Source organism: Saccopteryx bilineata, chromosome 4, assembly GCF_036850765.1.
Source record: "Saccopteryx bilineata isolate mSacBil1 chromosome 4, mSacBil1_pri_phased_curated, whole genome shotgun sequence".
NCBI lineage: Eukaryota > Metazoa > Chordata > Mammalia > Chiroptera > Emballonuridae > Saccopteryx > Saccopteryx bilineata.
Window position 1 is genome coordinate 196208017 of NC_089493.1, and position 128248 is coordinate 196336264.

Sequence of the window (128248 nt, forward strand, 5' to 3'; positions counted from 1 at the left end):
GGCCGGAAGGCCTTCGGACCTTCCGAATGTGCTAGAAATTCTAGGAGGGAGCCGAAGCTCCCATGAGGAGTGCGTTTGGGAGAGAGATTCCAACCCCTGCCTCTGGCATTGCCCCTGGCCAGTTCGCGCTCCTTTCTCGGGCACTGTGAGGCCCTCGATGGGGAATGCCTCCCTCTTCCGTGGCTATCCCCACCCGGAGTCCTGAGCCAAGATTGTTCAGAGGTGGTGGGTGGTTCCTGATCCCGGGCACGGCCCGCTCGCCTGATGCAGGCCATCAGCCTAAGGCTTGCTCCCAGGCCCTCCTCTGGCAAAGAGACAACGCTGGTGACATTAAGCGTTACGATTGCAATGCACTCTCTATGGGCGCCCCTTGACCTTTGGGGTAGAAAAGACTTGTCTTCCCTACCAGGCTGCCACCAGCGCCCCAGCGATTCCTCCTTTCCCGATGGCTGGGCTATTTGCACCAAAGCGGGCGGCCAAGAAGGGCCCCGAGCCCGGTGGGCAGCAAGAAGCCCAGGGTTTCCCGAGCATGGAGGAAAAGATGAGCTGGCGGGGGTGGAGAACCAGACGACCCCCCACCTCCAGGCGCGGTGCCGCGAACACCCTGTTTGGTCCTCACCTCGCAAAAATAAACACCCCCCCCCCGCCCCCACTTCGGCTCTAAAGTCAGAACGATGGCGCGGTATTAAGGCAGGGTCTTCGGAGACGGGTGGCAGGCTGAGTTTTGAGAAGCCACTCAGACACTGTCTGATCCCAGTGTTGTTCCTCGGTGGTGCGGGTGGCCCAGGCAGATGGCTACGCGCTCATCCCAGCCTCGCTGAGCCTTCATAGGAGTAAGCTACGACCCCAGGCAGCGATTCCATGAGGCCCGGGCCGCCTCGAGGTCTGGCCACTTCGGGTATAAATGTGGTGGCACCGAGTGGGCGAAACCGTTTCCTCTAGTGGCGAAAGAGGAAGCTCCTAGCTTGACTCCCCTCGCAGCCTCGGAGCGCCCAGGCCGTGACCCGGAGAGCAGAGCGCCCAGTCCGGCCGGGACGCGAGGCCAGCCCGGAGCCCCCGCGCGTGATCCGCGGGAAGGAGGGCCCGCACGGAGATTTATGGCCACAGTCGGCCCCCTGCGCCCCGAGAGCATCTCCGTCCTCACCAAGCCAAACAGTGGAGTGGAAGACCCGACCCGAGCCGGGGAAAAAGCCAGGGCCGGAGGCGGAGCCGAGAGGCACCGGGATCCTCCGGAGCCCGGCCTGGAGCTTCGGTTCCCGCGACGTGCGGGATTCCGGCGCCGAGTCCCTGGTGTTCCCGGCCGGTCGGGGCTGCTCTTGGCTGGGCTGGCCAAACTTCGGCTCGGCGCCGAATCGTGGCTGAGCCAGCACCAGCACGGGGATGGCGAGCGTGGCTTTCCCGGGCGGGGCCTCTCCGGGTTTTAGTGGCGTCCGGGCCGGGAGCTCCCGGGTAGCCGGACTTGAGACCTGGACACCAGCGCTTAAAAGACCCGGCCAGATCTTCTCCGGAGGGCAGCGGCCGGTGGACGCCCGGGCGCCCTTCACGGAAAGCCTAGCAGAGCGCGGGGACTTCGGTCCCCACAGGGAGAGACGGTTGGGGGCGAAGAATGGAGGTGGCTCGGCTGTCCTCATCTAGGAAGTGCTTTTCTTTTTCTTTTCCCCTGGGGAAGGGGTAGGACGTGTCCAAGCGGCCAGCAACCGCAGGGTTCTGGGAAGCGCGGGTTCGGCCCTGAATATGGAGTTAAGCCGCCCGACAATGGCGTATCCGGGGAAGAGTTGGGCTCAAGGTTGGCTTGTCCTCTAGTTTTAAAACAAAAGGGAGGGCTTTGGCCGGGTTGCTTAGTTGGTTAGAGCAGCCTCTGGACACATCAAGGTCGCTGGTTCGATTTCCGGTCAGGGCATATACAGGAATCAACTAATGAATGCATAAATAAGTGGAACAACAAATCGATGCTTTTCCCCCCTCTTCCTTCTCTCTCTAAAGTCAATTTTTAAAAAGTAAAAATAAAAGCGAAGGAAAGCATTTTGTCAGTGGGGTCGCCAACAGCCTGAGCTGGCAGCCTGGGAACATACAAAAAGCCTCAGCTCGGGAGGACCACGGCGGCCGCGGATGACGGTGCAGGCCTGGGTGGATTCTGCGGGAACTGAGGCTTGGGTTGCAAGGTCCTCCCCTCCCGTCGATTTTCTGCTCAGTCAGTACAAAACACACACATACACACACTGCGTCAACACTCTTTTTGGCCACGACTCCCGCCGGGCAGACAGAAGTACGGGGGAAGGGGGGAGGGGACGGAAGATGGCGGCCAGACTGCGGGCTTCGTGGCTTGTCACCCGCTCCCCGCAGCGCTCCCTGGCCTGCTTTTTACATTTCAACGTGACCCGCTAAAGCGGGGAGAGCGTCTCCTCTGACCCGGAAGACCAGTGAGGGGTGCTCTGGAGGCTCCGTGCGCACCGCGAGGGTCTGGGAAGGAGCCCGGTCAGCGCTCACCACTCGGCTTGGAATCCGTCCCCCGCCCTAAGATGGCTCCCGGTCGCTGTTTATCCAGCGACTGCAGGAGCCACCTGGGCGTGGGGCTGGAGAGGGGGCAAAGATCCGGGCGCGTGGCTCCTCGCGCCCCCACGCACGCTGCAGCGCTGAGAACCCGTACGGCCAGGGTCTATCCTGCTGTCCCGCCCCGCGGCCGGGAACCCGGAGCCGCCGCCTCTTACTACGCCGGGCCCTGTGCCCGAGCCGGGCTCCGCGGGTGCGGGTGTAAGTGTGTGCAGGGAGGGCTGCGCAACGGGGCTGGGGTCCATAAGAGCCCGGGAAAGAGGGGGTGGAGGGAGGGGGTCTCTCCTACCCCTACCCAAGGCCCTAATGAAATGCAGGCTCGGTTCGCCACGCCGACTAGGCGCACACTTGGAAAATGCAAACGCCATTGGCAAATCCAGGGCAAACAGGCAGAATTTTTATTAGCAACTAAATGATTTATGGCACACATACCCCGCCGTCACAATTACGGCGTCTTGGAGCACCCAGGAGTGAAAACATTAAACATTTATAAAAATAGGCTTTTGTTATTTTCCACCCTGCACGTCCTCTGTATTCCCCACCCCAGCTCTCAAGATACATTTTTTTTCTTGAGCTGTATTAAAATAAAGAAAAACATTCCAGATCTAGGGCGGGGATATGGGGTAGGGGAATTATGGTCTGGGCTCCGAATATTGGAGGGCAACGAGGGGGGTGGGGAAGCGATGGGGGCTCGGGCGTGGGAGGGCTTACAAGGAACCCACAAAGGCCTTCGGATAAGATTCGAGGACGCTCGGTGCCCACCAGGGCTGCGCCCCCACGCACGGCCCCTTCCTATGCCTTGGCTTCCAGCAGTCCCGCGCAGCTAGCTCAACTGCGTTTACTTTATTTCTGCAGTCATCCCCTCCCCCAAGGAACACAGACACAATACCTCCTTTCTCTAACCCCCCTCTCCTCTCCGTCTTTGCTCCGGGAGCCTCCTGCTGCCCCGGCCGCCACTGAGAACTGTGCGCCCTGCTCCTAGCGCGGACACCGCCTCTTGTTCCCCTTGGATCCAGCTATTTTTGTTCCTTTCTTTCCTTCTCACCTCCCCCTCCTCCCCACCGCAGAATTTCTGCTTCCAAAAGAGGGCAGCCTAGAAACCAGCGCTGGAGGCTTCAGAAAGGGCAACTTGAAACTGTCCTCAAGAGGCTGAACTTTTTTCCTCAAATTTATACTGGAATTAAATTAGACACCCTCAGCTTGCTTTGGAAGCCTACCTCCCTTTTTTTTTTCTCTAAAAGTGGATTAAAAAAAACAACAACGAATGGGCGCTAACTAGCTCATTTCTCCCTCCCTACAGAAAAGTTGCTTTAAAATGATTTAAAAAAATAGAGCGATGAGAAAACGCTGAGTCCGCAGCGCGGGGCGAAAGAGAGGGCTCCTCTTGTTTTAATTAAAATCCAATCACCGCGGTAGCTCTCCAAGGCAGGATCGGCAAGGATTTCTGCCCTTCCACAAGCTTCCTTTTGAGGGTACGTAATGACTAGCCGGGCATGGGTCCCTGCCAGGCTGCGGAGGGGGTGCGGGGCCTCCTGGGCGGCCCCTAGGACCGCATCCGCACTCCTCGCCAAGTAGGTTGCCGCGGACAGCTCCCGGCGACTCAACCCAGAAAGGATTTTGCTGAAAGCGCAAAATAAAAGTACAAAGTCTGGGGGATTGAGTATCCCCTCCCCCTTTGGCCATCTCGGCCAGCCAAGCACTTTTTGGGCTTGGCTGCTGCTTCCTCTGAGATCAACAGATCTCCCCCCCGCCCACCCCCCGTCTCGCCCTCCCTGGAGGGGGCGCGGCGGATGGATGGCGAGAGAGGCCCCCAGCCAAGAGGTTTTTAATATTACACTTTAATAGGTTTCAGAAGGCCCCGTGGAGAAATGCTAATAGGCTGAAATGTCAGAATCGAGAGGGAGTCAGTTCTCCTCAGACGATCTAATCCTTTTTTCTGCTCTGATTTTTTTTTTGGGGGGGGGAGTAAAGGGGTGGGAAGTGCCCACGCCAAGAGAGACTTTGGGGAGGGGCGCACAGTGCAAAGCGACGCAGCCCCGATTGGGGCCGTGAAGGGGGGGAGGAAGCGCGCCCCGGCCCGCGTTTCTATAGGAACCCCTTTTAGAAGATTAGAGACTCACCCGCTGCCGACCGCCGCGGCCTCTCCAAAATATTAATCAGTAACCATCTGACACCGCATTTCGGGAGGGACCTGCAGGCCGGGGCTAGGAAAATGGCCTTTTCGCCAGCCCATCCTACCAACCGCGCTGCTGGGGAAGAGGGAATGAATCGCTGCTTTGTTTTAAAAGGGGGGAGGGAGGAAAAAGCAGCTCTAGTCTGTTTTGGCGTCGCCACCGCGCGTTCTATAAGGCGCGCCCCAGGGGAGATGGGAAGCCGGGGCTCGGGCGCGGGGTGCAGCCTGCGGAGGTCCTAGGCCCTTCCCAGCTCGCTTAGCTTGTCACCTCCTCCTGCGAGCAGGAAGCTGACAGGCGGCCCATTAAACCGTGCCTTGCAAAGCCCTGGATTGCGGCGACAACCATCTTCCTCTATTTTGATCACTAAGCCCAGACGCTGGGGGAGGGAGGAGGGAAAAGGAGAAGAGGGAGGAGGAGGAGGAGGAGGAGGAGGAAGGGGGGGGTGCCCGAGCTGGTGGAGGGGGAGGGCTGCCTAGAAACGGCCCGGAAAAATTCTCACCACCAGTTTTGATCATTCAGCCCCGCCGAGGGGAGCCTGGAAACTGCTGGAGCCCCTAGGTCCGTAATTGGTTTTATAGGAATGGCTGAGGGCCAAGGTGTTTACATGCGCGTGACTGGCGGCGCACGCGGCCAATGGGTGGCGGCCGGAGGCCGGCCTCGGGGGGAGGCGGGCACCCGGGAACAATGCGTGTTTCTTCCGCGAAGAGTGCTCCCCTCCCCCAACCTCCGCTTCCCCCCCCCCGTTGGCTTTTTTTTTTTTTTTTTTTTTTTTTTTAGATCCAGCGAGAGGAACTTGAAAGGGGGGTTGTGTAATGTACCTTTTCCAATCCCGGGCTGTATATGGAGATTTGGGATTCTTTAAACCGGCGCTACCTGGATTTTATTAAAAAGCGGGGAGCTCGGCGGGAGGAAAGCTGGCTTTTCCGGGGGCTGCGGGAGCCGGGCCGCGGGAGGGCGGAGGAGTTGGCGCGCAGAGCGCTCGGCCCGGGGAGCGGTTTTCAACCAAAAAAAGGAAAGGCGGGCAAAAAGTGTGAGGAGGCTGCGGGTGGCGAAGGGGAGCAGCAGCCGCGGGATGGCGGGCAGCACGGGCGCCTAGCCGCGCCAGGAGCCGGGGCCGCCACCGGAGTCGCTGTCGCTGGAGCCCGGAGTCGGGAGACCCGCCGCGCCAGGTACGCCGCTGGGTCGCCCGCCCGCCCGGCCCTGGTTGGGCGCGATGGTCTCCAAACTTCTCCGGCTGGCCTTCCACCCCACATCACTCTCGGGGTGTGCCACGGGATACCTGCAGCTCTGCAGCCCCTGAGAATGGAGTCGGGGACCAGAGGCGGCGAGATGGGGGCGCCCTGGGAGGGTTGGGGGCGAGCTGCTTCTCCAGGGCTCCCACCTGAGTCCCTAGTCCCGCTCCAGCCCGCCTAGCTGGGCCCAGGGGCGTCGGTTCCCTACTCGGTTACCGGCAGGCGGTCGGGGAGCCAGGAACGCCTAGACGTTTTCGATTATAGGCTGTTTTTAATTAAAAGCCAGAATTCAGCCATTTTAACTATATTTAAGAGAGAGGGAGAGAGAGAAAGTAGGGAGAACGCAGTGGAGCACGCAGATGGCCGAGCCAGGTTCTTTAACAGAGAGAAGGTATTCCAGGGGGTTTCACCTCGACTTCCCCAGTGTGGGGCGCCGGGGCATGCCCTACAGCTCTGGCTTTAAAAAGAAAGCTACACAAAGAACATTTTTTAAAAAAAAATCACGGGAAGCTCATCGCCTCCTTAAGACATGTATCCTCGGATGTGGCGATCTTAGATTTTTCCAAAGTAAACGCGAATCTAGTAACCAGAGCCTGATGGGAGAGAGCAAGGGAGGGAGGGAGGAAGGGGGTGGTTGTAACCAAAACCGGGTTAAAATAAGCACCTTTAGCAAAGTTGTAGAGGAGGGCTGGAGGAGGAGGCTGGGGAATTGGCGGCCAAGGGGTCTACAGCTCGCGGCGCGGGGTCGCGGGGAGGGCACCCGGGACCCGGTGGCTTTGGCGTGATCTGTAGCTCTAGGAGCACCCCGGCCTCCCGGGCTCAGGAATCCGAGCTGCTGCGGGCAGACGGAGAGTGAGGACCGACCGTGTTGGCTCCAAAACCCTCCTCCTGCCTCCACGGGAATCGGCAACGGACAAATCTTTTAAACAAACAGCTTTAAACTGGAACTACGGGGGCATTTACCCAGCGCTGGGGGAGGCGCCCCTCGGTGCGAAGGTTTTCTTTGTAGATTATTTTTGGAGTTGAGGGGAAGCTAGGGTAGGAGCGAGACCCTTGAGACCCTTCCATCCCTTCTGACGCCCCCCAAGTCCTCCGCTCCAGGCCACGTCCTCCGGGCCGCAGGATTCCCAGGCCGGGGCGTTGGAAAATGAAACCAAAGCTTGTTTGGAAGGATTTTTTTCAGTCCTCGGGAGAGAATGCCACGTCTCTGGTCCTCGGACTTAGACTCTACGACTCAGAGTGGCCCGAGGGGGGCGGCGAGGCTCTTTAAAAATGATAAACCCGCTTTGCACTCTCTCTCCGAAAAATACACGAGTACCGAGTCTCGGTACGGGCTTAGGAAAACTAAGCTCAGAAAAGGAAGGCGAGGGCCCCCGAAGGTTAAATATTAAACTTTGAGAATCAGATAGTGACACAGTGTTAGACATTTCGAACTGCTCTTGGAAAGGTTTCCTGGTTTGAAACCCCGGAGCATGTGACACCCAGGAATCAAACACACTTCGGAGGTTTGTATTTGCGCAGTCCGGGCGCGGCCGAGGGCCTTCCCCAGTTTGGGGAGGATCGTGAACCGCCAAGGCAGAGTCGGGGCTGGGCGCAGCGCGCTACCCGCCACTTTCCCAGAGTTAGGGCCCCGAGAGCCAGAAGCCGCTGGAGGAAGGAGCATGGGTTTTTACTTTTTATGGGAAAGGGGCTACACCCGATTTTATTTCTGGCTACCAGATCGGCAGCCCCTGACCCGGAACGGCAAAACAACTTTCTAAAACTTTCCCCCCCTTCCCCTTTTTTTCTTTTCTCCCTTCTGTTTCTTCCGCGGCTCGTCTCCTCTCCCCTCCAAGACGCCGAGTGCGCCGCCTTGCGCAGCTCTGCCTGGCCGCCCGGAGAGGCCTCACCGCCGGCCGCCTGTGCGCCCCGGGCTGCGGGCCCGCCGCCGAGCGCAAGCCCCGCTGGCCGCCGCCGCCATGCACACCGCGGAGCCCCCGCCACTCGAAGACTCTGGGACTACGCCGAGGCCGAACTTTTAGGTTCCACTGAGGAGGCCCGCGGGCCGGGTGGGGGGCTGGCCGCGGCACTCCCGCGGAGGATGGATGGCCGAGACTTCGGGCCCCCCCGGTCCGTGCACGGCCCCCCGCCGCCGCTGCTGTCCGGCCTGGCGATGGACAGCCACCGCGTGGGCGCGGCCACGGCAGGCCGCCTGCCCGCCTCGGGCTTGCCGGGTCCGCTGCCGCCTGGGAAGTACATGGCTGGCCTCAACCTCCACCCGCACCCGGGTAAGTGCCCTTCGCCGTGTTCGCCCCCGCTTGTTCCCCCGGGATCCTGGGGAGGGAAGCGTGGAAAATGCTATCTGCTCTGTTCTCTGGCGTTCGCGACGGGGGAGCGGCGCCTGCCTCTCTCTCGGTGGGCCTACGGGGTTGAGGGCCGTTTCGGCTCCCGAGGTGGGAAGACCGTGGCCGGGGAAGAGGCCAATCCGGAGACGCCGGCGGAGAGGGGTGCGCGGCGCGGCTGCCTCTTCCGGCCTGCCGGCTTCTCCCAAAGCACACTTCTCGCCGAAACCGGAGCCACCAGGGACGTTTCCACACCCCGAGTCCCCGCGGCTGAGGCTGGGCTGGAGTTTTCAGAGATCTGGGCGAGAGAAGAACAAACTAGTCCCCCGCCATTTGAAACTTCGGTTCCTGGAGCTCGAATCTCTATTTCTTGGCAAACGCCCTTGCCGGCGCCTGTGGGCTCCGGGGTTTCGTCCCTAGCTTCTCCATTCCGGCGGCGCGGTGTCTCCGACCAGCCCCGAGCGCCTGGGGGTGCCCTGGGACCGTGGTCTCCGGAGGGTGGGCAGCAGCCCTCGGGGGGAACCCTCGCCCTCCAGAAGGAGAAGAAAGGCGGGCTCGGGACCTTCCACTCCAGTAGGAGAGGAGCGACTCCGATCCCGGGGACCCCCTGGTATTCCGCGCGCGCGGCGGGAACGCAGACACTGAGCCGCCGCCGCCCTGAAGCGGGGGAAGGAAGAGGTGCTCGAGCGGATCGGGCCGGGCTCGAGCGGCGGAGGAAAATCTTGAATTGGCTATTCAACCGCGGGAGGTGGTGGCCGACAATGCCTGGCAGCCTTTGCCATTTTCCGCGAGGGGCTGCCCTGGCTCGGCGGGGACGGCGCCGGGGAGGGAGAAGGCTGCCCCGGGGGGCCGCAGCGGCTCCGATCGGGGACGGTGCGAAGGGAGGCGCGGAACCCTCTAGACCTGCCGCGGCCGCAGCACAAGCGCGGGTCCCTCCCGGCTGCCTCTGATCTCTGTGCCTGGCGTCCCACGCTTCGACTTTTGGAAAATCCACTCCTCACACTTCAAAGTGTAGTTTTGGGTGCTTGTGATTTTTCGGGGAGCCCCCGATACTCTCCTCGGCCTTGGGCTCTTGGAGGGGACACTTCTGGCCGCTGCGCCCGTCTTGGTTTTGCCCTACCGACCCTGCTCGCTTTGCAGCGCTCGCCGTTTTTGCCTATCTCTTTGGTTTTTCTCCTGGAACTTTTCAGGAACCGGAGTCCCAGGACTCGGCGGGACAAAGGGCCTTTGTGAGGCGCCGGGCGGGGGAGGGGCGGCGCGGAGGCCGGGAGCGCGGAGATCCCCGCCGCCTGGGTTGCGAGGATCGGGGCGCAGCCCGGATGCGCGAGTGTCCCCCAAGAGCTTGCGGCTGTATTCCGCCCCGGGGGACCACGAAGAGGGCGAAGGAAGGACCCCAGAGGTCTCAGTAGAAGGGTTGGGGACGGCCCCAGGGTACAAAGAGCCGCTCGGGCCGTCCCCTTTTGTGCGCCCCCAGAGGCCACGGTTAATTTTCGTTGGCGTGTCCTTCGAGTGCATCAGGTCTCCGGGTCCAGCCCGGGGTGCTAGCAGGGAGTCCGCAGCCTGGGAATCGGACCCCGGGTCTTCCGGTCCCGCAAGACCTCTGCTCGCCTTCCGAAAGTCAGGGAGAGAGAGGGCGCTGCGGACTCCGGGTTTCCGATCTGGCCGGGGTGGACAGAGGCCAAGTACTAGAACACGAAGCGTTGCAAACAGCCCCTGCTGCCGGGGCGCCTGCCCTAACCGCAGCCGCCAGCCGGCCCCACTCCCATTAGGTAGACGGGGAGGTTGAGGCTGAAGAGGGGAAGCGACGTGATGGGAGGCGGACGGGCCGGGGAAGTCTAGCGGGAGGTGACCGCGGAGGCCTGTCTCGGCACCTCCCGCGTTAGGAGCTGCCTGACTTATGCGTGCTCGGCGGCTGAGGTCATGGAGGAAATAGCAGGCGGCCCTGGGAAAGGCTGCCCGGGAAGGCCCCAGAGCCGCCTCCTGGGCCCGTGCTCACCCAGGAGGGAAGGGTGCGGGTGCTGGCGCTGCCCCCAACATTTCAAACGGCCTCCCAGAGACCTCCGACCCCAGGCCAACGCCCAGATCAGAGAGCTCCGCGCTAATTCCATTAGCCAGGAGGTGGGGAGCTGATCCCCATCAACTGCTTGGACCCGATTACAAATTCTTCAACCCAGTTCCCCTCTCTGCCTTTTTATGGGGTGCATGTGCTGAATTTGATCTTTCAACGCCTTCCCCTTCTTGGCTGTCAGCTCCTTAGGTCTGGTCAGTGTTACCAGCCTCATCCTTGTTTATTTTTGTACTGGGAAGCTCAGAGAGGCTAAGCCATTTGCTCTTGTCACACAGCGAGGTAGTGAGAGGCCATCTCTGTTACCTCTGGACTCCAGCGTGGATGGGGTCCTGGTTGATCCATGGAGCCTCTTAGGTAGAGGGAGCTGCCCTGGGGGTACTCAGAGCGTGAGGGGACCCTGGCTGCAGGGGTGCTGGCACCCCACCTGGGCAGGTATGGGCAGGAGCGTTGCTGTGAAGGAGGGTTTCCTGGAGGAGCTGCCTTCCGCACCACGGGTCTCAGGTCAAAGAATTTGGTGGTTTGCTCTGCACAAGAGGAGGTGAAATCAAGAATAAAGGCCACTTGGAATAAAGGGTGGTGGTTACCCTTATGAGCCTAAATGTTCAAGTAAGTGACAAGCACCTGGTAGGCTTGCTTCTCTGCTCTTGGGTTGGGACCCTGAGACTCAGTCTCCCTCAGCTGCAATTAAAGAGCTATTAACAGGATTTTATACTTGGACATTGGTTCTCCTTGCCTCCAACACCTTGGGCTGGCCCTTGGGGGATATGTGTATGGAGGAGAGGAGAGTGGGAACAGGATGGGAGACCTTGCACTTTGGACTGGGCCATGGACAATAGGGGGCCACAGCCTTCTCCAGGGTCCATCAGCTCTATCTGTGGAATCCGCCCTGCAGCCTCCTGGGCTTGATTGAAAAGGTTAATCAGTGTGGGCCGGCTGGTGGAATGATGTGATTCCAGAGATAAGGGAGGTTTGCTGGGTGCTTCCTCCTCTGGCCCCTGGGGAGGATTCTGGAATCTGGAAGAGCCTCTCCTTGTTCCCTGGGCTTTCCGAGCCTCCTAGTTTTTTGTGTTTTGTGTGTGTGTGTGTGTGTGTGTGTGGTTTTTTTTTTTTTTAGCACTTTCTCTCCTGGCTTATTCATTTACTCAGCAAATGATTTCCAAGTGCCTCCCGCATGCCAGGCACTGCTCTGGCCCTGGGAATCCAGCAGTGACCAAACACACAGAAATCTTCGCCTTCATTGGAGCTCAAGTCCTAGCGTGGGGCCAGGCAGTAAACACACATCAAGGAAGGAAAACATTTTAAGTAGAGATCCAGGCCGTGAATGACAGAGAATACAGAGGGTCTGTTTTGTCCTGAGTGGTGAGTAACTCAGCCTGAGAGGGGCTGGCTCTGGCCCTGAGGGGACCTGAGTTTGGGGGAAGGTAGCAGGAGGGTAGGACCTGTAATGAGGTTTTGGAATTTCAGGCTGTGAGGAATGAGAAGGTAGCGGAGGGTTTTAAATGGAGGGAGTGACTCAGATGGAGGGACATTTTACAGAACTGGTCCAGACTCTTAAAAAAATATCAGTGGCATGCCAGACAAAGGAAGGCTAGGAACTGTTCCTGATTACAAGAGGCTAAAAAAATGTGACAGCAAAAGGCAATGTATGGCCCTCGATTGAATCTTGGATCAGGGAAGAAATTGCTCTAAGGGATATTATCTGGGCAATTGACGAAATTGGAGTATGGACTGTAGATTAGCTGATAGGATCAAATCAATATTATGTTTCACGAAGTTGATAACTGTATCCATGGTTATGTAAGGGAATGTCCTTGCTCTTAGGAAAGTAAGAACACTGAAATGTTTAGGGGCAGGAGACAAGATGTCTACAACTTACTCAGGAATGGCTCAGGAAGAGAAAAATCAACAGCTATAATTTGTGTGCCACGTACACAGGAAACAGGGATACCTCGGATGACATCAAATAACACCAAATAACACATGGTGCAGGGAGAAACAGCAGTCCAGGTCCGGACCTGGGGAAGGTCATCTGGAAGCTGGTTACATTATTTCAAACTTCTCTGAGTTTGAAATTATTTCACAGTGAGCACTTAAAATGAGTGTGTATTGCTGTCTGGAGACTGGTGGTGGTGGTGGTGGTGGGGCAAGTGACCAGCCAGTAGTCAGGAGGCTTTGGGGGGTGATGTCACCAGGGAGAGATGCTGCAGGTGACCAGGATTTGGTGCCTGTGGGGGCTGCGCTTTAAGAGATGTGGAGGGGCAGAGAACAGAGAATGGGGACCTCACCTGGACTTCTGGACAGTGCTACTTACAGAGCCATGGGGAGGATGAGATTTGGAGAAAAGGCAGTGATTGGGCATTCTTGATTTCGATGTGGCCAGCTTGCGATGCTCTTGGCTTCTGGCTTGGACCTGTCTGAGGTCCAGTCTAACTCCCACTGGGTCACATATGGCCCTGTCTTCCACCCATATTCCAGTCCCATCACGGTGACACCCCTAAGCTGTAACTTCCCAGCCTCGCTTTTGAGAGGCTCAGTGGGAGCTGCAGTCAGGACAGAGCGTGGAACTCCCCAAGGGGCTGCTGGGAGTCCTGGCCAGCAGTCAGTGTTGGCCTCTGCCCACAGAGGCCTGGCATCTGATTTTGGAGGAAATCAAAGGCATGAGAGGGAACCACCAGAGTTCTTCACTGCCATTGCAGGCCACAGATGCACCCACTGCCTGTATCCAAGATTCCTTCCTGAGCTCATGAACGGATCACCCTCCACCTGGAATAAAAAAAACCCTGCTTCACACATTCTCACTAACAATTTGGTATGTTCTGGGCTTTTATGTCAGTTGAGGTTCTTATCCTGCTTCAGATGAGGCAGAATGGCCTGGAAGCTGAGGTCAGAAGCTGGGGTTTATTTATTTTTTTTTTAAAGACTTTATTTATTTTAGAGAAAGAGAGAGAGAGAGAGAGAGAGAGAGAGAGAGAGGGAAAGCATGTGTGTGTGAGAGAGAGAAAAGGGAGGGAGGAAGAGCAGGAAGCGTCAACTCCCATATGTGCCTTGACCGGGCAAGCCCAGGGTTACGAACCTGTGACCTCAGTGTTCTGGGATGACGCTTTATCCACTGCGCCACCACAGGTCAGGCAGAAGAAGCTGGGTTTAGATCTCAATTTTCTGATCTATGAAATGGGTCAGTGTCTGAGCTGTGCTGCATTTTTTCATGAAGTCTGAATGAGCAAGGGCAGGCCAGGTGCCTAGCACAGTTACAGCCCTCTGTGAAAGTTACAGCAAAAGTGATTGCTGTCATTACAGGGATGATTAACTCCTGATTCATGAAGGCTTTGCTTTTGTCCAGACTTTGCTGGGATTGAAATGGCTTGCAGGCTTCTTAGACAACCAGGGTCTCAACCTGAATTTCGTCATTATTATTCTTTTTTCCTGTTTTTGGTTGGGTTGTAGCAGCTACACTGTCATCAAGTGCTTCCATTCTGAGCGTGTGGCTCATTGAATTTTTACGAAAGGAGCCCTCCCCGTGGAACCACCAGCCAGCTCAAGATCAGGACATTCCTAGCGTCCAGCGACTGGTGCTCTCCCTTAGTCACCATCCACCCCACACCCACCATCCTCTTATTTCTGCTGCCTTACATAGTTTAGCCCACTTGTAAAACTTCCTGTAAGCGGAATCCTGCAACATACGCCCTCTTATATTTCTGCTGCTTTCACTCCACATAGTGTTTGTGAGGCTCATGCAACATTGTGACATGTGCCAGCAGTTTATCTCTTGTTGTTGTTTCGTGTTTGACCACATGAACGTGGCACCGTTCGTCCACTCGGCTGTGGATGGACACTTAGGTTGTTTCCAGTGTTTGCTATGAAGAGAACTGCCATGATCTTGGCCTTCCCTGGTGCACATCTGTACACATTTCTCTAGAGGGATGTTGAGTGCTCAAGAGCAGAATTGCTGGGTGACAGATTCCATGCAGGTAGAGGTTTGTTTTTTTTTTGTTTTGTTTTTTGTTGGTTTTTTTTTTACAGAGACAGAGTCAGAGAGAAGGATAGATAGGGACAGAGAGACAGGAACAGAGAGATGAGAAACATCAATCATTAGTTTTTCATTGGGACACCTTAGTTGTTCATTGATTGCTTTCTCATATGTGCCTTGACCACAGGCCTTCAGCAGACGGAATAACCCCTTGCTCGAGCCAGCGACCTTGGGCTCAAGCTGGTGAGCTTTGCTCAGACCAGATGATCCCACGCTCAAGCTGGCGACCTCGGGGTCTCGAACCTGGGTCCTCTGCATCCCAGTCCGACGCTCTATCCACTGTGCCACCACCTGGTCAGGCTCTGTGTGCATTTTAAAATGTTTTTCATCATTTAAAATTTTAAAATTCTTATTAAAAAATTTATTTTCTATTGATTTGAGAGAGAGAGAGAGAGAGAGGGAGAGGAGGGGAGTGAGAGGCATCAGCTCGTGGTTCCACTTGTTCCATTTAGTTGTGCTCTCACTGGCTGCTTCCCATATGTGCTTTGACTGGGAATGGAACCTGCGACCTCGGGGCACTGCGAGGACGCCCTACCCACTGGGCCGCCCAGCCAGGGCCTCATTTATTTGTTAAGCTCTCTTGAGGAATACTTTGCATATCATAAAATCTACCCATTGAAAGTACGCAGGTCAGCCTGACCTGTGCGGGCGCAGTAGAGAAAGAGTTGACCTGGAACGCTGAGGTCACTGGTTTTAAACCTGGGGCTTGCCTGGTCAAGTCACATATGGGAGTTGATGCTTCCTGCTCCTCCCCCCTTCTCTCTCTCCCTCTCTCTCTCTCTCTCCCCTTGTCTCTCTAAAATGAATAAATAAAATTTAAAGAAAAAGTGTGGCGTTCTGCTTTATACTTAATATAAACTTTACAAGAAAAGTCACAAAAAAGAAAAAAGGTCACCCATCATTTAAAAAGTCAAGTAGTAAAAAAAAAAAAAAAAAAAAAAAAGTCAAGTAGTATTAGAAGGTTTCTAAAGAAAACCAGCAGTTTCTTGCCTCATGTCTGTCATTCTTGATTCCCACTTTTTTTTTTCTTTATTTGGACAGAGAGAGAGACAGACAGACAAACAGGAAGGGAGAGAGATGAGAAGCATCAGTTTTTTTGTTTTCTTTTTACAGAGACAGAGAGAGAGTCAGAGAAAGGGATAGACAGGAACAGAGAGAGGTGAGAAGCATCAATCATCAGTTTTTTGTTGCGCATTGCAACACCTTAGTTATTCATTGGTTGCTTTCTCATATGTGCCTTGACCGCGGGCCTTCAGCAGACGGAGTAACCCCTTGCTTGAGCCAGCAACCTTGGGTCCAAGCTGGTGAGCTTTGCTCAAAGCAGATGAGCCCGTGCTCAAACTGGCAACTTTGGGGTCTCGAACCTGGGTCCTCCACGTCCCAGTCCAATGTTCTATCCCAGGGGTCGGGAAACTTTTTGGCTGAGAGAGCCATGAACCCCACATATTTTAAAATGTAATGCCGTGACAGCCATACAACAACCTGTGTACCTTACGCATTATCCAATAAAAATTTGGTGTTGTCCCGGAGGACAGCTATGATTGGCTCCAGCCACCCCCAACCATGAACATGAATGGTAGGAAATGAATGGATTGTAATCCATGAGAATGTTTTGTATTTTTAACGTTACTATTTTTTTTTTTTTTTTGTATTTTTCTGAAGCTGGAAACTGGGAGAGACAGTTAGACTCCCTCCCGCATGCGCCCGACGGGGATCCACCCGGCACGCCCACCAGGGGTGATGCTCTGCTCACCAGGGGGCGATGCTCTGCCCCTCCGGGGCATCACTATGCTGCGACCAGAGCCACTCTAGCGCCTGGGGCAGCGGCCAAGGAGCCATCCCCAGCGCCCAGGGCCATCTTTGCTCCAATGGAGCCTTGGCTGCGGGAGGGGAAGAGAGAGACAGAGAGGAAGGAGGGGGGTGGTGGAGAAGCAAATGGGCGTTTCTCCTATGTGCCCTGGCCGGGAATCGAACCCGGGTCCCCCGCACGCCAGGCCAACGCTCTACCGCTGAGCCAACCGGCCAGGGCACTATTTTTTTTATTAAAGATTTGTTTGCCAGCCAGATGCAGCCATCAAAAGAGCCACATCTGGCTTGCGAGCCATAGGTTCCTGACCCCTGCTCTATCCACTGCGCCACCGCCTGGTCAGGCCCGATTCCCACTTTTTAAAAACTTTCTTTTTTTTTTAACTGATAGAGAGGAAGGGAGGAGAGAGAGAGGCAGGTACATCAAGCAATTCCTGCACGTGCCCTGACCGGGGATTGAATTTGGCAATCTCTGCTCTTCAGGGTGGTGCTCTAACCTAGTTATCTGGCCAGGGCCAATTTTTTTTTTTTTTTTTTTTTTTTTTTAACAGAAACAGCGTTAGAGAGGAACAGATAGGGACAGACAGACAGGAAGGGAGAGAGATGAGAAACATCAATTCTTTGTTGTGGCACCTTAGTTGCTCAAGGATTGCTTTCTCATATGTGCCTTGTGCCTTGTGGGGGTGGGGGCTACAGCAGAGGGAGTGACTCCTTACTCAAGCCAGCCACCATGGGGTCATGTCTATGATCCATGCTCAAGCCAGAGACCCCACACTCAAGCTGGATGATCCCATGCTCAAGCTGGAGGAGCTCGAGGTTTCAAACCTGGGTCCTCCGCGTCCCAGTTTGGTGCTCTATCCACTGTGCCATGGCCCAGTCAGGCTGACTGGCTACAGCCAATTTTTTAAAACTCTTGGCTCTTGCCTGACCTGTGGTGGCGCAGTGAATAGGGTGTCAACCTAGAGCACTGAGGTTGCTGGTTCAAGACCCTGGGCTTGCCTGGACAAGGCACATATGGGAGTTGATACTTCCTGCTCCCCTCTCTCTCTTTCTGCTCTCTTCTCTCTAAACTGAATAAAATATTTAAAAATAAACAAAAAAACTCTTGGCTCTTTCTTTTGGCTTTTTCCTCTGTATTTCAAAGGGGTAACCTGATTCTCCTGCTGGTGGTGTTTTGGTTTTTGAGATTGTATCTTGACTTTTAATGGAAGGTGAGAATTTTGCGGACTGAGTCTGAATTCCGCCTCTCCTGTTTATTAGAGGGAGAAACCAAAGGCAAGTTTCTTTACCTCTTTTTTTTTTTTTTTTTTTTTTTTTTACAGAGACAGAGAGTCAGAGAGAGGGATAGACAGGGACAGACACAGGAACGGAGAGAGATGTGAAGCATCTATCATCAGTGTTTCGTTGCGACACCTTAGTTGTTCATTGATTGCTTTCTCATATGTGCCTTGACTGTGGGACTACAGCAGACCGAGTAACCCCTTGCTCGAGCCAGCGACCTTGGGTCAAAGCTGGTGAGCTTTGCTCAAACCAGATGAGCTTGCGCTCAAGCTGGCGAGCTTGGGGTCTCGAACCTGGGTCCTCCGCATCCCAATCCGACGCTCTATTCACTGCGCCACCGCCTGGTCAGGCTCTTTATCTCTTGTACCTTGGTTTTCTTGTCTGTAAAATGGGGGATAATAATAGTACCTACTTCATGAGGTTGTTGAGATGATTCAATAGTTATCCATGTTAAAGCATTTAGAATAATATCAAATATAATGAGCACTTAGTAAATATTATTACATTACCCTCCTGCTTTGGTACTACCCCTGTCTTCTAAATATATGTGAAATACAATTTAAACTAATTTTATTTTTATGGCTTTAGCTTTGTGAATATTGTTTACATTTGAGCCGAGCGGTACAATTTAAAGTTTATTTCCTTATTTCCTGCAGTTATTAATTCATTACCTTTTTTCTTTTTCTACTTGCTGGTATTTCTTAGAATGCATCTTTTTCTCTTGGTACACTTTCATTTGGTCAAACCTATTGAATGAGCTATGTTTCTCTCTCTTTTTTTTTTTTCTTGGAGATTTCTTTCCTGGAATTTTCCATCTTCCTGCTTCTAGGCTGGCTTGTCACCTGGTGCTTGGGTCTGTGGTGGGGCCATCAGCCTCCGAGGTCTGTTTGCTTCTCTGTTGTGTGAGATCCACTGTTTCCTGATTCTCATGCATTTCTTTTTCCTGCTTTACTTTTTTTTTTTTTTTTTTTTGAGAGAGAGAGAGAGAGAGAAGCATCAACTTGCGGTAGCTTTGCTTTAGTTGCGCATTGATTGCTTCTCATACATCCCTTGACTGGGGCGGGGGGCGGGGGGGCTCAAGCCGAGCCAGTGACCCCTGGCTTAAGCCAGTGACCTTGGGATCATGTTGATGATCCCACACTCAAGCTGGCGACCTCAGGGTTTCGGGGTTCCCGAGCAGACTCCTCAGTGTCCTGGGTTGATGCTCAGTCCTCTGTGCCATCACCGGTCAGGCATGCTTTACTTTTTTATTTTGCTTTACTTTTTGTTTTGTTGGAGTGGGTCCTGCAGTAGCTTTCTGTGAAAGAGTATATAGAAGGCAAAAATTTTCAAGGCCGGCCTGACCTGTGGTGGCGCAGTGGATAAAGCGTCGACCTGGAAATGCTGAGGTCGCAGGTTCGAAACCCTGGGCTTGCCTGGTCAAGGCACATATGGGAGTTGATGCTTCCTGCTCCTCCCCCCTTCTCGCTCTCTCTCTCTCCTCTCTAAAAATAAATAAATAAAAAAATTAAAAAAAACCAAAAAATAAAACAAAAAAATTTTTCAAGGCCAACTCTGTATGCCTGAAAAAAAAATTTTTTTTATCCTACCTTCACATTTGACCGGCATTTTTGTTTGTTTGTTTGTTTTGTTGTTGTTTTTGTTTTTTTTTTTGGTGCCAAAACCGGGGCCTGGCATGTCGGAAATAACTCTCCCTTAGCGTTTTGAAAGAATGGCAATGTCACCTTTTAAATTCCAGTGTAACTTTTGGGGAGCAGTGATGCTGTCTTGATTTCTGGTCTTTGCATGTGAACAGGCTTTTAACCTTTTTCAAATACTTAAAAATCTTTTGGGACCACGCCATGCTCTGCCACTCAACTCGCCGTGTGGCCTTGGACTTGTGATCTCACCCTCTGTGCTTCCATTTTCTCTTTTGTGACGTGAATAATGGGGCCTACCTTTGATGGCTGTGTGAGGAGTGAATGAGTTTATGTATACATAAATACCTGGAACGTTCCTTGGCGCCACGCAAACCTTGTAGATGGGATGATTACTGCTGTTACTCTTTTATCACTGGCGTTCAGAAATTTCATTTTGATGTGTCTCGCGCTGGGTCCTTTTGTATTTTCTGTGTGGTTGCTCCGTGGGCCAGCGAAGTCTGAAAGTTTTTTTGAGTTACCTGTTAATTTTATGAGTATTTTATAATTCCTTTCCCAGCGTCTTGGCTTTCTCCGTGGTACTATTAGAAGAGCAGCACCCCAGCTCTTCTGAACTGATCATTTACTTGTCTTATTTTCTGTCTCCTTCCGCTCCTTCTGCTTTCTAGGAGATGACCTCAACTGTGTCTTCTTCTAATCCTTCAGGTTAATTTTTAATTAGGTGGCGTATTTTTACTTTCTAGGAGCCGTTTTCTTATAGTCTGGATGTTTCTGTTGTTTTTTTTTTTTTAATAGCATCCTGTTCTTATTTTATAGAGACGTTCTTTTTCATCACTTGGAGGATATTAGTCGTTTTTATTTTATTTTTTTATTTTATTATTTTTCTCGTTTTTCTCCCTCCCATGGGAGACTCGGCTGGTGTCTGGTGATTGATTCTGTGTTGTCTCTTCATAATTAAGAAAGGCATTAACAAGGTGACCGGACCTGGATTGGGGGGTGAGATTTGTTGGCCATGTGACACTCCCTGAGTATGTCAGTAAGGTCTCCTCTGGGAGCCTGGTGTCCCGCCTGCAAGGCGGTGTTTAAGCCTGGCTGCGCCTCTTCCAAGAGCTGAGTGAAGAGGGAGATTTGCACGCAGATCCTGGGTTCCATTGGGCGCACCCCAGCCCTGATAATCCAGCCCCAGACGTTCGGTGGGTCCACCGTTTCTCTCACAAAGCTTGTGTGTGTGGGGGGGCGGGGGCTCCACTTACCCTCTCCTCCTCTCTGCACTCTGGCTTGTAGCCCTGCAGGGTCTCAGGAGCCTCCCCCTCCAAGCTTAGGTTTCAGCCTCCCCTGCCCACCCTGCCCAGTGACACACACCTTGTCTCCTTCCAAAATGCTGTGGGGTTGTCTACTTTCATTCCTCTCTTGTTTTGTTTTCTCTCCTTTTTTTTTTTTTTCTTTTTCTGCCGATACACGAATATTCGGAGCTGTATCTTAATACTTGGCTATGGTATAGTAGGAAACAGAACCAGAAACCTGAGTTGAGTCCGAGGGGAGCCCTGCGTGTGAAAGTTTACACACAGTAGGCATAGAGCTGAGTGAGTTGGCGCAACCAGCTTTGAGGGAGGTGGTGGTGTCTTTGTTGTTTGAGTGGGATTGTCTTGAAGGCAGTAGCAACTTACTTTTTTTTTTTTCTTGTGGGAGAGACAGAGAGAGTCAGAGAGAGGGACAGAGAGGCAGATAGGGACAGACAGGAAGGGAGAGATGTGAAACATCAATTCTTCGTTGAGGTTCCTTAGTTGTTTATTGATTGATTTCTCATATGTGCCTTGACGGTGGGGCTACAGCAGACTGAGTAACCCCTTGCTCGAGCCAGCGACCTTGAGCTCAAAAGCTGGTGGGCTTTGCTCAAACCAGATGAGCTTGCGCTCAAGCTGGCAACCTCAGGGTCTCAAACCTGGGTCCTGCACATCCCAATCCGACGCTCTATTCACTGCGCCACTGCCTGGTCAGGCTGTTTTTTCTCCTTTTTAAACCCTGTGACTTTCGTTTTTGTGTAAGGTTCTGGCTTTTTATCTTTTTCTTTTTTTAAAAAAATTTATTGACTGGTTTTAGAGAGAGGAGGAAGAGAGAGAGAAATGTAGATCTGTTGTTCCACTTATTTATGCATCCATAGGTTGATTCTTGTATGTGCCCTGACCGGGGATCAAACCCTCAACATTGGCATGCGGGGACAACGGTCCAACCAACTGACCTACCTGCCCAGCGCTATAGGTTCTGGCTTTTGGGACAGGATTTGTTCAGATGGAGCTGTGCTCCACCTCTTCTGGGGTCAGCCCATCTCCTTCCTCAGCCGCGCATGCGTGTCTGTGTGTGCGCGCGCGCCCGCGCGCGCCCGTGCCGTGGGCGACAGGTCTCCCTGCCTTGCCTTTTCCACTCAGGTTCCTCTGTGCCTGGAAGCAGCAGATCCTAGAAGGCCCGCCCTCCATCTCAACCTCTCCCTCTAGGCTCAGCTCTGCCTTCGGGGGAGAAGAAAGTCTACAGGGAAATCCTCTGTAATTGCTTTAGAATTGAGACCTTCTGGAAGGCTAGGCTGAGGTGGAGTCATTTGCATATCTGGGGGTGGGGGCGGCTGCAGCCTTGACCGCTATGTGGGCGGCCTTGGGATTCCCGGGCATCCACTTTGTGGGCAGGGGCTTACGGCTGTGGGGCACGTCCAAGCCCCATCCCACCAAGAGCCCAGACTCCAGAATGAGGAGGTGACCAGAGTTGAACCCGGATTGCCCTTCTGGGACAGTGGCCTTGGTGGGGAGGGGCTGGGGGCTGTAGGATGCTAAAAGATGCCTGCTGAGATCTAACCGCTTGGGGGGGGGGGGCTGGCGGTCAGGGCCCTCTCCTAGCTGAAGGGGAGGGAGGGAGCTCTGGGCTGAGCCCAGGAGCTGGAGTCCCAGGCCCTCTGGCAGAGGGGCAGGATGGAGTGGGGAGTCTGGGGTCCAGCCTCCCACCTCCCTGAGCCCGAGGGACCTCAGGCTTGGTGGGACCCCTCTTCTCCCGACAGGGTGGGGCCTAGCCTGCTGATTTGGCCCAGTGGCTTTGGTGGCTTCTGCCACTCCTGGGCCTCTGCTTGGCTTAGAGGAACTTCTGAATTTCTAGAAGCTCAGCCACCTCTGCTGCACCAATGGCAGCGTGGCGGGGACGGTGGCCGCATCCACAGGTCCCGTGGCCTACCCACAGCCCCAAGATTGTCAGCGTAAAGCCCCCCCACACACACACACACCGCGGGCCCCCACCACAACTGGCTTGTATTCTGGAGAAGGGTTACCATGAAGCAGAGACCCCCAGTCCCCCCATCTCAGTTTCTTTTCTTTCATCCTGCCTTCATTTTCCTGGAGAGGAAAGTGAGGCACAGAGAGGTTGTATCACAAGGTCACACAGTGAGGACGTGAAGGATCTAGAAGCATGTTCTTAAAAAAGCCCAAGGAAAAACCCAGGGGCAAGGGAGAGGTGGCGTGTTGATAGGAATTTTTCTTTCTCTTTTCTTTTTCAAACTTTCTGGGCTCAATTTAATTCATTGACTAGCTGCAGTTTTTGCAGATTTTTGTCAACGTGCGATTTTCATGACACTCCAGATGTAATATGTACCATGCTTGTGTTTCGATTACCCTCCCCCGGCCTTCCCTGCATATCTGAATCTATATATTAATCTATATTTTTCTCATCTATTAGGTAGTTTCTTTTTTTTTATTATTTTTTTCTTTTTGTATTTTTCTGAAGTTGGAAATGGGGAGGCAGTCCGACAGACTCCCACATGTGCCCGACCGGAATCCACCCGGCATGCCCACCAGGGGGCGATGCTCTGCCCATCTGGGGCATTGCTCTGTTGCATCCAGAGCCATTCTAGCGCCTGAGGCAGAGGCCACAGAGCCATCCTCAGCACCCGGGCCAACTTTGCTCCAATGGAGCCTTGGCTGCGGGAGGGGAAGAGAGAGACAGAGAGGGAGGAGAAGGGGAGGGGTGGAGAAGCAGATGGGTGCTTCTCCTGTGTGCCCTGGCCGGGAATCGAACCCGGGACCCCTGCATGCCAGGCCGACGCTCTACCACTGAGCCAACCGGCCAGGGCCTAGGTAGTTTCTTTTTTAAATTGAGTTTCTTTTGGGGTGACCCTGGTTAACAAGATTAAAGAGAGTGGAGGTGCATAATTCCGCAAGACATCATCTTTACCCTATTTTGTGTTCCCCACCCCAGGTCAAGGCTTGGTCCGTCACCCTATATGTCCCCCAATCACCGCACTGTCGTCTGTGTCCATGAGTTTTCTCTCTTCTTTTTTTGCTCCATCTCTCCATGCCTCCAACCCAACAGCTGTCAGTCTGCTCTCTGTCTCTGAGTCTGTCTCTGTGTTGCTTGTTGGTCCATTCTGTTTGTTAGATTCCGTGTTAAGAGTGAAATCGTATGGCACTTGTCTTTCCCTGATCGGCTTATTTCGTGTAGCATCATACTCTCCAGTGATCTCTTTTTAAAGGATATTTTTTAATTGGGGCGTAAGATCCCCAGACATGAGTGCAGGTCATAGGTATACAGCTGTAACTATATTTTTCACGAGCTGAACCCACCCGTGGAAACGTCAGCCAGGTTAAACAAGAAACCCAGGCGCCCATCCCTCGCTTCCCCGTCCACCCAAGATGACCCCTGTCCCCACTGGTTTGTGCACCTACCTCGTCCCCGTCCACCCAAGATGACCCCTGTCCCCACTGGTTTGTGTACCTACCTCTCGTGTTGGTGGGAGTGCGAGGGTGTGTCCTTTGAGTGAGGTCCTGAGATTGATCACATTGAGTTCTGTGTGGTCATAATTCTCCTTGCTGCCGGGGCTCCATTGTATGGTACTGTCCCAGTTTGTTTATCCAGCGGTTGATGGACAGGTGGGTTGCTTTCCAATGTTAGCCATTATTGGCAGGAAGATTCTGGAAATCCGACTTGCACATAGCCTGCGGGGGAGGGGGGTGAGGCCGGCTCAGAAAGTTCGTGGGTTCGGCAGCAAACTCTTCGAGAGTGGTCGTCCTCAGTGGCACTCCCCCTGGCTGCGTAACAACAGGGCCCCTTCTTTCCTTTTCGAGGTTTTAACCCTTCCCGTGGGGGTGGAGTTGCTCTAAGTCACATTTCCTCCTTGGTGTAGGGCGCGGAGTACCTTGTCGTGGGTTTTACTGGCCGTTTGGGTATTTTTATGTGTGACCCTCCTGTCGTGTCGTTAGCCCTTCTTAGGGAATACTGACTTGTCTTTTTCTTGCTGACTTGCTGGTACTCTTTGTTTATTCTGGATGTAAGTTCTTTGTCGGTGACATGCTGCACAGGTCTCCTTCTGTGCCATGTCCTTTCTCCTGATGGTGTTCTGTGATGACTTGGTGTTACTTTTTTTTTTCCTTTTTGACAGAGAGAGAGAGAGGGACAGACAAGAAGGGAGAGAGATGAGAAACATCAGTTCTTCGTTGCAGCTCTTTAGTTGTTCATTGATTGCTTTCTCATATGTGCCCTCACCGGGGCGGGGTGGGGGGGGAGGCTACAGCAGAGCGAGTGACCCCTTGCTCAAGCCAGTGACCTCGAGGTTTGGAACCTGGGTCCTCTGCGTCCCAGTCCGACGCTCTATCCACTGTGCCACCGGTCAGGCTCGATGACACTTTTAATGTAATCCAGTGTGGCTGTCTCTTCTCTATTGGTTAGTGCTTTTATGTGGTCTTGAAGAAACCTCTGCCCGCCCCTAGGTCCTAAAGGTGTTTTCCAGTAGAAGCTTCCTGCTTTGCCCTTCACAGGTAGATGAATCTGCAGCCCACCTGCAGTTGACTTTCTTTTTTTTTTTTTTTTTACAGAGACAGAGAGACTCTGAGAGAGGGATAGATAGGGACAGACAGACAGGAACGGAGAGAGATGAGGAGCATCAATCATCAGTTTTTCATTGCGACACCTTAGTTGTTCATTGATTGCTTTCTCATATGTGCCTTGACCGTGGGCCTTCAGCAGACCAAGTAACCCCTTGCTCAAGCCAGTGACCTTGGGTCTAAGCTGGTGAGCTTTACTCAAACCAGATGAGCCCGCGCTCAAGCTGGCAACCTTGGGGTCCCGAACCTGGGTCCTTCCGCATCCCAGTCCGACGCTCTGTCCACTGAGCCACCGCCTGGTCAGGCTGCAGTTGACTTTTGTGTATGATGTGAATGAAGTAGGCAGTCAGGTTCTGTGGTGTGAAGTAGGCTGTCAAGTTCCTGGCTCTTCTCCTGTGGAGGTACAAGCTGACTAGCAGCAGGGGTTACAGAGCCGTCCTTTCTCCACCTTGTGCACCCCTGGGCCTGTTTCTGGACATCCCGTCCCATCGGCTGTCGGCCCTGTGCTCACGCCCACAGTCTCGTTACTGTCGGCACAGACGTCCTGGTGCTGGATAGAGTCGTCCTCACACCCTGTTCTTCCTCTTCAAGGTGGCCTCGGCCAGTCTCAGTCCTTTGCTTCTGCGTCGCTATTTTTTTTTTTTTAATTTAGAAATTTAAATAGAATGGGGTGACACGGATCAACAAGAGTACCTAGATTTCAGGTGAATGTCTCCGTGGCATTTGAACTGTTGATTGTGTTGTGTGCCCATCCCCCAAAGTCAACTCATTTTCTGTCACCATAGATACTGCTCACAAAAATTAGGGAAGATTTCAAAATGAAGACGAAGTGATTAAAAACAAAACCCCAATGTTTGCGACCGGTATCTTTGTCCCCCCATCTAGCATTTCTTTTTTTAAACTGGTCATACACACATAACATAAATTTGCCGTTTGAACCATTTTTTTTTAGCCGTACTGTTCAGTGGCATTTAGTCAATTCACGTTGTGTCATCATCATCTCCATCCATCCTCAAAATGTTTCAGAAGAGAAACCCCATTCTGGTGAAACAACCCCCCTTCTCCTCCCCCACCTCGGGCACGTGTGAGCGCGCGAGCGTGCACACACACACACACACACACACACACCCTTCTACTTTCTGTCTCTATGAACTTGACTCTTCTAGGTCCTCCTCTAAGTGGAATCACACAGTATGTCCTTCTGGCATTGAATTGGGATTGCATCGAGTCCATAGATTTGTTGGGCTGCCCTGAGCATCCTAGTAAATACATCTTTGCCCACAAGGCTGGTGATTTCCTTGGGAGGAACCCCCAGAAGTGGATGTGCCCCTTCCTGGACCTTGATGAGCTCTGCAGCTTTCCGAAAGCTGGGGACGGCTTGGCGCTCTCTGTCTGCAACCCTCCCGGCCCTGCCTTCCCACAGCCAAACTGAACACTGTGCTGATTGGAGAGACGACAATGACATCATCCTGTTTTGATAGTTCCTTGTCATATTAACAGCAGTTACCAAATTCAGCCATTTACCATACATAGTTCTTTTGTTTGTAATTTGATGAGCATTCGGAGTGAGTGATAAGATTCCTTAAGCAGCAAGGGCTTTATAACCCATCCTCTGGCTTCCAGAGTACAGAAATCTCCAAATCGAATTGAATCATCGGGAGTCTGAAGGTCATTTTATGCAGAGGGTCCTCTTGTTTTCAGCTGCTGTCAGACAAGTGCTGAAGTCACATGCTCTGGGGTTGGAGCGAGCTCTTTTCTGGGTGATAACTCTGATTTGATCTTGCTCACCAGATGCTCTGATACCCTTTGGTAACATATTCCCCCCCCCAAGATTTATTTTTTCATTTTAGAGAGAGGAGAGAGAGAGAGAAAGGGGGGAAGGAGTGGGAAGCATCAACTTGTAGTAGTTGCTTCTGGTATGTGCCTTGACTGGGCTAGCCCAGGGCCTTGAACCAGCGACCTCAGCGTTCCAGGTCAACGCTTTATCCACTGCGCCACCACAGGTCAGACGCCTTTAGTGACATTTTACTTTTTCTTTCTTTCTTTTCTTTTTTTTTTGGGGGGGGAGGGTGATATCTTAATAGATGTGACCCCTTGCTTGTGAGGCCCAAATGTTTTAAAAGAGAAAGGGGAAATATGTTTGTCCTGTATTTGGTTGGGGAGGGATCTTTGGGAGTGAAAAATATGAAAAGGGGGTCTAGTGACTGGGTAGTGTGGCTGAGTGAAAAGATGTAGACTATGGAACTGGAGCCTCAGTTTCCTCATCTGTAAAAAGGACAAGAATCTGCCCCCCCAGAGTTGAGGAGGGTGAGGAGACAGTGAAACGAAGGCTTGATGCTTTTTTATTTTTATTTTTGTATTTATTTATTTATTTTTTTGTATTTTTCTGAAGTTGGAAACGGGGAGGCAGTCAGACAGACTCCCGCATGCGCCCGACCGGGATCCACCCGGCACGCCCACCAGGGGGCGATGCTCTGCTCATCTGGGGTGTCGCTCTGTTGCATCCAGAGCCATTCTAGCATCTGAGGTGAAGGCCATGGAGCCATCCTCAGTGCTCGGGCCAACTTTGCTCCAATGGAGCCTTGGCTGCGGGAGGGGAAGAGAGAGACAGATAGGAAGGAGAGGGGGAGGGGTGGAGAAGCAGATGGGCACCTCTCCTATGTGCCCTGGCCGGGAATCAAACCCGGGACTCCTGCACGCCAGGCCAACGCTCTACCACTGAACCAACCGACCAGGGCCAATATTTTTGTATTTTTCTGAAATGAGAAGCAGGGAGGCAGAAAGACAGACTTCTGCATGTGCCCGACTGGGATCCACCCAGCATGCCCACTGGGGGCTATGCCCTGCCCGTCTGGGGCATTGCTCCTCTTGGGCTGGAGCCATTCTAGCACCTGAGGCAGAGGCCACGGAGTCGTCCTCAGTGCCTGGGCCAACTTTGCTCCAGTGGAGCCTTGGCTGCGGGAGGGGAAGAGAGAGACAGAGAGGAAGGGGGAGGGGAGGGGTGAAGAAGCAGATGGGCACCTCTCCTGTGTGCCCTGGCTGGGAATCGAACCCGGGACTTCCACACACCGGGCTGACACTCTACCACTGAGCCAACTGGCCAGGGCTGGCTTGAAGCTTCTTAAAAAAATAAATAAAATGTTTAGTTATAGTTGACATATGATATTATATTAGTTTCAAGTGTACAACATAGTGATTGAACACTTAGGTAACTTACAGAGTGGTGCCCCCAGCGAGTCTAGTACCCCTCTGACACTATACACGGTTATTACGATCTAATTGACCCTGTTCCCTGTGGAGGCTTTGAAGCCTTTAGCAAGCCCCCTGCGGGCTGGGAGACAGGGCCTCGGGGAAAGGGCCCCTTTCCTCCTTAGCCCAGCCGATACTGACCTTACCCATCCCCCACCATCCTACTATTAATTGAACAGGTACTCTGTGCATTGTGGGGGGTCCTGGGGATGGAGAACACCCACATTATCATGCAGGAGTCTGCACACGGGGGCCAAACCTGAACCATTTCTCATTTTTGTAACTAAAGTTTTTTTTTGTTGTTTTTTTTGTTTTTGTATTTTTCCGAAGTTGGAAATGGGGAGGCAGTCAGAGAGACTCCCGCATGTGCCCAACCGGGATCCACCAGGCATGCCCATCAGGGGGCGATGCTCTGCCCATCTTGGGGCGTCGCTCTGTTGCGATCAGAGCCATTCTAGCGCCTGAGGCAGAGGCCACAGAGCCATCCTCAGCGCCCGGGCCAACTTTGCTCCAATGGAGCCTTGGCTGCGGGAGGGGAAGAGAGAGACAGAGAGGAGGGAGAGGGGGAGGGGTGGAGAAGCAGATGGGCGCTTCTCCTTGTGCCCTGGCCGGGAATCGAACCCGGGACTCCTGCACGCCAGGCCGACGCTCTACCACTGAGCCAACCGGCCAGGGCTTTTTTTTTTTTTTTTTTTTGTAACTAAAGTTTTATTGGAATGAAGCCTAATCCTTTAAGTATTGTCTCGGACTGCGTTGGCTGCAACCGGCGGACTAGGTCCGCTGTGCCTGCCTAAAGTATTTATTACCTGCTCCTTTCAAGACAAAGCTTGTTCCAGTGGGTGGAGAGGGACAGTAAACACAGAAACACAATAAAGAAGGAACTAACGTGTAGATGGCATGATCAACGGTGATAAGCACCTATGGAGAAAAAGAATCCTGGGCAGGGAGTGAGGGGAGGGCGGGGTCGGGTTAAGGAAGGCCAGGGTCACCCAGCGTCAGCTGAGCGGAAAGAGAAGGGAGTGAGGCGTGTACAGATCATTGGCCTGATCTGAGGGAGGAACGAGTCCACAGGCTGTTCCATATTCCAGCTCGGCCCCTGGGCCGTGATCATGTCCTCCAGCCCTCGACTGACCGTTCCGTTGACCAAATCGCTGTTCCCGTCAGGATCTCATCGGGTACCTCTCTGCTCCCACAGCAAGGTCTGCAGGTGCCCACTGTGTCCTCAGCCTCCGGAGAGGTCCCCAGCAACGTGGTCCTTTGGCCGGGGAGGTGGTGGCCCCACCATCACCTTCTGTGGGGACCTGCCCGTGGATGGCATGGCCCAGCCCCTTACAGAGTGCACCTGGAGGGCTCATTCTCCACCCCGTACATGCAGGAGCCCTGCATTGGGGGGGAGGAAAGGAAAGAGGGAAAAGGTCTTGTCTGGATTGGAGTTCCACCTCCTGCTGACCTTGGCCAGCCTCCGAGTCTGCAGACCCCTTCCTGTGGTCTGGGTGGGTGTTGGGGAGCGGAGTGGCAAAGACTGGGACAGGCTGGCCTGCCTCCCCAAACTCACGGTCCCTGCGGGCTTCCTGAGGAGCTTGTGTGTGGCTGCCACATGTGGAGTTCCGGGAGGGGCTGGGACGTTGGTGGGTCCCAGCCTCGGGGAGCCTGTTAGCTCAGTGCAGACAGGATGGGGGTGGGGGACTGAGGTGTCTGTTCCCGGCTCCCTGCTGCAGGTGCAGAGGGACCCTGGACCCCTCCTGCAGGCAGTGGTGGCTGGGGGCATGTTTGCTATCCCTAGAGCCAGCTTTGGTGTTTCCTTTCTTGCCCCTGGGGCGACCTTCCTCTCCCATTGGACTAGAGAAAGAGAAGACAGCTCTCTGAGGACTTCTGAGGACCAGTGCTGTGTGTGTCGTGCTTATATGTGTGTGTGTGGGGGCTTCCCTTGCTCAGGGTCCAAGGGCCCATGGCCTGACCAGAGCTAAGGGCCTTGGGTGGCATTCCCGAGCTTGGGCGTGGTGTCGCTGACTCCTTGTGGTGCTAGCTGAGCCACTTGGTCACCCAGGTTCAGTAACTGAGGCAACCTTTCTTTTTTTTGTGTGTGTTTTTCCGAAGCTAGAAATGGGGAGAGACAGTCAGAAAGACTCCCGCATGCGCCCAACCGGGATCCACCCAGCACGCCCACCAGGGGGCGATGCTCTGTCCACCAGGGGGCGATGTTCTGCCCCTCCGGGGTGTCGCTCTGCTGTGACCAGAGCCACTCTAGCGCCTGAGGCAGAGGCCAAGGAGCCATCCCCAGTGCCCGGGCCATCTTTTGCTCCAATGAAGCCTCTGCTGCGGGAGGGGAAGAGAGAGACAGAGAGGAAGGAGGGGGGAGGTGGAGAAGCAAATGGGCGCTTCTCCTGTATGCCCTGGCCGGGAATCGAACCCAGGACTCCTGCATGCCAGGCCACGCTCTACCACTGAGCCAACCGGCCAGGGACCCGAGGCAACCTTTCTTACCCTCAGTTTCTTCATCTGTAAAATGGGGTAGTGAGGCTCCCTCACTACCAGGGCTGTGGGTGGGTAAGCCAGGATGAGAAGGTGCCCATCGGGGAACCACTGTGCCCCTGGGACCAGATTTGCTCTGGGACCTGGGCAGGGCAGCTGGGACTGGTAGGGGAGCCCTGCGGGCTAGGCCACCGGGGGGGAGGCAGGATCTGGAGGCAGAAAGAAGATCTTACCTACAGCTTATTTAAAAAAAAAAAATTAAGTGAAGTTCACATACTGTGCAATGAACCAATTGAAAGTGTGTATTTAAGTGGTATTTAGTGCAGCTGCAGTGGGCACCCACCAGCTCTCTCTAGTTTCAAAGTTAACATTTTATTTTAAGGTAGGAATTTTGGTAGAAGAAGTGGTCCCACTTGGGACCCTGACCTTGAGCTAGGGGGTGGGGGTGGGGGTGGGGGGCTCGACTTCTCCAGGCCCAGGGCTTTATAACTAAATAGTGAGGGTATTGGCAGTAACGGCTGCCAACCTTGCATGGCACTTCGTGAAAGCATTTAAAAATATGAACACCCCCCCCCCCGCCCACGGGGGACAGGTGTCACCACCTCGTCCATTTCCCACAGCCTTGGGGAAATTGAAAACTTGCCCCAAGTCGCAGAGCCAGTGGGCGTTGGAGGCTGGGGTTTTGTGTCTTTGTCATCCCTGGGGACCCTCTCTGTCGAATCGCTCCCCACGGTGAGGGACAGGCCTGTCAAGAGGCCCTGGCCCTGGCCCCACGCCAGTTTCTGACAGGAGCCTGCAGCCCAGACTGTGGCTAAATTAAGTCTAAATTAATTAAAATTTAATAAGATTGGAGGCGTGGCTCCCTAGCCTCACCAGCCACGTTTCAAGGGCCCGGTCGTCACGAGTGGCCAGTGGCCGCTGTAGTGTCGCAGGGCAGACCTAGAACAGGTGTCGGGCACCGCTGGTTACAGACGAGGCCGGTGGGTGTCATTTGTGTGACCAGCCCCTGGCCTGTTTGGGATGACAGCGGAACGCTCGCAGCCCAGCCCAGACGGTGGGTGGCCAGGGCGTGAATGTCCGCGGGAGGGGCGCAGGGCTAGATTGCTGGGCGCGTGGTGGGGGGGCGCCCCGGTCCTGCCCCTGAGCCCTGCGGCTTGTGGCTATGTGTGGTCCTCTGTGCCCCGTGAAGGGCTGGGCCGAGTGACAACGTGTGACGGTGAAGCACACACGTCGGTCTCCCTCCGTGGACTGGGTCAGTGTCAGCCATTATTATGAATGGTGATAATGGATTATGGTCACTCATGGGTGTTTTAGGGTTCCACAGGCATCAAGTGGGATACTTACGTGGGTGAGCAAGTGGCACAGAGGCCTGCAGTCACCAAAGTGTGGCCTGGGACCCAGGATGGGGGCCAGGCCTTCAGCTCAGCCAGTGGTGGGTGGAAGGAAGACCCCTCCCCCTCCACCCCGGGCTGTACTGCAGGATTTCACTGTCCCTGGAACCTGGAGGTCCACACCCTTTTTGCTGAACCCAGGTGACCCATGCTGGATCCCCAGGCGTGGGTGGAAGAGAAGGGGGCACGCTTAGACTGTGAAAAGAGTGCCAGGTATGCTGGTGGGGTTCAGAAAGCAGTGTGGAGACCCTGGTGACATGAAGTGGGGCCAGCTGCCCGTGCTCCACCCTGGGGAGACTGGCCGGGAGGTCCTGGGGTGGCCTGTGGTATCCTTGGGGGGGTCAAGGGCTAGGCTTACCCCTTCTAATACTGTCTATCTGCTTTTGTCCTGTGACGTTAGAAACGAGGTGCATGTGCTCAGTTCAAAAGCTGACACCATCTGTGTGCCAGGCGGAGGCCAGGAGTTAGGGCCTCAGCCCCCACCTGCAGGGAGGGGACCGGTCAGCTTGTTGGGGAGACAGATTGGTACTTCCAAGTCGTCCTCGGTGGGGACAGGGATTGGAGCTGAGATCCCGGGGCCTGAGGACACCCGAGGTAGGGATGAGAAGGAGGCTGGCGCCCAAGAGCCAGGAGGAAAGAGAGGTGGACCCCAGGTTCTTCCAGTCATCCCCCGTTTGTCTAAGTTGTGTTTGAAATCCGTCCCTTGGCCGCGTGAGGAGGATAATTTGGGGAGGAGGTGCCGGCAGTGAATGTGTGCCAATGCCCGGGTCTGCTTGCTGTGCTGGTGGCGGGAGTTTGGGCACCGTTGAGCCCCGGTGGCAGGCTTGAGCCGTTGGCAGCATCCGGGCCTGCGGTGCTGCCTGGCAGGTTTCACAAGCCTGGGCAGGGGCCGGCCTGGGCCACCGGGCTTCCGCGCAGCCCGAGGCAGGAAGAGCTGGCGGCTGATGTAAGCCATGCGCCAACCTCTGGCTGCCGGTTTCCGGAGCCTTGCACCCGCCTGCCTGCCAAGGAGGAAGCCTGGGGCTGGGCAGGGCCCAGAGGCCCTGATGCCTGGGCTTGGACCGCGTGGGTGGACTGTCCGGCCACCATGGCCCTGGGTCCCGAGGCCTCGGCGCTGGAGTCCGGTGAGGGGCCAGCACAGGGCTGGGGTGCAGTCTGGGGACCCGGATGCGGGGTGCTGGTGATGGCGCCTGGGTCCTCCCATCCAGCCGGCTGCCGTCACTGCTGGGGGGGGGAGACACACCAAGGTGGACGCCTTGCCCCTTCAGTTTCAGTTTCCCTGTGTGTGTACCCCACAGGGAATGGGTGGCCGTTTTGGGGTCCAGTGCCCCTGAGAGGTAGAGCGTGAGCACCTGTTGTCTGCAGGCCCTGCCCGTGGGGGCTGCTGGGGACCCACAGGTTGGGTGGGGCTCTGCTAGCCTCCGAGGGCCCCAGGCGGAGGGGGCTTCCTGCCTGTGGGAGTCGCACGTCCTCTGCGTGCCCCCTGCAGTCGCCTCCTTCTGGGCTGTCATAAACAGTGCCCACCTCACAGGGACCTAAGGAGTTCACCTGAGAGGCACATGGGAAGCCCTTAGCTAGCGTGGCTAGAGCTGGCCCCTGCTGGGTGCCGGTCATGCCCGTGCCCAGCTTTGCCCATGGGCCTCTGCCCCGCCTCCAGAGGGCTGAAATCACCTGCCTGGTTCTCTCCGTGAACGGTGCTGCTAGCGTTTATTATTATTACTGAACACGTGCCTCCTTCTTCCTTACAATTCTCAAGCGGGGCATTACTCTAATTTTGCTGATGAGTATACTGAGGCCGAGGAAGGGAAGCCCCTTGCCCAAGTCTTGCCAGCTTGAGGGGCAGTGCCCTGGGTGGTGGGAGTGAGGAGGCCTCTCTTTGGGGGGGCTGAGCCTGGCCACATGGGGCGTGGACGTGGTGGGTGCGGTTTCTACCTGGGTCCCCACTGACCGTCCTGCCAAGCAGCCGCCACCACACCCCCACCCCATTTGAGGGGACCTGGGTTGGGGGCTCTGCTCTCTGAAAGGGGCCGGCCGGCCCACTGGACAGGGCTTCCTGGCACCACCGTCAGCTCCCGTGCTCACAGCTCCCATGTTCACGGGTACGTTCACTGAGTCACTGTGGCAGTTCTGGGCCCTGCGCGCGGTGTGCACTGAGTCACTGCCCACTGGCTGTGGGATAAGGCACTTCCCACCTCTGAGCCTCTGCTTGCTTATCTGCTAAATGGGTTCATGGGTCTGGCTGAGGTCTTGGGAGGTCTGGGCCTGTCCGGAACAGCAGTGGGGTCTTAGGGGACGTCATTCTACGACTTGTGGGTATCCTCCCTGGTCTAGGAGCCCAGAACAGGAGTAGGGGTTCAGGCTATGAGCCCCCCTCTACCTCCTCACTCAATAGCCTTGGGAGGTCCTGGCCCCCCACTGAGCCTCATCTTTTACCTGTAGATAGGGAGAACTGTGCCCTCCCTTGGGGCTGGGGCTGGACACGCAGTCCTGCTGTGAGTGCTGGGGCACTGTCCTTGGGGCGAGGGTCTGCCCTAGTGGTTTCCTGGCTGGCTCTGCTTGATTGACCCAGGCCCATCTTGAGGCCAAGGGGCCCATCCTGAGGGTGGGGTGACCTGTGTCAGCTTCTCACAGTAGGGAGAAACTGGGAAAGATGGGGACGCTGGGGTGGTGGGCGAGGCAGCGGTGGCCTGGTGGCTGCCTGACAGCCCCCTTTTCTCTGCAGGCGAGACCTTCTTGGGCAGCTTTGTGGCCAGCGGGATGGGGCCCTCGGCCTCATCTCATGGGAGCCCGGTGCCCCTGCCCTCTGACCTCTCCTTCCGCTCCCCCACTCCCAGCAACCTGCCCATGGTGCAGCTGTGGGCCACCCATGCCCATGAAGGTAAGGAGTGTGCCAGGCGGGTGGGGTGAGGGCTGCTGGGCTGCTGTCTCCAGCACTTCCCAAGTCTGTGCACTGCCCTCCACCTCCATGGTCACCCCCTCTGAGCTGTGGCTAGTGGGCCTCAACCATGTCACTGGGCGTCCCTGCTGTTCTTCAGATGCTTAGTGCTTCTGTCGCGGCCACAGGGCCTTTGCACAAGCTATTCCCTTGCTTGCAGCCCCTCACCTCACCCCACTGGCTGTCTCCTGTTCATCCTTCAGGGCTTCTCGCCCACCTCCCTTCACCTCTCAATTTGTGATGGCAGATTTATGTTTATTTGTGAAATACCTGGTTTGCTACCAGAGCAAGCTGTTGAGGGCAGGGCCTGGTTTGTTCTGCTCGCCCGCCTTCCTGGCGCAGTCAGCTCATTAATAATTGTGGAAGCAGTGGGACCAGGGGCCGCTGGGCTCTGCAACAGTGATGCACCTAGATGGGGGTGGGGTGGGGGTGGGGTTCTGTGGTTTGGCTTCCTGCCAGCCCTGACCAAATCCTGGATCTCCCTGCAGCCTCAGTTTTCCCTCTGTCCGTTAAGGGATGGTTCTGAGAGTCTGCATTCCTCCCTCACTTCTGGCTCTGGTGCAGTTTGGATGCTGGGCGGTAGCTAGCTCCTGATCCTGGAAGATGAGGGTCCCGGAGCAGCTACTGCAGGCTGAGCCCACAGTCTCCCCGTTTCCGCTCTGAGCCCGTCTCACTGAGTGCTTCTGCATTGTCCCCCATTGTGTGTGCCCTGCATAGGGGGGGGGTCCTGACTCTAGGCCTGGGATGGTGGGCAGGGGTCCCGTCTGAACCTACATTAGCCCCCCAGGGAGGCTGCCCCATTTGAGGGACCCTGGTGCCTGTGTGCCATCAAACCCTCCGCCCTCCCTGACACCCCTGTTTTCTCTTTGCCAGCAACGACTAGTAATCACAACAATGACAACAAACAGGGGGAGGGTGCTTACTGTGTACCAGGTGCTGCGGACCTGAGCGCACTTTATTCCCAGAATAGGCTGGGAGATGAGGACATCCTGGCCATTTTACAGATGAGAAAACAGAGGGACCGGGAACCGACATAGGAGCGCTGTTTCGGTGACTGAGATAACGTGTATCTGGTGGTTTTGATTACTTAGTGATTATTGTTAATGTCATTATCAGATGGTGCTTTGAGAGAAGCCATGGGCCCAGTGTCCTGCATCCCTGCTACCTGGGAACCAAGTCCCTTAAGAATGTCCAATGGGCTTTTGGTCCTATGAGACCCACAGCCTAGGCAGAGCGTCAGGACCCTCTCTGTGCCCAACGTCCATATGCCTGGCCTTTTGCGCCCTGCCAAGTGGCTCTTGGGTCTTATTCCCTGTGTGCCCGCTTAGGTGTCTTGTTTGTCATTTCTTGGCTACCCTTTCCTGTCTTATCTGTCCCACGAAACCCTGATTCTGGGCAGTGCTGGTAGTGCGGGGTGGGAGGCTGGGAGGACCGTCAGCAGGAGGAATTCCTTCCTCACAGCCGGAGATGTTGGGTGAACCTGAGGTTCAGAGAGGGCTAGCGAGCAGCTCAGGGTCCCACAGCAGGAAAGTGGCCAATGAACCAACTAAACCAGGTCTATGTTGGGTAGAGATTAGGAGTCCTGGTGATCCTGGTTGAAAACCAGGCTCCTCAGCCATGTGACCTTGGGCAGTGGTCCTCTCTGAGCCTCGGTTTCCTCATCTATATAATGGGGGTATCAAGAGTGTCCTGTTTTTTTGAGGTTTAAATGAGAATAACAAAGGTCCTCATTGCCCTCCGTTTTGATCCCCTTCCTGTTGGAACTTGAGAGCCCAAGCCCCCAAGGGCTGCCTGGGACTGGAGGGAGGACGGCCTCTGGGTTGGGGAGGGGGGTGCTATTCTCACCTTGGGGAACTGGTGTTAAACCTCAGGCTCCTTGCACTGGGGGCCGACAGAACAAGAGGGCCAGAAGGAAGTGCCTCGGAGGGCGCCCGAGGTGGCCCAGCCGCTGTTTCTTCTCTCTCTTCCAGGCTTCTCCCACTTGCCCAGCGGGCTGTACCCATCCTACCTCCACCTGAACCACCTGGAGCCCCCCAGCAGCGGGAGCCCCCTCCTCAGCCAGCTGGGTCAGCCCAGCATTTTCGATACCCAGAAAGGTCAGGACGCAGGAGTAGGGAGACAGGAGGTTGTGGGGTGGTGGGAGGAGTTTGGGGCCCCCACCACTGCCCAGTTGGCATTCCAGGTAGCATCCCTCTCTCAGGGCCCCCAAGGGCACTCTGGATAACCCCTCCCCCTCGCGCCCCAGCCTTCTGGAGCCTTCTAGTTGTGTTCTGCTTCTTAGGTCCTCTGGACCACTCTTAAAAGAACAACACTGGCTTCTGCCCTTTTCCTAGAAGGGAAAACCAAGGTCCAGAAAGGTTTTATTTATTTATTTATTTATTTTAATCCTCTTTTTTTTTTTTTTTTTTTTTTTGGTATTTTTCTGAAGTTGGAAATGGGGAGGCAGTCAGACTCCCGCATGCGCCCGACAGGGATCCACCCGGCATGGCCACCAGGGGGCGATGCTCTGTGCCCATCTGGGGCATTGCGCTGTTGAAACCAGAGCCATTCTAGCGCCTGAGGCAGAGGCCATAGAGCCATCCCCAGTGCTGGGGCCAACTTTGCTCCAATGGAGCCTTGGCTGTGGGAGGAGAAGAGAGAGACAGATAGGAAGGAGAGGGGGAGGGGTGGAGAAGCAGATGGGCGCTTCTCCTGTGTGCCCTGGCCGGAAATCGAACCCGGGACTCCTGCATGCCAGGCCGATGCTCTACCACTGAGCCAACCGGCCAGGGCTTAAGAAAGGTTTATTGGTAGCCAAGTGAGATTAAAACTTGGTTCCCTCCATTTCCAGAGCTTTCCCTCTGAAGGGCTGCGCTGTGCATGGCCCTTCTCACCCTGGGGTGGCAGGGTCTCATTTGGCACCCTTCAGGGGCCTCCTTCAGCTCTGGCCGGGCAGAGGGGGCCCGCGCTCACTCCCAGGCTCTTTGTTCCCTGCAGACGGCTTCTACCTGCCCGGCCCAGGGGCTCCAGGCGCCCTGCACTCTCAGGCGCCCTCCTCCAGGACCCCAGGTGGCCACTCGGGCGCCCCAGCCAAAGGCTCCTCACGGGAAGGTCCAGGCAAGGAGCGGGCAGGCCGCAGTGGGGAGCCTCCCCCGCTGTTCAGCAAGAAGGACCAGCGGGCCCGGGAGGAGGCCACTGGGCCGCGTGGCGTAGTGGACCTGACCCAGGAGGCGCGGGCTGAGGGCCGCCAGGACCGCGGACACCCGCGCCTCGCAGAGCGCCTGTCGCCCTTCCTGGCCGAGCCAGGGCCACCTCGGGCTCCAGGCGTGGTCACCGCCGATTCCAAGGGCAAGACCTCAGCGCCACCATCTGTTCTAAGCCTCTGCAACGGCGTGGGAGAAGCGGGGCTTCCTGCGCTGATGGCGGAGGCCGCCCGCGGCTCCAAGGAGGCTACGCGCCAGGACGAGAGCGCGCGGCTGCGGCGCACAGAAGCCCTGCTGGCCGGGCCATGCCCCTGCCCCTCCCCGCTGCCGCCGCTGCCACCGGGCAAGGGTCCGCCCGCACCCTCCGCCACCGCCACCACCTCCGCTGGCGCCTTCGCCTCGCAGCCGGGGCCCGCCGGCGTCTACACCATCTTCCCTGCGGCTGCGGCGGCGCGCGAACCGGGCCGCGAGCACCGCGTGGTGGCGCCCACCTTCGTGCCTTCCGTGGAGGCCTTCGACGAGCGCCCGGGGCCCATCCAGATCGCATCGCAGGCGCGCGATGCGCGCGCCCGGGAGCGCGAGGCGGGCCGGCCTGGCGTCCTGCAGGCTCCGCCCGGGTCCCCGCGGCCACCCCCGGACCGCCCGGAGGGGCTCCGCGAAAAGAGCTCTGTGATCCGCTCGCTCAAGCGGCCGCCGCCTGCCGAGGCCCCCCCGTCGCGGGCCGCGCGCGCTTCCCCAGACCCCCGGGCCTACCTCCCCGCCAAGGACCTGCTCAAACCCGAGGCGGAGCCGAGGCCCTGCGAGCGCAACCCCCGCGGGCCCTCCGCCGCCTCTCAGCAGGCCGCCAAGCTCTTCGGCCTGGAGCCCGCGCGGCCACCCCCGCCCCCACCCGCCGGGCCTGAGCACAAATGGAAACCTTTCGAACTGAGCAACTTCGCCACCACGCAGATGGCTGTGCTGGCCGCACAGCACCACCACGCCAGCCGCGCAGAGGAAGAGGCCACGGCCGCCTCCAAGAAGGCCTACCTGGATCCTGGGGGTGCGCTGCCCCGCGCCTCGGCCACCTGTGCCCGGCCCAGCGCCGACCTGCACGCCGCGGCCCATGGCCCTGGAGAGGCCTCTGCCATGCAGAGCCTCATCAAGTACAGTGGCAGCTTCACCCGTGAGGCCGGGACTGTGCGCCCTGGCGGCTGCGGCAAGAAGAGCCCCTTTGGAGGCCTGGGCACCATGAAACCCGAGCCTGCCCCCACGACCGCGGGTGCCCCACGTGCCCAGGCCCGCCTCCCACACCCTGGGGGTCCTGCCCCGGCTGGCAGCCGGCAGCTGAAGCGGGATCCAGAGAGGCCCGAGAGTGCAAAGGCCTTTGGTCGCGAGGGCTCCGGTGCCCAGGGGGAAGCAGAGGTGCGACACCCACCTGTGGGCATTGCCGTGGCCGTGGCCCGGCAGAAGGACAGCGGCGGCAGTGGCCGGTTGGGGACTGCACTGGCGGACCAGGAGCGCTCCCTGGCGCTGAGCAACGTCAAAGGTGGGTCTGGGACCCTCCCCCTCCCTTCTCCTTCCCCACCTGAACCCCTCCCACCTTCCCTTTCCTCGCCTCCTTGCTCCTCCCCCCCCCACTCTCCCCGCCTTTCTGGTACCATTTGTCCTTTATCCCCGTGGGGCTGTAGCTGCTATTTCAAGTTTATTGCTTTTTCCATTGTGCACATAGAAAAATGTGTAAAATGCAGAAGGAGAAAGAAGAAAAAGGACCGTTATATTTTCCAGCACCCTGAACACTTCCCGTCTCTCCCAGGGTTCATTTTCCTGTGCGATTTGCTTCTCCCTGCAGTGGTCCTGGTGCAACTAGGCTCTTGGGCCCCTGCCTTTCTCACGCATCCCAGTGAGGGTTCGTCGCCTCACTAGTACAAACTCTTCCTAAGTGTCTTTTTATTAGTTTATTTTTTAATTGGCCTTTAATATTCCATTGGGCACGCACCTGAGTTCAGCTTGCCCTTCCCCTCGTGGGCGTTGTAGTGTTGTTGCCTTTCTCTGATGTTTTGTGTTTAGAACGTTATTACGTTGAATATTTTTGGGTGTTGTGCCTTTGTGATGTTTTTGAGTCACGTCTAAGAATAGGTTCCTATGGATAGAGTAGCTGTAAGCTTTCCATTCCGAGCCCTTGAGGGAGGCAGGTTTGCCTGAACTATATATAGTTCGGTGTCCCTAGTGCCTAGACTAGGGCTTGGCGCGTAGTAGGTGTTGGATAAATGTGTGAATGGGCGACCAAGTGTGACCGATGGAAACGGGGGGGGGGGGGTCCTGGCATGGGTTCTTAAGGGTGTCAAGTTCAGTACCTTAGTGACGTCTTAGGTAGTGATTTATGTGCTTGTTGGCAGTGTATGTCTGTTTCATCGAGGACTCCTCGCGGTTGTGTTTTACCGTTGTTGCAAAAACCTGTCCTAAGTTCCGTAGAGGCGTGTGGTGCGGTGTGGGGTACGTTTCTCTCGATGACCGGTAAAGCTGAACGTCTTCCTAGGTCTGCGTGGATTGCTAGCATGTCCTTTGGTCCCTTGCATAATTCCACTGCTGGAATCCTTCTTGGGATTTTGGAGAGTTGATATTTGTGGCATTTTTGTTGGGACCCTGCACTTGCCCAGGCTTGGCCCGCATCCACGGCCTCTGTCCGTGGTGCCCTCGCAGCCACCTTCCTGCACCTCCTGACTTCTGTAGGCTGCACAGGCATTTTGGGTGCGTGTCTCCGTGATCTCTGGCCCCCTGTCTCAGCTCTGCTCTTCCAGAGGAGCCCTGTAAGGTGTGGACTGCCCGGGGCCTCACATCAGCCTTTGCCTCTCTGCACACAGACCCCGTGGCTGCAGAGGATTGGCATCCGGCCTGCATGGATCAGAGTGAGCCGTTTTAGGGAATGTTTGTTGAATGACTGACTGAGCCTATTTTCCTAGGTGGAGCCCCTCCCCCTCCAGCCAGAGAAGCCTCATTCTCTGACCCTGAGGGGCCTCACACTGGGGCCTGCCTTAGTGTGGGATTGAAGGAGTGGGCAGTAGCCCCTGGCTGGGAGGTGCTGGCTTAGAGGGTTCACAGCCCCCAGAACTCATCTTGGCGCCCAAAGTACCTCCCTGTGCTCACGGGACCTGTGTCCATGGGGTTGTGAGAGAAACAGAGAGAAACAGAGAGAGAGAGAGAAACAGAGAGAGACACAGAGAGAGAGAGAAACACACACACACACAGAGAAACAGAGAGAGAGAGAAATAGAGAGAGAGATACATACACACACACAGAAACAAACAGAGAGAGAAACAGAGACACACAGAGAGAGAAACACACACACACACACAGAGAAACAGAGAGAGAGAAACAGAGAGAGACACAGAGAGAAACACACACACACACACACAGAGAAACAGAGAGAGAGAAATAGATACATACACACACAGAAACAAACAGAGAAACAGACACACACAGAGAGAGAAACACACACACACAGAGAAACAGAGAGAGAACAGAGAGAGAAACAGAGAGAGAGAAACAGAGAGAGAGATACACACACACAGAAACAGAGAAACAGAGAGAGAAACAGAGACACACACAGAGAGAGAGAAACACACACACACAGAGAAACAGAGAGAGAAACAGAGAGATACATACACACACAGAGAAACACACACACAGAGAAACACAGAGAGAGAAACAGACACACAGAGAGAGAAACACACACACACAGAGAAACAGAGAGAGAAACAGAGAGAGACACACAGAGAGAGAAACACACACACACAGAGAAACAGAGAGAGAGAGAAATAGAGAGAGAGATACATACACACACACAGAAACAAACAGAGAGAGAAACAGAGACACACAGAGAGAGAAACACACACACACACAGAGAAACAGAGAGAGAGAAACAGAGAGAGATACATACACACACAGAAACAGAAACAGAGAAACAGAGAGAGAGAAACAGAGACACACAGAGAAACACACACACACACACACACAGAGAAACACACACACACACTGAGAAACACACAGAGAGAAACACAGAGCGAGAGAAACACAGAGAGAGAAACAGAGAAACACAGAGAGAGAGATACATACAAACAGAGAAACAGAAACACAGAAACAGAGAGAGAGAAACAGACACAGAGAGAGAGAGAAACGCACACGTACACACACAGAGAAACACACAGAGGGAAACAGAGCGAGAGAAACACAGAGAGAGAGAAACAGAGAGAGAGAAACAGACACAGAGGGAGAGAGAGAAACACACACAGAGAAACACAGAGAGAGAAACACAGAGAGAGAGAGAGAAACAGAGAAACACACACAGAGAGAGAAACAGAGAGAGAAACACAGAGAAAGAGAGAAACAGAGAGAGAGGGAAGGGAGGCTGTGTGTGTGAGTGTGCGTACAAGCGTGTGTGAATGTGGGTGGGAGAGGGAGGATGGGACAGGTTTAGGATGAGACCATCAGGGTTTAGCCTGAAGCTGCCTTTCTCTGTTCCTACTAACAGTTAAAAAGTAGGTGTCTCTGTTCTTCCTCTCCTCAAAATAAATTCTCATAACAAGTGGTCTCTCCCCAGTCTGGCCTCTTGAGGGAGGGGAGGAGTTGGGGTGCCCCCGCCGAGTGGGCGGTCACCAACCCCAAGTCTCTTGGTCTCTCCACCTTTCCGGCTTTGTGGCGTGTGCCCTCCTGGCCGTTGGAGTGGGGGGTTTCAACTCCAGGCTCTGCCTTTTGCAGCCGCATGACCTTGAACAGGAGGCCTAAGCCCCCCGGGTCCCAGTTTCCACACTTCCCACGTGGCAGTAGCAAGGGCCACCTCCTTCCTCAATGCCAGGTGGGCTGACAGGACAGGCACATAGTAGGTGCTTCATGAACAGGTGTGGCTTTTCTCTGCTCACATTCAAGGTGTTAGGATCTTAAAACAGGAGTCTCCAAACTTTTTACACAGGGGGCCAGTTCACTGTCCCTCAGACCATTGGAGGGCTGCCAAATACAGTGGTTCTCTCACTGACCACCAATGAAAGAGGTGCCCCTTCCAGAAGTGCAGTGGGGGCTGGATAAATGGCCTCAGGGGGCCGTAGTTTGGGGACGCCTGTCTTAAAAGGTTCTACAATGCCCGCAAGCCTTGGATCCTTCCGGAGAAAGGCCCCCCCGAGGACTCACACAGGGTCTGTCTGGTCTGTTCAGCGGGGGTGTGGGGGTGGGGGTGGGGGGGGAGGTGTGTTTCTCAGAACCTGCGATGGACTGAGGACAGGTATGATCTACACCTGCGAGCTCCAGATAGCACGCCCCAGGCCCAGCAGACGAGCACAGTGAGCCTCTGTGTGCAGCGCAGGCAGCCCTGTAGGAGCCTGGTCATTACCCCTACGAATGTTCTGTCTGTACGTAGCACCAGCCATCAGATCCTCCCAGCACCCCTGGAAGGAGCGTCTGTCGCTCCCCGCCTCCCAGACGGGGCGTGGGAAGCACAGCGGTGTTGGAGGCCAGGGGCACCCGGGCTGGGTTGTGCCTCCTTCACCTGGGCAGCACAGCCCTTCCCCCCACCGTCAGCCTCTCTGCACTGCTGCCTCGCGTGCCCGCCGCGTGCGGGGAGCGGCATGGTGACTGCACTGCCCTGGCATCGATGGGAGTGTCCGCTCAGAGCCTCGGCTGACTGCAGCCTGTGCCGCGCAGTGACTTAGGAGGCAGCCGGGGATGTGTCTCTCTGTCCCACGAGGGCAAGTCAGGAAGTTGGAAAGACGGAGGATAGATGTCTGTCTTGTCTGCCCTCCCTCCTGCCCTGACTCGCTGGCTCTTCTCTGCTGAAACTTGCTTTGTGCTTCCAGGGTGCCCCGGGCTGGGACCTTCCCAGAACTTCCCAAACGTTCAGACCGGCCTCCCAGGCAGCCAGGTGCCTTTAGGGACACGCGCCTGCCTCCCAGTGCTAGGCTGCCTGCCTGCCCCCTTGCATGCTCGCTCTGTCGGGCATATCGCCGTGTCTTCTCTCCTGGTTCCTGGCCTGTGTTCTGGGGCGGGCGGGTGCCCGCATTCCTGAAGTCTCTCCTGGGATCTCAGGTCTTCGCGGGAGCCCCTGGTGTTGGGGCTGCAGGAAGGGAGAAATTAGGGAGAAATGCCTGATGGCAGCATTGCACATGGGACCCTCCCCCAGGGTCAGGGGCTGCTGGTGGCCCCTGGGGTGGTGGGGAGCCTCGTCTTCAGCAGAGCAGTGACCTGTGTGCTGGAGGCTGGGTGCCCTCTTTCCGGAATGCACCTCCCGAAACAGCTGGGTCTTGGGGGCTGGGGCTGCAGGATCCTCAGGATGGGTGGGTGTGCCCTGTGGGTGGGGGTCCTGCGCTAGTGCCCGCCTGCCACCCACAGCAGCAGCCCTGGCTATGTGGTCGGACACCAGTCCCAGGAGATCCACTCTGAGATAGTTAAGTTCAGCTCCCAAAGATTTTCCCCTTAAAATAAGACTCAGCCGCTCGCTGTGTGGACTCCGCTGCCAGGGACTGCTGCCTCCTGTGCCCGGGCTGCCACGTGAGGCAGCAGTGAGGCAGCAGTGAGGCAGCCTGATCTCTGGCTCACGGCGTAGAGAACACCCAGGACTAGGAGGCCGGGCTGGGGGCTGGCGGAAGGTGCAGGCAAGGAGGGATACGCAGCAGGGGGCCCCTGGGCGCCTGCCCACCGCCGCCTGTCCCCACGTGTGCCAGGCTGGACTTGGCAACCCCCCTTCTCTGCTCTCGGGGGACAGGGAGCTCACTGCAGGTGAAGCTGAAGCAGCGACAGGTTGGGGGGTGCACGGGCTGGGCGCCAGGGCGAGGACGGGTGAGGTGGGGGGGCAGCCCCCAGGTCCTCCACTCGTCCCCAGGTGGACAGTGTTCTGCGGTTTTACTTCTCTGTCTTCATCTATAAAAGATGAGCCGCACGCCTGCGGCAGACAGAACCGTGGCAGGACCTCAGTGTGGCAGCTGATTGCCGGTGACCTGGGTCTGGCTGTGCTTTCTGACCAGTGGCCTTGTTCTGGGGTTGGGGTTTCTCCTCCACCTTGCTCCCACCCTGTCCCCCACCCCCACCCCCCTCACCTCCCCACCCCGAACCTGCCTGTCTGACGTTAGAATAGGAAGAGTTAGTGAACACCACACAGCCTTGTATCAGATTATTGTGGGGTCTTTTTCTGACGTGTTAACACAACATCCAGCCGCCTGGGTGAGTTACAGAGGCCCCGGGGGTGGGGGTGATGGAGGGGTGCTTCCTGGCCCGGGGAATGTCTGGCAGGGTTTGGAGGTGCAGGTGCATCACGAGACTTTGGGGGGGCCCCTCGACGGGGACTCACGGCCCTTCTGCTCCCCGCAGGGCACGGCCGGGCTGACGAGGACTGCGGGGATGAGCGGGCCCGCCACCGGGAGGAGCGGCTGCTCGGGGCGCGGCTGGACCGGGACCAGGAGAAACTGCTCAGGTGAGGGCGTGGAGGCAGCAGCAGAGCCTGGGGGTCTGGGACCCCTTCTGCTGTGTGTGTGTGTGTGGGGGGTGACTGAGGTGATCCTAGATGGGCATGGCCCCTTGACCACGAGGCCCACGGTGCCGAGAGTGGGAGCCGCCCCAGCCCAAGACCCTGATCCTGATCCCAGGAGACCCCGCTCGACCCCACTGCACGCCACAGCTCCTCTCCCGCGGAGGGCCTGGGGACGCGTTCCTGAGCCCGAGCGCCTGCTCCGTGGTCCGGGTGCAGTGTCGTGGTGATGGCGGCCTGGCCGTCCACCGCTTCCTTGGGGCGAGGTCCCCGGGGCCATCCAGGCTCTCACTGATGCCTCTGTTTCCTTTCAGAGAGAGTAAGGAGCTGGCTGACCTGGCCCGGCTGCACCCCACCAGCTGTGCCGCTAACGGCCTGAACCCCAACCTCATGGTGACCGGGGGCCCGGCGCTAGCAGGCTCGGGTCGCTGGTCCGCTGACCCCGCAGCCCACCTGGCCACGCACCCCTGGCTGCCCCGTTCGGGCAGCACGTCCATGTGGCTCGCTGGACACCCCTACGGTCAGCGGGGTTCTCCCTTCCTTACCTGGTGGGAGGGTGGGGGGATAGCGTAGGCCCCGTGTGGTTTTTGCCGGTGGCTGGCGCCGTCTGTCACAGGACCATGGGTCGAGGAGGGCAGGACCCGGGCTCAGAGCTGGCTGTGGTCTTGCTTTGGCTGGGGGCCTGCTCCCTCTCCTCCCCACATTTCCGCTCCCTCGTTTGTCCGAGGAGGGCAGTTAGGATGGCCCCAGCCTTATGGGGTTTCTCTGCGGTGAGGCTCTTTGGGGTGATGCCCAGGGGTGGGCAGCTGTGGGTGTTCGTGCGGGCAGCCAGCCCTCACCCCTGGGCTTCCTGCGTGGAGGCCCCAAGAAGTGGGGGACCTGGGGAGTGGTTAGGGTTGGGGCTGGGCCCGGGACCCCCGGCACTGACGCGGCCCTGGGTCTCTCCTAGGCTTGGGTCCCCCGTCTTTGCACCAGGGCATGGCGCCTGCCTTCCCGCCCGGCCTGGGGGGCTCCCTGCCATCGGCCTATCAGTTCGTCAGGGACCCTCAGTCAGGCCAGCTGGTGGTCATTCCCAGCGATCACCTGCCTCACTTTGGTAAGTGGTGGCCTCACCTAGAGAGACTGTCCTAAGTGCCGGGGGTCTCCTGCTGGGGGGGGTGGGGGGGAGTCCACCCATCCAGCAGAACAGATGGCAGGCAGACTGGGGCTCAGAGAGGACGTTCTGACGTCCACCCATGGCTTCTGTGTATGATAAAACCACAGGGGTCCTTGGGACCCGGGAACCGTCTGGAAAACCAAAGCAGGGCCACCTGGTGGGGCACGGACATGCTCACCCCCTATCTGACCCCCCCTTATATAAGCCTCGGAATCCACACTGCAGGCCCCTCCGTATGGGGGGGGTTGGCAGTCTCTCTGTTGGCAGGCTGCAACTGTGAGGCCTCAGGGACATCCCGGGGGGGGGTGCGGACAGGGCCCTGGTATGAACGACCCCTCTTGGGCTCAGCAACCTTGTCTGTACAGCAGGGTGATGGGTGCCCGGTGGGCGTGGCCTCACTGTCTGTCTCGCCCCCAGCGGAGCTGATGGAGCGGGCCACCGTGCCACCCCTGTGGCCGGCCCTGTACCCGCCGGGCCGCAGCTCCCTGCACCACGCCCAGCAGCTGCAGCTCTTCTCCCAGCAGCACTTTCTGCGGCAGCAGGAGTTCCTGTACCTGCAGCAGCAGGCGGCCCAGGCCCTGGAGCTGCAGAGGAGCGCCCAGCTGGTGGTGAGTTGGGGGCGGGCCAGTCACAGGGTTAGCCCTGGAGGAGGCAGTGGAGAGTCCTCTCCCTGTTGATGGCCAGGCACACAGGTCAACCAGCAGAAACTCCAAAGGACTCTGGACGGTGGGGGAAGGAGGAAACATGTGAGGTTGGTGGTCAGGGAGGGCCTCCTGGAGGAGGTGACATTTACCCAGAGACCTGAAGGAGTCCATTGTTGAGGAGCCCTCTGGGCAGAAGGCATGATGTGTTTTAAGGCTTAGTTAGAGGTGGACAGAGCTTGGCAGGGCTGGAGTGCAGGGAGCAATGGGGAAATTGAGGCAGGAGAGGTGGCCTTGTAACTTGGGAAGTTTGGATGGGACAGTGAAGGTGTCTCAGTGGGCTCCTGCTGTGTCCTGAGCCCAGCTGGTCCGGCAGGCCTCTTGACAGCTCTGGGCTCTCCTCTCAGGCTGGGGTCGGCCTCTGACATCCGTGTTGCCTAATCCCATAAGGTAGGAGGCGTGAGGAGTCCCCCACGTGTGGCGCACTCCCCAAGCCTACTGTTCTGGGCGATTTGACCTCGGCTCGGCCTTGTCCCCCTCCCTTGTGCAGCAACCACTCAGGAGGAGTTGGCGGAGGCGGCACATGCTGCAAACAGCGCTCCGGGTTTGAACCTTATCAGCTCTGTCACACCTGGCTGTGTGCCCTTGGGCAGGTGGCTTCCCCTCTCTGGGCTTCAGGTTTTGCCATCTGGAAAAGGGAGATGCTCGTGATCCCTGTGTCATCAGGGTTGCTCAGTGAGAGTGGACGGTCCTGAGCGGCTGGTGCCTGGAGCAGTTCCCCCCAGTGTTCTGTGTGTGGACTGCCTGACCCCCAGGAGCAGTGGTTCCCCTCGAGTGCCTGACCCCCAGGAGCAGTGGTTCCCCTCAAGCCAGAGCCCTCCCGGTCCCTCAAAAGTCATTCAGTCCCAGAGAAGGCCCCCCTGCCCGCCTTGAGGCGTTCCAGGACCTGAGTGTGATAAGGCAGGGGAGCGTGTAGCAGGTAGTGAGTTCTCCATGCCTGTAGCTATCCTAATGCCGGGAAGGTGCTGGGGGCCGGGCGGCTCCTTCCTCTCCCGGGGCCTCGCCTGTGCCCTAGCCCACCTCGCCCTCATTGTGAGGGTCCCACTGGGGGCCAGGGCCTGGACAGGAGGTTCCCCCAGCCCTGTCTGCTGGGGTTCTATAAGGAATACTGTGCTTGTTACACGCGTGCTGTGATGGAAGTCCGCCTCAGACTGGGGGTTGGGTGGGCATTCTGCATCCTGGACCCTGCCTGCTGTTCTCCGTGGACTTGAAGGGGGGGGTCCTTGGGGACAGGGCAATGGGTCCTGCTGCCACGCTGACCTTGCCTGCCGGCCCCTCTCCAGCAGGAGCGGCTGAAGGCTCATGAGCACCGGGCGGAGATGGAGGAGAAAGTCAGCAAGCGGAGCCTGGAGGCTGCGGGCAAGGCCAGCCTGGCCGCCACGGGCCCTGGGCTGCTCCCTCGCAAGCCCCCCGGCCTGGCCACTGGCCCCACGGGCACCTACGGCAAGGCCGTGAGCCCACCGCCGTCTCCCCGCGCTTCCCCTGTGACCGCCCTGAAGGCCAAAGTCATCCAGAAGCTGGAGGACGTAGCCAAGCCGCCGCCCACCTACGCCTACCCCGCCACGCCCAGCGCCCACCCGAGCAGCCCTCCACCTGCCTCCCCGCCGCCCACCCCTGGCATTGGCCGCAAGGAGGAGGCGCCGGAGAACGTCGTGGAGAAGAAGGACTTGGAGCTGGAGAAGGAAGCCCCCAGCCCCTTCCAAGCCTTGTTCTCAGGTAAGAAGGAGCGTGGCGGAGACCCGGGGGCCCTGTGCTGCCCGTGAACTTCTCCCCGGCGGCTCATTTAGTCTCTCACTTATTCATGCCCTCTTCCTCTGTCTGCTGAGCACCTGCTGTGTTCTCTGTGGTGGACGCACTCGCAGGTGCCAGCCCTGGGGGCTGCTCCGTGCATCTCGTAGGCACCTACCGCCCGCCCAGCTCTGGGCGCAGCCCGGGTACAGTACACGGGGGTCAGGCACCGTCCCCCCTCTGCTCACAGGGAGGTTTCACTCGAGGGCAGAAGTTCAGAGTGAACAAGAGAGGGGGCAGCATTGTATTACTACTATGACTTTTTTTTTTTTTTCCCCTGTATTTTTCTGAAGCTGGAAACGGGGAGAGACAGACAGACTCCCGCATGCGCCCGGCCAGGATCCACCTGGCACGCCCACCAGGGGGCGACGCTCTGCCCACCAGGGGGCAATGCTCTGCCCCTCCGGGGCGTCGCTCTGTTGCGACCAGAGCCACTCTAGCGCCTGAGGCAGAGGCCAAGGAGCCATCCCCAGCGCCCGGGCCATCTTTGCTCCAATGGAGCCTTGGCTGCGGGAGGGGAAAGGAAAGACAGAGAGGAAGGAGGGGAAGGGGTGGAGAAGTAGATGGGCGCTTCTCCTGTGTGCCCTGGCCGGGAATCAAACCCGGGACTTCGCACGCCAGGCCGATGCTCTCTACCACTGAGCCAACTGGCCAGGGCTACTATTACTTTTTGAACAACTTGGACGCCCCAGCTTCCCTTTAATTAGATGGTGCAGGCGACTTGTGTGGGATGGAGGCCGGAGGCGCACAGGCGGTGTGGGACTGTTTGGGGTCTTCCTGGGCATTTGCTTCTGGACCAGCCGTGCGCTGGGTACTAGAGCCAAGGGGCTAGAAAAGGTGCCGACTGTGGTTTCTGCCTTTGAGTCTGAAGACCCCTGGGGACAGGAGGGTGGCCGGTTTCCCCCCGGGGTTCCTCTGATGCTGCCTGGACAAGATCCCAGTGAACAGGGAGGAGGCTGCGGGCCCGTCCTGGCTGGTGGGTGGGGGCTGGCGGAGAGACAGGGTTGGCAGACATGGCAGGGGGTGGCGCCCCGCTGACCCTCCGTGTCCTTGGCAGATATCCCGCCCAGGTACCCGTTTCCAGCCCTGCCGCCGCACTACGGGAGGCCCTATCCGTTCCTGCTGCAGCCCACGGCGGCCGCCGACGCCGACGGCCTGGCCCCGGACGTGCCGCTTCCGGCCGATGGGCCCGAGCGCCTGGCACTCTCGCCGGAAGACAAACCCATCCGCTTGTCCCCTTCCAAGATCGCAGAGCCGCTGCAGGAGGGCCCCGACGAGGAGCCGCTGGCGGAGCGGGAGGTGAAGGCGGAGGTGGAGGACGTGGACGAAGGCCCTGTGGAGCTGCCCGCCCTGCAGTCACCGCTGGCGCTGCGCGCCGAGGAAGCCATGGCGGCCCCGAGTCCCGCGGGCGGCTGCGGAAGCGGTCTGCTGGAGGCCCAGGGGCTGGGCGCCGGCGGGCAGGGGGGCACGGAGCCCTCCGGATGCCTGGACTTCGCGGAGGGGTCCGAAGCGCTGGCTGACTCGCCGGGCCGGACAGTAGCCTGCACGGCCGCCGCGGACTTGGAGGGGCGGCTGAGCCCCAAGCCGCTGGTGGAGGCGAAGGAGGAGCCCGTGGAGGTGCCCGTGGACATGCCCGTGGCCGTGGCCGTGGCAGAGGCAGTGTCTGAGGAAGGCCTGGCCCAGGCGGCCCTGGACGAGGCACGGCCCAACCTGGAATTGGGAGACTGTGACTGTGACGTGCCCGCTGGCGAGGGACAGTGCCTGAGTCTGGAGGCCCAGGAGGCCTCACCTGTGCCCAGCAGTGCCTGCTTCCTGGACGCGGAGGGCTCCTCCGACCAGTTCCCACCCGGCCTGGAGGACCCGCTGGCCGGCATGAATGCTCTGGTGGCAGCGGCAGAGCTGCCCCAGGCCAGGCCCCTGCCGTCCCCAGATGCCGGAGCCCAGGCCCTGGAGAAGCTGGAGGCCACGCAGAGCCTGGTCTTGGAGCAGAGCTTCCTGCACGGGATCACCCTGCTGAGTGAGATCGCGGGGCTGGAGCTGGAAAAGCGGAGCCAGGAGATGGGAGGTGAGCCGCCCTGGCCACTAGGCTCACATGGGCTTGGTGTCTCGAAAAAAATTTTTTTCCCTTTTTTGAGGTGAGAAGTAGGGTGGCAGATAGACTCCCGCATGCGCCTGACCGGGATCCACCGGGCATGCCCACCAGGGGGCGATGCTCTGCCCATCTGGGACGTTGCTCTGTTGCAACCAGAGCCATTCTAGCGCCTGAGGTAGAGGCCATGGAGCCATCCTCAGTGCCCGGGCCAACTTTGCTCCAATGGAGCCTTGGCTGCGGGAGGGGAAGAGAGAGACAGAGAGGAAGGAGAGGGGGAGGGGTGGAGAAGCAGATGGGCGCTTCTGTGTGCCCTGGCTGGGAATTGAACCTGGGACTTCCACACACCGGGCCGACGCTCTACCACTGAGCCAATCAGCCAGGGCTGAGATTTAAAAATTTTGAAAACATTCAGTATGTTTTCATTTACTTTTACAGTTATTTCTATTTACTTGTAAAAATTTTGGTAAAAGTGCACATAATGTAAATTTACCATCTTAACTGTATTTAAGCGTACAGTTCAGTAGGTTATGGACACTCTGTTGTTTGGCCAGTCTGGGTTTCTTTTTTTTGTTTGTTTGTTCTTTACAGAGACAGAGAGAGAGTCAGAGAGAGGGATAGATAGGGACAGACAGACAGGAACGGAGAGAGATGAAAAGCATCAATCATTAGCTTTTCATTGCACATTGCAACACCTTAGTTGTTCATTGATTGCTTTCTCATATGTGCCTTGATTGGGGGAATACAGCAGACCGAGTAACCCCTTGCTTGGGCCAGCGACCTTGGGTCCAAGCTGGTGAGCTTTGCTCAAACCGGATGAGCCCGCGCTCAAGCTGGCGACCTCGGGGTCTCAAACCTGGGTCCTCTGCATCCCAGTCTGATGCTCTATCCACTGTACCGCCGCCTGGTCAGGCCAGTCTGGGTTTCTTTGTGGTGAAATTTCTCCTTGTTCTGTCAAGGGTGAGTTTTGTATTAGCAGGATTGTTTAGGCTGCGAGGGGCAGAAGCTCATTTTAACCGGCTTAGGGGAAGGCAGGAAATTGATTGGCTCGTGGAACTCAGGTACAGCAGCAAAGGGATTAATTTCTGGTCCGGCCGGATCCAGGTGCTCAGGCTGAAGCCATCGGGAGTTTCTTCGTATACCCACCCTCACCCTCATCCTTCTTGCTTTCTTTGCTCTACTTTTCTCTTTGTTGGCCTCATTCAGGGCCGGTCCACTGTTCCCATAGCAGGGGTGGAGGGCTCCCTAATACTTACCCCAGGCCCCGTGGGCCTGCTGAGCTCAGCAGACTGCCAACAGAGAGGCCACCTCTTTCCTGGCAGCTCTGGCCGACCTGCCGCCATGCGTTCCCCTTCGGCACTCTGGTGTTCACGCTTCTCGCAGAAGCAAACCCCGCAGCCCAGGAGATGAGATGGAGCAGACTGATCATTCTCCGCCCTTGATGGGGTGACCTCACCTCCGGGGTGTAGGGGAGGGGTGGGCACCAAACTCCCTGATGTTCAACATAGGAAATCGGGGGTAGGGAGGCAGTGCTCCACGAAACCTGTGAAGCTCGGGTGTGTGTAGGTCAGGCGCCCGCTCGCCACCCCACGCTCCGCCCGCCTAGCGCAGGGAGGGTGGGGCCCGGGCGACAGCTGCTGAGGAGTTAATAATAGCGCTGCCAATGTTTTGGTGTATTTCCTCTCGAACTGGGTCTACACACGTTTCTAAAATTAAGACCGTTTTGTAAACAGTGCTCTGTGAAGACTGCCCCTTTTCACTCGGTTGTCTTTGCTGACCATTTTTTTTCAGGTTTCCTTAAAACCCTGTAAATGTTTTTGATGCGAGACACGCGTGTCTCTTAAAATATTTTTTTAGGGACTGCCCACTTTTTTGAGCGTTCTGAGTCTTCCGTGACCCAGTACCCCAATTGTGGGTCATTTTTCTTTTCTTTCCTTTTCTTTTTTTCTTTTTTTCCTTTTCTGCTGTTGTACATAATGTGATGTTATATCCCTTCGAGGAAAATATAGGTCAGGCCCTGGCTGGATAGCTCAGTTGGTTAGAGCATCGTCCCGAAGCACAGAGATGGCTGGTTCGATACCCGGTCAGGGCACCTACAGGAACAGATTGATATTCCTGTCTCTCTCTCCCTCTCACCCTTCCTTTCTCTAAAATCAACAAAATAAACATTAAAAATAATTGCTGGGTCAGAACAAAGTGAAAGTCCCCTGGGGCTGCCCCAACACCTCCTCACTTCCCATGCTGTCACCTCAGGGCCTTTGCACCTGCTGTTCCTGTGGCCTGAATGGCCACATTTTCAAGGCTTTTTTTTTTTTTAATCATTGTGGTCATTGGCCCCCAGAAAGCTGTGACAAGTGACACCTTCTCCCCTGTGGGCGTGTGTTGTGTTGTTTTTCTGAAGTTCACAGCTGCTTTTCTTTCATTTCAATGTTTTGGTATAAAAAATATATATTATTTTTGGCCCTGGCCAGCTGGCTCAGCGGTACAGCATCAGCCTGGCATGTGGAAGCTTGGGTTCGATTCCCAGCCAGGGCACACTGGAGAGGCACCCATCTGCTTCTCCACTGTTCCCCTTCTCCTTCCTCTCTCTCTCTTCCCTTCCCGCTGCCAAGGCTCCATTGGAGCAAAGTTGGCCCGGGTGCTGAGGATGGCTCCATGGCCTCTGCTTCAGGCGCTAGAATGGCTCCGATTGCAGCAGAGCAATGGCCCAGATGGGCAGAGCATTGCCCCCTGGTGGGGATGCCGGGTGGATCCCAGTTGGATGCATGCGGGAGTCTATCTGCCTCCCCACTTCTCACTTCGGGGGGGGGGGAAATACACACACACACACATATATATTTATATATTTATATATATATAAATACATATATATATATATATAATTTTGAGAGGAAAATGAAAACTCTTGATCCTACCAATTGGTGGTGGGTTTTCAGGGGGAGTGCAGAGGGCCTGGGCACCTGGGCCGAGGGGGCTGAGGCCGGGTCCCCCAGTTTGTGGCTGCTGTTCCCCCCCCCGTCCCTTTTCTACACTCCTGTCGGGGTCCTACATACCCTCATTCAACACGTATTTATTAAGCATCGACTGAGTTCCCAGCATGGTTTTCTGCTGTGTTCAAGATGTTTTGTGTGGCCCTCAGCACCGTCGTGTGGGAACAGGTGGTGGGTGCAGGCCCTGGGAAGGGGACAGGGCAGAGGTGGGAAGGGTGGTCTCAGAGGGGATGGCCAGGGAAGCCCCCCCCTTGATAAGGGGACCAGGGGAAGGCTCTTCTAGGGCGAACCATTCAGGCCACAGGAACAGCAGGTACAAAGGCCCTGTGGTGACAGCATGGGAGGCCAGGAGGTGTTGGGGCAGCCCCAGGGGACTTTGAGTGAAAGGGAGAGTCGCCGGAAGGTGGTTTGGAGCTGGAGTGATCGGCTCAGACTTAAGGAGGGTGGTTGTGGATGCTGGCTGGAGGTGGGGAGACCTCGGGGAGGCTCCTGGGCGGAGATGGGATGCCACCTGGGCCGATCCGGGGCCCAGGCTGGAGGAGGCGTGGAGGTGAGGAGCCAGGAGGGTTCTGGGGCCAGGCAAGGTGGGGCCAGCAGGCTCTGCTGCGGACCAGACGTGGGTGCGGAGGCACAGTCCGAGGGCTTGCCCCGTGTCTGAGCTGGGGAAGTGGTGGGGGAGGCAGTTTTTTGGGGGAAATCAGCAGTTGATTTGGACACTAAGATGCTCTTTAGTGTCATGCATAGGGGGTGGGGTGGGCCTGTGGCTCTGGGGTGGGGCAAGTCGGGGCTGGAAAGGGCACTCGGAGGCAGGCGTGGGGGTGCAGGGGTCCTTGTGGCCTCTCTTCCCTGCAGTCGCTGATGGGGTCGAGCATCCGCCCCTGCGGTTTCCTTTCAGAACGGGGTAGTGAATGGGCATGGGGGGGCAGGAGGAGCTCTCTCCCCATGGCCTGTGCCACCCCCTAGAGCCGCCAGCCTGCCCTCTTTCTCCTCGCCCGTGCAGACTCCCACACTGGGAGCGAACCAGGTCGGCCTGGCATACCAGCCACCCTTCCTGCCCTCCTGCTGGCCTTCAGCCTCTGTGAGGGACCCTGGTCCTGTCAGGGTGCTGGCGCCCATCTGGCTTCTGATCCCGGGTCACCTCCGCCTTAGTGAAGCCACTGGGCTGGTGTTTCATGGCCCTGGAGGCTGGAAGTCTGAGCTCAAGGTGTCACCAGGGTTGGTTCCTCTGAGGCCTCTCTCCTGGGTGTGTCGTCGGCCATGTTCTTCCTGTGTACTCACATGGTCGTCCTTCTGTCTCTGTGTCCTAACCTCTTCTAATAAGGACACAGTCATGCTGGATTAGGGCCACCCCGGTGATGTCACTTGAACTTGATCACATCTTTCAAGACTATCGCCAAATAAGGTCACGTGCTAAGGTACTGGGGTTCAGACTTCATTCAGCCGGTGTCTTTGGAGGGGACACAGGTCAGCCCATAGCTGCTGGCGCCTTGGCAGTCAGTCCTGAGAGCCCCAGCCAGACTGCTTTGTTGGAGAGTAAAGGAGGTGACAGAGCCCTACCTCGGCCCCCTCCTCTGTCCTGGAGCTGCTTTACCTGGCCACTGAGGCTCCTACAAGGGCCCTGAAGGGTGTCACACGGGCGTCACTCAGGGCCGGCCACACGTTTCACTCTAATACCAGCCGTGGGCGTTAACGGGTTTTACTGTGTGGCCGTAGCCTCAGTTTCCATCAGGACAGAGAAGGGCAGAACCAGTGGTTCTCGACCGGCTGCCTGGTGTCATGGCTCGTGGAGAGCACTACTGACATCTAGTGGGGAAAGGCCAGGATGCGGCAAAGCGCCCCACGGGGAGGCCAGGGAGGGCGCCCCACCTGAAACCTGAAACGGAAGGAAATAGCACCCGGGTTGAGAGGTCCTGATCTCGCAGCATAATTAGTACTGTTGGCTTCGTGGGTCTGGACACGTTGGTTGGTGAGAAAGAAGCCTGTATGGAGCGTTCACCGAAACTGATCGTACATTACATCACAGAGAAAATGTGAAAACTCACCTTAATTGGGTAGCAGTTGGATAGATGGTCAATTTCGGCCTTTCCCTCCTCCCTCCTCTTGGGGGTATGGGGGGTTTGGCTGCAGTGCCCATCAGTCCTGTGTGTGTCCCCCCACCACCACCACAGAGCACAGGCGAGGCTAGCGGCTCACCTGCCTCCTGTCGTCCACAGGTGCGGAGGGGGGCCCAGCCGTGCGGCCCTCGCTGGAGAGCCTGCTGGTGGCCAGCAGCCACATGCTGAAGGAGGTGCTGGACAGCCCCTTTGTGGACCCACTCAGGAGCCTGCGGCTTCCGCGGGAGCTGAACCCCAACAAGAAGTACAGCTGGATGCAGAAGAAGGAGGAGCGGGTGAGGGGCTCTGGGCCCCTCGTGTTCCTGCCCCTGGCCTGTGTGGCAGGGGCGGGGCGGAGACCGGGTCCCCCTTCCCCCAGAGATGCCCCTTGCCTGGGGCATGGCTGGCTTTAGAGTCGGAAGGGCCTGATCCGAGTCCAGCTTCATCCCTGACGGGCTGTGCGGCCCAGTGTTCCTTCTTTCCGGGCCTCGGTTTCCCCGTTTGATAATGTGTCAAGAGCCTGTCCCGTGGGTGGCAGCTTGACTGGTTGGGAAGAGCAGGCCTGGCTGTGCCCCTCACTGCTCATTGGCCTTGGGCAGGGGCTTTGGCTCCCGGCTCCCGAAGCTTCTACCTGTGACAGGTCCGTGAGAGCCGGCATCGCTGGGGCAGCTGTTCTGGGCCTGCCGGCCTTGATGCAGCTCGGCTACGCTTTGCCCAAGGCTACCGCTAGCCGGTGGCAGAAACGGGATTTGAGTTGGGCCCCCGGCCTTGGCCCGGAAGGCTTGCCACCCCTCCTATACCCCCCTTCCCCCCACCGGGCGCCTGTTAAAGGTGGCAGGGAGCTGGGAGCTGGTGGGCGTCGGCGTCCTCACCCTTTCTCTCCCCACAGATGTATGCCATGAAGTCCTCCTTGGAGAACATGGACGCCATGGAGCTGGACTTCCGGATGCGGCTGGCCGAGGTCCAGCGGCAGTACAAAGAGAAGCAGCGGGAGCTGGTGAAGCTGCAGAGGCGCCGCGAGCCCGAGTGAGTGCGCACCCCGGCCCGGCCCTGGCAGGGCGCCCTCGGGCTCCGTAGGCGCCGGCGCTCAGTAGGTCCGCTGTGGTAGGCCGGCAGAGGTGTGTGTGGACCCGAGTGACGTGGGCGCGTCGTGTGCCTCTCCTCCGCGCCCCCTCCGCCCGCCCCCAGTTCACAGCCGAGCGTGTGATTCTCTTTAAGGGACAGGCGCGAGGAACCCCATAGAAGCTTGGCACGCAGAGGCCCTGGCAGGCCGCGGAAACGGACCCACGCCCCGAGCGCCCTGTCGCCCCCCCGCAAGAGAGGGAAGAGCCGCAACAGTAGCGGAAAGTAAGGCTGGCCCCTCGGTGGGTCGGGAACTGGCACAGAGCTCCGAGGGAGGAGCACGGGCCCGCGCCGGGCCTGTGTCTGGGTGCTAGGGACCTCGAGTCCCTTGGGCTCTGACCCACCCCGTTTGGTAGCTCTCAGGGAGCATGGAGGCTGAGCCAGGAGAGTGGCCCATCGGACAGGCAGACTCACGCAGCCAGGACTGAGTGGGCGGGTGACCCCAGCGAGAGGGTTTCTGGGTGGTCGCCCAGGTGCTTCTTTGCCCGTTGTCCTGCCACGCCCACTTCCTCCATGGCCAGCGGATCGCTCCGCCCTTCTCCCCACGCTCCTCCCTGTGGACGGCCCGCTGAGCTGCCAGTCCTGGGGGGGGAGGGTAAGGGGGCTCCAGCTCCTGCGGTCACTTGGTTCCCTTTGTGCTGGACCCTGTCATTCTAGTCCTCCTGGACTTACCTGCTGGCTCTGTGTGCCTGAGTCAGTTCCCCGGGACCCGAGACCACCTCTTTCGTGCGCTCTGGGGACAGCTCCTTGAGCGGCAGCAGAAGTTATGTGAGAGGCCCCTCTGGGGGTCTTCTTGAATACGGCTGGAATGAGCTTTTCCTCTAGGCCGGGCATGGATAGGAGAGAGACGCTGTGGTCTTTCCTGGGTGTCAGGAGCAGCATGAGCTAAAGGAGACCCATCAAAGGGAGGGGGTGGAGTGCGCCTGCCAGCCTTGTGACGGCAGTGCGGGTGACACTGGGTGGCCGATTGCTTGGCTTGAGGAAGCAGAGGGAGGGCGGCCACAGGATGTCTTTAAAAGGCACGGGGGAGTCAGTACATCTGCCGCGTGCAGGTCTTCTTAGGGGAAGACGGCCCCAGGGGCCCTGATGGCTTGCATTTAACATCCTTGGATATTCTTGACTGAGGGGAGAGGAGGAACTACTCTGTCACCAGCCATGGGGGTAGAGAGAGCAGCTCCTGGAGAAGCTAGCCAAGGCCGGGGCCAGTGGCACGCAGGCCTGCTGGTTAGGAGTGTGGACTTGGGGGGCGGTTGTGCTTCCCGGTTTTGAGGTTTTGAGTCCGGCTCCAACTCTAGTTGTGATCTCAAGCCTCAGACTCCTCATCTATAAGATAACAGCGTGTGGGACAAAGCATTGTTTTGTGGCTAAAACATAAAGCGCTAGCTAGTACGGAAGGAGACGAAGAGTAAGCACCAGGTAAAAATTAGCTGCTTTTTATTATTATTTTTTTTTGTGAGGGTTTACCTTAGAGCAGCCAAGAGAAGCCTTAAGATGGGACCATGTCTCCCACTGCCTGCACTCCCAAGGGTACAAAGACCAGCCAGTGGATTTATTCATATAAGCTCTTGATCTTAGTGTCCCTTTCATGCTGGTGGATTTCTGATCCTTGTTCTCTGCACGTTTTGGTCAAGAGGCGTCTGACCACGCCAGGCTGTGTGTGTGCGCGTGTGTGAAGGGACGGGAGAGAGGCCAGCCGAGGATATCGCCTTGGAGGAGTTTTTCTTCTTCCCCATCATATTCTCATTCTGCCTCATTCACAAACACCCCAGGATCCCAGCACCGTAGTTTTACAGGATTCATCTCCCCAGACTCGTCACTGTTGTCATTACTGTCTGTGCCTTGACATCCAGAGCCCGTCCTTCAGGGCCACGAGGGCAGATACCCCGGCCCTCGAGTTCTGCCCGGACAGGGTGCTGACCAGCGGTGCCTCTGGTTGCAGGCTGAGCGGCAAGACTCTGCTGACATCGGATGCCTTTGAGCTGGGAACGGGAATGAGGAAGAGACACAAGGGGCCCGAGGAAGAACACGATGCCCTTGTCGGAACGGGGAAAGCGATGGGGAGGAACCAGCCTTGGGATGAGCATGAAGCCCCGACTGACTTCTTGACTCAGGTCAGTGACCCCGCCTTCCAGGTGTGCTGCCACCTCCCTCAGGCAGAAGGTCCCGAGACGGAGGGACTGTGGAGTTGACACACACTTCCGGTGCGGGTCTGTTGGCCCTGCTGCTGCAGAAACTGTGGAAATGGTTGCTTCAGGGCGCCCCCCCCCCCCCCAGTCATCTGCCTTATTGTACGGAGGAGGTCACTGTGGCCCAGAGGAGGTCAGAGAGTGACTTACAGAAACACAACCTCAGGCAGAGCTGAGACGGAAAGCCACACCCCTTCCTTGTGTGTGCCTGTTCCGTGACCCTTTGCGGAAGCCGAGGGGTGGGACTGTGAGTTTTTAACCAGATAATGCAATTACACTGTTGTTTAACAGTATAATTGTTTAATGAGCAGCTTCACCATTCCATAGTTCTAAGAAACAAGGGCTGGATGCCATTGTAATTTCCTCCTGTGAACTCTCCAGAGGTAACGGGGTGAGAGCCAACTCCCTGAATTCTTACTTCCGCAGAGCCTTGATATCATCCACTTAGAGCCCGCAGCTCTCAATCCTGACGTACCTTGCCGTCCCTCCTTGGGCCCTGTGTGAGGGAGTGGTTTTGGTTGATTTGACCGTCAGAGGAAGTCCTCACCTAAGGGATCCAGGGGTAGGAAAGAGCCAGTGTGTACGCCAGGATGCTTTACGCTTTCAAATTGTGAGGGGTACTTTTGTTATTTAAGCAACACTATCCCAACCTTTTTTTTTTTTTTTTCCCCGTAATGAAATGTTGCCTGATTAAAGAAAATAGAGAGAAAATGTTCAAATGAGGGGCCTTAATGGCTTTGAAACTGCACATTTCGTTTCAACAGCATATGACTATAGCTGACAGAGGGTGCATGGCAGGAATTTAATCTGCGAAAATCTCTCATCTTTCTGCTTTAGGCATCCAAGGCACACTCTGGGGCATCTTCCTGGCACCTTCGGCCCACAGAGTTGGGTGGGCTGATGGAGGCCTCTTCATCAGATGCTTTTTAGGTGGTTGAGATAAGCAGATCAGCCAGGCAGCCTGTGATCTGGGTATTGGATCTTGGTTCCCTTTCTCCTCCCCCCTTAATCCAGCCAGCTTCTCCAGCTCATTGGCAGCACTGTTTACTTAAGAGTGCTTTCCTGGGAAGAGCCAGGAAGAGCCAGGGCAGACATGCCAGTGCCAGTGATCTTGGTCACCCCAGTTAACAGCTGTTTGATAACATTTCCAGAGCTACCTTGTGGTGCCCGTACACCACCGTCCCCGTTTTTTACAGAGTAGAATAACCAAGGCTAAGAGGAGTCAAGCGCGTTTTCAGAAGCCACGAAGGCAGGGATCAGGACAGATCGGGTTTGTCAGCGCTTAATGCACTGAGACCCACCACCCTATTTGGTCAGATGTCTTAACCCGGGTCTTCCAACTGCCCCTTTCCAGCTAAAGATGAAGAAGAAGAAGATGGCCAGCGACCAGGAGCAGTTGGCCAGCAAGCTGGACAAGGCCCTGTCCCTCACAAAGCAGGACAAGCTGAAGTCACCCTTCAAGTTCTCAGACAGTTCTGGGGGGAAATCAAAACCGAGCGGGGGCTGCAGCAGGTACTTGACGCCTTATGACAGCCTGCTGGGCAAGGACAGGAAAGCGCTGGCCAAAGGCCTCAGCCTGTCTCTGAAAGCCTCCAGAGAAGGTAAACACAAAAGGGCCGCCAAAGCCAGGAAGATGGAGGTGGGGTTCAAGGCCAGAGGCCAGCCCAAGTCGGCCCACTCTCCGTTCGCCTCGGAAGTGAGCAGCTACTCCTACAGTAAGTAGCAGACGCCGCGCTGCCTCCAGGCCGCCCTTCTCTCTTCTTCTCTGCTTTCTATGTGTCCTGAGCTCTCCAAGATTTCTTTCTGCTTTTGCACTGGCTCCCAGCCGGAAGTGGGTCCGAGTGAAGCGGAAGTGCCTGCGTTGGCCGGGTGCCATATTGGGCGGTGCCTATGATTGGCGGTGGGAGTGGAAGTTCGCCCCGCCCTCACGTGCTCTCGTTTGTAGCTCTTGGGCGGAAAGCCGGCAGCGCGGAGGCCTTGGGCCACAGAGTTTTCGGCTGTCCTGCCTAGAGAGGCCGCTGGTGAAGCCCATAGAGATGGCCCTGCCTCTCCAGCCTGCAGGCGGCTCTCCGCCCTCGGGCCGAGTGTTGGTAGAGACGTTATCCAGTGAGCGTTCACCATGTTGGGCATTGAACTAAGGGCTGTACGGGCAGCATGTCACATGATCTTGGTGACAGCCCACCAGGTGACTACCCGTTTGGTTCCTGAGGATGGCTACTGAGGCTGGGCGAAGTAGGCAGCGGTGAGTGGGGGACCCCGGCCGAGGTCCGGCCCAGGCCTGTCAGCCACGATGGAGGTCACCGCCAGCCGCAGGTGGCAGTTGAACCTTGCAGCATAGCTGGTGGGTCTGGGACTGAGTTTTATTTCATGAACTAAAGAGTGCCTTCGCTAGGGGTTCGGGGCGAGGCTTCCCGAACCGGGCAGCCTTGGGTCAGCGGCTCTCTGTGGCCTCTGGTGGCCCGGCCTGCTGTGTGGCATGTAACAGGTGGCACCGTTTGTAGGCAGAATACCCAGTGCCAAGGGTGGGTGGGACTGAGCGTGTGGACACCGCAGGAAGGCCAGGACGGGTTCTCAGCGCGTGGTGCCTGTGGGTGGGTGGCGGGTTGTGTTCATTGCCAACGGCTTGGATCTGTGCGTTTGGGCTTCTGATGAGCTCTGCTTGTTTCAGTGGTGGAGGCGAGGGAGTTTCAATGTCGGGTGAAAAAGTGGACACCTTTAATGTTGTTTATAATAAAGTGTGTTTTCCTAAGGAAAGACAGTGAAATTGGTAGGAACTTCGGAGTTAAGAACACCTGCCTTGCAGACCCTTGGGGAGCTTTTAAGTGAGCTCATGCTGGTGAAGGGCTGGATGTGGCACCTTGCGGGAGATTAAGCAGCTGTTGTTTATTATTACTTTTTAAGGATGTGTTTTTGGTTGCCTAGGACTAGTGGGTCTCGGGCTGATTCTCAGGTGGGTGTGGGGACAGCAGGTCCTTTGTGTCTTAGGCGCTGAGGATAAGCACGCATGCCATCGTCTCTGCAGTTTCTCGATTCGGATGGGTGTGATCCAAATAGCACTGCCACTTTCAGAGACTCACAGATCTGAAGGAGGAGGGAAGGGCTTTCCCCTGCTCCTTCCACCTCTGCTGGTTTTGGAATAATGAAAAGGGTGTGAAGAGGATTGCTAATCCTTTGATTTTTCAAGAACCAGCGGCCATTGGATGTAGCCTGACTGGTTGCCTGAACAATCCCCACTCCCTTGGCCCTGGCTGGCTGGCGCAGCCTGGCATATGGAGGTGTCCTGGGTTCAATTCCGGTCAGGGCACACAGGAGAAGCGGCCATCTGCTTCTCTCCCCCTTCCTCTTCCCTTTCTCGCCCTCTTCCTCTCCCGCAGCCAGTGGCTTGATTGGTTCGAGAGCGTAGGCCCCGGCTGCTGAGGATGGCTTCTCCAAGCATCAGCCTCAGGTGCTTAAAATAGTTCCATTGAGTTTGAGCATCGGCCCCAGATGGGGTTTGCCAAGTGGATCCCAGTTGGGGCGCATGTGGAAGTCTGTATTACTGTCTCCTCTTCTCTTACTTAAAAAAGTAAAAATAATAATGAAACAAGTAGATAAGAACTCCCCCCTCCCCACTTCCGCGTGGACGTGGTACAGTCAGAGGCCAGAGGTGTGAGCTAGGTCTCTGAGATGTTGGGGTGCTCTGCACTGGTGAGTCCACTGTAGCAGATGCGTGCGCATACACAAAGCCGTGTCCAGACTGCCAGTCTAACTCTGTTACGTCTTCGTCTGCGACTCCACTCTGGGTGAGGGAGGTGGGTTGACGCTGCAACGAGGAGGTCAGAAGGCCCGTCTCCAACAAGGTGGCGTCCGATAAGCAGCCGGCAGTGGGAAGGGCTCCTGTGTTTTCTCTGCTGGCTTTTCTGCTGTTCTAGGTAAACGCACAGTCGCGGAGGCCAAGACTGTGTTCCAGCAGAGTGGGGCGGCAGTGGCCGGTGGTGGGAAGGGAGAGCGCTGCCCTCTGGCTTTCTCTCTTTGGGAGGGAGGGGCTGTGGCATTCCTGGTGGCTTTTGACGATGAGCCAGAGTTGGTCATTGTCACCCACCAACATCTCCACTTTGGGATGTGGTCTCAGAAAGGATAGGATGGAGCACACAGGAGGGAGAGCTGTGGCTGGCAGGAGCCTGGCAGGGCTTGTCTTTGTCCTTGTCCTACCCAGCATTGCCCGGCCGCCCTGGAGTAGGAGGAGGCAGCCAGAGCGGCCCCCCGCCCCAACATCCCTCCATCCACAGTTTCTCTTGGACTTGGTAACGGCAGGCACTGTCAGGGTTGTAGCCGTGTTCGTTGATGTCCCTTGTGTTCCATGTGGATTTTACCAGATCAGGGGTTTATGCTTTGGCCACGGAGCCCTTTCTCCCCGTGAAATCTTGCTTGACAGCCCCATACGTAAAACAGATCAAAACAGTGTATGTTTGGGGCAGGTTGGAAGGGGCCAGAGCTGTGCCCACTTGATAGCCCGCCTTCCCAAAGCTTAAGAACCTTGGCCTTGCTCATGCAGGGAGGCCGAGACTTGTGGGAAGCCAGCAGCAGTGTGTTGGTAACGGGCGCTCTGGTAGGAAAGCAGAAAAGCAAGCTCTAACATTATTTGCCAGTGTCCTTGGTACGCCTCCTCTATTGTGGCCTCTCTCAAGCCACCTCTGGAACACGGCTGAGCGTGGAGCTGGGAAGAGCTGGGCTTGTGACGGCCCAGCACAGCCCTGGAAGTTGGGATTTCAGGGGAGAAGAGCTTCCCCTGAACCCTTTCCCTCCTGGGCCTTGTCCCTCCCCTGGGCTGGGTGCAGTCCTGTGGGACAGACAGCGCCCAGGGGTGATCTCTATGGCCAGGCAGGGGAGAGACCTTCCTGAGAGTGGGGCTCCTCCCTCCTCTGGGGCCTGGAAGGGCCGTGTCCTGAGGTGACTGTGTTGTGGGCGACGCTGCAGCAGCCAGCCTGCAGGGAGCCTGGGTCCTGGTCCTGGAAAGGTGAGCTGTTCGCTGCCCACAGCTCCCGGGCCTCCCAGCAAAGAGGTTCCATGGCCAGCGGGCATGTGGACCTCTCTGATCCCGCTCCTACCAGGGCTCTCTCAAAGCCACTAAGTCACAAAAGAAAGACACCAGCCCCTCCCTCCCTCACCCCGTGACTTATCTTATAAAAAAACTACTTTGACTGCAGATACGGACTCAGAGGAGGAGGAAGAGTCCCTGAAGGATGAGTGGTCCGCCCAAGGCCCCTCCAGCTCCAGACTGACATCTTCCATCCTGTGTGGCATGGTGGCAAAGAACAGCAAGCCGGCCGGAGGCCCCAAGCTGCCCAAGACGGGCCTGGCGGCTGCCCGGACTCTGAAACCCAAGCCGGCTGCCGGCAGGAAGCAGCCGTTCTGTTTGCTGCTTCAAGAGGTCGAGGCCCGTTCCTCCTTCAGCGATTCTTCGGAGGATTCCTTTGACCAAGGTTACTAGCTCCACACACACAAAACCCCTTCCGTGTTTTCTAGCGAGAGAGTGAGTGAGAGCGAGAGAGCGAGCGAGCGAGCGTGTAGCCAGGGTTCAGGAACGATGGCGCTGCTGGGCCGCCGTCTCAGTTCTTGGCAGCGTAGCCTGCCGTATCAGTCAAGCCTCTATCCGGGTTTCTCTGTACCTGTATCGTGGCGATAACGCCACAGCTAGCTCTTTTTGAGCTTTTATACGGACTGACTTTAAGTCTTCACCTTCCTCCGCCCTCCCCTCCGCCCCCACCCTGTTCTCGCCTCCTCTGCTCCCCAGACCGCAGGCTGGGGTGGGGGGTCTCGGCAGGGGCCTCCCCAGGGACGTTTTGTAAATGGGATTCTGTCGTGTTGGGCGTGTGACTTGATGTTTGTACCGCGATTTTGGTAATACCAAGCTTTATTAAATATATCGAGTTCATTTTTAACTAAACCCGTGTGCCTTGTCTCTCTTGCTGTGTCCTGACTTAGACCCGTTAGGTGCCTGCTTCTCTCATTTTGTCCCCCCTCCCCCTCCTTCCTCCCCCACCCCACCCCCACCCCACCCCACCCCACCCCGGAAGGGGTAGAGATGGAGTAACGCAGTTGCTGCTTTTCCTATTACTCAAATATCCCTGGGAGCCACTGGCATGCCTTCCACATTTCAGGTTTAAAGTCAACGCTTTATCACTTCCGGCATCATCATTTTGTTTTTTTAGCTGCTTGTTTGTCTTTTGTTTTCTTAAAGCTCTGTTCCTGTGTACCAGTGCTTTAAAAATATTTACCGACACTTGTTTTCCAACACACATTTCAGTGTCAAGGGGCGTGTAGGCAGCGCAGGGCCAAGCTCACGGGAAGGTTGAGGGGCAGAGCGTGGTGCTTCGGAGGGAGCCCTGGCCTGCGAGCCCCGAGGGGCCTTATTCCTAAGCCTCACTCACAGAAAGAGGGTCAGGTTCAGTGGCCCCTGGCCAGCAGAGTCGAGACTGTTTCTTGCTCCCTGGTGTAGGATTTGCCTCAGGGTGGACCCCCCCCCCACAGGGATACCGGATCCTGGGTGGCAGGCGAGACCCCGAGGCCCCACCCGCTGCTCCCCGAGTGAGGCCCAGGCGTGCCAGGGGCCGCGTGGACAGCTGCGGGCTCAGCTCCCGGTACCTGCAGGCCGCGTAGGGCCAGTGTGCTCTCCCTCCCCACACCTCACCTCCTGGTGGCCCAGGTCCAGTGTGGGTGACCAGCAGATGGCACAGGAAGGAGCTAGGTGCCCTCGGGGCTCACATTCTCTTGGGCAACTTGCCAGCCAGCCTGGTTCCCTGAGGCCTCCTCCATCTGGGCCGGGGCCTTCCTGGACCCGTCTGGCTGGTTTGTCAGCCCCTTTCCCTCCCCACCTCTTCCCTCTTTCTTTCTCCCCTCCTGCCCTGAGCTAGAGACCCCCCCCCCATTCAACATATGCTATTCCCCCTCCCCCTTAAAGCCAGGATGCCAGCTTCCAAATTCAGGGGCTCTCCTGCCTCAGCTCAGACCTTGCAGAGGAGCAGACAGGTCCCCTAGATTTAGCAAGGGGCCATCTGCCCTGGGGGCCCTCAGACCAGAGCTGGAGGCAGCAGCGAACAGAGCCCAGATACTAGGGGGAGCACAGGGGTGAGGGGAGGGGCCCCACGGCACACAGACCCGCGGAGTCAGGTCTCCAGAGGGATATTTGGCTAATAGGGCCTTACTGACATCTAATACTAAAACACCTAATTGGCTTGGCTTTTCTAGTGTGTCTGCTTTCTCCCCCAGCAGCTTGACCATACCTTCACCCTTGACCCCTACCCATGATGCTTTGAATGTCTGTTTTGGTCTCTTGCATTCGCTCTCACGCTGCACTCGGACGCAAAGCGAAGGCTGGGAGTAGGGCAGACGGCGCCGCGGGTCACTGAGCTGGGTCGAGCCCGGCTCGTTGGTCCGTAGGTAGGCACACCCTTTTCTCTGTGTCCCCTGTGCACCTCCCCTCCTCGGGGCTGCCCCCAGCGGCTCTGGCAGCAGCGGGTTGCTTTGGCATTTATCCATCGGGTTTTGGCAAACCAAACCAAGTTGCAACAGCCAACCCCCACATACTGAGCCAGGAGGTTTTTTTTAAAAATTCAAGTTCCTCTGCATTTTCCCTGGGTTTCCTTGTTGGGACTTTTTCTCCCCCTGCCCTTGGCAAGCTCTGTTGCCTCAGGTGTGGACAACTCCAGAAAGCCTTCCTTTTCTTGGTCCTCAGACACCCCTCTGGGCCCCCCTGCCTGCAGACCCTGGTCACCAGCCACTGTGGGAGGCAGCCAGGACGGGAGGGCTGGCCAGAGCTCGGGGCAGAAGCCGGGAGGGTCTCGGGAGACCAAGATGGGCAGGGGCTCCCAGTTGTGACAGGCAAATCGTTTTTTTTTTTTGGTTTTGTTTTTTTTTTGCTTTTGCCTTCCAAATACCGGTCCTTCTCAAGGTGCTGGGGTGGAGCTGCTGCTGGCCTTCTGGGATCAGAGGCGGGCCTTCCGATACCCGGAAACCAGAGCCAGCCCTTCCCGCGCCAGACCCCGCCGGGGAGAACCCTGGGTGGGAGAGGGTTCTGGAGTCTCCACACCTGAGTAGCTCAGGGAAGGCTGTCTGTAGAAGGGAAAGTTGGCCACCGGTCCAACCCTGTGCCCCCAGCCCAGCCAGCCCCGCCCGCCACCCCCAGGGGGCCCGATGTGGAGGGCCCAGGCGCTGTCGAAAGTCTGCCTACACTTAGCCTGCTTTGCCGCTGTGGCCCACTGGGGCGGAGACAGACCGTGTGACGTCCGCAATGTGAATGGATCGCAAGTGTGCACTGCCTGCCTGCCGCCTGCCTGCCCACCGGCCTCCATCCCGCTTCATGCATCGCTCAGGGAGCTCGGCCTCCTCTCCTCACCCCCTAACACCCCCCCTGCCTCCCTCCTCTCTCCACTCCTTTTAGAGGTTCCTGAAGCTCCCCCCCCGCTCCCCCCGCCGAGGGGCAGTGGGCAGGAACAGGGCTCCCTCCAGTCCGACCCGCGGTGGAGAGAAAGCCTCTGCCCTCACTGCACCTCGGCCGCCACACTCGCCCCGGGTTGCACCTGAGCAAACAGGTGGCCTGTGGCGTTGGCAGGAGAACGTGGAGCTGGCCAAGCCCAGACTGTCCCCACCCCTAGACACTGTATCCGCCTCCAGCCTCCCCTGGCCCAGCCTTGGCCAGTGGCCCCCAGAGCCCCTTCCCACCCCGGGTGCTCTGGGCGGATGGGCACTCCCGGGCAGGTGCTCTTTGGGACGGTTAGAGTCCACCTGCCTGCCCGCCCTTGTGGGGTTAGCCAGGGAAGGTCAGAGCAAGCCTGCACCTCTAGACTGAGCTTCGGTAGGGGTTCCTGTGTGCGAGCGTGAGCCTCTCTTCCCTCCCGCCTGCCCACAGCCCGCCCCTCCACCTGCCCGCCTCTGTCCTGAGGACCAGAGTGGCAGGGCCAGGTCTAGTCACCAGCTGGAGACTCACAGGGCTCCTTTAGAATTCTCTACTAGACTGTGGGTGACAGGACAGGCAGCCGGCCCTGGGTTCGAGTCCTGCCCCCTGTTGGAGTGCTTGGGCCCCGGGCCCAGTGCAGGGTGGGCCGGCCGGTGCCCTTCCCTGCCCACTGTGGTCCAGAGGCGTAGTCAGCTCTCAGTGGAGGGGACAGTGGTTCTTTTCACAGGACAGGTGGCTCTGTGTATGTGTAATTCTCTTCACACCTGCAAAGCGCTTTCTCCTACAAATGTGAGCTCCTGTTTGGACCCTCCTCTAGCCGGGCTGGGCTGGGAGGGTCACCTCGTGCTACAGATGAGAAAGTAGGGCTCCAGGAGGGCCAGGGACTTGTCCCAGGCTCCCTAGAGTGGGGATGGGACTGGGAGCCAGCTTTAGACCCCAGAGCCTGCTCAGGACTTCAGCCCAGGGGTGTCCCCCTCCCTCCAGAGGAGACCAAACTCTACCTTCTCCTGCCGCCAGCCCACAGGCCTCCAGCTGCCGGGACCTCCCCCGGCGCCTGTGCCCCGAACCCCAGCCTGAGCCCCTGGGCCCTGTCCTAACCCTCTGCTCCCTGCTTCGGCCTCCTCTCTCCTCTCTCCTCTCCTGCCTCCTTCCTCAGCCTTCATGTTGTACGTGTGTGTGTGTGTGTGTGTGTGTGTGAGAGAGAGAGAGAGAGAGAGAGAGAGAGACCGTGGAGCGAGCTGTCTCCAGTCCTTGTCCGTGTGTCCCCTGACCGACACCCACTCTGGGCCGTCTGGGATGCCCATGGCTTGGGCTCGCTTTGATGGGGCGCTGGGCCATTGGGGTGGGGGTGGGGGGATGCGTGGGCTGGTCCTGGACCCACCCAGCTGGTGCGGAGTGAGGAGCTAGGCGGGCGCTCCGGCCCTGAGTGGGGGCGATGGAGGCGGCGCCGCCCAGGTCAGGCTCTGACTGCCCCCTGTTTTCTGCACACCAGATGAGAGCTCCGAGGAGGAGGACGAGGAGGACAAGCTGGAGGACGAGGAGGACGAGGCCGACAGCGGCTACAGGCTGGGGTCCCGGGAGCGGGCCCTGTCGCCCAGCCTGGAGGAGAGCGGGCTGGGCCTGCTGGCCCGCTTTGCGGCCAGCGCCCTCCCCAGCCCCACGGTGGGGCCGTCCCTGTCGGTGGTGCAGCTGGAGGCCAAGCAGAAGGCCCGGAAGAAGGAGGAACGGCAGAGCCTGATGGGTACGTTCGGGGCAGCTGTGCTTCCTGCGGTGGCTCCACGGCCCCGTCCTGCCGGTGGGGACCCTGGGCTCAGAGGAGTCAGGGGCAGAGCCATGGGGCCCCACCCTGAGCGGAGGACCTGGCTGGCGGTTCCCAAGGAGGGGCCTCCACAGCTGTGCAGAGTGGCCCACAATCCACATGGCCTGGCTTGCCCCCTTCTGGTTCCCAGAGATGTCAGGCAGTTCTTGGAAGCAGGGAGGCCTCTGAGCTGTACCAAGGGGTGAAGGGTTGTGGGGGCTCAGGGAGGCCCCAGACCCAGCTGGGGGAGTCAAGGAGGTCTCTCTTGACCAATGAGAGGTGTGAACACTGGCTGAGCACACACAGAAGTCAGGGTGTGTGCAGAAGGACAGGCGCACAGAGCATGCAGCTGGGGCTGGGGCTGACCCGGGCTTGTTGGGCTGCGTTCTCAGTTAGCCAGGCTTCCCGCCCCACTTCTCCTGGCTTGAGAGCTTCCTTCCCTCCCCCTCCCCCTCCCCTCCCCCTCCCCCTTCCCTCCCCTCCCCTCCCCTCCCCTCTCCTTCCCTCCTCTTCTCTTCCCTTCCTTCCCCTTCCCTTCCCTCCTCTTCCCTTCTCTTTCCTTTTCCCTTCTCTCTTTCCTTTTCCCTCCCCTCCCCTCCCCTCCTCTCCTCTCCTCTCCCCTCCCCTCCCCACTCCTTCCTTCTTTCCTTTCCCCTCCCCTCCTCTCCCCTCCCCACTCCTTCCCTCCCCTCCCCTTCCCTTTTCTCCCCTCCCCTCCCTCTCCTCCCCTTCCCTTTTCTCCCCTCCCCTCCCTCTCCTCCCCTTCCCTTTCCTTCCCTTCCCTCTTTCCTTTCCCCTCCCCTCCCCTCCCCACACCTCCCCTCCCCTCTCCTTCCCTCTCCTCCCCTCCCCCTCCCCTTTCCTTCTTTTTTTTTTTTTTTTTTTTTTTTTTTTTTTTTGTGTAGGTGGAAACGGGGAGAGACAGTCAGACAGACTCCCGCATGCGCCTGACTGGGAACCACCTGGCACGCCCACCAGGGGGCAACGCTCTGCCCCTCCGGGGCGTCGCTCTGCCACGACTAGAGCCACTCTAGAGCCTGGGGCAGAGGCCAAGGAGCCATCCCCAGCGCCCGGGCCATCTTTGCTCCAATGGAGCCTTGGCTGCGGGAGGGGAAGAGAGAGAGAGAGAGAGAGAGAGGAAGGAGAGGGGAAGGGATGGAGAAGCAGATGGGCGCTTCTCCTGTGTGCCCTGGCCGGGAATCGAACCTGGGACTTCTGCATGCCAGGCCGATGCTCTACCACTGAGCCAACCGGCCAGGGTCCTTCTTTCTTGAGAGATGAGAACCATCAAACTTGTAGTTGTATCACTTTAGTTGTTCACTGATCGCTCTCTTATATGTGCCTTAATGGGGGGGGGACTCCAAGCCAGTGGCCCCTTGCTCAAGCCAGCGACCCTGGGATCATGTCTATGATCCTGCGCTCAAGCTGATGAGACCCATGCTCAAGCTGGTAACCTCGGGGTTTCGAACCTGGGACCTCAGCGTCCCAGGTCAGCATGCTTTCCACTGCACCACCACAGGTCAGACAAGAGAGCTCATTTCTTTTTGGTGCTCAGTAAATCCTAGTGCAGGGGTCGGGAGCCTTTTTGGTTGAGAGAGCCATAAACAGCACATATTTTAAAATGTAATTCCGTGAGAGCCACAACGACCCCTGTACGTTACACATTATCCAATAAAAATGTGGTGTTGTCCCGGAGGACAGCTGTGATTGGCTCCAGCCACCCGCAACCTTGAACATGAGCGGTAGGAAATGAATGGATAGTAATACATGAGAATGTTTTATATATATATATATATTTTTTTTTTTTTTAACAGAGTGAGAGAGAGAGTCAGAGAGAGGGATAGACAGGGACAGACAGACAGGAACGGAGAGAGATGAGAAGCATCAATCATCAGTTTCTCGCTGCAACACCTCAGTTGTACATTGACTGATCTCTCTCATATGTGCCTTGACCGCAGGCCTTCAGCAGACCAAGTAACCCCTTGCTCAAGCCAGTGACCTTGGGTCCAAGCTAGTGAGCTTTGCTCAAACCAGATGAACCCACGCTCAAGCTGGCAACCTTGGGGTCTCGAACCTGGGTCCTCCACATCCCAGTCCGACACTCCATCCACTGTGCCACTGCCTGGTCAGGCGAGAATGTTTTATATTTTTATTTTTATTTTTATTTTTTTATTTATTTTTAGAGAGGAGAGAGAGAAGGAGAGAAAGAGACAGAGAGGAGAGAGAGACAGAGAGAGAGAAGGGGGGAGGAGCTGGAAGCATCAACTCCCATATGTGCCTTGACCAGGCAAGCCCAGGGTTTCGAACCGGTGACCTCAGCATTTCCAGGTTGACGCTTTTTCCACTGCACCACCACAGGTCAGGCAGAATGTTTTATATTTTTAACGTTATTACTTTCTCTATTAAAGATTTGTCTACAAGCCAGATGCAGCCATCAAAAGAGCCACGTCTGGCTCGCGAGCCCTAGGTTCCCGACCCCTGTCCTAGTTTATTTTCCCTGTCACCCACTGAAGGCCGTCTAGGGCGTTTTAGTGACGTCCAGGTTGTTAAGAAGGAAGCTATGAGCATCCGTGTGCAGGTTTGTGTGGGTAATAAACTTTGAGCTCCTTTGGGCAAATGCCAAGGAAGGTGGTTGCTGAATCATATGGTCAATGTGTTTAGTTTTGTAAGAAGCCATTAAGCCTGGCCAGGTGGTGGCGCATGGATAGAGCATTGGACTGGGATGCCGAGGACCCAGGTTCGAGACTCCGAGGTCGCCAGCTTGAGCGCGGGCTCATCTGGTTTGAGTAAAGCTCACCAGCTTGGACCCAAGGTCGCTGACTCGAGCAAGGGGTCACTTGGTCTGCTGAAGGCCCACGGTCAAGGCACATATGAGAAAGCAATCAATGAACAACCAAGGAGTCACAATGAAAAACTGATGATTGATGCTTCTCATCTCTCCATTCCTGTCTGTCTGTCCCTGTCTATCCCTCTCTCTGACTCTCTCTCTGAATCTGTAAAAAAAAAAAAAAAGACCATCAAGCCGTCTCCCATGTGGCTGCACTGTGCCTTCTCGCCAGGGGTGACTGAGTGTCCCGTTGCTCCGCATCCTCACCGGTGTTCCCGGTTAGTGTTTGGAATTTTGGCCGTTCCCATCGGCATGTCACAGTCTTTCATTGTTGCAGTTTGCATTTTCCTGAGGATGGATGTGGAACATCTTTTCATGGGCTTATCTGCCCTCTTCCTGGAAGTTACCTGTTGAGGTTTTTGGCCCATTTTTAAATCAGGTTATTTGTTCACTTTTATTTATTTATTTATTTTTTCATTTTTCTGAAGCTGGAAACAGGGAGGCAGTCAGACAGACTCCCGAATGTGCCTGACCGGGATCCACCTAGCATGCCCACCAGGGGGTGATGCTCTGCCCATCATGGGCGTTGTTCTGTTGCATCCAGAGCCATTCTAGCGCCTGAGGCAGAGGCCACAGAGCCATCCCCAGCGCCCGGGCCAACTTTGCTCCAATGGAGCCTTGGCTATGGGAGGGGAAGAGAGAGACAGAGAGGAAGGAGAGGGGGAGGGGTGGAGAAGCAGATGAGCACTTCTCCTGTGTGCCCTGGCTGGGAATCGAACCCAGGACTCCTGCACACCAGGCCAATGCTCTACCGCTGAGCCAACCGGCCAGGGCCTATTTGTTCACTTTAATGTTGAGTTTTAAGAGTTCTTTATCTATTTGGGACGGCCGTTTTTCCTCCCTGTCTTGTCCTTTCATTCTCTGGATGGTATTTTTGTGAGGCCGAAATTTTTAATTTTCACGTGGTCCAGTTTATCAGTTCTTTCATGGGTTGCATCTCTGGTGTGTTGTTTCTAAAGATTTCCTGCCAAGCCCAAGGTCATCTAGAGTTACTTCTTATGTTATTTTCCAGAAGTTTTGTAGTTTTGTGTTTTACATTTAGGCCTGTGATCCATTTCGTGTTAATTTTTGTGAAGGGAATAAGGTCTATGTCTAGGCTTTCTATCTTTCTTTCTTTCTTTTTTTTTTTTTTTGTATTTTTCTGAAGCTGGAAATGGGGAGAGACAGTCAGACAGACTCCCGCATGCGCCTGACCGGGATCCACCTGGCACGCCCACCAGGGGGCGACGCTCTGCCCACCAGGGGGCGATGCTCTGCCACGTCCAGAGCCACTCTAGCGCCTGGGGCAGAGGCCAAGGAGCCATCCCCAGCGCCCGGGCCATCTTTGCTCCAATGGAGCTTTGGCTGCAGGAGGGGAAGAGAGAGACAGAGAGGAAGGAGAGGGGGAGGGGTGGAGAAGCAGATGGGCGCTTTTCCTATGTGCCCTGGCCGGGAATCGAACCCAGGTCCCCTGCATGCCAGGCTGACGCTCTACCGCTGAGCCAACCGGCCAGGGCCTCTTTCTTTTTATTTTTTGCACGTGGATGTCCAGCAGTATTTGTTGAAAAGGCTGTCTTTGCTCCACTGTGTTGCCTTTGTTCTTTTGTCAAAGTCCTCTGACTGTATTTTAGGGGTCTAGTTCTGGGCCGTTCTGTTTCTCTGCCGGCACGGCACTGTCCTGAATGCTGTAGCTTTGTAGTGAGTCTTGAAGTTGGGCAGTGTCAGCCCTCTGACTGTGTTTCTCTCCTGCAGTATCCAGTTGGCTGTCCTGGGTCTCTTGCCCCCCTTTAAACTTTAGAATTAGGACGTCAGTATCCACACAGTAACCTCCTGGGATTGCGTTTGGGATTGCATTGTCTCTGTACATCAGGTTGGGAAGAATGGACACCTTGACATTTATCGAGTCATTGTGTCCATGAACATTGAATGTCCTCGTACTTTCTTTTTTGTCTGTTGAGGTATTCATGTGGTTTTTGTCCTTTATTCGATCAGTGTGGTATATTATATTAATTTTTTCTTTCTCATACGTTGAACCAACTTTGCATTCCTGGGATAAATCGCTTTTGGCCATGATGTATAATCTTTTATATGTGTTTCTGGACTATATCTGTGTATGTTTATAGCTGTTAAGTTTCCCTGACAGAGTGACCACATTCTCATTTTGACATGTCCTTCTTTGTCTAAAGGACCTTCCGTCTTACAGTCGCTCTGGTCTGATGTCAGTGTGGCCCCCGCAGCCCCATTCGCACGGTTTATCTTCCTCATCCTTTGACTTGTCAGACTCTTCGTGTCTTGCCCTTGGTTTTTTCTGTTCTGTCCCTCTTCCTCCCTTCGCTGCCTTATTTTGGGAGGAGGCAGGAGCCCAGGGTGCTGGGTGGGAGTTGGGATGTGGGTTTGACTCCAAGCTGCAGCGCTGGGCGATACGGAGGCCTCAGCACACCCTTCCCTGTCTCGGCTTCCTGCTCATCACCCTGGTCCCCACCATGCCCTCAAAGCCCCCACTGTGCCCTTGCGGACTGGCTTTCCTGCCCCAGGCCATTCATGCTGCCCCACTGGTCTCAATAGCATCTCTCCTCTGACCTGGTCTCTCCCAAGTGGGTGTCCCTCTGTCTCCGCTCCGCCCCTCCGTAGTGCAGTGCAGTGTCTCCTGTGCGTGTGGGTTTTCTGCAGGGGCGCTGCCAGCCGGTGGGGTCCCCTCCCCTCCTTCCCGCAGCAGAACTCCGAAGCCTGTGTTTCACGGCAGCACTCTAATCAGCCATGAAAGCCCCCAGCTGCTTCCCTGTGCAGCGGAAAGTCTGTTAACAAAAGATTAATTAACGGGATCATTAAGCTTTGCAAGTGGCTCCTTCCCACGGAGTGTGCCCCCTCCCCCTGTCCCCGTCCCTCTGGTGCAGGTGCATCTGTCAGGGCGTGGGGCCATGGTGCCGGGCCTCCTGCAAGAGCCCCCGTGTCAGGCTGTTGCTGCCCAGGGGTCAGGAGGACAGGGCTCTGGCCCTGGCTTCTCCACTCATGTGCTGTGGGACTCGGGACAAGCCCTCCTCTGGGGTGGTGTCAGCTCTGGGCTGTCACAGACCTCGCAACCCTGGCACCTGCCTGGAGGAGGAGTACACCTTAAAGCTCCCATCCCCAGGGAGTTTCCTCTGGCCACCGGCTCTGGGCCAGGCTCCGAGCTGACAAGGCTCGGGACTCCGGGAGAACTCTCGGGTCTGTGTCTGGGTGGAGTTGGGGGTGGAGCGGAATGGGATAGGCTTACAGGGCCGGGGCCCCACAGTGTCGTGTGTGCCTGTGGTGCAGGACGTGAGGACAAGAGTCCCCAGGGCGCAAGCCTCTCAGAGGAGGCCGTGTCCCTGGGCGGAGGCAGGGGCGGTCTCAGGCAGAGGCGCTGGAGGAAACAAAGGTTGCAGAGGACCCGGGGCAGCAGTGCTCCTGCCGCTCGGGGCTGGGCTGGGGCTGGGGCCGGGGCCCGGGCCGCCTTCACGGCTCGGCTCAGGGCTGCCCCTTGGCTGTGGGAAGTGAGGTGTGGCTCAGCCCGAGAGGAGGGGCTGGGTCCCAGGGTGCCGTGGGCTCAGGTGAGGGCCCCGCCCTTGTCAAGAGGAGTGGGTGCCAGGGGCCTCCCAGCCCGGATACTCGGCACCAGGAAGGGAGCAGAGGCCCCTCCAGGCTCGGAGATTTCACCTGGGCTTCCCATCTGCCTCCCTGGAGTTGCTGTCTGCAGGCGTGGGGCCCTCCTCTCACCTCTTCCAGCTTCTGGGATTTCCACGGGGCATGCAGGGGGCAGAGGAGAGGCTTGTAGGGGCAGAAGCAGGAATGTCCACATTCCCACACGATGCCCTGGAGGGAGGTGTGGGGAGCAGAGTCTAGGCGGCCGAGGGGGCTTTGTGCTGGTGACCGGGGCCTCTGGGTGGGTCGGAAGGGAGGGCTTCGTGAGCCGTGTGCTCATCTCCCGCTTTCCACACCCAGGCACAGAGTTCGAGTACACGGATTCCGAGAGCGAGGTCAAGGTGCGGAAGCGGTCACCTGCCGGGCTGCTGCGGCCCAAGAAGGGTCTGGGGGAACCGGGCCCCGCCCAGGCCGCACCCCTGCCCAGCGCCCGTGGTCCCGGCCCCACCAGCCCCGACAAGACCAAGCTGGCCGCAGAGAAGGGGCGCAAGGCCCGCAGGCTGCGGGGCCCCAAGGAGCCCGGCTTCGAGGCGGGGCCGGAGGCCAGCGACGACGACCTGTGGACGCGGCGACGCAGCGAGCGCATCTTCCTGCACGACGCCTCAGCCTCGGCCCCAGCGCCCAGTGCCACGGCGCCTGTCGTCACCAAGCCCGGCCGCTGTGGCAAGGGTGGCCCGCTGAGCCCACGCAAGGACACTGGTCGAGCCAAGGACAGGAAGGACCCCAGGAAGGTAGGGGCTCAGCACCGGGGTGGGGCCGCGGGGAGGGGCCTCCGATGTCCACCACAGGGCCCGGGACCCAGTCCACCAGGAGCAGCATGAGAGCCGGCTGCAGGGAGAGCCGGCCTTCCTTCCTCGCACAGGCCCTGTGCCACCTGTCTTTAAATAACGTTCCAAACGTGTGAGGTGCACGGACCCCAAAGGAAACAGCAGTTACCAGAATGCCAGCGCCTCCCTCTGTGAGCTGCGTCCAGCTCCTTTAAGAGGAGCGCCCCTGATGAGGAGCCGGGTGGCCCCAGCGAGTGCTGGCACTTGGAAGTGATGGGCCTACATGAGGTTGTGAGGTCTCTGTGGCAACTGTCATGCACTACAGGGCAGTGATTTCTGTTGGTGACAAAGTCACAGGCAGTGCTGGTCCTGTTGCGACCTGTGGCCTATGCTCACATCGGAAGGGAAATCGCGCTTCTTCAGAGGTACATGGAAATAGAGACAGGCTTTCTTTATTCCCATCCAAGCTCACAGAGGCCCCGAATTCTCTGTGCAGTGAGAACACTTGCTATCAAGGCACCCAGTGAGATGCGACCTGTACCCCTTTCTGCTAGGACGCTAGCGGCTGTTCGTCCCCCCTGAGGTGGTCGCCCTCGGGCCTGGTGCCCGCTCTCGGCAGAAGTCTCTGCCTCGGGCCTCTCCACCCCACATCCCTGGTGGAGGAGAAAGTTAAATGACAGTGACCCTCCAGAGATGGTCACAAACAGGGATGAGGCTGCGTTCGTTTCCTGGGAAAGGTTGATAAGAAGGGGCTGCATGTGGGTGTCACTCACAAGCCTCTCAATTTGCGCTCACCGCTAAGGGTTTCTTGGAGAGAAGGTGCCGGAGTAATAGATACTGATGGGAGTCATACCAGGTGACCCAGGGTGGGGCCCAGGCGTGTCCTAACCGCTTTACCACATATCCTTAACTTACTGTTAAAGGAAAACGTGCTTCCTGTACTCACAACACTTCTGACACTGACTGCCTGAGTCGGTGCTGCCCCCACAAGGTGAAGGGCTCAGTCCCACAAGACTGTCCCCCGCCCCCCACCTCAGGTACCAGTTGCAAGTCCAAGGCCATCTGCACTTGTGAGCAACCGGCTGTAACTCGGGGGTTCCCAGCACCTCTGATAAGTCACTGGGACGACACACACTCCGGAAAACACAGTGCTTACATTCCTGGTTTATTATAAAGGACACGACTCGGGAACAGCTCGTGGAAGAGACGCACAGGACAGGGTCTGGAAGCCGGGGCCGGGGCTGCCCTGCCTTCTCTGGGCGCGCCTCCCTCCCGGCACTCCCGGTGTTCACCACCCAGAGGTTCTCCAGACCACGTTGCTCCGAGGTTTTATGGAGGCTTCTTCACAGGGACAGGACCGACTGTTACCACAGTTTCCAGCCCCTCTCTTGTCCCTGAAGGACCAAGAGTTACCTCAGTGGAATAAAAGAGGCTGCTCAGACCCAGGAAATTCCTAGGGATTTAGGAGCTCGGGGTCACAAACTGGGGTCAGAGACCAAATGTGTATCTTCTTTTTTTTTTTCTTTTTATTTATTCATTTTAGAGAGGGGGGAGAGAGAGAGAGAGAGAGAGAGAGAGAAGGGGGAGGAGCAGGAAGAAGCATCAACTCCCATATGTGCCTTGACCAGGCAAGTGCAGGGTTTTGAACTGGCGACCTCAGCATTTCCAGGTCGACGCTTTATCCACTGCGCCACCACAGGTCAGGCCCCTATCTTCTTTTTTTTCCTAATTTTTATTCATTGATTTCATAGAGGGAGGGAGAGAGAGAGAGAGAGAGAGGAACATCGATCTGCTCCTGTATGTGCTCTGACTGGGGATTGAACCAGCAACCTCTGTGCTTCGGGACGATGCTCCAACCAACCAAGCTATCCACCCAGGGCCAAATGTATATTTCTTACATCAGGATTGACTGCTTACAAAACCACATGTAGCAGGTTCCTCATGGTAACCACTTCACAAGTGGTCCTGTGACCTACCCTAGGTCATAGCAACTAGTGGTCACCAGAGGCTGGGCCTTTACCCTGAGCCACGTGACCTCCTCAGGCCTTCCCCTCGGTGGTGGCTCTGTAGTGGGTGGCCCAGGATCCGGCCCAGTCCTCGTTTTCTGGGGACACAGTGAGAGACGGGAACAGAACAGGTTAATTGTCAACAAAAGGAAAAATCAGACCCCGCGGCCCCTTACCCCAGGAATGACCACTGATTTTTTTTTTATATACTTTGATTCCATTTTTTTATAGTTGGCATTCTACCTTGTGTGTTCCCAGATGATGAGCTTTTTAATTTTACTGTTTTAAAATCAGTGTTTCGACATGGCAACCTGACGCCCCCGTGTCTGGCCAGCCCGTGCTTCCGTTCCCTCCCGCCACGGCCGTGCTGGCTGCCGGCCGCTTAGCGGCCAAGGGTCTTCACCATCACAGTGACCGCAGCCGCAGACAGCTCTGTTCTGTGTGCAGAACCGGTCACATTTGGAGTTCTTGTCTCATTTTAAGAAATGATTACACTCCCAGAAGCGGGAGACAGTGACCAGTTTTGCCTGTTAGCACAGTCATTGGGAAGGTGCAGAGAAGGAAGGAAAGGCCTTGGCCAGGTGGCTCAGCGGACGGTGCGTCCCGTGTGCCCGAAGTTGCAGGTTCCACCCCTGACCAGGGCACGTGCAGGAAGCAGCGGACGAGTGTGCCACTGAACGGAATGATGGAGTGAAATAATGAGCTGGTGCTTCTCTCCCTCCCGCCCTCCCCTCTCTCAAATCAATGGAAAAATGCAAAGAAAATGGAAATAACCCTCAGTTACAACTTTTCTTTGCTGTTGTCATCCCCATGCCCCATGCGTGCAAAGACGAACTATTTAATGACACGTTACGGAAAAGGAAACATGACCACCTTAAGAGCTATCCTTTGACCCCCTCCCAAGATGCCTTCTTTTTTTTTTTTTTTTTATCCCCGAAGCTGGAAACGGGGAGGCAATCAGACTCCTGCATGCGCCCGACCAGGATCCACCCGGCACGCCCACCAGGGGGCGATGCTCTGCCCATCTGGGGTGTTGCTCTGTTGCATCCAGAGCCATTCTAGTGCCTGAGGCAGAGGCCACAGAGCCATCCTCAGCACCCGGGCAAACTTTGCTCCAATGGAGCCTTGGCTGCAGGAGGGGAAGAGAGAGACAGGAAGGAGAGGGGGAGGGGTGGAGAAGCAGATGGGCACTTCTCCTGTGTGCCCTGGCTGGGAATCGAACCTGGGGCTCCTGCACATCAGGCCGACGCTCTACCACTGAGCCAACCGGCCAGGGCAGATGCCTTCTGATAATGCCAGAAATGTAAACAGGATTAAAAAGTTCATCAGACAGAAAACGACGCTTATATGTATGTATACACCCTCTCCCGTAGGGATTAAGCCGAGCACCTTCTAATTATTTAATTATTTAGGTAACATTTCCTGTTTTGTCCCTTTGAATGCCCTGTGCTTTGCCTTTCACTCATCTCCTGTTGTCATGGTAACAGGAGCCCAGTATTATCTTTCTCTGTTTCTTCATTTCCCCGCCTGCTCTGCTCCCTTGATTGGGTCGAGCTGTTGTGGGCGTGTCTCTTATTTAAAGAGCACAAAGTGGGCCCCCATCCCGCCCCCACATCCCCACCGCCCACTGTCCTGCGCCAGGGCCAGGCTGGCTGCAGTTGGAGCCTGCTCCCCGCACACGCGGCCCCTGTGACGGCTTCCCCTGGCAGTGTCTCTCCCCGGGACGGGACGGTGCCACCCTGACAGCTGGGATTAGGTCTTGGACGCACCAGCAGTTCTGAAAGTGCTGGCTGGGCAGTCTAGGTTGCTCCCAGTTCTCTGCTCTGCTAAGTGAAGCCACATACAGTCCCCACACACTTGGTCCCTTTTCCGTGTCACCCACGAGTGGGAGCCCGCCCCGTTTCACCACCTGGGATGGTGCAGCGCCCCCTCTCTTCTGGGGCGCGTGGAAGGTCACATGCGCCGTCTGGAAGCCACTGGGGCAGCCGGTGAGCGCCCCTGACTGCTCCGTCCAGGAGCACGCCCATGGGGCTGACTGGCCCTGTCTCTTCTGGCGTCACTGGGAAGATCGAGACCGTGGAGGCGCTGTTGGGGGTGGTCGAGTCGCAGAGCCCCCACACCTCGTCACGCCGGGCAGCTGTTAAAATAAAAAGAGGCTCCCTCGATGTTTACCCAGACATACTGGTGGGGGTTGCAAAATGGGACTTTCGGTAAATTTCCGTCCGTTAAAAAAAACCCCACTGTGTTTAAAAAAAAAACCACTGTGTGTGCCCCAACATGTCTGCCCAGCCTTTGTGTTCACAGGGGCGTCTGTGCTTATGGAAGGTTCTGGAAGGGCACATGCAGCTACTGGGGGCTCTAGGTGCCTCTGCTTCAACGGGGTTGTTGGAGAGTGACTTGCATGCGCAGACACGCTTTACACACACCCCTTAGTTGTCTTTTTCTTTTCAAACAAGCGATGTATGCGTGGTAGTAGTGAACCAGGTGTGACTGACAGGTCTTGCAGGGAGAAGGGCGGCTGTGGGCGGGGGTGGGGGGGGTGTCGCGTGGCGGAGGAGGAAGCGGAGGCCGGGCATTCCCTGCCTCTGACGGAGCCCCTGCCGCTTCTTCCCCAGAAGAAGAAGGGGAAGGAGGCTGGACCTGGAGCCACGCTGCCCACGCCCCGTGCGCCCATTCTGCCCCCCGAGGCCCGGGCCCCTCACACCGGCTCGCCAGCCTCCGCCAAGAGGAGCAAGGCCAAGGCCAAAGGGAAGGAGGTGAAGAAGGAGGTGAGGCTCGCCCAGCCCCCAGAGTGCATGTCTTGGTCTAAAGGACAGCTGGGTCACGCCGGGACGTGCCTGCCTCAGTTTCCCCAAGGAGGGGACCAAGGCGCCTGCCTGGGTGTGATAAACATAGCACGGTACTGAGTACTGAGTGCTTGGCACTGAGCACGTACGGGCCCTGGCCTGGCGGGCGATGGCTCGTTCTGTCCTCCTCTGGCTTTGGGGGGGACTCAGTGGGCGCCCACACTGCATACGTGGCAGATGCCACTGTGGCCTGATGGACCCAGAGTTCCCAGGGAAGGGTCCCCAGCCAGGCAGGATGTAGGTACCCCGTCCTAAGCTGGTGGTCTGCTGTGCTCTGTCCCCAGAACCGGGGCAAGGGGGGAGCCGTGAGCAAGCTGATGGAGAGCATGGCTGCTGAGGAGGACTTTGAGCCCAACCAGGACTCGAGCTTCTCCGAGGATGAGCACCTGCCGCGTGGCGGGGCCGTGGAGCGGCCACTCACTCCTGGTCAGTACCTGCGGTGCTGGGTGCGCTTAGGCCTGGAATGGGGCGGGGGGTGCGGGATGTTCCCCTGGGGAAATCACCCGGCCTGTGAGGGTGACAGAGAGAACGGCACGTGCAAAGACCCCGAGGTTGGGTGGGGCGTTGTCTCGGGGCAAACTGATAGAAACCCAGTCTGGTCCGGGCTGGGTCGGCTCAGGGGGGAGGGAACAGCCTGGGCTAGGGTGGAACCAGTTTGCTCTGACCCCGGTGGGCCTTGGCGAGGAGTTTGGGCTTTGCCCAAAGGAAAACGGGCAGCAGTCAGTGTGGGGCAGTCAGGCTGGTTCTGAAGTGAGCTCTGTAATGGGGCCCTGAGGCGGGCCAAGGGTATAGCTCGGTGGGGGTTGTAGCCAGGAACCAGGTGAGGACAGAGGGGCTGCTGTGGGGACAGCAGGAGGGAGATGGGGTGGGTCTGAACACATGAGAGGGGGAGTAGAGGGGTTGTGTGAGCAGATGAGACAGGAAGGGGTGCAGACTGGTGTGGGCAGGGCGGGTAGTCTCCAAGGCAGGTCACAGGGGAGCAGGGGCAAATCACATGGTGGGCTGTGCTGACTGGAATTTGGGGTCCCTAGAGGACATCCCAAGGAAGTGACGTTAGTAGCTACCTGGATCTGGGTGTATAGAGCTCGGAGGAGAGATTGAGGATATGAATTGGGTTGGGGGGCAAGGTGGAGCAAGGGGAGGGTCTGGGCCAGCCCTGAGGAACTTTTTTCACCTTATCAGGAGTGTATCAGTCAGCTACTGCTGTGTAACAAACAGTTGCTCAATCTCAGTGGGTGTCAGGGCTGACTTGGGCTGGGCTTGCTACCATGTGAATGGGATGGCCAGGGGTCCACTGCTCCATGGACTACTGTGCTCCTCTGGACTGGTCAGCTAGCTAGGAGTGTTCTTACGGACATGTGCTAGAGGCTCAGGAGAGAGTGGAGACTGAAGAGGCTTCTGAAGCCCTTTCTGTGGGAAGTCTGGCTGTGGGGGGGCCGGTTTCTACCAGAACAAATGGCATTCCAGGACAGCAAGTCCTGGAGTGGTGTCTGAGGGAGCAGCAGTGGGTGCTGGTGACCCGGAGCCTGGTACCCAGGCTCAGAGGGTCGGGGTCTTTGGGAAGGGGAGGGGCAACATGTGTAGGCTGTCACCTTGTTCCACCCACCTGGGGTCTCTCCAGACGTGGACCCCCATGCATGCATGCTGGTGCATATGTGCACGTCCCTGCCCAAGGCCTGTCTGGGCACACATACGTGACCCATGTGCCCTGTGGGCTCTCCCAGCACCTGTTCTTGAGAGTGCCGGGCAGGCTGGGGAGAAGGAAGGGCCGGAAGGGAGGGAGGGTCTGCAGCTCCACCTCACTGTCCCCTCCCGCAGCCCCACGCTCCTGCATCATCGACAAGGACGAGCTAAAAGACGGCCTGCGTGTGCTCATCCCCATGGACGACAAGCTGCTGTACGCCGGGCACGTGCAGACAGTGCACTCGCCAGACATGTGAGCGGGGGCGGGGCTGGGGCTGCGGGGCGGCTGTGGGGCCCTGGAGGCCCAGGGCTGCTGGGGCCTCGGGGCCGTGGAGGCCCGGGGCTGCGGGGGCGGGCAGGCCGTGGGGCCGTGGAGGCCCGGGGCTGTGGGGGGGCGGGCCATGGGGCTGTGGGGCCGTGGAGGCCCGGGGCTGTGGGGGCAGGCCGTGGGGCTGTGGAGGCCCGCGGGGGCGGCTGTGGGGCTGTGGAGGCCCGGGGCTGCGGGGGCGGGCTGTGGGGCCGTGGAGGCCCGGGGCTGCAGGGCGTACCTGGCTCAGGCCCTGAAGGCCCTCACTGGGCTGCATCCAGGGACATCTGGCCTCTGCAGGCAGGTGGCTTCCCCTCTCTGAGTGGCTCTTCCCCATAGAACTGGGCATTGGCTCTGGGAAGACAGTCCCCTCAGAGGTGCCAGTGGCTCAGCGAGGGAGAGGGGACAGGAGAGAGTGTGCTGGCCTCTCTGGGATCTGCAGCCCGTTGTTGTGCAGATGAGGAAACCGAGGCCAGAGTTCATACAGCACATCAGTAAAGCCTCCAGCTCCGACGTCCTGTCTCGGTGCTGTGCAGGCAGGGCCAGGAGGCTGCGGTGCAAGGGTCCCTGTGGCAGGTCCCTGACCTCTCCCGGCCCACCCAACTCTTGTCCTGGCCTTGCAGATACCGAGTGGTGGTGGAGGGTGAACGTGGGAACCGGCCCCACATCTACTGCCTAGAACAGCTGCTGCAGGAGGCGGTGAGCGGAGGTGGTGGGGGAGGGGAGGGAGGAGAGGGCTGGTGCTGGTCACCACCAGGTGCTCAGCCTCGGCCTTTGCAGATCATCGACGTGCGGCCGGCCTCCACACGCTTCTTGCCGCAAGGGACCAGGATCGCAGCGTACTGGAGCCAGCAGTACCGGTGCCTCTACCCTGGCACCGTGGTCCGAGGTAGGACGCTTCCCTCCCCCGGCCGGCATCAGCCCTGGCACTTCCCTTCCCATTTCCCAGTGTGTCGGGATGGGTTCCTTTGGGCCCTAAAACCCAACTCTTAAGTGGCTTAAGCCTGAAGCATCTTTTTGGCTCGTGTAACTGAGAAGGCATTGGGCAGCGGGCGTGTTGGCCCAGGCCCCTTTCCTGCAGGGCCCTCAGCACTTGGGCTCTCCGGGTCTGTCTGCAGTGCCTCCAGCTGTGCTGGTGTCACACCCGGCTCCTCGGGGACTCTTGTTTCTCCATCTTAAGTTCTGTCATCAGAGAGCGTCTCACTGTTCCCGTATCAGTCCTAGGGTGGAGTCCCAAACAGGCCTGGGTCGCGTGGGAGTCTGATCGGTGGGCCTGGGTTCTCTGCTCGTCCCTGACGGTAATGAACGAGGTTGGCTCCCCATTTTTACACAGGGCCAGAGAGAGATGGGAAGGTGGCTTCCCCCAAGTAAGCAGGGGTGTTGCTAGCAGGATGAGATAGAAAACTATAGGTAGACAGAAAAAACAGGTGCCCCAGAGGCGTAGGTGTGGATAGCAGACATTCAAAGGGCGCACCCTTAGCTATTGCAAAACCCAAACATCAGAAGATGGGGATATGGATGTTTGTTACATCACCACCCCCCCCCCAAAATGCCAAGTATAGTCTGCCCCTTGGTTAGCTGACGTCATATGTACCCAGAAGATGGGAACAGGTGCTGGGCAGGAAGTCCTCTCGCCATGGAAAGCGTTCCTCTTGAGTCAGTTCTCCCAGAGCTTTCTGTCCCCTGGACCATAGAGAGCTGCCTTCCAGGCCTGCCTCAGGGGTGTCACTCTCAGGACTCCCTCGTGCCATCGTCTTGAGAGTCCCACTGCTCTGCAAGGTCCCATGTTGTGCAGAGACAGAGAGAGGGACAGACAGACAAGAAGGGAGAGAGATGAGAAGCATCAACTCTTCATTACGGTTCCTTAGTTGTTCATTGATTACTTCCTCATATGTGCCTTGACGGTAGGGGGGGGGCTACAGCAGACCGAGTGACCCCTTGCTCGAGCCAGCGACCTTGGGTCCAAGCTTGTGAGCTTTGCTCAAACCTGATGAGCCCGCGCTCAAGCTGGCCACCTCGGGGTCTCGAACCTGGGCCCTCCGCATCCCAGTCCGATGCTCTATCCATTGCGCCACCACCTGGTCAGACCATGTCGTGCTCTTTATTGTCTCGTTCCTTGTGCTAGTGGGGGGCCTTCCCGTTGCGTTCTGAGGAAAAGGTCTCGGTAGGTAGGTCACTTCCTCCAGTATGTGCATGTCTGAAATTTCTCTCCTTCCCTAATCTGTAGAGATAGTTGAGCTGGGTCAATTCTAGGTTGCAAATGAATTTTCAAAGTCACTGTTCTGCTTTTATCTGGCTTCCAACGTGGTGCGGGAAGTTCGATGCCGTGATCGTTCCCAAATATTGATAAACTTTTTTCCTCTCTGGAAACTTTTAGGATCGTCTCATTATTCCTGGATTTGGAGGTGTGTGTGTGTGTGGGTGTGTGTGGGTGTGTGTGTGTGTGTGGGGGGGTGCTCTCTCCTGCCGCGTGCAGGGGATTTGTCTGGGAAGCGCCACTGATTTGAAGCAGGTTTCCTCTGTTCCGGGCAGCTACCTGGAGTTGCTTCCGTGAGAGTGTCCTCCTCCCCTCGTTCGCTCTTTTTCTAGAACTACCCCCCTCTGCTGGCCCCGGGCGCTGGTGTCTCTGTGTTCCATTCCTACTCCTGTTCAATTCCCGGGGTAGTCTCCTCACGTGTACCTTCTAGCTCTTTTGTTGAATTTTTGGAATGTCTGTTAACATTTAAAAAATTCCTGGAGGCCCTGGCCGGTTGGCTCAGCGGTAGAGCGTTGGCCTGGCGTGCGGGGGACCAGGGTTCGATTCCCGGCCAGGGCACATAGGAGAAGCGCCCATTTGCTTCTCCACCCCCCCCTTCCTCTCTGTCTCTCTCTCTTCCCCTCCCGCAGCCAAGGCTCCATTGGAGCAAAGATGGCCCGGGCGCTGGGGATGGCTCCTTGGCCTCTGCCCCAGGCGCTGGAGTGGCTCTGGTCGCTGCAGAGCAGCGCCCCCTGGTGGGCGGATTGTTGCCCCTGGTGGGCGTGCCGGGTGGATCCCGGTTGGGCGCATGCGGGAGTCTGTCTGACTGTCTCTCCCGTTTCCAGCTTCAGAAAAATACAGAAAAAAAATTAAAATTAAAATAAAAAAATTCCTGGGAGTTCCTTCTATTCTGTGAATTTTTTTTTCTTTTTAAATAACTTTTTGTTTCCCTGACTGGTTAGCTCAGTCAGAGCATCATCCCGAAACAGCAAGGTTGCAGGTTCGATCCCCGGTCAGGGCAAATAGGAAAGCAACCAATGAGTGCACGACTGAGTGGAACAACAAATGACTGCTTCCCTCTCTCTCTCCTTCCTCTCTGTCTCTCTAAAATAATTTTTTAAAAAGATTTTACTTGTGGCCCTGGCCGGTTGGCTCGGTGGTAGAGCGTCGGCCTGGCGTGCAGGAGTCCCGGGTTCAATTCCCGGCCAGGGCGCACAGAAGTGCCCATCTGCTTCTCCACCCCTCCCCCTCTCCTTCCTCTCTCTCTCTCTCTTCCCCTCCCGCAGCCAAGGCTCCACTGGAGCAAAGTTGGCCCGGGCGCTGGGGATGGCTCTGTGGCCTCTGCCTCAGGCGCTAGAGTGGCTCTGGTTGCAACAGGGCAACGCCCCAGATGGGCAGAGCATCGCCCCCTGGTGGGCATGCCGGGTGGATCCCGGTCAGGAGCATGTGGGAGTCTGTCTGACTGCCTCCCGTTTCCACCTTCAGAAAGAAAAAAAAAAAAGAGAGAGAGAGGGTAGTGAGAAGTATCAACGTATAGTTGCTTCTCTTTAGTTGTCCACTGCTTGCTTGTCCTATGTATGTTTGTGCCCTGACCAGGCAAGCCCAGGGTTTCGAACCAGCAACCTCAGCATTCCAGGTCGATATGTTATCCACTGTGCCACCACAGGTCAAGCAGTCAATAAGTTTTTAGAAAACTAACTTCCTGTTTTGTAGATATATGATCTTTTTAATTTCTCTCGGAATACCTTGGTTCCTCCGGGGTCCGAGCCTCTGTGGGCTCCCTTGTGAAAGCTGGCTGCCTCCTGGCCGCCTCCTGGGCAGCTCCACCCCCTTCTGGGCCCCAACGGAGCAGAGAGAGCTGAGACCAGAGTCTCGACCCAGATGTCTTCTGAAACGGTGGCACTGTTACCTGCCGCTGTCCACGGGCCCACTTCCTCTGCCCTTGCTGTTCCTTTGTGCTGCTGGGGGATGTCTCGGGAGTGAGTGGGCACAGGACGTGTGTGGGTTCCTTTGTGCTGCTGGGGGGATGTCTTGGGAGTGAGTGGCACAGGACGTGTGTGGCTGGACCAGGGGAGCCCGTGCCCCAGGCGTCACCTCTCAGCTCCGATGCCCACATGCTGCACCACCGAGCATCGGCCCGCAAGCCTCCTGAACCAGCCCCCCCCCCCCCGGGGCCGGCTCTGCTCTCAGGCCCCTCACCCTGCCCCTTCCCACAGGCCTGCTGGGCCTCGAGGACGACGGGGACCTCATCACTGTGGAGTTCGACGATGGAGACACGGGGAGGATTCCCCTCTCCCACATCCGCCTCCTGCCTCCCGACTACAAGATCCAGTGTGAGTGGTGGTCCCGTGCCACCCTGGGCCCTCGCCCGGCTGTCCCCTACGCCTGGCCTGGGCTCTCTTGTTTGGGCCATTTGCATGCACAGGAGACAGAAAAGGCAGAAACCGTGGGCGGGGGCGCCCAGAACGGGCTCAGGAGAAGGGGTTCAGAGGTCCCCCAGCTTCCGTGTCCCAAGGCCCCTGAGGGCAGCCCCAGGCAGGGGGCCCCGGCTGTGGGAACCTGGTCAGTACCTGCTGACGGTGCTGGACTCTGTCCGTCATAGCATTGAGTTCTTGCCTCAGGCCCGTGTGTCGGGAGATAGCATCCCCTTGGACCAGTACGACACTCGGGTTCAAAGAGGTAGAAGGCCTCGTCCCCGGTCCGGTGACCAGGTAGGGCGGACAGGGAGTCGGACCCGGGCTGCCTGACTTGCGGGAGTCCTGAACCCCAGTGGTTTCGAGTGTCTTCCAAGTGGCTCATCAGAACCACAGCAGTTGGCATCTTTGCTCAGCACCCCCAGTCCACTTATGGAGGGGCCCCCATGGAGCCGTCCCTGCAGACGGCCTCCCTCCCAGCTGCGCGGCCGTCGGGCAGGCCAGGGGGGTCAGCTCCGCAGCGTCACGGCTTCCTCTCCTTGCTTGCTCTCCCGGCAGACAACGTGCTGGCGGTCAGGAGCGTGGAGGCCCAAGCCTGACCGCTGTCCGTCTTGCCTGCAGGTGCTGAACCGTCCCCGGCGCTCCTGGTGCCGAGCGCCAAGCGCCGCAGCCGGAAGACCAGCAAAGACACCGGGGACAGCAAAGATGGGGGCACAGCAGGGTCTGAGGAGCCCGGCACCAAGGCGCGAGGTCGAGGGCGGAGACCCAGTGCCAAAGCCAAGGGCGGTACGTTGCCGAGAGGGGCGTGTGGGGCTGCTGCACGTGGGTCTCTGCTCAGAGGCTGCTCCCCCCGCAGCAGCTGAGGGAACCAGGGCTCGGGGGCGCGCTCACCTGTCGGGGTGTTTGCTTCACAATCTGGGGCAAAGTGCTTCAGGCTAAGGGCCGCGGTCACCAGGGACCACTCGGGCCACTCCGCGGGCTGAGGCTCCGCGAGGCTGCTGGGCGCAGACGGACTTTCGGGGCTGGGAGGCCCCAGCCGGCCTCACCTGTGCCTCTTCCTCCTCTCTTCTAGACAGAGCCGCCGTCCTGGAGGAGGGGGGCTCCACGGACGAGGTCCCTAGTGCCCCACTGACCCTAGAGCCGATCAGCACCCCAAATTCCAAGAAGAGCCCTCCAGAGCCTCTGGACAAGCGTGCCAAAGCCCCCAAGGCTCGCCCAGCGCCCCCCCAGCCCAGCCCGGCGCCATCCGCCTTCGCCAGCTGCCCGGCTCCTGAGCCCTTTGGGGAGCTGCCCGCCCCTGCCGCAGCCCTCGCCCCCGCCCCCCTCGTCACCGTGCCCGTCACCATGCCTGCCACCCGCCCCAAGCCCAAGAAGGCCCGGGCTGCCGAGGAGGCGGCCAGCAAGGGTGCCCGCAGGCCTGGGGAGGAGGCCGAGCTGCTCGTCAAGCTGGACCATGAGGGGGTCACGTCGCCCAAGAGCAAGAAGGCCAAGGAGGCTCTCCTGCTGCGGGAGGAGCCCGGGGCCGGGGCGTGGCCGGAGCCCAAGGGCCTGCTGGTGCTGGGCAGCTACACCCAGGCCGCTGGCGGCGGTGAGCCTAAGGCGGCCCGGCCCAAGGCTGGGGACAGCGACCTGACCCAGGAGCCGGGGGCCGGGCTCCCATTCGAGGACCCGGGCATCCCCAAGAGCCCGGACAAGGGCCAGGCTGCGCAGGACGGGGCCGAGGAGACGGAGAGCAGCAGCAGCGACAGCGGCGGTGGGAGCAGCTCAGAGACAGACGGAGAGGAGGAAGGCCAGGGTGGCGGGGGCCGGGACTGCACCGTCTCCAGCTCCAGGGCCTCCTCCTCCTCCTCCTCCTCCTCCTCCTCGTCCTCCTCGTCCTCCTCCTCCTCTTCTTCCTCCTCCTCCTCCTCCTCCTCTTCCTCCTCCTCCTCCTCCTCCTCATCATCATCCTCCTCCTCGTCCTCCTCCTCCTCTTCCTCGTCGTCGTCATCGTCCTCCTCCTCCTCCTCCTCCACCACAGACGACTCTTCCTGCAGCTCAGATGAGGAGGCGGCCCCTGCCCCGGCAGCTGGCCCCTCGGTCCCACCGGCCCTGCCCAGCAAGGCGCCCAAGCAGGCCGGCAAGGCGCGCACCTCGGCCCACTCCCCCAGCAAGAAGGTGCCGGCGCCCCCACCGCAGCCCCCACTGCAGCCCCCGCAGCCCCTGCCGCCCAAGGCACAGGCCGGAGCCGGGGCCAAGAGCCGGCCCAAGAAGAGAGAGGGCGTCCACCTCCCCACCACCAAGGAGCTGGCCAAGCGACAGCGCCTGCCGTCCGTGGAGAACCGGCCCAAGATCGCCGCCTTCCTGCCTGCCCGGCAGCTCTGGAAGTGGTTCGGCAAGCCTACCCAGGTAGCCGGGGCGGAGGGTCTGCGATGTCTTGTTCTGCTCTGTGCCGGCCTTTCCCATCCTCCCAGCCACCCCGTGGGGGCTTGGGATGAGCAGTAGGGTGCCCCATTTTATAGGTAGGTACGCTAAATCTCAGCGCCTGACTGCAGAGCACCCGGAGCCTCTTGGGCAAACCACCCGGTTTTCTTTGCCTTGGCTCATTCTCAGCTACTCCTTGACTCCATGTGGCAGAATGGCTCAAGGCCCCGCCGGCCAGCACAGCCACTGCAGCAGAGGGCGCGTCTCTCTGTGTATTGGCCAGCAGGTGTCCAGGGTTGCGTCTCCTGGGCCTGGCTGGATCACATGCCTGGCCCCGAGCTAACGAATCAGTGTAACCCGAAAGGCAGCATGTTCTGCTCAGCCAGGTCTAGGTCATGGAGCCGCACCCCTGCCCCAGAGAATGGTGGGTTCCCCAGAGGAGCCCTCCCGAGGAGCCCTCCCACCCCACCCTATACCTGCCTGCCATCTGCACACACAGACAACATGCACATGCATGCACAGGTATGCATGTGCAGACGCCGAGGACCACACACATGCTTGCACATACACCTGCATGCGCATACACACCAGGGAGTTTCCATGAACAGAGGGGGCGCAGTCACAGCCCCCTCACGGGGAGAGGCAGCTCTGTGTCCATGGCTCCTGGTCCGTGGGTGCCGCTGGCCAGCTCTGCCCACAGCATCTGCCTTCCTGGTCCAGGGTCCTGAGGACACGCCTGAGACAGCCTTGGAGGAGAGGCCTGCTGGGCCTGTTCCTCTTCCAGGTCGGGTCCTGGCAGGGCCGATGGCAGATTGAGGGTCCTGGGAGTTGACAGGGATCGGCTGGTGGGGTCTTGGGCAGTCCCTCTTAAGAACTTCAGGAGTTCTGGCACATTTGCGCTGTTAGCTCCCGGGGGTGTGTTCACCAGGCCAGAGGAGCTGGGAGTCTGAATCACAGCAGCCGCCTCTCAGCCCCACCCGCCGCCACCTAGGGTGGTTGGAGCCCCCACAGTGGGGAGGACAGCTCCATCTGTCCCAGGCAGGTTCTTTAGAGTGGGGCCCGGGGTGCAGAGCAGGAAGTTGGGGACGCCCCCGCCCCTTCCGCTCCTGCTCTGCTTTTGGCCTCTCGGCCCTCGAGGCCCTAAGTTGAATCTGGGGCAGCTGGTCTGCTCCTCTGACCCGCAGGGCACAGGGCAGCGAGCGGCCTGGTGGCTGGGTCCCCGCTGAGAGAGCCTCTGTGGGCAAGGCCTGTCCCTGAGACAGCTGGCCCGGGCACGGGGCTCCTCATGGCCGCACTCGGCCGCTCCAGACCGGGCTCCCTGGAGCTCTGACCCCACCAGCGCTTCTTCCAGTGGACTCTCAAGGGGTGACGGCTTCTGAGCCATAGGACAGGAACATCTTTGCTGTCCTGCTGCACTGTGACTGGCCCGTTCCCTTATTTTAGCCTCGCCATTGCAGGTCCCATGGTTAGTGTCACTGAGGGCTCTTCCTGCTGCAGAGCACGGGGCCACCAAGCTCACTGGCCCCTCACAGGGAGGTCCAGGGGGTGTGTGGCTGCAGGTACAACTGGAATCAGGGACTTGAATTTTGTCTTCAGACCCATCCATGCTCCAGGCCTCAGTTTCTCTTCCCTCTCTTTGCTCTGGTCTGTTTCTCTAGCAGCCCCTCCCCTGTTGGGGACAGGAAGTCCCAGTAGCTTTCAGCCCACATTCGTGTCTTCCTCTGTGGGGTTCAAGCTCAAGGTGGTGGCATGTCTTTGGTGGGCTCTGAACCTGCCTGTGAGCTCATCACAGTGGCCAGGGGGAGGGTGGGATATCAGGGTTGGCCAGCCCAAGTCCTGTGCCCACTTCAGGGGCGGGTGCCTGTGGGAAGAGGTGTAGCCTCTTGATGCCAGTAACCTAGCTGGTGTCAAAGCCAAGTCAGTGTAGTGTCTCAGCCATCTGTCTCACCCTGCTGTAACCCACACTCTGCCTTGAACTGAAAAGAATTTGAGGTGTTTATACAACATGAGAACTTAGTGAAGTGGACCTCAGAAAGCCCGTCACCAGCAGGGACCTGGTGAGTTCAAGGTAGAAAAGGTGCTGGCGAGTAAGGGAGGAAACGAGCATGTGGCTTTCTCCAATTTAGGCAAAAACTACCGGCCTTGTGCCGCCTGGGCGAAGTTGGCCTTGCCTGGGGGTTGGTGGCGGCCTTGCTCTGTGACCCTTGCAGGTGTGCTTGGTGGCCCCCACCCGTGAGACAGCCGTGGGGGCTGAGTCTGCTCTGCCCAGTGCCCGGGCGCTAGCCCCTTGGTGTAACCGCCCACATCTCCTCCCTGCACCTCACTGTCCCTGTCTGGAAGTTGGGGGGCAGCACAGGCTGGAGTCAGGACCCTGCTGGGTTCACAGCGGGTGTGGTCTGGGCCTTTGAGGCGTTTGTGGCAAAGCCGCTCTGGAAGGCCGAGTGGCCAGGCCCTCTCTGCGCCCGAATGCTCAAGTTGGAATAAGTCCCTGTTGGAGGGATGAGGGGGTGTCCCCATTAGAGCCAGCAAGGGGGCTTCCCCTCGCCCCCTCCTTGGCCGGCAGAGGCCCAGGGGATGCCCCCTGACGCCGGTGCCCACGTGCCCACAGCGCCGCGGCATGAAGGGCAAGGCGCGCAAGCTCTTCTACAAGGCCATCGTGCGGGGCAAGGAGATGATCCGCATCGGGGACTGTGCCGTCTTCCTGTCGGCCGGCCGCCCCAACCTGCCCTACATCGGCCGCATCCAGAGCATGTGGGAGTCCTGGGGCAGCAACATGGTGGTCCGGGTCAAGTGGTTCTACCACCCCGAGGAGACCAGCCCGGGCAAGCGCCTCCACGAGGGCCAGGTGGGTGCAGCCGGCTGTGCGTCGGGCGGGGGGTGTCGCGGACAGGCGGGCCCCTGGGTCTGGTGTTGGGCAGGGCGGGCCCAGGCTCACCGCTGCCCCTCATCTGCCCACGCAGCACTGGGACCAGAAGTCTGGCCGCAGCCTCCCTGCAGCCCTGCGGGCCTCTAGCCAGAGGAAGGACTTCATGGAGGTAGGAGGCCGGTGGGCCAGTGGGCACAGCCCCGGACCCTCCCCACAGATCGGGGTGGGCTCCTCAGCTCTGTCCTGGTCTCTGCTCCCCTGTCACTTTGCTCTCACTCTCCAGGGTCTCCAGGGTCTCCCCATCGCCCTTGGTCTCTGTTTCTTTCTGTCTCAGTCTGTCTTTGGATCAGTCGTAGTCCCTGTTTCGGTCTCTTGTGTCTCTGCTTTTTGACCCGTCCCTTAGCCTCCGTCTCAGGTTCTGGGTCTCAGTTCTGCCCTTCCCTGTCCTTGGTCCATCTCACTGTCCCTGGGTCTCTGCCCTGAGCTTTCCTGGTTCTCGGGCCCGCAGCGCGCCTTGTACCAGTCCTCCCACGTGGACGAGAACGACGTGCAGACCGTGTCGCACAAGTGCCTGGTGGTGGGCCTGGAGCAGTACGAGCAGATGCTCAAGACCAAGAAGCACCAGGACAGCGAGGGCCTGTACTACCTCGCCGGCACCTACGAGCCCACCACAGGCATGATCTTCTCCACCGACGGCGTGCCTGTGCTCTGCTGAGTGCCTCTGCGTCACCGCCACGGCTTGGGGGCCACGTGCGTTGGTTGTGTGCATGCAAGTGTGCCCGTGGACACCCTGGCGTGTGAGTGTGTACATGTGTGAGCTCGTATGCATGCACGTGCGTGCACACATGTGCACATGTCTTCAGCTCCCCTTTCCAAACCCCTTGGTGCCTCCCAAGAGGGGCCCCTCTCCGCTATCAGGGTATGGTTCTGCCCGGCCCCCGGCCTTGCCTCCAGCACCTTGTAAGCACTTGGCCAGGCTGTGCCCAGGACCCCAGTGCCCTTAGCTGACACAGACTGAGAGGGCACTTCTGAGGAACCAAACTGACACTCCGAGGTGCCTGCTGCTTGTGGGTCCTCCGGGGGCTCCCAGTGCCTGGCCCCTCAGCATGGAGCCTGTCCTGAGCCTCCCGCCGTGGGACGGGGGCAGCCCAGTGCCCACCAGCCTCACTGACCAGGCCGGGCCTGCCCTGGGCGCCTGCCAGGAGCCTGGTCTCCACCCTCTCAGGATGGCCTGGACTCGGGGAACAGAGCCAGGTGAGGGGAGCCCGACAGCACTGGCCAGGTGCAAGGTGGAGGGGCTGTGTGCCCGAGGCCCTGGCCAGGGCCCGCCCGCCTGGTCCAGACCCTTACACTACAGACAACCCCAATGGTGCTGAAATCCTGGTCCCGGTCATGCCCGGAGGGAGGCGGCAGTTCTTAACCTGTACAGTTTTATTGTACCAAGACTCTTCCCTGTATCATACACCTTTAAATGGAGTCAACTTTTTAATTATATATATAAAGATAAATATATATAAATATATATAAATATAAACTTTTTAAAACTGTGAAAAAATAGCTATGAAATTATAAAAAAAACCGCGAACACATTCTGACGTGCAGAATATTATTTTTTATTTCCTGTTAGATTGTGAGTGTCTAGCACCCCAGCTTCACGGCCCCCCTTAGTCCCAAGCACACCCCGCCCCACCCCACCCCCGCCTAGCACCCCGGCCCAGGTGTACTGTATGTGCCCCCAGATGGAGGAGGAGCTAGGGAGAGCAGAGGGGGCGGGCCACCGAGCCCGTGGGGCCCCCACAGAAGCACTTACCTGCCCGTGCCCTCCAGGGAGACAGGAGGCCTCGTCCAGACAATCTTAAGGGAAGGAAAAGCCAGACTTCAGTTTTATTTGGGGGGGGGGGGGATTATTGTTTCCCTTTTTCTTTTTTTAAGTTTCTTTGGACTTTTGTTTGTTGGCGAAATTCTGTGTGATCTTTTTCATAAAAAGAAAAAAGAAAAGAAAAAGCTATCATTGGAAAAGCGCCGTTGTCGGGAGTGGTTCATTTCAGGGGCCGGGGGTGGCATCAGGACGTGGCAATCAGCCAGACCTTGCTGCGTTGGCTGAGCAGCCCCAGGTGGAGAGCGTGTCTGGCTACCCGCGTTCTCGGGGCAGAGCCGGCGTCTGCCCGCCCACGCCCACACGTGGGCCGCCGCTGCGGTTTTGCGGAGATTGTGTCCGAGGAGGCTGGGTCCGAGGAGGCTGGGCCTGGGTCCCGGCGCTGCCCCCTCTCCCATCTGACTCCATGGGGACTCTGCCCGGCAGCACCAGACCAGTGCACGGAAAACAGAGGACATTCCAGGCTTCGCTGTTTCACGGCCGAGTGTGGAGGGAACGGCATAGGTGATTCGGTTTGGGTAGGCAATTAGTAGCCTTAATTAACGGAAGGCAGCGGCTGCCCGAGAAAAGGGCTCAGTTAACTCCTCTAGCAGAGCCCTGGCTGGTTGGCTCAGCGGTAGAGCGTCGGTCTGGAGTGTGGAAGTCCCGGGTTCGGTTCGCCGGCCAGGGCACACAGGAGAGGAGGTGGGCACAGGAGAAGCGCCTCATCTGTTTCAGCGCTTCTTCTCCACTTTCTCCTCTCCCCGCCTCCCTTCCCAGGGAGGAGGGAGGGAGACACCCTCCTTCCCTGCCTTCCATCCCCTTCCCCCTACCCTCCACCTTCCCTGTCCCTCCCACTCTCCCACTCCTACACCCCCTATTCCCTCTAACACCGCTATATACCGTTCCTACCGTTCCCTTCTTCCTCTATACCATATTCACTTCTCCCCTCTATGCTCCTACCCAAACCAGGCCTTAGAGCCTTCTAAACCGCCCCTCTAGAAACTTCAGACTTGTGGGGGCAGTGCAGGGCCCCTTGGGAGCTACCCCAATCCCGGCAAGAAGGCGACACAGACACTACTCACTGAGGTCATCCATGGTCCATCTTTTATCTTTTAATGGCTTTTAATGGCCAGTGCTGTACAGTGGACAGACAACAGGTGGACGGGACACGGGCAAGGAAGGAAAAACCTGTCTGGATGCTATAGGAGTCCCTTATTTGGCACTGAGACAACCTGGAGTGCCCACAAGTCCAGGCTGGGGTGGACTGTGGTCTGCCTCCATTTCATATTGAGGGCTGCAGTCCTCAGCGCAAACCCAGAGTTTGTGAGAACAGGGTTTAAGGCCGGGGGGGAGGGTGGCTTTGGGGTGATGACAGTGGGGGCTGGTCCTCTCTCACCTTCAGCTCCAGGTGAGGGAAGGGCTGGAGCAGCTGCTATGAAAGGTGTGATTGGGGCGAGTTGACCTGGGGGGGGGGGCGGAGGTTGCCAGGAAGAACACTGAACACTGGCTGGGGGTGGGGATGGCTGTAAGTGACCTTACAGGGCACTGGCTGGAGGTGGGGATGGCTGTAAGTGACCTTACAGAGCACGGGACACAGAGGGTGAGGGGCCGGTGTGAGATGGGACGCAGAGCACAGTGCTGGGCGGAGGCCTGCGGGGCAGCAACACACCGAGGCCCCCAAGAACCTGGCAGAACCCTGGGGCTGCACGACAGGCAGTTGGACCCAGAGAGGATGGCGTTATTGGCACAGGAGGAGGCCGGAGCCCCCAGGCACGGCAGGCAGGGGTGGGGAGGGGGCCGCGGGGCCCTGGTGAGGGTCCCAGCGGCCCTCCCTGGGCAGGGCTGGCCCTGCCAGCTCAGAGGCCGGCAGGAAAGGAGGCGTTGGTGGTGGAGGTCTGGAAGCAGCTTCTGTGGGTGTCCCTGGTGAGGCTATAGGTGCAGTAGGCCACGGCGGAGCCCAGCGTCAGTCCCGTCATGTAGGACACAGTCATGGTGTTCCCTGTGGACAGGACCAGACCTGAGCTGGTGGGAGGCAGGCAGCAAGCAGGCCTCCAGGACCACGGCCGCTGTATACACACGGACAGACCCCAATCCAAGTGGACAAACCCAGCAGCCCCTCGACAAAGAGCTGCAGTTGAAACCTCGGCATCTCAGGTGACCAAGGCCAGCTCCCAGGGGGGGGCTGAGCAAGGACTGGGACCCGTGCCTGGCCTGCTTCTCTTTCTCTCCAACGGCTTCCTGTCCTGGACACTCTGGGATGTCTAATGGACTTCTGGAACCTAGGGAACCTAACTCTGAGACCGCTCCCCACTAAAGCGCCTTCCCCACCTCAGGTGACAACCCAGCCGTCCTGCCCTGAGCATCAGGCCCAGAGCTCGCGAGTCCTGTGAGCTCCGCCGTGAAAAACAGACTCCAGCACCACCTCCCCCACCCCCTGCCCCCCACCCCCTGCCCTCAGCACCCCCGCGCTTCTACCCCGGGGCCTCTGCGTGCGCGCTCTCCCTTGCACTGTCACATGGCTGGTCCCCTCACTCGTTCCTCCAGGTCTTTGCTCAAAAGTCATCGCCTCTGGCCCTGGCCTGGCCGGTTAGCTCAGTTGGTTAGAGTGTTATTGTGAAACACCAAGGTTGCGGGTTTGATCCCAGGTCACAGCACATGTGGGAAGCGACCAATGAATGCACAGTTAAGTGGAACAAATGAATGCCCCCCCCAACTCTGTCTAGATTCAATTTATCAATAAAACAAAAAAAGTCACCTCCTCAGTGAAGCTTTCCAGGCTGCTCTGCTCGCATTGTGAATCCTCCCCCCCAGCTCACCCTTTCTCTGCTTTATTTTTCTCTGCTTTTCTGTGACTTGTCTGTTCCCTCCAGACTATTAGCCCTGGAAGTACGAGGATCATTGTTCTGTCATCACTGCGTCCCCAGCACTTAGAACAGCACCTGGCACACATCAGGGCCTCACCAAGTAGCTGTGGAATGTATGAAGTGACCAAACAATGTCCTCACTCAGGCCCACGTGCGCCGTGTGGTGATGGCTTCTGTGGTCCTGCTGTCCTGGCCTGGCAGTGCTCAGGCGTCAGGCTGGCCAAGCGGAGCCTTACCTGCCAGCTCCCGCTGCCTGGGGCCCACTTTGCCAGCTGCCAGGATCATGGGCACGCTGCCGAAGTAGCCGTTGCTGATGCCCATGAGCAGGGAGAAGACGCAGGGCCAGGCCGGGTGGCGCAGGGCAGGCGTGCCGCTGGGGTAGACGCACAGGATGAAGAGGGGGATGAAGACCACACGAAGGCAGGAGCAGGCCAGCAGGTGGGTGCCCCGCCAGTCCATGGGCAGGGCCGCCAGGATCTGCAGAGAGGGAGCCAGGCGTGTGAGCCCCACCTCCCCCAGGGCCCCTGCAGCCTCCAGGTGCGCCCCCTGTCCCCAGTCACAAAGAAGTCTGGCTTTGTCCACGAAAGCCCACCAAACCCCCCGATACAGCATGGCAGTCCCTGCTGGGTACACGGGACCCGTCAAAACACCGCACCTGTTCCCCGTTCATCCCTACACTCTTCACCCGATTTGAGAAAAGAGGGCATGGAGCCCAGAGGGTCAGGCCCCCCAAGCAGCAGGACACAGCAGGACTGGGAGTTGAACTCGCTCCCTCTTGAAGCACAGACTCGAGTTTCTTGGGCCTTTCAGCTGTGTGGCCTCAGGCAAACAGAGGCAGATGGTTTCCCCTCGCTGAGCCCCAAATTCTCATTCCTCTAGGCAAGGCTCACGGGAGGGCTGCCCCCAAACCTGACCCTGGACCTGTGCTACACTCCTAGTATATGATGTCTGGCTCCTTGAGCCATTTCTGGGGTCCCTGTCCCTCTGGGGTACTCCTGGTGCTGTCAGAGACCCGTTAGCTATGAGGGCGGCAGCCTGCACCTGCCTGTGGGACACAGAGGATACTCCAGGGCTGGTCTGGGGGCCCACTGGGGCCGTCAATGGCCAGGGTCTGAGACAGGGCCCCTGCCCGGCTCCCACCCTCTGAACCTGGGAGCCACGAGCAGCCTTAGCTCAGAACCACTGTGGCTCCCAGGGTGGCCCCGGCCATCTGCCGCCCCCACCTGTGACATCCTCTCCCCTGTCCCGGGGTGGAGGCGGGGGCGGGGGCGGGGGCAGAGGTGGGGTTGGGGTCAGGGGGGGAGCCCACCTTGCCCACAAAGTCAGAGAGGTTGAACACGGCCATGATGAGAATGGGCAGCCACTCGCCCAGGACGCAGTGCCGGATCTCAGATTCGAGACCGGGGAACAGGCACAGAGTGATGAAGTAGGTCACAGCGATGGACAGCATGTCGGCCCAGATGACACGGGCCACCACGTACCGGTGCAGCAGCAAGGCTACGGCAGGGGGCTGGGGTCAGGGGTCAGCACCCTTGCCCACCCCCCGCCTTAGCGCCACCTCCGGGTGCTGGGGAGCGCCCGGCGCCCAGCCCAGCCCCCACCTCTGAAGGAGGGCCAGGTCCGCGTGACTCTGGGCTGAGGCAAGTCAAAGCGCGTGTAGGCTCCCTTGCTGCTGATGACCACGTCGTGGGCGGGGCTGTCCTTCGGGGACCCGCTGTCGGCCTGCGCGGGGCCTCGGTTCTCCTGCAGGACAGTGGGACAGGGTTTAGGTGGGGTCCCGCCCTTGTTTCCTCACTGTCCCCCAAACACACCAAGCTCCTCCGGGCCGCTGACCCTCTGCAGCTCTGCCCGCTGCCAGGGCCTTTCCTGTGGCTCTTCCTGTCGCCCCTTCTGCTCCCCGCAGGCCAGGTGTCAGCGGCCCCCCTGACCGTGAGGGCTCTCCCATCTCCCTTTTCCTGGAGCAGCTCTGGTTTTGGCATGCTGCCCTTCTCAGGGTCTCTGTGCCCCAAGGGGGACAGCATCTCTGGCTGGCTGCAGTGTTCCCAGCACAGGGCCCCAGGTGACTCGGAGGATGAATGTCTGTGAGAACATCCCGGCTCTCCCTGTCCGGCCCTCAGGCGGGTAGCAGGGCTCTCCTGAGCCTCGTCCTGCAGGTGCGGCCAGGCCTGCACACCTGCCGCCCGGGCCCTGTCGGGGCGATGCGGCCCTGCCGCCAGCAGAGGGCGCCCCCGCCCCCCGGACGGCGCTGGGCGGGTCTGCCGCTGCGGGCAGCCGCTCAGCGCACAGGTGTGTGTCGCTTCCAGGGGACCGCGGCCAGGACGGGGTGGAGGCTGCGCCCGGGGACGCAGGCGGCAGCGGGGGCTGCGGACTCACGAAGTGGATGTCCCCGGCCAGCACGTCGTGGTGCACGCGGTAGCCGGCCCGGTGGCCGGGGCGGCTGTCGCGGGGCCGCACGGTGTGGTGGCGCACGAAGCGGCTGCGCCGCACCAGCAAGTGCAGCAGGAAGCAGAGCAGCTCGAGGCCGGCGGAGACGAGGAAGAAGATGAGCGTGCTGGCGCGCTCGTCTGGCAGCAGCAGCTTGGTGAGGATGCGGCTCAGGGAGACCATCACGCCGGCCGTGCCTGCGGGGCGGGGGCGAGGGCCTGGGGTCCCCGCTCAGCCCTCCCCTCCCCCCTCCCCCGCACATCCACTCCCTCAGCTCCAGGCTGGCCCTGTCTGGCCGTCCCACCCCTGCCCCGGCTCCGGGCCATCTCCAGCCCCGGCATGCAGAGAGCTGCTGCGGAACGTGCCCACCCAGACCGCCCCTCCCTGACGCTGCTGCACACACCCCCTGGGAGCATGTCCCTGCCTGCTGAGGCCATAGGGGGATGACACGCAGGGCCCTGTCTTCCCAGGACTCGGTGGGGAGGGACGCAAACAACTTAGAAAAGCGTGGACCATGTGCAAGAGGGCAGGGGCAGCAGAGAGTGGGGCCCAGCGTCCTGGCTGGGGCGGCAGGAGGCCCATCCCCGCATGGAAGGAGGACTTAGGAGACGCAGGTGCCCTGCTGCAGGGGGTGGCTGAGGGTGACGCTGCCCCCGGGCAGAAGGGGGCAGGGCCAGGAGACTTGGCCACCTTCACCAGGGGCCAGAGAGAAAAACCAGCCTGGAGGGCATGTCCAAGGCACTGGGTACGTGTTGGGTTGGAGCACGGGGCACCATGTCCTGAGCAGGGGCAGGTGGGAGATGGCGGGGGGGGGGCTCAGGAAAAAGCCCACTGGGGGTGGCTTGTGGGACTCATGCTCCAAGGAGAACTGGGTGGTGAGGAGGTGTGGCTGACCACAGGGATACAGGTGAGCTTACCCTCACACACATGCACTCACACACACTCACACGCTGACAGTGCTGCACGCCGCACACAGGCACAGGGACACTCCAGGACACCCTAGACCCACGCGCCGCATGCCTGTCACATCACAAAGCTCACAGCGCCCAGCCAGGCAGGTCCAGGGCAACGGCGCTGGGAAGAGACTCCTGACACCCAGGCACCCCGGCGCCCCCTCCTGGGGCCTGCGGGTACTCACTCTCCCCGGTCATCACCCCCTGCGTGTACCGCTTGGGCAGCATTCCCGTATACCCATAGAAGCTGGATTGCTGCACTTGAGAGAGAGAGAGAGAGAGAGAGAGAGAGGAGAGCAACCATGAGACACCACTCATCCTCAGTCAGCGTGGGGCAAAACTCCGAAACCTGAGAACACCATGTTGGGGGGTGCAGAGAGGGTGCCCGTGGCAGAGGCACTGGGCCGCACCACCTCGCAGAGCATGATGGGAACAGCTCTGTCCACCAGACAGGGTGCGTCCTGCCTCCCCCAGGCCCACCTAGGGACAGCCAAGCACCCTGACTCGTCTACCCAGTGAAACGTGAGCAGGAATGACAAGCGTCACTTCCACATGTGGCAGAGAAAAGCCCACAGGGAATTCCAGTCTTTTTCTCCCCCCACAGCGGTGCCCAGAGAGGCCCCGTGCTACAGACGGTGTGAGCCTCAGCCGCTCTGTGGGCCTGAGTCCCATCCACGGGCTGGACGTGTAGCAGGAGCCAGAAGTCAGTCTTGTTTTTTGAAACCACTGAGATTTATAAACTCCTTTGTTCCTACAGCATAAGCTCTCCCATCCGAACCCACACAAACACGCACAGATGGACAGCCTGCATCAGGCAAGCCCCTGCCTGGATCAACCCTGAGCAGGGCTGGCACACTGGGCTTTCCTGGTTCCTACCAACACTTTTTTTTTTTTTTCCTAACAGGCCTGAGTACCCAGCCTGGATTGAGGACTCGAGTTCAGGAAGGCTTGCTTTCATGTACACCAAACGGCTTGCTGGAGGAGACGCCGTTAGAGCCAGGCCTTGAAGCTGGATGTCGCCACCACAGGAGTGGCCAAGGGAGAGAACGAGCCTCTGTGACAGGCCCCCGGCCCCCCAGCCTGTCCCCAGCCTTCCCCCAGCCCCTACCTGTGCAGCCGAAGGCCACGGTGCCCACAGCGGCCAGGTTGATGGCATAAGCCTGGTCCCGGGAGAAGAACTGCAGCCACACGTCACAGATGCTGATGAAGAGGAGGGGGCCCAAGGCCAGAAGGTAGCCTGTGGGGGGGGAGAGACTCAGTGAGACAGGCAGCGGTGGGCCAGGGGCTCCCACTCATCCAGCCCTCTCGTAGTGCTAGGTCTGGGGTGCCCTCTCTCTGCTACCGCCCTTAATACTTAGAGAGCTGGGGTACACTAGGGGTCTAAGAAGGACACCTGGAGGGCTTCCCGGAGGAGGTGCTGTCTGAGCCGGCCCTTGAAGCTGGATGTCAACATAGAGAGGAGTGGGGAAGGGAAGCAGACTAGGCAGAGGGAAGAGCGTGGGTCCTGGGACGAGGGGCACCAAAGCCTTCCCCGGGGCAGATAACATGCTAGTGGGGGGGCACCCACCACAGGCTTGACCTTTCATACACTGAGCCCCATGACGTGACTAGCAGGGGTGCCCATTTTACAGACAGGGGGAGTGACGAGCGGGGACACTGGGGGAGAGCTGGGAGCCCCTGGGGGACACACACCCGCGGTGATCCTCGTGTGCAGGCTCAGTCTCTCCACCAGCGCGTTGTTCAGGAGCACGGCCACCAGCGCCACCAAGATGTAGGTGAGGCTCATGTCGAACACAATCGAGGTGCCTGGGCGGGGCAGCCAGCAGCAGGGGCTCAGGGGGAGCCCTCACGCCCTGTCCCTCCCCTGCCAGGCAGCATCTTCTCAATATGATGGCTCAGAGAGGGTGGGTGGCCACTCTGAGGTCACTCAGCAACTCATGGCTGCGCCAGGATTTGAATAAAATGGGCTCCCCCAGCAGGGTCCCGGCCGCGGGGTTTCGGGAGCGTGGTGGCCAGGGCTGGGCCTACCTGGGAACTTGTGGTGCAGGTAGTCCACGTCGGTGATGAAGCTGTTGTACGGCAGCAGGAAGCCCACGCCCGCCAGCAGCATTGCAAAGTAGATGGCGTGGTAGCGGTCGTCAGGCGCGGGACCCTCTGCTGCTAAACCCGGAGACGCCGGCTGAGACGTGGGCAAGCCCACTCAGGGCCACGGCAACGGCCCCAGGGCTGCCGGCCCCCACCACGGCCGCCGTCACCGTGGCCACAGTCCACCATAAGCCACAGCCCTTGTGGCATGGCATCCCACCGTTCCATGCCACTGTTCAACTGTCACAGCCATCAGAACCACTACTAACTTGGCCACCACCACGGCCCCACCATCACCGTGGGCACTGCCACCATACCCAAACCACCAATGCCATCATCAAAAGTCACCAAACATGGCCCTGGCTGGTTGGCTCAGCGGTAGAGCATTGGCCTAGCGTGCGGGGGACCCGGGTTCGATTCCCGGCCAGGGCACATAGGAGAAGCGCCCATTTGCTTCTCCACCCCCGCCCCCTCCTTCCTCTCTGTCTCTCTCTTCCCCTCCCGCAGCCAAGGCTCCATTAGAGCAAAGATGGCCTGGGCGCTGGGGATGGCTTCTTGGCCTCTGCCCCAGGCGCTAGAGTGGCTCTGGTCGCGACGAGCGACGCCCCAGAGGGGCAGAGCATTGCCCCCTGGTGGGCAGAGCGTCGCCCCTGGTGGGCGTGCCGGGTGGATCCCGGTCGGGCACATGCGGGAGTCTGTCTGACTGTCTCTCCCCGTTTCCGGCTTCAGAAAAATACAAAAAAAAAAAAAAGTCACCAAACACCAGCTTGACCAGGTGGTGGCGCAGTGGATAAAGCATTGGATCGGGATGCAGAGGACCCAGGTTTGAAACTCCAAGATCTGCCAGCTTGTGTGCGGGCTCATCTGGCTTGAAGCACAGGCTCACCAGCTTGAGTGTGGGATCATAGACATGACCTCATGGTCACTGGCTTGAGCCCAAGGTCGCTGGTTTGAGCAAGGGGTCACTCACTCTGCTGTAGCCCTCCCACCAAGGCGCATATGGAGAAAGCAATCACTGAACAACTAAGGTGCCACAACGAAGAATGGATGCTTCTCATCTCTCTCCCTTCCTCTGTCCCTCTCTGTCCTTCTCTCTGACTCTGTCACACACAAAAAAAGTCACCAAACACCATGATCCCCGTTGCCATAGCACCCACCATGACTATCTGTGGTCCACCATCGCCACGGCCACGGCCCCCGTACCACCAGCATCACGCTGCCATCACTCTGGCTTCCGTCCCTCCCCACAGCCATGGTCGCCATCATCACCGTCATGGTGACTCACTAAAACCACCAGCGTCACCATGGCCAGCACCCGCCTTCAGGGCCACATCTGCCCTGGTCATCAGACTCTTGGGGTTCCAGCCTGTCTGTGACCTTCCTAAGCACCTGCCTCACAGACTGGCCCAGCCAGCCTCCCCACTCCCGAGCCCGTTTCCTGTAGCACACCCAGACGTGCATACAGACAGCTCCGCCTGCACCTCATCTGTGTCTCTGCGTGTCTGTCCACTGTCTCTGCATCTCCTACCGGCTCCGTTTCTCTGGTTGAACCCTGACTAATCTAGCCGCCGTCACTATGGCCACCGTCCACTTCGATGGCTGTGGCTGCCAGGGCCACTGCCCTGTGACCGCTACTGTCACACCTGGCCTGGAGAAAGAAGTCCGGCGCCATGGGGACAGGCCCAGGGCTGGCTCCGCCCATGCTCACGGGCACAGGGAGGGGTCCACCACCACGGGGCCTGGCGAGAACTTCCACTCCTGCCTGCAGAGAGGGCGGTGGGGCCTGAAGGGGTACCGGTATGAACCAGAGCCACCCCCAAAACGAGTTGTCACTCAGCAATATTTTGTGGGCGCTGTGCACATGGAGGGTGGCACAGGACGCTGCCCTTTCCCGGAGGCAACAATGTGTTGCCCCAGGTCCCCGAGCAAAGGAACTGAAACTGGGCCCCACACACTGCACGCTGGATCCCAGGCCACCCGCCTCTTTCCTCTGGGCTCAGAGGGGGTGAGGCCCTTGACCAGGGTCACACAGCTGGGCCAGCGCCAGGCCACTGACCTCACGCCAGCCTCCTTTCAGGCCCTTTTCCGTCTCCACTGAAGCGAGGCCTGGCTTGCTTTGGCCAGTGGCTGTGACAGAAGTGAGCTGGGCCACTTCAGATAGAAGTTTCACTCACGGGTCAGTGCGTGAATTGCCTGTGCCCTCCCTGCTGGGCCAGGGGGCACGAAGGCCACGTACAGAGGGCGCCCCCTCAGCCTGGCTCCGTGACCCGCACATGAGACACGGCCCGCAGGTGAAGGCACTGAAACCCTGGGCCTGCTTGTTACCGCTGCTGCCCACGCGCCACGCCGCCCAACCACGGAGGGAATGCCCACGTGGCCGTCTCTGCTACGGGCCGGACACACGCCTTGCTGCACCCTCACTCACCAGAGTCCGTGGGAATTGGGGTGCCTCTGGACGCGGCACCCCGACCCCGAGCCGCCCCCGCGGCTGCCTCCTCGTCCAGCCCGCCGCTGTCGAAGCTGAAGCTGGTCACCACGCTCCTGTCCGGCGTGCCCGCCACGCTGGGCTCCCTGAGGCGCTGGCTGCCCGCGGAGCCCATGGCCGCCCGTGCTGCGGAGAGAGGGGGGCTGAGGGAGCGGCAGGGGGACCCCTGCCCCTGCCCCAAGCCTGCGCCCCGGGACCGTCCCCGCTTTGAAACAGCGCGATGCAGCGCGCAAACCTCAGCAGAGGGGGATATCGCGGGATTTGAACAAACCTAAGCAGAGGGTGGTATCGCGGGATTTGTTTCTTAAGACGTGGGCCAGGATGGAGAGCTGCATGGGGGTGGTGGCCGTGGGCATGGACACAGAGGGAGGGGGAAGCAATTTGGAGGGGGGATGCCAGGACTCGGGGAGCAGTCAGGACAACAGATCACACTACTGAATACCGTGCCAGCGCTGTGCTTCAGTGGCCCACCATCTCCCTCTGGGAGGAGGGGTCCATAGTCATTCACTTCACAGCCAAGGAGAGTAAGGGTCAGAGGGCGAACAAGCCCCCCCTCCCCCACCACCCCTATCTCACAGGCAGGAAGTGAGGGAGCCCCAACCCAAACTCAGGCCTGCGGACACTCTGAGCCACCAGGACCCTGTTTTGGGGGGGTTAGTTACCTTCACTGGCAGAAAGTCCTTCCTTTGGTCTTGCCTCCGTTTCCCTTGCTTCAATTCCAATCTGCTCGTCCTCCTCTTTGAAGGAAGGAAGGAGCTAATTGATCCATAGAGAGACATACCCACTATGTAGATACCCACTGTGTATGTGTGTGAGTGGGGGTGGGGGTGGGTAGTTTTTTTACTTAAAACATTTATCAATTTGTTTTCCTAATGACATTCATTTATCTGATCGCAAAAAGGATCCGAGACAGAGATGGGACATGGTGGCATCAGCCACTGAGTGTGGTACCTCTGCATCCCTGGCCCCTCATGAGCATGTGTGGGGGAACCCATGGAGGGAGGTGGGGGAGGGTCCCTTTCCTGAGGGAGCCCATGTGCCCAGAGTTACCCTGTTTCTCTGAGGAGGGCCCCCAGCTGTGCTCACTGCCCCCCCCATTGCCTGCTCATTTTCTCCAGCTCATCTGCCTCAGTTTACCCACTCCCCAGTCTCCAGACGGGTTACTGAGTGCCTCCCCCAGTCCCATGGTTCCCCCTTTCTTGACTCCCTACAGATTTATTAATCGGGGCCTGGGAGCCCAGCGTTGGCTCTGCTTCCAGGGCAGTCCTGGGGGCTGGAGAAGTTCTGCCCCGCCATCGAGGGCTGACCAGCTGCTGGGCGCCATGAGCAGCGGGGAGAGGATGGGAACCTCTCCTGCTGGCGGCTGGGAAGCCAGACACAAGCCCCCTCAGGAGCCCCTCTTCCTGAGCCCCAGCCCTGGATCTGAATGACTGTGGCCTTGGGCAGGATCACCCACTAGACGCTTGGAGACCCCTGGGTTGCCCACCAGCTTCCTGCTGCAAACACGAGAGGCTGGGAACGGGCAGCGGCAGAGCACCACCTACAACAACGGACCGCTCCTCCTTGCAACCCGCTCAGGACAGAGAAGGGGCCCAGCCCTGGGGGCCGCCTAGACCCCGACCCCCAGCGCCTGTTCAGCAGAGGTGCGGGAGACGCAGCGCCTGGGCACGCCTGGCCTCCGTGTGAGGCGCCCACCCCGCGGAGAGGCCACACCACCCAGGAAGGTGGACGTGCTCCGCATCCAGCTGGGAGGCGGCTCCGCTGTCCCCTCAGGCTCTGTGGTGAAGCAGGCAGCTGCCACCCACACCGGGCCCCAGCCGCTGTCCCCACAAGCTCCCTCAGGCCCTCTCCTGGAGGTGGGGGGGCGGGTCTGGCTACTCCGGATGCCCCATGCCCCTAACACGACCTCACTGGCCTGGGCAGAGGCTGCACAGGAGGTGGGCGGTGGGTGGGGGTGACTGAGGACTGTCCCCTGCCTCTCCTGGGCTGCCAGACCTCCAGTTCGCCCCTCCACAGACCCCCTCACCAGCAGCCCAGAGCCTCAGACTGACCCCCACCACCCGATGCCTCCTCCTCCCATGTCCCCCTTTAATTAAAAATTAGAACATGCATATGGGCTTAAAGATCCAAAGAATGCACAGGGCTCTCCTCTGCTCCCCCTACCCCACCAGGACCCTTCTGTGCCTGTCCCAGGGAGTGGCCAAGAAGACCCACTGGTCACCCTGTGGGCCTCAGTTTCCCCACTTCCTGTTGTGGACGAGGAGGATGAGGTGCTTGGCAGTCACACATGCCGCCACGTCAGCCAGCCGCCACGTCAGCCGCCACGTCAGGCCCCAGAGGGCTCCCAACCCCAACAAGTCCAGAAAAGCCGGCTCACGCCGCCACTTTGTAGACAAGGCAACTGAGGCACAGAAAGCCATGTCCACGTTTGGCTCCCCCATTGCAGCTGCGACTGAGTGGACACTGGTTCTGCATGTGCCCCAGGGCGCTGTGGAGGCACTGGGCATCTGGACCCCACGGTCAGGTGGATCCCCTTGGGCTGTGCTCCACCTCCAGAGGGGACAAAGGAACCTGAGTTCTATGTGGAAGGCCTCACCCCGCTCGTGGGCCCCAGCCCTGGGCAGCTGGACGTCCTCGGATGGCCCTGGCCCCGTGCCTCGGCTGGCTTAGGAGTTGTCTGCCGCTCTTTCCGCAGCCAAGCCTGCTAGACTGCCCCAACACCTCTGGGTCGGTTCGGCCCACAGGAAAGTGGATTTCAAGATCCTTCTAATCGACCCCTTTCTGGAGCCCCCCCACGCCTCAGGGACAGCTGAATGCACGGGCCACAGGCTTTGCCTGCCTGGCTGTTGGCTGGGGCAGGGGACAGCTCCTTCCTCCCATCCTGTCCTGGTTCTTGCAGTTTCCAGACACTGGCAGTAACCCCCGATTCCACCCCATCCCTGCTTCTGTCTGCCCGGATCCATCAGCAAAAAAGTTGGTTTCCAAGCCTGCACCCCTAGGCAAAGGGCATATCCCCAGGTCACTACGAGTTCCCGGGGAAGGAGGTGGCACCAAAACCGGGTAGGCTTAGGTCCACCGGCCACTCTGTCCGTCCCGGGTCTGATCCTGCGTTCACAGATGGGCGAATGAGGGGGCTGGCCTGGTCCGGATGCTGGGAGCGGAGCGGGTAGGAGCCCCCTGTCCCGGGGACAAGGAGTGGGCTGGGAGCTTGGAGTCCTCAGAGTCACACGCCCGCGCCCCTAGATTCGGCGGCCCGAGCCCGCGCGGAGTGGGGCCGTGCGCGCGCCGCAGACAAAGGCTCCGACAGGTCCCCGCATCCCAGCCCGCCCTCGTCCCCGCCCGCCACCTCCGCGGTGACCGCTTACCTCGGTTCGGCTCGGACCTGGGGTTCTCGGCGCGTCCGACCCCGCCTGAGCCCTCCGTCCCCGCGCCGGGACCCCTGGGCGCACGCGCCCCACCCCCACCCCGCAGCCCTCCTCGGGCCGGGCGCCGCCGGCGTCCTCCGCGCGTGTCTCTCCGCCGGCTCCCGGGTTGGCGAGCGCGTCCCGGGGGCTCAGAGGCACGTCAAGCACAACGGGAGCCCCTCGCCCCGCCCCCCGCGCAGAGCCCCGCCCCGCCCCGCCCCCTCCCTCGCCGCCCCCTCCCGCTGCCTCCGCAGAGGCAAGGGCGGGGCTGAGGCTGAGGTCTCGCCGGGCACGACACCCCAGCGAGGACGTGCTGGCGGGACATCCCCGGGGAGACCTGCGGTTAGCCGGTTAGCCGAGCCGCCACCCCTCCACCCGCCATACCCTAATGCTCCCCGCCTTGTACCCAGGCCTAGCACCCCCACCTCTGCTCCCCTGGGAGGAGGCCTGTGGGTAGGTGAGTGGGACAGGTCTCTCCGGGGCTGGAGACCCTGCACATTCCAGCCAGGTTTAGGGGCCGCGGTCGCTCCACCCAGTACTGAGTCACAGGGATCAACGCAAGTGTCTGCTGGCAGCCAGGGCACTTGCGGGCTTCTACCAGGATGCCCTCCCCTCACTTTCCTCCTCCTGCCTGAGTCTCTCCTCCAGCATCACCCAGGAGGCCCTAGAGGTGCTCTTGCCCACAGCTATGGTCAGCACCTGTGCTCAGGGCTGTGCCTGTAACTTCTAAAAGCCTGCCCCCCCACCTCCCAGCTGAGGCCTGCTGTTTCCCTCTGCAGCCTCAGGGGTCAGTGGAGTGCCTGGCATACAGCAGGAGCCAAATGTTTGAAGGGCGAACCCAGCTGCGTGCAGAATAAGGCTGTGCTGTGTGAAGTGTGCTGGGACGGGGTCAATGTGTACTCCGCGTGGGCAGTGTCCCCTTCTGCTGCCCTCTGAGCCAGGGGACATGGCCAGTTCATCCAAGTTATTACTCTTCAAGTTATGAGCCGGATACTTCCATGAGCCTGGAGCTTTGGGAGGGCCCATGCAGGAAGCCATGCCGAGCTGTCCTGGGTGTGAATAAAAATGATTGGCCGTGTGTGACAGTGTTCTAGGTGCCGTGGGCACATTGGATTTCGATCCAATGTGGGGCACTGACGCCTAGAAGCCAGCAAGACAGAGTGATGGACTTGACAGTCGTGTGCGACTGTGGGCTTGGGGTGGACATTACCTAGTGGTCAGGGAAGGCCACTCTGAGGAGGTGACAGTGAGCCAAGACACCTGGATGATGAGAAGGCGCCTGCTGTGGGGAGGCGTGTGGTCAGGGTGTTCCCGGCAGAGGGAAGAGCCAGTGTAGACCCCTGAGGCCAGAAAAACCTCACTGTGCTCAAGCTCCGAGAGAGGGGGACAGAGGAGGGGGGCCTTCTGGTGAGAGATGCAGGCGGGGCAGTGGGTGGCCCAGCCCAAGGGGCTCTTGTTGGCAGTGGGAAGGCCATGGAGTGTCTCACTTGGGGGAAGGGGCGTGCTGTGACCCAGGTTTTGAAACCGGGGCTGCCGGTGGGAATGCAAATCAGAGCAACCCTTCTGGAAAGTAAATCGGCCTAAAAAACACGCTTACTCTTTGATCCAGAAAATCTAGCCCAAGGTAAGGATTCTAAATATGGAAAGGGTTTATGTACAAAGATGTTCGTCATAAAAGCCAAACAGTGCAAATAGCCGAATGACCCCAGAAGGGTGGACGAGTCATACTTATGACAGTCGGGGACAGACGACATAGTTATCTTTGAAAAACGCAAGAAAACCGGTGGACCAAGGTGTCACCGCCCAGAGAAATCTGAAGCCACCTCAGAGATGTACGGTGTGAAGCGTTTAGAATAAGTACACAATCCCAGGCCTAGGGCAGTTTCAGAGAATACAGAATTCAGAATTCCATCAAACCCTTTAGAGAAGAGAGAGCCACAATGTGACCTAAATATTCCAGAGCACAGGGGCGGGGGAAAGGAATCCTAAACCCAACAGAGATTTCTGTGAGACGGTAACAGACCAGTCTCACCTGAGAACATCAGTGTCAAGTCCTGAATGAAACACTGTCGAGCAAGACCCGGATGTCTGCTCTCGGCCTGTCACTTCTCTCTCCTGCCGCCCGCCTCCGGGGTCCTAGCTGACATCAGGAGACAAGAGAAAGAAAACAGACCCACAGAGAGTGGGAATGAAGAGTTAAATTACTGTTGTGTGTGGGCGACAGGACCATTCGGCTGGAAGGAACCCAGTGCCCCGAATGAGGACCTTTTGAGAGATTGCCACAGCCTTCCTCCTCAGGCACGACAAAGAGACAACTGCGATGAAAGAAAAGGTTAATTTACAATGGTGACAAGATAGATTAAAAAAACTCCCTGGGATAATCTTCATTAGACATGTTCAACGACTACATGAAAAATATTTTAAAGGGACATTTAAAAAAAAGAAAAAAGCCTTTCTTGAGGGACCCAGAGGGAAGACAGTGTGGATAGAAAGGCACGCCCCGTTCTTTGACGAGGTGTCATTTCTTACTACAAGTGTGAACGGGAGGTCATTTTATTTACGTCATTTCTTACTACAAGTGTGAACGGGGGGTCATTTTTTTTACTAACTCAATTCGCTTGTCTAACAACATCCCAGCGAGAATGTCCCAGCACGATGTCCTTTCCCGGGAAGCACTATGGATGGGCCTATTCTGAAATTCACACGGGAAAATGAATTTGCAAGAATGCGCCAGGAAAATACTGAAAAAAGGAAGACTCGCGAGGGAGGGGCAGCTTGCTATATAGACACAGAGCCGAAGCAGAGCTCCCAACTTAGAGCCGCCGGTGCGTGACCTCGATGACATGGACCAAGCAAGGGCGCAGGACGTATACTTCACCAGAAGTCAACCCCAAAGCACACTCTGCTATCTGATAGGGGTGCTCTTCTTCTTCTCTTTTAAATAACTGCAGCTTTTCATATTAGTGGGAGAAAGGTGGATTATTCTGTAAATGGTATTTGTACCATCAGGTGACAATCTGAACATCAAGTAAAATCAGATCGCTACCTCATTCCTCACAGTAAAACCAAAACAGTAACAGTGGCAACCAAAAAAAAAAAAAAAAGTCCAGGTTTTTGTTTTTAATAATCTTGCAGAAAAGTTTTTCCTAAGCAAGATACAAAACTCAGAAGTCATACCTGACCAGGAGGTGGCACAGTAGATAGAGCGTCGGACTGGGATGCGGAAGGACCCAGGTTCGAGACCCTGAGGTCGCCAGCTGGAGTGCAGACTCATCTGGTTTGAGCAAAGCTAACCAGCTTGAACCCAAGGTCGCTGGCTCAAGCAAGGGGTTACTCGGTCTGCTGAAGGCCCGCGGTCAAGGCACATATGAGAAAGCAATCAATGAACAATTAAGGTGTTGCAACGCGCAATGAAAAACTACTGATTGAGGCCCTGGCCAGTTGGCTCAGCGGTAGAGCGTCGGCCTAGCGTGCGGAGGACCCGGGTTCGATTTCCGGCCAGGGCACACAGGAGAAGCGTCCATTTGCTTCTCCACCCCTCCGCCGCGCTTTCCTCTCTGTCTCTCTCTTCCCCTCCCGCAGCCAAGGCTCCATTGGAGCAAAGATGGCCCGGGCGCTGGGGGTGGCTCTGTGGCCTCTGCCTCGGGCGCTGGAGTGGCTCTGGTCGCAGTATGGCGACACCCAGGATGGGCGGAGCATCGCCCCCTGGTGGGCAGAGCGTAGCCCCTGGTGGGCGTGCCGGGTGGATCCCGGTCGGGCGCATGCGGGAGTCTGTCTGACTGTCTCTCCCTGTTTCCAGCTTCAGAAAAATGAAAAAAAAAAAAAAAAACAACAACAACAACAAAAAAACTAATGATTGATGCTTTTCATCTCTCTCCGTTCCTGTCTGTCTGTCCCTGTCTATCCCTCTCTCTGACTCACTCACTGTCTCTGTAAAAAATAAATAAATTTAAAAAAAAAGGGGGGGAAAAACCCCCTCAGAAGTCATAACATTTGACTACATATTTCATGAAAGATACACAATGTATACGTGGAAAATCCTATCATAAACAAAACGAAAGAGATGATGCCAACGTGGAAAGAATATTTGCAGCACGTACAACAGGTGGTGGGCTGACTTCCTTTAATATATAAAAAGTACCTACAAATCAAAAAGAAAAAACAACCCTGGCCGGAGAGCTCGGTTGGTTAGGACATTGTCTCCAAAGCTCAGAGGTTACTGGTTCGAACACATACAGGTCAGAACACATACAGGATAATCCTGTCTTTCTTTCTTTCTCTCTCTCTTTAAAATAAACATTACAGAGAAAAAAAAAAAGACCAATAAAAAAGATGAGTAAATTATATAAGAGGATAATTTACAAAAAAAAATACTATGGCTTCAACGTATGAAAAAGTGCCTAATCGGCCTAGCGTGCGGAGGACCCGGGTTCGATTTCCAACCAGGGCACACAGGAGACACGCCCATTTGCTTCTCCACCCCTCCGCTGCGCTTTCCTCTCTGTCTCTCTCTTCCCCTCCCGCAGCCTAGGCTACATTGGAGCAAAAATGGCCCGGGCGCTGGGGATGGCTCTGTGGCCTCTGCCTCAGGCACTAGAGTGGCTCTGGTCGCAACATGGCGATGCCCAGGATGGGCAGAGCATCGCCCCCTGGTGGGCAGAGCGTCGCCCCTGGTGGGCGTGCCGGGTGGATCCCGGTCGGGCGCATGCGGGAGTCTGTCTGACTGTCTCTCCCTGTTTCCAGCTTCAGAAAAATGCAAAAAAAAAAAAAAGAAAAAGTGCCTAAGTCTACAACTAATTTACAAAATACAGATTAAAACCACATTGAGGGGCCATTTCTCTCTTAGCACAGGAGCAAACCCAGAAAGTCTGAAATCAGTCCTCGCAAGGAGAGGACAAGGTCCCCCCCTGCAGGGTGGTGGGAGTGCAAATTTAAATGCATAAATCATTTGTTCTATTAATTCTACTTTTAAGGATTTATACAACATTATACTTGCATATTTGTTCAAAGCTGGCTAGCCAGGGGATATTTGCCACATTTTTGTAACAGGAAAAGACTAGAACCCACTTCAATGCCCGACAGCACCACAGCCATCAGGGTGGGAAGGAGCTGGGTGTGGAGGTGGCGGGCGGCTGAGACGCACGCAGTAGAGGTAAAGGCGCCTGGGTCGTGCTGTGGGCCGCCACGCCCATCGAGGGGCAGGATACTCCCCTGCCCTGCTAGTGTGCATTCACACCGGTGACACCGGCTGGCCAGAGGGGTGTCCGTTGCTGCAACAAACCAGAGATCCAGAAAGGCTTCACCGCCACACCTCTGCCACTGCCATGAGCAAGTGCCCAGGCTTGGGAGATGGGTGAAGGGCAGCACAGCCACACGGCTGAGGCCACCTGGGCCAGCGGATGGCCAGCCAACCCCACCCCTCCACCCCGAGAGCAAGCCCACCGAGATCAGCAGAGCCTCCTAGGCCGCCACCTGCGAGAGCCGCAAACGCTGTCCTGTGCCGCTGATGTTTTGTGGGTGTTTGTGACACAGCATTGCTGAGGTCCATGGGCCATGTGTCCCATGTCCCCATGACCTGGCGCTGGAATGTCAACTCCTTGCCTTGCAGCATGCCCCACGGTCTCATGCACATGGACCTCATGGCACCCTTGGAAGATGCTCATGCCTTTGTTTACCTGTGGGGAACCTCAGCCCTCAGGAAACTCAGCAGGTGGTAAGAGCTCAGCCTACCTGCTGTGTGACCCTAAGCCACTCACCTCCCCTCTCTGTGTCTCATCTGGAAAAGGGGGCCTAAAAGGACTATTGGGAGAAGTGAAAGACATAACGTGCTTCACACTGCGTCCGTCCCTTCCTTCTCCCGCCCACCCTATGGGGTGGGACTGTTCCTGTCACCACTCATTTTACATGTGAGCAAACTGAGACCCAGAAGGGGCAAAGCTGAGTCCTGCGGCTCTGCCTCCTGGGTGCTTGCCGCTCATCCCCAGGAAAGTGTCCTCTGAGGGGATGTCAGGGAAGGCTAAGCTTGGGGCCAGGCCTGCCGTCACTGCCCATGACACCTGGGCCTCGCTGGCAGCAGCAAGGACGCTGCTGATCAGTGTGTCTGTCCTCCCACCCTTCCTTTGGAGAAAAGCCATCTGCCAGGATAAAAAAATGCAGCCAATTAAGGCGCCATCGAATGAACCGGTGACAGGCTGTGGCAGAGACAGAGGGAGGCCTGAAGCCACGCTGCTCTGTCAGCTGGACTCAGGAAAGCAGCGGGTGGTGTTGGGAGGAGAGGCTGTGTGGAGTCCATATCACGGGCAGAGTGAGCAGGAAGCTGAGCCCACCAGGGACCAAGGCACCCGCTCTGTCCTTGTTTCACAGGTGTTGAGCACTGTTCTAAATGGTTTCAGGTGCTCTCCCCTCAAACCATCTTTTGGGAGAATGGCCACCAGGGCCTCCTCTTTGGTCTATTGGCTTCCCCTACTATGCCCTCCAACCTACCTCCCACGGCAAACAGACTGAGCTTTCTGAAAGGTGTCCTTGTTCCACTAGCTCTCTCCTGTGATTCCTCAGCGCCATCAGGGCTAAACCCCAAAGCCCAAGTGTTCTGACCTCAGCTGACCTCTCCCCCCATCTCCTTCCACATAATTCACTTTCAAGAAATGGACGGTAAGGGTTGGTAGGCCGTAGGCCACACCAGCAGGAGTCAGCCCAGCTCTACTCAGTCCAAGCTGATATAATTCCTTTAAAAGCTTGGTGGGCTTCCTGTGTGTCAGATTACCATTAGGTCAATGCTGCATCCACACACCTCTTTGAGACATCCTCTCTCGTTTTGGGCTCTGGGACAAAGCCCTTAAATTTTTTTTTGTGTGTGTGTGTATTTTTCTGAAGCTGGAAACGGGAAGAGACAGTCAGACAGACTCCCGCATGCGCCCGACCGGGATCCACCCGGCACGCCCACCAGGGGCGACACTCTGCCCACCAGGGGACGATGCTCTGCCCCTCCGGGGCGTCGCTCTGCCTTGACCAGAGCCACTCTAGCGCCTGGGGCAGAGGCCAAGGAGCCATCCCCAGCGCCCGGGCCATCTTTGCTCCAATGGAGCCTTGGCTGCGGGAGGGGAAGAGAGAGACAGAGAGGAAGAGGGGGCGGGGGTGGAGAAGCAAATGGGCACTTCTCCTATGTGCCCTGGCCGGGAATCGAACCCGGGTCCCCCGCATGTCAGGCCAACGCTCTCCGCTGAGCCAACCGGCCAGGGCCTAAATTTTTTTTTAACCCTCTCTAGTCTAGCCAAGATAGTTAAGGATATACGCTTTTAAGATTCTTAGAAGCTTTCTCATCTAGCTGAGACAGTTTCAGTCACTGCCCTGAATATTTCTTAACCATGTCTTTTGCTCCTGACCTTGCTCCAAGCACCTTGAGATTTTGCTTGGCCCGAGACCATACGTTACAGGCAATACTATATACGTTTGATCTTTGTCTCAGGGTGAAACCTTTCCTGGGATTCCTTGGGCTTGTTATTCCTGGTGGCCAGTCCAAACAACCCTCCAGATGTGGGCCTTTGTGCCTGAATATCAGGGGAGACAGTTTGGACGACCCATGTTGAATTTTCTAGAAAATTCCCAGCACTGCAGTGACAACAGACACCAGCTGCCTGCCCACTGTCCATTCTTTCCCAGGAGCAGGATTCGTTTCAGATGAACATGTCCCACCACGACCCACCAAGCTGACTCAGCGTGGGGAAATGTGCCCACCTAAAGACCAGTGGGTATATTGAGGCATTTTCCTGTCCCCTCTAGCTGAATCATGGGCACACTGTTTGCAGGGGAGAGGGGCAGTGACTCAGATAACCTTAGAAAGAAACTAAATGTCTACAAAAAAAAAGACACATAGTCATTTTGTTCACAGTAGTGAGAACCTGGAAACAGCCCAGGAGTCCCATCAGAGGAGAGAGGTAAGCAGACTGTGGTCCACTCACACCGTGGAATACTACGCAGCACTGAAAAGGAACACAGCCCAGATTCCCCCAACCATAGGATGAATCCCAAGTGTGTGAGGCTGAGGGACAAAGACACAAAGAACACATAGGATGCGGCTCCATTCACAAGAAGTTCTTGACTAGGCAGCCTGGATCTAAGAGGATCAAGATGGTGATTACCTTGGGGAGGGAAGGGTGAAGGGGGGAACCCACCGGGCATGACGGTCATGCTCTGTCTCTTGAGAATGTGCCCATCTATCAAAACTCAGCAAATGTTCACTTTAGATTTGTGCATTTGACTGAGGGTAAATTTTGCCTAAAGCACAAAACAAAACAAAGAGAAAACAAAAGCAAAAATTCCCCTCTAGCTAATGACAAGCACGTTCAGGGGTTAAGTATACTGATGCCTGGCAGTGACTTTGAACTGTATTAAAAAAGTGAGGTGGGTGGGTGGGCGGGGAATGGAGACAGACGGCTGTCAGAATGCAGAGAGCACAGGGCGGGCAGTGAGCACATGGGCGTGGACTGCACAATTCTTTCGAGTCTTCTTTATGCTGACAATGTTTGTAATAAAATATTGGGGAGAAGGGAGAAGAGAGCCCAGCTGTGCCCGCCACACCCACCTGCCCCGCCCCACTGGGACAGAGGCAGGCCACCGCGGCTGTGCCATCTGCCTCCTGCCGAGCGCAAACCTAATTATACCAAACTTATTAACTTAAGGCCCATTAGAATCTTCCCATCAACCTGGACACGCAGCCAAGAGCCAGGCAGACGGGAGTGAGAGGCCCGCGTGGGACTCGGCCAGGGAGGGGGATAGAGGCTGCCCTGGGCCCCGCCTCAGTCACCCCCTGGTGCAAAGCCCGTGTCCCTGACCTCCTGAGGAAAGGCCCCCCTGGGACTGCCCGAGCCCCAGGTCCAGAGACAAGAAGTCCCTTCCCCAGGACGCAGGGTCAGCCCCCCCCCCCGTTCTGCCTGGGCCAGCTCAGCGCACAGCTGCTCCTGTCCCTTCATACAAACACTGCACTACGGTCAGACCCAGGAGAAAAACCAGCCTCTGGGCAAAAGGCAAACTGAATAAACAAGCACCCCGCCCTACACACACACACACACACACACACACACACACACGCACGCACACCTGCCCTGTGATGGACAGAGCGTCGACCTAGGACGCTGAGGTCGCCGGTTCGGTACCCCGGGCTTGCCTGATCAAGGCACATACAAGAAGCGACTACAAGTTGATGCTTCCTGCTCCTCCCCCTGCCTTCTCTCTCTTTCTCCTCTCTCTAAAATCAATAAAAACACACAAAAAACCACCCTCCTGACTCTCTCCTAGGAGAGGCAAGGGACAGGGGGGAGGCTGCTGCTACGACGGGCAGCACCCCAGCTCTGGGTCAGCGCGCAGTCCGCTCCAACCATGCCTGCGACACCGGTCTGTCCTCAGCCCTCCGTCTGGCCTGCTGTCCACTGGATTTCCTGCAAACCCCTAGACCTGGAGGCCAGAGGGAGCTGCATCCCAGGCCAGGCTCCCAGGACCAGGGCTCCCAAGCCATATGTGGCCCCCTGGGCCTCGCCCTCTCGGGACACCCAGGTCGGCCAGAGAGGTGGGCAAGAGGCCCCAGCACTGTGCTGGAGGCTGGCCCGGTGGCGGTGGTGGGAGCCGCCTGGCGGGGCTCCAGGAGCTTTTAGCAGGAAGAGCTCTTCATTACAGGCCAGCGGCTGCCGGCTGCCGTGGGTGGGAACGGGGGATGGGAGCGGCCTGCCACTGCCCTTGACCTCCTTCCTCCCACGGCTCCAGCCCTGGGCTCTGCCCATCCGGGACCCCACACCATCCTCCGGGGCCTCCCTACCCACCCCGTGGGCCCTCCCCAGCGCACCAGCCACACCCCATTTCCAACCACCACCACAAAGCGACTCTTCCCCAAGCTTTTACCTGTGTAATTCCCTCGACCTGCCTATCAACACACACACTCCCCTCTCCCCGACTCCTATACATCTGTCAAATCACAGCCCCCTCCTCCAGGGAGCCTCCCTGACTTGGATGGGGTAGGGATGACCCTGAGCACTCACTGGGTATCAGGTGTCATCTGAGGGAGGCTCGGTGACACCCCACTGTACAGATGGGCACCAGGCTCGAAGAGGCGACGGCAGCACTTGCCCAGGTCCCCGGGAGGGCTGGGTGAATAGATTGCTGCCATCAGGGAGGGGGCGGAGTGACACGGGTCTGACCTTTACTGCGCTGACCCCAGACGAAGGTGAGAAGGGTGATTAGATTCTTACAGATACACCACTTCCCAGAGTGCCCACACAGCAGCCCGCCCACAACTCCTCTGGAAATAACACGCCTATTTCAAAGGTGAGAAAACAGACACCACAGAGCCTCCAGGGCTGGCCCGAGGATTCCCAGCCAGGCTCGGAGGGCGTGGCGGAGTCTGGCTTGGAGCCCAGGCCTGTCTGGACCCCGAGCCAGCACCCTTCCTGTGATTAGTAGCCGGCTGCAGTACGTGGCCACACCTGGGCCTTACCTGGGGCTTTCTTGGGCTCCCTCTGTGGCTTCTCCCCGGAGTCAGAATTTGCCCGTCAGACACGCTGTACGATGGAGCCTTTGTACTCTCTATTTACAAGAGGAGGCTTGTGAGCAAATTAGCAGGGTAACCAGGGAAAATGTTTGGCTTCCGTGGGTGGGAGCTGAAGCCATCTGTTCCCAAGTGCCGAGGAAATAGTGGAGCAGTCGTGGGCGCCACCCCGCCCAGCAGAGCAGCGGAGTGTGCTGTCTGGCCCCTGCAGGCTGTGTGTTCCCGGGCGGGGCGTTCGCCTTCTCTGGGCCTCCCCATCTGCAGCTGTGACACCCGGGGGGCCTGTCCGGCCACGGCGAGCCCAGAACCTCCCTGCCTGCTGCCCCTCCTCCCGCTCGCTCTCCTGGCTCTGAACCCCTCCCAGGCACGTCAGGCAGTTTGGGGGTCTTGGCTACCAGTGGACTCCTTTGTTTCTGAGCTGGAAATAGCTTTATAAGATTATAATTCGCCAATCCAGAAATTTATGTCCAAGAATGGTAAACCAAGCAAGACATACCTCTCCCCAGAAGGAGAGCATGTGTCCAGAGCCCTCTCTCTACGCAGCTCACCTCTGGGGTCCAGAAATGGGTGCGATCGATCCTTGACTGGGGTATTCCGGAGATGGAGATGGAAATGATGAGATTGGTGGAGATGGAGGGAGGGAGGGAGGGCAGGAGACAGAATTACCCACACCCTTTCTGCTCTCAGACAGAACATGTTAGTGAAGCAGTTTGTTCGCTGAGTTACAACCCTTGACTATTTAGACCAGTGGCAGTCGACCTGGTCCCTACCGCCCACTAGGGGGCGCTCCAGCTTCCATAGTGGGCGGTAGCAGAGCAACCAAAGTATAAATAAAAAGATCGATTGAACTAGAGTAAGTTGTTTTTTATAAAGATTTATTCTGCCAAACTTAGCAAAAATCCGACATAAAGTACTCGGCAAGTAATTATCATGATATGCTTTAACTTGCTGTGACTCTGCTTTATAAATTTTATAAAGCAAAGTTACTTCCCTACTTTATAAATCACCGTGACTGTGGAACCCGTGGGCGGTTAGAAAATGTTACTACTAACAGAGATACAAAAGTGGGCGGTAGGTATAAAAAAAGGTTGACTACCCCTGATTTAGACTATAGCGTACGGGCCTTTGGACATTTGACCCTTGCTTGCCCCAGGCCTGGAAAATTCTGTGGCCAGCCTAGAACCCCAGTTCTAAACATGATACCTTCATTCATGTGGTTTCTTCTGCCCAGAACACGCGTCTCCCTGGAGAAGCCTTCCTGCACTGTCAGGACATCGGGGAGTGGAGCCCCTCCCCAGGCCCCCAAGGTTGCTCTGGGCGCTGTCCTCCGGGGGACGGTCCCCGCTCACAAGAAGGCTGGTGATGGTGAAAGGCGGCTCTCTCTTCCCTGGAAGCTTATCTTGGCGGAATTCTCTTAATCCTTTTGGAGGATTAAAGAAACTCAATGCGTGTCCCTTAATGCCGGTTAAGGATTTAATAGGCTTCAGGCTTCCAGGAGTAAGAAAGCCCGGACAACTTGGTACTTTTTTATTTTTTTATTTTTTACAGAGACAGAGAGAGGGATAGACAGGGACAGACAGTCAGGAACGGGGAGAGATGAGAAGCATCAGTCATCAGTTTTTCATTGCGTGTTGCAACACCTTAGTTGTTCATTGATTGCTTTCTCATATGTGCCTTGACCACGGGCCTTCAGCAGACCGAGTAACCCTTGCTGGAGCCAGCGACCTTGGGTTCAAGCTGGTGGGCTTTTTTGCTCAAACCAGATGAGCCCGTGCGCTCAAGCTGGCGAGCTCTGGGTCTCGAACCTGGGTCCTCTGCATCCTAGTCCGACGCTCTATCCACTGTGCCACCGCCTGGTCAGGCACAACTTGGTTCTTGACTGGCCGAGTGACCTTGATCTGAGCTCTGTTCTTCTGCCTGTGAAACAAAAGGGGGCTGGTGAGGTCCGTGGTCCCTGAGACACCGTGTGCCGATGGTGGTGACTGCAGGCCCGTAGGGTGTAGGTTAGGAACATCTCTCTCCCCACCTGCCCCGGGGCACGGGGGGGGGGGGCAGGTAGGGGGTGTCAGTCATGAAGTCGGAGGCTGGTTCTGGAGCCTGGAAGTCTGACATCAAGGTGCCAGCCAGGTTGGTTTCTCCTGAGGCCGCTCTCCTGGGCGTGTAGATGCCAGATGCCACACAGGCAGGACATGCCGACCTGGAAACCCCTTTGTGGCTTGCAAAGTTTTGTTTTCAGTGGGGTTCGCCATCCGCCCAGGAATTGCTGGCTTCCACCGTTTGTGGGTGAACGCCCCCGGATCGAATTTTCCCTTTTCAGCCAAAGATTGTGAGGGGTCTGATGGCTTCAAATCCAGTCCCGGCTCGGTTTTCTTGGGCTTCCAGGGGAAGTTTAATAACTGATGGTGTGGTTGCCTCCCACACCTTGGGAGCTGAGAGCGCTATGGGTTTCTCCACCTTGACCTGAGGAAGGAAGAGGCCGTCCGTCCGTCTGTCCGAGGCTCTTCTGGGAACTTGGGCCAGTGACGCCTCCTTCTTTGGTCATCCTTGGTCATCACATCCATGAGATGGGGTGCTGCTGGGCCAGAGTGGAAGGGCAACCATAACTCTCTGCACAGAACCTTCAACTAGGGGTGTGCTCACCAGCCAAAGCTGCGTGCACAGGTGCAAGGGGGAACCCCGTTTCTGGGTGCAGACCTGTCCTCTCCCAGCAGACAAAGCCACTCCCAGACCCTGGCTCAGACACCACCTTCATCTGCCAGGGCCCGAGCCTTCCCACTGTCCCCCGTGAAAACTCCCAGGGAAGAATTCTGATTGGTCCAGCTTGGGTCACACGGTCACCTGGGGGTTGAGATTGGGTTAGGGTTGTGAGGGCGCTCTCTCCCAGAAGGAAGGGCTGGCATTGTTGCACGACAGTGTCTAGAATATTCTTCAGAGGGAAGGAGAGAGACCGAAGTTGAGGGGGAAAGAAAGGATTCTAAGAGTTAAGTGGGAAACAGGCCTTTGAGTCTATTCTGGTCCCTTTGATCCTTATCAGAATTGTCAACTCCATGACAACGGGATGAGCCTTTGAAGCCAGGAGTGATTTTTGCAGGCAACAGGCTTATATTTGTATCACTGAGCTCTCCCCCAAGACTGCGTTCTCAAGGGCTGCGGTTGGCATGAAAGGGTCTCCGTAGGGGCCGGTGGTGCCTCCAGGGGTGGGGACCCTCTGCCCGGGCACTGACCAAGGGGGCTGCCTGGATTCTGCTCTGTGACTTCACTCCTGCTGCTGGGTGCTGCCTCTGTCTGGCTCCCACCCCCTCCTCTCGGGTGCAGCCGTGTGTCCTTTGCCTCTTCAAGGACATTGACAAGCAAATTGGAGCTTTGTAGTAGATGGCGTCATCCATTTGCTCGGCCTGGTTTCACTCGACACAGCAACCCTCAGCTTGCAAGGCCACCTACCGCGACACTGACATTCACAGCCACACACACAGAATACATATGCACACTCAGGTGCCCCCACACACACCCAGACACACACAAAAGCGTGACCTGCACACGCCTGTCAGTGGTGGATGGGGTGACAGTTAACCAGTGTTCTGATTTGCCACAAAGGCAAAGCCTTGTCTGCGTCATGATGCTCAGTTGGAACGTGAGGTCACCGAGCAGTGACAGGTCCAACCGGGTCCGGGTGCGTCAGCAGGAGGAGCCATTGTCCCTGACCAGGCTTTGCTGGCTGAGCCCCCCGGGAGGGCGGGGCGCCCTGCACTGGCCCCAGCTCCGGCGTGGCATGGCGTGGCGGTCGGAGGATGCTGCATATGCCCTGCGGTGAGCGGATCCGGTGCCCACCGCACGACACACACGCCCAGTTCTGGCAGCCTCCCGCTGCCCCAAGCGCTGGGCTCCATGCAAAGTCCTCATTTTCTGGAAGCCTACGGACACCTCGTCCAAACTGCCTCGAGTTCCTGCCAAACTGGCCGTGGTGTAAAGGGCAGGAGTGACCGCCCTGGCCTTGCGTAACTTCCCTGTGTCCCGTCAACACTCACACTTCCCCGTTTCACGGAATTTCCTCCTCTTTGTTTTGGGAAAGGTCGATTTTACAAGAACGGAACCACGAACACCTCATCGACCCTTCACCTGGACGGTTCTCTCTCAGGTAGCCCCGAGTTTTATTCTGAGGCGCACATCATGTTCAGTCATCTCAAAGAGGCCATTGTCACCGTTTCCATAGTCAGTACACTATCTTCCTGTTCACTGACAGGCTTATCAATGTCTTGACTCAGCATTGCTTTTTTTAAAAAAAAAAAAACAAAACAGGATAGTCTTTCTTTTTATTCTTGTTTCTTTGATATCCTGGAAAACTTCGTCATCACTCACACATCCAACAAGCATTCCCTGGGCAGCCCCCGTCAAGACAGTCCTATTCATTGAGTTAATTTTGTCTCGGCTGCTGTTGTGCGAGACGTCCTGTTCCTACCACCGTGCCCCCCCCCCCCCACCGCTGTGTTATCTAAGCGGCGCTGGTAGGCAGACACTACGGATGTGTGGGTGTTCCTTGCATAACCAGACACCGGACTGAGACTTCTTATTGGTCCTAGCACAGTCCCATGCGTTTCCTTGGGTTTTCCAGGTAGACAGTCATATTATTTGCAGATAATGATCATCCCATCTCCTTTCCGGTGTGTGTGTGTGTGTATGTATGTTTTTTGTTTTTTTTTAAATCGTGGTGAAGATACACAACATCCAATTCCCTGTTGTAACCATTTCCCGGCGTGTGGTTCGGTGGTGTTAACTATATTCACTGTGACGTGTTACCGTCACAGAACTACCGAATTCCAGAATATCTCCATCATTCTGAATAGAAACTGTCCCAGTTGCACAATCACTCCCACTCCCTCCTCCCCCTCCCTGGCACCGACCCCAGGCCCCTGGACGCAGCCAGGGACTCTTCTTCTGGGCTGGCAGCCAGGGCTGCCCTGTCCCCGTCCACGGGGCAGCTATTCAGTGATTCCCATTTGGAGCCGTCTCTTTATCTCATGGTCAAGGTCCAGCCCCACGCCGGGGTCCACAGCCCAATCTCACGGTTTTGCCTGAGTTGTTCACACCCGAGAATGTCTCCACTTCTTTCCAGTCCAGTTAGGCACCTGCATGTTTAGCTGGGGGCCCTGTGTCCACCAGGTCCACCCCTGTTGCTAAGACTCTCCACGTTGGCCCACCCCACGGCCCACACGCCTCCCAGGTGGTCTTTCCAACACCCCTGGATGAGAGCGGAGGCTCTGGGGTGCCTCTCGTAGGGAATATTGTATCAATTCACTGACCAGTTCAAACATCAATCAGGCAAACAGGACATGAGGGGTGAAAATGAATTTTAAATGACAGCTGGGTAATTGCATCTTCTTTTTAAGATGGCCTGTTTTTGGCCCTGGCCGGTTGGCTCAGCGGTAGAGCGTCGGCCTAGCGTGCGGAGGACCCCGGTTCGATTCCCGGCCAGGGCACACAGGAGAAGCGCCCATTTGCTTCTCCACCCCTCCGCCGCGCTTTCCTCTCTGTCTCTCTCTTCCCCTCCCGCAGCCAAGGCTCCATTGGAGCGAAGATGGCCCGGGCACTGGGGATGGCTCTGTGGCCTCTGCCTCAGGCGCTAGAGTGGCTCTGGTTGCAACATGGCGACGCCCAGGATGGGCAGAGCATCGCCCCCTGGTGGGCAGAGCGTTGCCCCATGGTGGGCGTGCCGGGTGGATCCCGGTCAGGCGCATGCGGGAGTCTGTCTGACTGTCTCTCCCTGTTTCCAGCTTCAGGAAAAAAAAAAAAAAAAAAAAAAAAAAAAAGATGGCCTGTTTTTTGTTTTTTTTTTAACCAGGTTTTACTTGAGACGCTTTGGAGCATGTGTTGCTACTGCAAACCTTGGCTCAGAGCTCTTTCGAAGCCGAGCTCTCCCCGGGCTTTTGCAAATATAGGTCCCCCAGAAGGCAGCCCTCACACGACTGCACCGCAAGGGACAGAGATGGCACACGTCCCAGTCGGAGTTCTAGGTTTCTCCGCCCTGGGGGAGATCGGGTCTGGGGGCCAGGCCGGCACAAGGACACAGGGTGCTGTGGAGTGCTCTGTTTCTTGGTTTCTAAAATGAGCTGACTCAAGATGTCCAGCGTAACAGGGCTGGGAAGACACGACTCCACGAACCCCACGGGCTGCAAGCAGGAAGTGGCAGTTGGCACAACCAGGGGTCGTCTCCAAAGATGGCAGCGGTCACCCACCTCCCCCCTCCTGCTGCTCCCCATTCACAGGTGAAGTCCCTTTCCCTCCCTGCCACCTGCCCTGACCTTCTGACCTCTCCCGGCCGGGTAAACAAGGTCAAGGCGACCATGTGCCAGCTCCTTCTTTTGCAAAGAGAACTGGCAGCTTCTACTTTTACTCTTTGGAAGCTGGCAGCCATGGCAGACATCTGACTGCCCAGTGGCCGCCATGCCGGGAGGAAGCCCAAGCAGCTGTATGGGCGGGCGGTGCCTGGTCAACTCCTAGCCGCTCCAGTGACTCGGGTAGCTGTAGCCACCACGGCCCCATCGTGGCCACAGCAGGGCAGCACCCAGGCCCTGGCATGCTTTGCTCCAGGGCACCAGGGACCACACAGCAGGAGGGCTCTCCTCTTCCTCCTCCATCGGGAAGCCTCGGGGTTCTGCCGCTGACGACACGGCCCTGCTCAGCATGGCTCTGGGGCGACCCTCCACACGGGACCAAACCCAAGCTCACCCCTGCGGTCTCTCTAAGAACGCCACGGAGACAGAGCTCACACACCACAGTCCTCTCGCAACAGGACCACATTCCGTGGTCTTTAGCATAGACAGACACCTGCCACCATCACCACAGGTGACTCCAGAGCACTTCTATCATCTCATCAAGAACCCTGGTGCCCCCTGGCTAGGACGCCCACCCTCCTCCCCCGGGAACCACTAAGGGGCCCCTGGGAGCTGTCCTGAAACTCCTCCCCAGGAGCGACCTTGGCCCTGCTAAACTTCCCCGGCTCCTTTTTGGCATTCACCTCCCTGAGCTTAGCAAGGCTCTGCTGTCCGTCCTGCTGGGGTGTTATCTGCAGGAGAAACGGGACACGGGATGCTCTGTGGGAAGCAGGGCCCTGGGACACCTGCAGCAACCTGTCTGGTCTGTACTTTTTTTTCTTTTCTTTTCTTTTTTTTTTTTTTTTTGTATTTTTCTGAAGCTGGAATCCGGGAGAGACAGTCAGACAGACTCCCGCATGCACCCGACCGGGATCCACCTGGCACGCCCACCAGGGGCGATGCTCTGCCCACCAGGGGGCGATGCTCTGCCCCTCTGGGGCGTCGCTCTGCCGCGACCAGAGCCACTCCAGCGCCTGGGGCAGAGGCCAAGGAGCCATCCCCAGCGACCGGGCCATCTTTGCTCCAATGGAGCCTTGGCTGCGGGAGGGGAAGAGAGAGACAGAGAGGAAGGAGGGGGGCGGTGGAGAAGCAAATGGGCGCTTCTCCTATGTGCCCTGGCCGGGAATCAAACCCGGGTCCCCCGCACGCCAGGCCGATGCTCTACCGCTGAGCCAACCGGCCAGGGCCTCTTTTTTTTT

The 128248-nt window shown here is 57.8% G+C and overlaps 2 protein-coding genes and 1 long non-coding RNA gene across 14 annotated transcripts; 1 reads left to right on the forward strand and 2 right to left on the reverse strand.

Annotated features, from left to right (window-relative positions):
- Nucleotides 1–2486: 2486 nt before the first annotated feature.
- LOC136333791 (uncharacterized) lies at nt 2487–5271 on the reverse strand. Of its 3 annotated transcripts, none has more exons than XR_010731092.1 (3): nt 5224–5271; nt 4671–4799; nt 2487–4170 (listed from the first exon to the last, which is right to left on the reverse strand). It is a non-coding gene; the product is annotated as an uncharacterized lncRNA (long non-coding RNA). The 3 variants fall into 3 exon arrangements; XR_010731091.1 differs by having other exon boundaries at nt 4671–4796; nt 5224–5270; XR_010731090.1 differs by lacking the exon at nt 5224–5271 and having other exon boundaries at nt 4671–5215.
- A 242-nt stretch (nt 5272–5513) lies between these two features.
- On the forward strand, nt 5514–95513 carry TNRC18 (trinucleotide repeat containing 18). Of its 6 annotated transcripts, none has more exons than XM_066273447.1 (30): nt 5514–5893; nt 7792–8223; nt 34783–34938; nt 36966–37091; nt 37972–39702; nt 45507–45609; nt 45978–46183; nt 46613–46759; nt 47237–47427; nt 48804–49236; nt 50366–51373; nt 56601–56776; nt 57370–57506; nt 57699–57827; nt 59542–59713; nt 61143–61503; nt 64975–65250; nt 69715–69963; nt 76847–77277; nt 81935–82087; nt 82450–82591; nt 83984–84101; nt 84779–84854; nt 84936–85044; nt 88608–88724; nt 89427–89591; nt 89878–91193; nt 93817–94053; nt 94169–94243; nt 94583–95513. In XM_066273447.1, exons 2-30 carry the CDS (start codon nt 8037–8039, stop codon nt 94787–94789), a joined length of 8934 nt encoding a protein of 2977 aa, XP_066129544.1. In that variant the 5' UTR covers nt 5514–5893; nt 7792–8036; the 3' UTR covers nt 94790–95513. The 6 variants fall into 6 exon arrangements, with proteins under 6 accessions (XP_066129544.1, XP_066129545.1, XP_066129541.1 ...); XM_066273448.1 differs by lacking the exon at nt 5514–5893 and adding an exon at nt 7391–7461; XM_066273444.1 differs by lacking the exon at nt 5514–5893 and having other exon boundaries at nt 7474–8223.
- A 1453-nt stretch (nt 95514–96966) lies between these two features.
- On the reverse strand, nt 96967–120708 carry SLC29A4 (solute carrier family 29 member 4). Of its 5 annotated transcripts, none has more exons than XM_066273454.1 (12): nt 120631–120704; nt 107406–107480; nt 106684–106869; nt 104202–104333; nt 103866–103979; nt 103282–103410; nt 102359–102433; nt 101170–101417; nt 100398–100539; nt 100106–100293; nt 99033–99273; nt 96967–97931 (listed from the first exon to the last, which is right to left on the reverse strand). In XM_066273454.1, the coding sequence occupies exons 3-12, from the start codon at nt 106856–106858 to the stop codon at nt 97789–97791; spliced, it is 1587 nt and encodes a 528-aa protein (XP_066129551.1). In that variant the 5' UTR covers nt 106859–106869; nt 107406–107480; nt 120631–120704; the 3' UTR covers nt 96967–97788. The 5 variants fall into 5 exon arrangements, with proteins under 5 accessions (XP_066129551.1, XP_066129552.1, XP_066129547.1 ...); XM_066273455.1 differs by lacking the exon at nt 120631–120704 and adding an exon at nt 110109–110268 and having other exon boundaries at nt 104202–104330; XM_066273450.1 differs by lacking the exon at nt 120631–120704 and adding an exon at nt 110109–110268.
- Nucleotides 120709–128248: the final 7540 nt, after the last annotated feature.

Excerpts from the sequence above, each read along its gene's own strand:
- TNRC18 (XM_066273444.1), top strand. The coding sequence starts at position 7,635 with ATGGGAAAGGGGCTACACCCGATTTTATTTCTGGCTACCAGATCGGCA. Across the intron at positions 57,507-57,698 it reads CAGAGGCGCCGCGAGCCCGA|GGACAGGCGCGAGGAACCCC; the intron begins GTGAGTGCGCAC and ends ATTCTCTTTAAG. Across the intron at positions 65,251-69,714 it reads GGAGGATTCCTTTGACCAAG|ATGAGAGCTCCGAGGAGGAG; the intron begins GTTACTAGCTCC and ends TCTGCACACCAG.
- SLC29A4 (XM_066273454.1), bottom strand. The coding sequence starts at position 106,858 with ATGGGCTCCGCGGGCAGCCAGCGCCTCAGGGAGCCCAGCGTGGCGGGC. Across the intron at positions 101,418-102,358 it reads GGGGGTGATGACCGGGGAGA|GCACGGCCGGCGTGATGGTC; the intron begins GTGAGTACCCGC and ends CCCGCCCCGCAG. Across the intron at positions 100,294-100,397 it reads GACCTGGCCCTCCTTCAGAG|CCTTGCTGCTGCACCGGTAC; the intron begins GTGGGGGCTGGG and ends CCCCTGCCGTAG.